Source organism: Kogia breviceps, chromosome 13 (genome assembly GCF_026419965.1).
Source record: "Kogia breviceps isolate mKogBre1 chromosome 13, mKogBre1 haplotype 1, whole genome shotgun sequence".
Classification (NCBI taxonomy): domain Eukaryota; kingdom Metazoa; phylum Chordata; class Mammalia; order Artiodactyla; family Physeteridae; genus Kogia; species Kogia breviceps.
In genome coordinates, this window is record NC_081322.1 from 7,806,703 (window position 1) to 7,950,881 (window position 144,179).

A 144,179-nucleotide genomic window follows, 5' to 3' on the forward strand; every position below is an offset into this window, starting at 1 on the left:
GGAGGATTCCCCACCCCTAAAATTAAAATTAGAACTACCATATGACCCAGAAATTCCACTTCTGGGTATTTATCCAAAGGGGAAAAAACACTATTTTAAAGAGATATTTGCACTCCTCTGTTTATTGTAATATTATTAAGTAGTTGAGATATATACAACCTAATTGTCAGTGGATGAATGGATAAAGAATTGTGGTATGATTATACAATGGAACACAATTCAACCTTAAAAAAGAAGGAAACCCTGCTCTTTGCAACAACACAGATGTATCTGGAGGACATCATGCTATGTGAAATAAACCAGACACAAAGGCAAGTACTTCATATTCTCACTTACATGTGGAATCTAAAAAATGTTGAAGTCATAGTAACAGAGAATAGAATGTTGGTTACCAGGGCCCATGGGGTGGGGGAAGTAAGGAGATGCTTGTCCATGGGTACATACTTTTAGTTACAAGATGAATAAGTTTTGGAGACCTAATGTACAATATGATGACTATAGTTAATAATAACACATTATATACTTGAAATTTTCTGAGAGAGTAGATCTCAAGTGTTCTCATCACACACACACACATACAAGGTAACTATGTGAGCAGGTGAGGTGATGGATATTTTAATTGCTCGATTGTGGTAACTGTTTCACAATTTATGTGTATATCAAAACATTGTATTGGACACTTAAACATATACAATTTTTATTTGTCAAACATATATTAAGGTACATTAAGTTTTATTAAGGAAACTGGGAGAAAAAGAAACCATCAAAAATACATTACCTCATTTATTTCATCTTTTTAGCATCCTATGAGATAAGTACTATTATTATTCCCATTTTACAGACAAGAAAACTAAAGCATAGAGATTAAATTATTTGCCCAATGTAGAGCTGGGTTTCAAACCCAAGCAATCTGGACCCGGAGACTAGGCTAGCAATTACTCTGTATGTGATGCTTTACCACACAGACTTTTCATTGCCAATCTAGTTCACTTTCTTTACCTTTACTGAGTAATTGGACTTTGAAATAAAAGCTGTTTCTCATAGTCCACAATAAAGTATTTATGTCTATTTTTCCATAATGTCATCCTTCTTTCAAGTCCTACCTAAAGAAATAGGATCTCCTCATTCATTCATTCCACACTGAACAGAATTCAGATACGTAAGAATCGAAGAACTCTTTTGGTTCATCTGAGACGTCTTAATACGTTCCACTGATCCAGTTCTGTGAACTAAGAAGTCATATACAGCTCCTTTGCAAGTCAAGATGAAGTAATGGCTTTCACCCTATTTGAAGACATCAGTCGTCTGAAGGAGAACAACAATATTGTAGATATTAAGCAATCAGCAACATTGGTCTGTAAATTCAAGATGCAAGTTTCTTCTAAATTAATTGTGCTCAAATTTTAGTATGCATCAGAAGCACCTGGAAGGCCTGTTAAAACACAGAGTTCTGGGCTCCAACCAACCAGTTTCTGATTCAGAATGTGTGAGGTAGTGCATAAGAATTTGCATTTCTAACAATTTCCCTGCTGATGCTGCTGATTCTGAAACCAGCTTTTGAAAAACATTGACCAAGACCAAGTTTTCCCAACTGGAGCTCCATAGAAACTGGTTTCTTAGAATAACCATGTTTTCTTTGAAAGTGGGTTTTTTTTCAAAAAATCTTGGGAAATTATGCATATTTGAGGAATCATAAAATACCAGTATATTATGAGAAGTCTTGGAAAAGATATCCTATCTAATTTAGTCAAACCTAGCTTTTCCCAAACTTATATGACAACGGTTTTTGGCAGAACACCTATTAAATCACATGGAACTGGTGTTTTGAGGAGGAATGCTAGACTGCCATTCAACATTAGTAGATTCTGCTCATAAATTAATTTAGCCAGGTGTTTTAATTTTCCTAACTGATTTACACAATACCTCATTAATGGTCCCAGGGAATACATTTATCCCTAGTTGAGGTTTATTTTTATGAGTGAGATAGTGAAAACATTGCCAACCTGAGTATCAGATCTCTTAAAATTATGATGTTAGCTGATGGTGCATAGCAGATATGTAAAGTTCAAAAGACTGTCAAATTGAGACCAGATATCTAGAAAATTTGCATGCACCCTGGCAGAAATAATGTAATTGCCATGACATACCATGTTCATTTTGAGGTTTGCTAAATAAGCATCAGATGAAAAAAAGTTCCTCTTATATGTTCCAGGTAATTAACATTAAATATGACTAAATTATTTTAGCCATTCTTATCTATGCCAACATCAGTTTGCTGCATGGCAACAGAAAAAAGGGTTCTAAAGCTTTGAACATGCAGGATTTTGTTTTCTAACATAATTGTCTCCTCTAGCAACATTTTAGCAGATTGTACTGTATTCATTCAGATGTTTCCCTGAGCTAAGATTAACAGAGGCACATAGGATGTCATCAGTTATTGAAATTTTTTCCTACCAATCATTTTTTATTAGTAGTGTACTTTTTAAAGAGCAGTTTTAGATTTACGGAAAAGTTGTACAGATAGTAAAAATATGTTTCCCCTTTTATTACCATCTTACTGCTACTATATTTGTTCCAATTAATAAACCAGTATTGATATATTATTATCAACTAAAATCCATATTTATTCAGATTTCCTTAGTTTTTATGTAATACCCTTTTTCTGTTCCAGGATTCCATCCAGTGTACCACATTACATTTAGTTGTCATATTACCTTCAATTCCTCTTGACTCTGACAGTTTCTCAGACCTGACTGTTTTTGATGACCTTGACAGCTTTGAGAAGTATTGGTCAGGTATATTGTAGAATGCCTCTCTATAGAAATCATGTTTTTCTCACTATTAGCCTGGGGTTCTGGGTTTGGGGGGAGGAATGTCACACAGGTAGAGGTAGAGTATCATTTTATCACATCATATTAAGGTTAGCAACATAATTTGTGACTGTTGATGTTGACCTTGGCTGAAGTCGTGTTTGTCAGGTTTCTCCATTATTATTATATATTTTTTTCCGCTATGCGGGCCTCTCACTGCTGTGGCCCCTCCCGTTGCGGAGCACAGGCTCCAGACGCGCAGGCCCAGCGGCCATGGCTCACGGGCCCAGCCGCTCCGCGGCACGTGGGATCCTCCCGGACCGGGGCACGAACCCGCGTCCCCTGCATCGGCAGGCGGACTCGCAACCACTGCGCCACCAGGGAAGCCCAGGTTTCTCCATTATTAAATCACTCTTTTCCCGCCTCTTCATACTGTACTCTTTGTAAGAAAGTCATCATGCACATCCCACACTTAAGAAATGGGGATCTGGGCTTCCCTGGTGGCGCAGTGGTTGAGAATCCGCCTGCCGATGCGGTGGACACGGGTTCGTGCCCCGGTCCGGGAAGATCCCACATGCCGCGGAGCGGCTGGGCCCGTGAGCCATGGCCGCTGAGCCTGTGCATCTGCAGCCTGTGCTCCGCAACGGGAGAGGCTACAACAGTGAGAGGCCCGTGTACCACAAAAACCAAAAAAAAAAAAAAAAAAAAAAAGATATCAGTCATATTGGATTAGGGCCTAACCTTAAAACCTCATTTAACCTTAATTATTACCTAAAGGCCCTATCTTCAAATACAGCCACATTGGGGGTTAAGACTTCAACATAGATATTTGAAGGGGATACAAATCGAGTCTGTAGTGTCCAGCATTATTTAGAACAGAAAACATGAGATCTAAAAAAGAGCACTGTTATTTTATTTTACTTTTGCGGTACGTGGGCCTCTCTCTGCTGTGGCCTCTCCAGTTGCGGAGCACAGGCTCCGGACGCGCAGGCCCAGCGGCCATGGCTCACGGGCCCAGCCGCTCCGCGGCACGTGGGATCCTCCCGGACCGGGGCACGAACCCGCGTCCCCTGCATCGGCAGGCGGACTCTCAACCACTGCGCCACCAGGAAAGTCCAGAGCACTGTTATTTTAATTCACATTTATTTCACCAGGACTGAAACTAGGAATCTAGGAAATCTTTGTAATGAGTAGTAGTAGGAATGGGAGACTGAATATGAAACCACTGTTTTTTAGGGCATGATAATTCCTCAGGTGTTCCTCTCAGACGCCTATCACACACCTACATGCTATGCTTGTTTTTCCTAGAACAACAACAATAAAAGATAAAATACAAAATTTTTTTTTACATCTTTACTGGAGTATAATTGCTTTACAATGTTGTGTTAGTTTCTACTGTACGACAAAGTGAGTCAGCTATACATATACACATGTCCCCATATCCCCTCCCTCTTGCATCTCCCTCCCACCCTCCTTATCCCACCCCTCTAGGTGGTCACAAAGCACCGAGCTGATCTCCCTGTGCTATGCAGCAGCTTCCCACTAGCTATCTGTTTTACATTTGGTAATGTATATATGTCAGTGCTACTCTCTCACTTCGTCCCAGCTTCCCCTTCCCCCTGGGTCCTCAAGGCCATTCTCTACGTCTGCATCTTTATTCCTGCCCCTAGGTTCATCAGTACTGTTTTTTTAGATTCCATATATATGCATTAGCATATGGTATTAAAATACAAATCTTAAATAAATTAGAAAATTAGTTAACAGAACATGCTAAATTTTAATGCATACAATTCACAAAAATAAATACGAAATACATAAATCTTGAGATAATTGTTACAATAAATAATCATTATAATGAAGAAAATCAGCTATAGAGACATACTGAAAACAGCTGAACAGATTAAAATGAAGACCTGGAGAAGTACCAAAGCCAAGAAAAAGATGAAAGAAGGATCCTGTGGGTGGATGCAAACTTTGTGAATTTTCTTTGGCAGAACACCTATTAAATCACGTGGAACTGGTGTTCTGGGGGACTAAGAATCACTACGGAAGTCTCTCTTCTCCAAACTGCTACAGAACATTTCGCCCTTGAACATCTCGCCATTAGGATAATGGTATTTCAGACTAAATAATCATGTATTTCAAGTTAAACTCAATTTTTCTTTCTTTCTGAACTGAATTTATCTCTCTAATTTCGGGGTGTTTTTCAGCTGTCATATACTGCACCATTTTTGTATCCATTTTCTCTGAAAAAGAAAAAATATCCATTACCTTGGACTCTTCCTTTTTGTATCTTCTCCTCAGACTCCTCCAACAAGAAGTCCTACCCACCCATACCTTTGGAAAACAACACATTACTAAGACACTGTCCCAAGTCAGGCAGTGTAACCCAGGGATACAGTGATGAGCAATGTAAAAATTCAAGGACCTTACATTCCAAATTGAAAGACAGACATGAAATACATAAATAAGAAATAGAGCAATGGGTGCCCTGATGGGGAACAGGAAAAGAGGAGCTTAAATCACAGGAGAGTGTAGATTTGTGATCAGTTCCTTTCACCGCTGTCTGTCTTCTACTGATGCAAGTGTATTGTATCACACTTGCAATAAAATCCAAATGTCTTTACTCCCTAGTTCCCAAAGGGAGCTCTGCCCCAACAAACTCTTGAAGGCATTTCCTCTGTGCTCTTTGTCACTCACTTCACTCGAGGCTTTCTCGTTCCTTGAGTGAGCTTAGCTGTTCTGTTGAACAAGGTCTTTACATTTGCTGTTCCTCTCAACCTAGAATCTTTACTCCACACTTTTGTCTGACTTTATCCAAACTCTGTTCCACAGCTTTCTCACCCTCCACTCTTTTTCTCTACACCGTTTCAGCTATCTGAAATTGTATTATTTACTTGTTTGCTTGTTCATTAACTGATTAGTTTCAAGTAAGGGAAACAAATATGTTTAAATACAGAGCTCTATACTAACCTACAAAAATAAGAATGAAATTGTTAAAGTTTAAGGCTCACCCAGTTTTTCCCACTCTGACCAACAAAACTTGATACCAGAAATAGAAAAAAAAGTGGTATCAGTAATATATATATATATATATGTATATATATATTTAACAATAATATAAGGTATTGCTTAAATGAAAAAAAATTGATTTATTGAGAATAAGTAAATTCATACATTATAATACGAACAATGTTTTTACCACATGTTCCTACTCACAACTGACTAGAAAGTATATACAGAGAATTCTAATTAAAACACAGTTTTAGGGCTTCCCTGGTAGTGCAGTGGTTGGGAGTCTGTCTGCCGATGCAGGGGACACGGGTTCGATCCCCTGTCCGGGAAGATCCCACGTGCCGCAGAGCGGCTGGGCCTGCGTGTCCAGAGCACAGTGCAACGGGAGGGGCTACAGCAGTGAGAGGCCCGCGTAGCGCAAAAAAACCAAAACCAAACAAAAAAACCCACAGTTTTAGTTCTTCCTCATTAAAGAAATGCTGATAATCATACATCCTACCCAGCCTTTACTGAGATGTCCATTTCTTGTTTCTTAGTACTCACAAAAAATTTTTTGCTTGTCACTTAAATGCTTACTCAAGGTAATGTGTTTAGAACCATATTTTTCTAAGATGATTTCCATAGTAGCATTTGCTCCTTCCAGAATGTTCTATAACCCTGCTATACAAAATGTGGTTCAGAGACCAATAGCATCAGCATAACAAACGCAGCATCTTTGGACTCCCCAGATCTGAACTGGAATCTACAGTTTAATAAGATTCCCCAGGTGATATTTATCCATATTAAGGTTTGAGAACCTCTGTCCTAAAAAATGCTTGCTGCCCGCTTTTCTTGTACAAGTAAATAGCTGTATGATTTTACAGCTGTTTCTCTCAAACGGTACTGTGTTCCTGGCAGCCAAAATCTCTGTGTGAAATCAACCAGCTCCACATAGATGGAGCCAAAAGGTGGATTACTTTAGCCCTTTTTGGTGTGAAAGAGCTTTCTTCTGGGAACACAGAAAGATGTGCTCCATCATTAAAGATAAGAATTAACTTCTAATCAGGGCCATTTATTTATCCTGCTCATTTACTATAAAAATATTTGTATACATTCTTTAGGTTTATTTCAGGTAAACAAACCTAATATAAATTTTAGATTTAAAAACTGTTTTCAAATTGTAGAAAATATTTTGTACTACAAGTTTCATCATTTCACTTTTTTGCTATAACTTATAACTGCATTTAATGAAATATGTGTTAGTAGCTGATTGGTTTTGATTTATAATTATTCTCAAACCTAATATAAATTTTAGATTTAAAAACTGTTTTCAAATTGTAGAAAATATTTTGTACTACAAGTCTCATCATTTCACTTTTTTGCTATAACTTATAACTGCATTTAATGAAATATGTGTTAGTCGCTGATTGGTTTTGATTTATAATTATTCTAGCAAATGTAAACTTGAATTGTATGTGTCAAATAAGGGGAGTTAATCCACTAGATTCAGAGCCTTCATAGAATATTCATACTGCCTCCTAAAATACTTTGCTGAATGAAGCCAAACATACCTTAATGTGAGAAGCAGAATAATATCCCTTAGCTCTCCTTCCCACCAAAGATGTTACCTTACGTGGAAAAGGGGCTGTACAGATCCAGGTGGGACCAATGTAATGACAAGAGTCCTTAGAGGGGAAAGAAGGAGGCAGGAGAATCAAAGAAGATGTAACTTCAGAGGCAGAGGTCAGAGAGAAACTTTTTAAGATGGAGAGGGCCACAAACCAAGGAATGAGAATAGTCTCTAGAAGCTGGAAAAGACAAGGAAATAGATTCTCCCCTAGCTCTTCAGAAGGAACTCAGCCCTGCTGATGCCTACATTTTAGCCCACTACAATTTTTTTTATTGGAGTATAGTTGATTTACAGTGTAGTGTAAGTTTCAGGTGTACGGCAAAGTGAATCAGTTATACATATACATATATCCACTCTTTTTAAAATTATTTTCCCATATAGGCCATTACAGAATATCGGGTAGAGTCCTCTGTGCTGTACAGTAGATCCTTGTTAATTACCTATTTTATATACAGTAGTGTGTAAATGTCAATCCCAGTCTCCTAATTTATCCTTCCCCTTTCCACCCTGGTAACCATAAGTTTGTTTTCTACATCCGTGACTCTGTTTCTGTCTTGTAAATAAGTTCATTTGTACCATTTGTTTTAGATTAGTCCATTAGAATTTTGACCTCCAGAACTGGAAGATAATAAATCTGTGTTGTTTAAGCCACTATTTGGTAATTTGTTACCGCGGCAGTAGGAAATGCATACACTTAATTAAATCAATGTATACCAAGAGCAAATATTTGAAAGAAATGTATAGAAACACTTGAATAGGCTGCTCACAAAATTGGGCAGAACTGTTACTGCCACTTCAGCTCATGTGTAAAAAAATAACAATTGCTGGTTTGTTTCCAAGATTGATACCCTTATTGTGATCCCGCCAAGACCCTATAATGCATCTAAATTTTGTTTGGGAACAGTAGATAACCTCTAAGCTTTTACATATTTATGGGTCTTCATTTTTATTTTAAATCACCAAGTGTTCTCTTTGCTACTTAAAGGAAATCTTTGGGAAAAAAAGCACTCTACTGAGGTATGATTGACATACCAAAAGGTGTACATATGTATACAACTTAATGAGTTTGGAGATAAATGAAACTGTCACCACAATCTATGCCGTGAACATATACATCACTTTGAAAAGTTTTCTCCTGCCTTCTTTATTATTTATTTTGTGATACAAACACTTTTAACATAAGATCTTCTTTCTTAGCAAATTTTTAAGTATTCAATATGATATTGTCAACTGTAGGCACTGAGCTATGCAGTAGCTCTCTAGGGCTTATTCATCCTATATGACTCACAATTTGTACCCTCTGGCTAATACCTCCCCTCCACCCTCCAGCCCCTATTCTCTGCTTTCTAGCCAGCATTCTACTTTCTGCTTCTATGAATTTGACTATTTTAGACTCCTCATACAAGCAGTATTTTCCTTCTATGCCTGGCTTATTTCACTTAACATAATGTCCTCCAGGTTCACTCACGTTGCCAAAAATGAAAGGATTTCCCTCCTTCTTAAGGCTACATAATATTCTATTGTATATGTATACTACATTTTCTATATCCATTTGTTGAGGAAATCTTTAATCCTATTAAAAAAGGAAATGAACCCTGACAATATTTGTTGAAATATTCCACAACTTTATTCAGACTAATTAACTATGAACTGTCTCTATGGCCATATGACCAACAAAGGATTTGAGTTACTTGTTTCCATATATGTACTTTACTACAGAATTAAAACAATGGGTGGCAGTTGGGGGCATTTTAGGGGGGTGTTTTAATTCAATAAACACTCATTAAGCAAGAACTATCCAAGAGCTCACACTCCTTTCTCAGAACCATTCTGTCACTACCCAGTTGTCCCAAATAAAAGATTTCTTTCTGTATTTCTAAATTCACTAACCCAAAGATATGAGTCTCTCACAAATATTTTGCAATTTTCTTTCTTTCAGGTATTGCCAATAAAATCAAATGTGTTAATCGTCTGGCTGTAACATAACACCTATTTTGGCCCATGTTTTGAGCCAAAAACAGCCCCCCAAAATACCAACCAAGTAAATACAAAACCTACTGTACCTAAAATAAAGAATCAATCAGCCTAATAAGATTAATACTTTTCCATTTAACAAAAGTATTATTTTTTTATAGAAACATATTTAAATATTTTCTAAATGAGCATTTCCTTGTGTAAGTTGGCAATATAAAAGAATGCAATTCTGATGTGGTTATTAACTAGAATCTTTATTGAAAACAGTGGGCTACTTGTTTTTGATTTGAAATTTTCATGCAACAATATTTTCTTAGGTAGTTCAGACACTCTAGATTTTCTAATATTTACAAAGTACAGATTTTCACTTAATCTGAGAATTTTCTAATTCAACGTGTTAACAGATGGAGAAAACACCTGAATGCCAAAAAAACAAAACAAAACAAAACACAAAAAAACCCCAAAACCACAAGCTCTATGGATTAAAGAGGTAGGTGAGATATATTTGTAAAATAATTAACTCATTTACACCTAACAGTTAACGTATTTTAAAAGATCTGGTTTAGGGCTTCCCTGGTGGCACAGTGGTTGAGAATCTGCCTGCCAATGCAGTGGGACACGGGTTCGAGCCCTGGTTCGGGAAGATCCCACATGCCGCGGAGCAACTAGGCCCGTGCGCCACAGCTACTGAGCCTGCGTGTCTGGAGCCTGTGCTCCGCAACCGTAGAGGCCGTGATAGTGAGAGGCCCGCGCACCGCCATGGACAGTGGCCCCCGCTCGCCACAACTAGAGGAAGCCCTCACGCAGAAAGGAAGACCCAACACAGCCAAAAATAAATAAATAAACAAATGTGGGGTTTAAAAAAAGGATCTGGTTTAAAATGCATTAGAAAATCATTAAATGTTCCCAATTTAGTGTAGTATTTAAGTACTGCAGGTGAATGGGGTATGGAATTCTCAGAGTTGCCTAAATTACCCTCTGTCTTGCCACAGAATCATTGCCTATTAGAATTAGACTAGAATTTGAGACTTTTTCAGATAAGCAAACTGAAGCTAGAACAAAAACTTCAACATACCAAACTTCTACTCCAGAGTTTCTTAAAGTCTCTTAGTTCATGAAGCCCTTATGTCCCCAGCAATTTTTTTTTTTTTTTTTTTGGTACGCGGGCCTCTCACTGCTGTGGCCTCTCCTGTTGCGGAGCACAGGCTCCGGACGCACAGGCTCAGCGGCCATGGCTCACGGGCCCAGCGGCTCCGCGGCATGTGGGATCTTCCCAGACCGGGGCACGAACCCACGTCCCCTGCATCGGCAGGTGGACTCTCAACCACCCCAGCAATTTTTTTATGATGCTCTTAGTACAAAATAAATACCTATCAGTCCCATTTATTAAGTAATTAATGCAAACAAATTAATAAATTATTTGCACTCTAACAACTCAGCAGCCGTTTAAACAAAATCATATATGCTAATTGAAAGAAAAAATAGCACCTTTACTTCATTCTTAACCACAGTTACTTACTGATGTGATATATGCTCCCTCTAGGCACTGCCTGATTTCTCAGACCTTGGAATGAGGTTGTATATTGCCATCACATTTCCTGTTCCATATCGATGTTCAAGTGCTACTTGCTTTTTATCACAGTGATTGTTGAAACCTGAGCTTCACAAAAATATTATGTAATTGAAGGACTGTAGTGTGAAATAATATCAAAACCGTGAACTATCTTGAGCTAGTAGTTTGTGCAGTGCCCAACATATGTCAAGTGCCACTGTTAAAGTACCTAATGGTACTCCGTGAGTTCACTGCCTGTATCCCAGGGGGCTTCGGTGCAGTCAGAGAAACATGGGTCTAGACCAAGATAGGGATGAAGCTAGAGTTCAAAATCCCTAATTCTAAGTCCAATGTTCTCTCCACTATATTAAAAATTCATAGGCAATATATTTTGTTTCTTTCCAAATTTTTAAACATTTTTTTTCTACTTTAGCACATGAAGTTTCTTATATAGCAGGCAGAGTATTAAAATAATTTGTGTGTTACATAGCTGCTGAATTTTACTCTTTCATCTTATAAGGGGCTTTCTTCCCAGCATGAATCATAATGTTAAGACTTATATATGCAAATTCTTCTCTCAGTATAGTGTGGTGATTAAGATCAGAAATGCTGGAGTAGATCACCTACGTTCAAATACCAGTTCTGCCACTTATTCAACTATAAGTTAAACTACTTAAACTTTTCACTTCAAGTTCTTCATTTGTAGTTTAATAATATCTACTTTAAATTGGTGATAAATATCAAATTAGCTATTCCTAATAAATTACCTGAGTTGGGTCAGAATAGGCTTCTTCCTTTATTTTTCAATCCTCATCACCACACACATGTCAAGTAGTATTTAAAGTTTACATGTAACAATATTGTCTATTTTACTGTCACTTTATAAAATACCTTAGGTTCTATTAATTTGTACCCATGTTGATTTTAAAATGTAAATGCCATACTAAATCTCATTTAAAAAAACATGATATTTAAATATTATACCTGATGTACATAACTTTTTCACACAGATGAAAAGTTACATACTATGAAGAGAGAAGAAATGATTTCACGTATGATACAGCTTACAAATACTATGCTTTGGAATAGCATTGTTTACTATTTTTAAATAAATCTCAAAATATAAGTCCTTATGTATCATATATGCTCAAATTTTCTCTCGCTGAGGGACTGGAGGGGTGGAGAGGATAGTATCTGTAGTACTCAGAAAAAAATTATAAAATATTTTACAGTGTAATCATACGTTGAATATCTTTGCTTTGCCCTCCAAGGTCACATCCTTTGTCCATGAGAAAACACATTTTTTTAGTCCTAACAACACTGACCTTGAGTATTGAGCTAATGGAATGCCTAATAATAAAATCCCAATCCAGCAAGATCTAATTAAATGGACAGCTATGTGATTTGACTCTTCAGAACATCAAGTCTCAGAAATAAAAAAATATTTTATTTATATTTTGAAGCAACGCATTCACGATGACCTGTGAGGACATACAAATAATTCAAACCTCATTCAATAAAAATGCTTACTAAAAGGTCTAAGAAAAACAAGTCATCAGCAGCTGCTCTAACCACATTATATCCGCCCACACAAGGCTCTATGACTAATGGGAGTGAGCTTCGAAAGCAGACTCTAGAAATGCAGCACTACTCAGTGATGACTAATTCTTCAATATCCAACAGAGATCAGTTAGACATTTTTATTTCCTGAGGTTGTCTGTAACACTTATGCAATTTGAACCATTTGGTTCAATTTGGATAGTGAATTAAAATTCATTTGAGAGTTAAGTATGAATATTCTTGACTTTAAATTCGTGTACATTTAGAATCTTTGTTTGGTTACGGAACAAACTAGTCCAGCCGGATGGTATTTCTTTATGGAAGCATGTGTGTTGAGGTGAGCAGATAAATAGACATATTGAATTTCCTTATTCCCAAAATATTTGTGTAGCTTCTTCTTCCCTGAGTTGATCTCTTAGGATCTCAGGGTATATACTTTAAAACTATCTTCCTGGGACAAAGTTAATAAAATTGTGAAGAGAACTTATCTAAGCATTTAGATTGCAGAGAAACATTCAGTTTAGCAATTATCCACTGAACCCATCTTAGATTTTGGCATTCGGTAGGCCAGTGGTTCAGATCAACATTAGCTAAAAAAAAACCCTACCTACTAGAAATACCAGGGTTCAACCATCAGGCACCCTGAACTGAAATCTTCAGGATCAAAACCTCTCAAGTGGAGCCGGACCTTATGTATTTTTTTTAAACATCAGAGGTAACTGTGATTCTCAGAAAGGGTTGACGAGCACCAAAGTAGTAACTTTCAAGGGCCTTGATTTGAACCTGGGGAATGGGTAAAACTTTTGGTAGTTTGGAAGTAAATGGGGAAGAATTCTAAAAAAAATTATATAATTAATGTGTGCAAAAATTAGTATTATTTACCAAATTCTATGCATCTTTCAAAGCCTAGCTTAAATTCACCTTCATGAATATTATTCTGCATCCACATGCTTTGTTTTCTATCCTTCTCTGTCCATTACCTATTTTTGAAGAAAATCCATGTTACAAGTTCACCTTTGTGCTTTTGCTCTGCCCTCTCCTTCACCTGGCCAAGTAAAAATGAATCAAGAGGAGAAACTAAAGGAAAAGTATCCAAATCTAGACAAAATGTGTAAATGCCTTTTCTATAACCCTTTCTGTGGACATTTCCACATGTTTCAGCTGAATTAATCACTCCCACTTCTATTTTCTGATAGCATTTTACTCATGCTATTTTTATAGTTTAACTATGTTTCAGTATAGAGTCAATTGTGTTTTACATAGTTTTATTATGATTTTCTTCGGTAGAAAACTAAGCCTTAACAATTTTTGCAACCCTAAGACACTGGCATTGTGTCTGGCAAGTAGATCTATATAAATATTTGTTTCATCATGCTGAGGCTCTTCTGATATATTGTGCTTCTTCAATAGTACTTACTATAAATCTGTCTTTTATTACCATTATGCAAGGGTGTTTATTTGTGCATGTTTGGGAATGTGGTGTCTGCTACTTATCTGGAAGTTCCTTGAAAGAGGGGACTGAGTTCTATTCTAATCTGAGCCCACCCCAACCCCTCCCATAGAATATAGTAGATACTTTTTCCCTGTTCATTGATTTGGGGCTGGCCTAATTGTATCCAAGACTAACTATTGGGACCACAAATTAAAAGGAAGAGATTTTGGAAATCCCTGAATATTGCAATAAGAGTATTGACTTGATTCAGTAAAGAACAAATTCTCATTATGATTTCTTGAAGGGAAAGGAAATGGAGGTATAGTGGGGAAAAGAGCTTTCTCTGATCCTTGTTAATTGTGTATGTTTTGGTGAATTGTCATTACTTCTCAACATCTCAATTTTATCATTTGTAAAATGAGAGAACTGGACTGTGTCAGTGGATCCCAAACTTCATTGATGATCAGAATCGACTGGGGAGATATATTAAAAACACAGATTCCGCCTTGCAACCATCAGTTGTCTGTGCCCTTCTGATCCCGTACCTTGGTGCTTTCAGTTCCCTACCCCCTCTCGTTGATTGTTGCTGCACTTTGAGGACCCGCCGCGGCTGGCGGCACATGATATTTGAAAATTTTAATTCTTCTCAGTAATACCTTGAGGATTCAGTATAAAGATTTTAAACATCTTTCATCAAATACAACATATTCTGTATTTTGTTTTGTGAGGGTTAAGGGCAAATAGGTCAATTGCTTTAACTTTTTTCTGTATCTTTACTTATTTTGGTGTCTGCCTGTTCTATCGATTACTAAGAGAGGGGTGTTAAATCTCTAATTATGACTGTTTGTTTGCCTATTTCTTCTTCCGATTCTATCAATTTTTGCAAAGTTTCAAAGCTTATTTGGTTGCATACACACTAAAAATTGTCATTTGTTTCTGAATTAATTGACCCACTTATGTTTACCAAATGTCCCTTTTAATTTCTGGTCACACTCCTTGTCTTGAGGTCTACTTTGAATATATTTTTTTTTCATTTATTTATTTATTTGGCTGCGCCGTGTCTCAGTTGTGGCTCGCAGGATTTTCCTTGCAGCATGCGGGATCTTTAGTTGTGGCATGCGAACTCTTAGTTGTGGCATGTGGGATCTAGTTCCCTGACCAGGGATCAAACCCGCCCCCCTGCAGTGGGAGTGCAGAATCTTAGCCACTGGACCACCAGGGAAGTCCCTTGAGGTCTACTTTGATATTAATATAGTCACCTCAACTTTCTCGTGATTGGCATAGGTATGGTAGATGGTTTTTCATCTTTTAAAATTTCAACCACTTTGTGTCCTTATATTTAAAGTATGTCTCTTTTAAACAGCCTTATTTAGGTTTTGTTTTTATCCAATGTGACAATTTCTTTGGAGTGTTTAGTTCATTTACATTTAATGTAATTACTAATATGGCTGGATTTAAGCCTAACAGCTTGCTTTTCATTACTGTTTGTCCTATGTGCTTTTTGCTCCTTCTTTGCTGCTTTCTTCAGATTTATATCTTAGCATTCCATTTTATTTCCTCTCTTGGATTTTTTTGTTTTTTGGCTGTGTTGGGTCTTGCTTGCTGCCCATGGGCTTTCGCTAGTTGCCCTGAGTGGGGGCTACTCTTAGTTGCAGTGCGCAAGATTTTCACTGCGGTGGCTTCTCTTGTTCTCTTGCAGTGGGCTCTAGGTGTGTGGGCTTCAGTAGCTGTGGCTCGAGGCCTCTAGAGCCCAGGCTGAGTTGTGGTGCATGGGCATAGTTGCTCCACAGCACGTGGGATCTTCCTTGCCCAGGGCTCGAACCTGTGTCCCCTGCATTGGCAGGCAGATTCTTAACCACTGCACCACCAGGGAAGCCCGGATTTTTAAAAATTGCTTATTTTTTATTAATTCCTCTAGGGATTATGATATTTAAAAATTATCACAATATACCTTGAATTTGTATTTCAGCACTTCACCTACAGTATTAAAAAAGCAGGAAAACAAACAAAAACCAACAAACAGAAAAACCCAACCCTTCGGAATCTAACTTTGAGACTCAGCCCTGGGCAGAGAGATGCGGTATTTCTGCTGATTGAAAATGTGTGGGCTGGCTGGGAACCAGAAAGTCACTCAAAACCCATGTTTTGCAGGAGTATGAGGGACCTCCAGGAGCTTCTAGGAAAAAGTGGTCTCTGAATATTTAGACAACTGATAGATTCTGGTTTAGTCAGGATCCATTTGCTGCAACTTTTTGCATCATCTGGGGGACAGCCAGGAGGTAATCAGACTTCTTGCGGTTTTCAGTACCCACTGCCCATCTTCATTGCTCTCCCTTACAACTCGGCAGAGAGGGTTGCAGGGGGAGAGTGTAGTTTAGGTAAAAAAAAAAAAAGAAAAAAAAAAACCACATTCCTCATTCTCACCTCAGTTCGACTAAATATGAACCTCTAGAAATGGACCCCATATATTTTAAAAATAGTCTCAGATGATTCTGATAATAGGACCAGTATGGTCCATGGATTAACAGCAACAGCATCATCTGGGAACTTAAAAATGCAAATTGCCGATCTCCACTCCAGACCTACTGAGTCAAAAACACTGGGTAGGGCCCAGCAATCTATGTTTTAACAATCCATCCAGGTAATCCTGATTCACAACAAATTCGAGAACCATTGGTACAGATGATTAAATAAGAGGCCTGTCAATTTTGAAATTAGGTAATTATATGATCAAAGGTAAGCAGGAAGACTTATCAATGAGGAGAGTGAGTCTAGAGGAAAGGCACCCAGATCTACACAAAACACACGTGTAAATGCCTCTTCCAGCATGGAGAAGATTAACTTCAGTTTGACCTTTAGCCATAACAAATTGTTACACTCAGATTTCAAGTATCAGATTATGTCACCTTTTCTTAGACTTGTGTCCTTACCTCTATACCCAGGTAGCACCAAATACCCTTGTTCTGACTCCTACTTTATTCCAGTGATGACCTCTGCAGACACGTACCGCAAAACAAACAAACAAACCAACAAACAAAAAGATGAACAGTTAAATACATAGTATTCAGCTTTGACTAAGTAATCGGTAGCCACTAAGCTACTTCAGATTTTGGCTGGACACAGTCAATATTACCGTAAGCTGGAAGCTTAAACTGTCTCTTAAGAGACACCTGAAATGTTACAATAATATAAGGATAATGCAGAGATTAAACGTTTTTGTTAAGCAGTGTTGGGAAAATATTTTTCCTAATTTGCAGATATATAAATATTTGCACATGACTTAAAGATTAAAGTTCAAATTCCATTATTTTAATGGCTAACAGCTGTCCAGTAGGGAAAAAAATGGTTTCTTCTTATTATTAGGTTTGAGCAGAATTTTGCCAAGTATATTTAAAAACAAAAAGTTTTCAACTTTTCAAAGCTATGGTGAATAGTACGGGAAGACTTATTTCATACATAGGAGAAAAGATCAGCTTCATTGCTCTCTGTTTTCCTTTAAAAAAAAATTACTGATACCAAAATAAAAATCTAATTTGTAATACTATGGGTTTTAGCCTATCCCATTGTCTAACCTCTTCTTTCTTTGTGAAAAGATGTGTCTGATTTTTCTCAGGTAATACAAGGTGGAATATACACCTATTTTCATCTAATGTAGGAAACACCTAGTCTGTATATGCTTAAACAAGGCAGCTTTCAACCACACTTCCTTTCTTTTGATTGCATTTCTTTTGTACAGAAACAATATAAAATGGGCTTCATTATTTTGTTTTTCTAAACTTCTTTTTTCTAATCAATTCACGACCGAAATTTTATTGCTCTTTTGTAATTGCTATATCCAATTATAATTCACATAAGTAACAGCATCAGCTGAGGCTGATAATTATTAATATGAAGCTACACATTGGCTGCCCTGCACAGCATATTTTGAGCCTGGGTAGAAAGAGAACTTCTTGAGCTCAAGATTGCCTCTCCCTTAAGGGCTAGTTCTTCAGAGACATGAAGGGGGCAGGCTCTGGCTTGGTTCACCAGGCTCCTCAATAAAGCATTTCCAATAAATCTGATGACTCCTGGACCCAAATTTTTCACATCTTTTTCAAGGGGAACCTCTTTCTGGCCCTCTTCATAAGCACTGTCTTCTTTCACCTAATTCCACCCTAAAAACTCCTGCTTCTAGATGACAGCTAGCAGCTCTGTTTCAGGTACAGAAGCCTCAAGCTGTTGATGACAGCTGTATTTCTCTGGGGTGTCCAGTAAACTCCAAAACTTCTGCCACTTGGCTGGTGGATCTTAGCTATAAAAGAGGACACAGGTAGAATCCCCGTTTAAATGGAAATGTCTCCATCATCTTTTATTGTAGTTTCACTGTATTATTCAATTATTTAAGGTGTCTCCTTTCAAGATGAGCATGACCCTACCACCCCTCCTTAGGAAAATTGTTGTGCTAGTCATTTTAAAGAATGTAGAATGACTCATGTACCCTCATTTTATTTCCCTGTGTAACCCAAAACAACTATTTTGAGAGAGTTGGCTGCAATTAGAAGTTCAATCTGTGGTCACTGAAAAAACTGATGATAACTGGACCAAAACACTGGACTCAACAGCACTTTGCCCCTCCCCTTACCCAAGAGAAAAGTGAGTAGATGTCTTTGGTCAATGATTCTTCATATTGATGATAAAAACTCCAACTAAGTCTAAGATTCAGGATGATTTTTACACAAAATACTGAAGCCCATGGAATAATCTTGAATAAGAATGTGCAGAATTCAAAGAATTCCCATTTTATTTTAATCAGTGTTAACTTGATCCATCATCGTCTCCCTTTTAAAAAGACAGATGCCACAGAATCTTGACTTCTTAACTCTGAGTTTATTATAAAGGTTGGCCTGAGATTTAAAATCCTATATCTAAGGAAATAGCATGATTTAGAAAAATTTAGGTAGACTTCCTTCTTAAGAACTTGACCTTTAAGAGAAATAAATCAAGTATCACTCACAAAGAAGCACTAAATCAAAGATAACAGTACAAAAAGAAAAAAAAGCATTTGATTTACTTTTAAAAAGTAAAATACATAAAATTACCTTAAGATTATTTTTCTTCTAGGATTTTAAAGATTTAAGTATGGAAAGAATTTTTTAAAAGTAAATGCCCAAAAGAAACCAAAAGATTTTCTAAAAGAAAACAATTTTTAAGAAACTATTAAAGAATTTCATGGAAAAAAAGTTTTTGAAAGGTCTAACATATAATATTTTTTATCTCTGTGAGGTTTTGATTGAATAGTTTCTTCTTTTTCTTATCCTTTATTTTCTAAATAAATATAATGAATGCATACTACTTTGAAAACCAGAGCATGTAAAATCTATTATATAGTCTCAGAAATTTTCATGATGTTTGCTCTTTTGCAAAATATTCAGTAGTTTTCAGTTTTTTGGGTGGCAGAATTGTGACTCATCCTTTGTTCTTCCTCTTAATCATATTCCCAAGGAGCTGGAATCAAGACACTTGCATTTGAGTTCCTCAGACATGACTTTACAAGATTCTTGGCATGATCTCTTTTTATTTTTGAAAAACAATTTCTATAAAAAGAACCACAATGGATTTTGAGGTAGTAAAGAATAATACCTGAAAAAAGTGAAAGAAACATTACCTTGTTCAAGTGAAACTGCCTCAACAATTATTCACCTTAGGATCTCTCTATCAGTCAAAAAGGCAAGCCAAAAAAAATTACGTTTTTACTAAGCCCACTCTCCAAACAGACTCAGAGGTGAAGCTGGGAGCAGGAATTCTGACCAAAGATTACACTTGGGACAAACAAAAAAGAGAGAGACAGAAAGAGAGAACATTTTGTCGCCTCTGTTCCAGAGCCCATTAACGCAAACCCTTACCACTGCAGACCATTTTCCACAGACTCCTAGCAGAGGATTTATTACACCCAAGAATCCGATAACTCTGGAAAATGTCCTTGTTAAAACATTTTATTGCTAGCAGAGTCTTGGAAATTTCCATTCTATCCCTTCTCCATTTTTCTTACCCCCGAAGGTTTATTGCTGTGGTTCCACTAAGCTAAGGAGAGTGGGCACTTTCCCCAGAGTTCTGTGCGGAAGACCTCAACCTGTGCATAGTTTCCTCATTAAAACATTGTCCCACAAATCTCAGCAGGTACTAAGTTCAGGCAATGTGGATAAGAAGCAGTTTTCAATTTCAAGGGTATAAACGTCCAGGATCAGGTTCGAAAGCCCATAGCCCAACAGGAGGAAATGAAAAAAGCACTAAGAGCTGCCTAACATAGCCTCAGGAAATAAGTTAATATTCTTCAGAGAAGGTATTTCTTACTAAATAATACTTTTTCTTAAAAAATAGAAGAGATCTTATTGTATTTGATTTTATAATTTCCTGAGCAAATATGTAAAATATTGTAAAATTTGAGGAAATATGTAAAATCAGAAATCGAAAGCTACTAATCTTAATATTTTTGTTAGTAACCTATTTAGACCTAATAATTCACAATTAGGATACATCTTTTCATGGTGTAGGGATAGATTTACCACTTGAAAAGTATTTTAGATGTGATGATGGATTTTAATACTTTAATTTCTGTATATTAAAACATTGGTTATTCCATTTTAAGAAAGTAAGTTTATTTCACAGTTTTATTTTGCCTAAGAGTTTATATAAGTATGTGTGAACATTTAATCAATACAAAATTATTGAATATAAAGTGAAAAAAGGCAACTTTCTGTCAGGATAGTTCCAAATTCTAGGATGGTTGGAGTGGATTTTTCCATCGTTATCTAGAAGCCTGGCATTATGAAGATGTTGTCTATACCTACATTGCAGATACTGACAGATCACTTGAGTCAAGAAAAAATTCCCCTGTCTTTTGGCAGGATAAGAGGCTGTATCTACACAACTTCTCAGATTGGAATAAGACCTATCATCCATCAAGTCATATTGTCAAAACAACACCCAACAACGGGATGGATATGTTGGAGTTTTGGTGTTTTTGTTCACTGAATTTATTATTTTATTTGGCATATTAGACACACAGCCTGAAAGACAGGGGAATTGACTGAGAAAATCTGGGAATATAGACCAAAAGATTAAGTCATTTGGAAATTATTTAGACATGAAAAATGGATGAATAGCTTCCTCATATCAGGCCAGCTTGGTGTAAGGCTATAAAAGCCCTGCACTGATGATGTTATTAATAAACTGATAAGTCCAACATTAGGGAATGAATATAGGTATCCTTCGGTTTTCAAAAGTTTGCTTTATGCCCCTTCACTTTTATGCAAACCTACAGTGGTGCCTGTTTTCGCTAACCAAAAGAAAGCCGAAGAGGATTTTCACTTTTACTTAAAAAGGTGAAAAGGTAGTTCTACTTTTAGTTTTTTAAGGAACCTCCATATGGTTCTTCATAGTGGCTGTGGAAGCAACCTAAGTGTCCATCAACAGATGAATGGATAAAGAAGATGTGGCACATACATACAATGGAATATTACTCGGCCATAAAAAGAAACGAAATTGAATTATTTGTAGTGAGGTGGATGGACCTAGAGACTGTCATACAGAGTGAAGTCAGTCAGAAAGAGAAAAACAAATACCGTATGCTAACACACACACACACATACACACACACACACACATATATATATATATGGAATCTAAAAAAAAAAAAAAAAAAGGTCGTGAAAAACCTAGGGGAAAGACGGGAATAAAGACGCAGACCTACTAGAGAATGGACTTGAGGACACGGGGAGGGGGAAGGGTAAGCTGGGATGAAGTGAGAGAGTGGCATGGACATATATACACCACCAAATGTAAAATAGATAGCTAGTGGGAAGCAGTCACATAGCACAGGGAGATCAGCTCGGTGCTTTGTGACCACCTAGAGGGGTGGGATAGGGAGGGTGGGAGGGAGGGAGACGCAAGAGGGAAGAGATATGGGAACATATGTATATGTATAACTGATTCACTTTGTTGTAAAGCAGAAACTAACACACCATTGTAAAGCAATTATACTCCAATAAAAACGTTAAAAAATAATAAAATTAATAAGCAAGTAAAACCAAAAAAAAAGGTGAAAAGGGAAAGTCACATTCAGTGTTTGCTCTGCACTGAGCCGCATACACCCCAGTAGCCAGAATGGCACCGCCAAGCTCCTTCCCCAGGAGCTCTCAATACATACAGCAACTCAGCATCAAGCCGCCAGAGCTTTGAACTGTGTCTGTGAGCATCTGTGCTTTATCTTGATTTATTCTGTGTGTCCATTAGCAAGATGTATGTTACGGTAATTGCTTCTTCACTTTATGCCTTCTCAGCTTACAAAAGGCTTTATAGGAATGCTCTACTTTCAGAGAGCAGGGAAAACCTGTACATCTTTCTTGTTCTTCCCTCCAAGGATACCAAATTGAATTTGATGAACAACAAAACTGTGCAGAGAATACTGGTCGTCCGCATTTCTCTTCTTATTTCACTAAATAGCCAGTTCTACTTTGACAATTTTAAAAAATTCATCCCATTAACATCACTACAGAAAGGTGATACACGCCAAGCTATTTTTCATTGAGCAAGAGATCCTCTTTGCCGTTATAATGACTTCACGATCTGACCATCACCAGAGACAAAACTGGATGAGGTTTGAGGGCTCTAGAGGAGTGTAAAAACTTTGATCTGATGCTTCACTGCTGCTGAAAGACAGGAATCCTGTCCTATCCATTATGACTCCCAGAAGCCTTTTGATTCCCACCAGAATGTGCACTGGATACAGAGGCCCTTAGTGTTGATCTTTTAGAAAAATGAATCCCTTTAATCATCACAGTAAATAAAAGCAAGTATGTGCTCTGGCTGCCCATTGGCTCTTGTCCCTGGATAGAAGGTTCTTGAATGTTCAAAAAATTGGTCATTTACCACACTTTCATTTCAGAGCTGAATGAAAATAAACATACGTAAAGATATGTGTGAGGACAAGAACACGCACACACAAGCCATGCCATGTTGGCTTATGAACACGTACCAAAAATAGCCAAAGTGTAATACAAGCGTTAAAGTAAAAATAGTTGTCACTATTACTCAATATTATAGAATTGTCAGTAAAGTGCTTAACTCTACTGATTGACATTCATGCGTACCGACATCTACAGACACATACATAGACCCACGTGTACACAAGGACGTTCTGAGTAGTTTATTTTCAATAAGCTTTTTTATTTTGGAATAATTTTAGATTTATGGAAGGGTTGCAAAGATAGTACAGAGCTCCCGTATGCCCGGGTTTCAGTTTCCCCTAATGTATCACCTTATTTTACCATGGCACATTTGGCAAAACTAAGAAACCAACATTTTTACATTTTTTAAATTATTATCTAAACTTCAGAATGTATACAGGTTTCACCAGTCTTTCCCTTAATGTCCAAGTTCTGTTCCAGTTCTGATCCAGTCTAGGATGCCATAATACATTTATTTGTCATGTCTCAAATTAGGCTCCTGTGGTCTACGACAGATTCTTGATCTTTGTTTTTCATGACCTCAACATTTTTGAGGAGTTGTCAGATATTTTATAGAATCCAGTTCAGTTTGGGTCTGAATAATGTTTTTCTCATAATGAGACTGAGATTATAAGTTTTTGGAAAGATTTAATCAAAGATAAAGTGCTTTTTTTATCAAAACGTATCGGGGGTACATGATATGAACATGGCTTAACACCAGTAAGGTTAACCCTGATCGCTTGGTTAAAATGGTGTTTACCAGTTTTCTTCACTGTAAAGTTACTGTTTTTCCCCTTTTCATACACTGTTCTTTGGAAGTAAGTCGCCAACTCTAGCCCACACTCAAACCGGGGAAGGGTGGTAAATTCCTTCTCCTGGAGAGAGGATTATGCACATATATTATGTGGAATTTTTCTGTAAGGAAGATTTGTCTCTTTGTCCTAGTTTATTTATTCAATAATAGGTTATTTAATATGGACTTGTGGATATTATTTTCTATTTTCTATTATAATCTAATTCTCCTTCTGTTTCTTGAATTGTTCCAGCTTTGGCCATTAGGAGCTCTTTCAGGTTGGCTCCTGGTGTCCCTTGAACATGCCTCCATCCTGTTGTTTCTGTTTTTTGCTTTTCTTATTGTTGTTGTTTTCTGAGTTTTTTCCCCCAATTCTTTTCTTTCTGGCACTGTGAAATGGGCCAGACTGATCTTGTAGTTTTTCTGTCTCAGCTCTAGAATAGGTGATGTCTCCAAGGATACCTGGTTCATTTTACTGGAGAACGGTATTTAAAAATCAACAGCTGGACAATGGATAGAAATAGATTTTTCGCAGAATTAAGATCAATTGTCTTGAGAGGCTAACAAATACGTGCTCTTCTATTTATTTTCATAAGCACCAACACAACGTCAGAACTTACCTTATTTCACTATTTCCCAAGAAAAAAATTAGTTACTACTTATTTTCAGTATAATTTTGAGCTTCCTTAGGCAGTTCAGATGTCACTCAATGTTTTTATAAGAAATACCATAGTTAATTTTCACAATTTCACATCTTTCTAAAAGTCATGTCTCATTACAACTACTCTGCATATTAGCTATCTGGTCTTGGACAAATACTTACCTTCTCTATTCAACTCCCACCATCTCCATCCACCTCTCAGGAGTCTTATAAGTACGGTATGAGACTGCAGACTTGGAAGTGCTTTATAAATCACAGGGTACTAAATAAATACACACAAGGTCCTGGGATAATGCAAATATTAATTTTTATTAATAAATACCTTTATTGAGTGTAAAACATTTGACTGTTAAAACATGTCACTGTATCCCTTTTCAAATCAATTACTTTCCATTATAGAGACAAGTAAGTACATAATTTTATACAGTACAGGCAGCCCAAGCCTTCTTAAAATTCATGCTCGGGACTTCCTCAGCAGTCCAGTGGTTAAGACTCCATGCTTCCAATGCAGGGGCCACAGGTTCGATCCCTGGTAGGGGAACTAAGATCACACGTGCCACATGGGTGGCCAAAAAGATAAAATTAAATTAAATAAAAAATCTAAAACAAACAAACAAAAAAACTCATGCTGATCACACTTAGAAAATTACTCCCAAGACTGATGTTCAGCTAGAAGTTACCTGCAGGCCCTAAAGACTATTTGTGAATGATATCCTTTTGGTGACTGGTGATTGATTTCTGTTCTAATTTGTGATGCATCTGTTCTGATTGTAGGTAACTAGACCACACTGGTTGTTGGACATTTTATATGTCACCTTAGTCACACATATTTACCTCAGACAGAAGAGGATACACAAATCACTACAGTAAGTCCCCTACATATGAATAAGTTCCATCTGAGAGCACATTTGTAAGTCCAATTTGCTCGTAAGTCCAACAAAGTTAGCCTAGGTACCCAACTAACACAATCGGCTCTATAGTACTGTACTGTAATAGGTTTATAATACTTTTCACACAAATAATACATAAAAAACAAACATCACAAATAAAGAAAGCGTTTTTAATCTTCCAGTACAGTCCCTTGAAAAGGACAGTAGTACAGCACAACAGCTGGCATCCAGGGGCTGGCATCACGTGAACAGGCAAGAAGACTTACTGACTGGAGGAGGGGAGCAGGGAGATGGTAGAGCTGAAGGATCGTCAGCAATAGGAGACCGAGGGCAAGCTGCAGCGTCACTCATGCCTGATGATGGAATGCACGTTCGCATCTTTGAAAGTTCGCAACTTTCAAAGGTTCGTATGTAGGGGACTTACTGTATCTCTTTCCCGACATTCCTACATCAATCTTATTCCATTCTCCATTTCCTTTCGGCCTGACGGCACCATGGCTCTGGCTTTCTGGGCACAGCCCTTATGTTGCTTGAAGTGTCTCAGCAGAAGACAATCAGGTGACCCTAACTCCATCCAAGCAGGGGAAAGAGACAGACAAAGGGATTGTATGTGTCATTAAAAAGTAAGAACAGCAAGTCTCTTGAGCCCTGCAATGTAAGGTGTAACTTGAGTGCTGATTCTGAAAGACACCAGGTTTCCAAATGGATTCCTTTAAAGGAGTGTGGCATAGAGTAGTTTCATTAATATCTGTGCATTTAAGGAACGTTTTTAGTTACTATTCATGCTTAATAATAAATGCTACAAAATACTAAAGATTTCTCAAAAAAAAATACAGTTAATCACTGTTAAAATCCAGAAATGTAATGCAATAGGAAGAAACTGTAGCCAAGGCAAAAACACTTATAATTTGTGACAGAACAGCTGTGAGGACTAAATGAAATAACCTTGTTATAATCTGTTAACACACTGTTGTCACGTGGGACTTCCCTGGTGGCGCAGTGGTTGAGTATCCGCCTGCCGATGCAGGGGACACGGGTTCAAGCCCTGGTCTGGGAAGATCCCACATGCCACGGAGAAACTAAATCCGGGCACAACAGCTACTGAGCCTGCTCTCTAGAGCCTGTGAGCCATAACTACTGAGGCCACATGCCACAACTACTGGAGCTCACGTGCCTAGAGCCCGTGCTCCGCAACAAAGAGAAGCCACTGCAATGAGAAGCCTGCGCCTGCATGCAGCAACAAAGACTCAACGCAGCCAAAAATAAATAAATAAATGAAACAGTGTTGGCACAAGGCAGTCTTAGAATAAATGCTTGTTTCTTCACTACTGAATTTACAATACAAATGCTGTTCTATGTTAAAACTGTGATTCACATTAAATTTGCTCTAATATGACAATAAAGTTTCTGAATAGCATGTGGCTACACCTGAGGAATTAACATTTTCCACTAACAAAAAGAGGTAGCAATGAAATGCAAAATTACAACACAAGCACTAACCTTGAGTGTATGGAAGAAATACTCATGCCAAACCTGAATGTTCTCTCTGAGTCAAATTTGTGAATTCTATCAACAGAAAGCCTTAAGAAAAACTCATCTTCATGTAAGAAAATGTTTACTAAAGTCCCGTGATACTTTAAAATAGACTTTTGTAAATCTATGTTTCATTTATTTTCGAAGTCATCACTGAGGCTTTATAACACACAGGCAAATTTTTTTTTTTTTTTTAAGAAGATGTTGGGGATAGGAGTTTATTCATTTATTTTTGCTGTGTTGGGTCTTCGTTTCTGTGCGAGGGCTTTCTCTAGCTGTGGCGAGCAGGAGCCACTCTTCATCGTGGTGCGTGGGCCTCTCACTATCGCGGCCTCTCTTGCTGCGGAGCACAGGCTCCAGACGCGCAGGCTCAGTAGTTGTGGCTCACGGGCCCAGTTGCTCCGCGGCATGTGGGATCTTCCCAGACCAGGGCTCGATCCCGTGTCCCCTGCATTGGCAGGCGGATTCTCAACCACTGCACCACCAGGGAAGCCCTACACAGGCAAAATCTTGATAACACATAGTTTCTACCCTTAAGCAGCTTACAATCTGAATTAAGATTCTCCCAACTCACCCTCTCCCAGGACCTCCTCTCCTGATGTATGACTCATTTCACAAATCTGGGATCCATCTTTGAAATCTCCTACAGCCAGACCAAAATCAAGCCCTGATATTCCTGTTTTGTGCGTATCTCTCAACTTCCGTTGCCATCTCTCCATCTCTCTGCTCAACCCTGGTTCAAACCACCATTCCGTCTCCTCTGGATCCCTCTGACTGTGGCAGTGAAACCAGGTTGTTGAAGTTTGGTTCCTGGCTCAGCCAAGGTTAGTACATTTGAATTTCATTTGCTATTACAGGTAAAGTGCTTAAATGAGAGTCTGGCAATGTTAAGTACTTAAATTTTTAGATCATCTTCCTTAGTGCAGTAAACTACAAAGGTTTCTTATATTCTTCTTCTTCTCTCTCTCTCTCTTATTTTTAAGAAAATTCTGATTATGTCAATACCTTGTTTCAGTGACTTCTTGTGATTAACCAAAGTCCTTAATATCGCCTAGAAGTCCCTGCGTGGTCCGAACTTTCTATATATCTCTGGGTTTTCCTTCCTTAATATCAGTCAGCTTTCATTGAATTAATGATGCCTAACAAACAAATCGCCAAGGTCTCAGTGGCTTATAACCCCACAGGGGAATTTGTCACTTACGATGCATGTCAACTGTGACCATCTAAATTTCTGGTCCAGGCCGTGGGAGAAATGTGATCCTCGGCCCTGTCTTTATGTTTGGGGATGAGGGCCAAAGGAGTCAGCTCCCATCCAGTGCGTGCTGCCCCATCCAGGCAGAAAGAAGGGGGAAAAAAAGGTCCAGCTAAGTCATACCAGTGCATTGAAAGCTTTAACTTATACATGAAAAATACGCATTGTCCGAAGAATGTCATACAGCCAAGTTCCAAAGTCAGTGGGGAAGAGGCATCCAAGGGCAGATAGAGAACGAATAAATGTGAACAAATACATCATTCTCCATACTCTCTGAGCTCCCACAACACTCGGTGGTCCTTCTTTCTCCTCCTGTGCCATCTTTATCTTGCTTTTGAGGCCCTCCAGAGCACTTTCCTCTGTGTGGACGCTCTCTTTTCTGGCCCTCATCTTCCTTCCCTTACCCATCTTTCAGTTTCAGCTTAAATACTGCTTCCTCAGGGAATCGCCAAACATACATATTTTTTCTCCTATTTAGATTGTCTAATAGAATGCTACCATTTTCCTTCATGGTGATCTCGGAGAGGCAGCAGGAGTGAGTGGTGGCTTGAAGTGAGATCTTAGTTCCCTGCTCAGGAATTGGACCGGGGCAGCCTGCACGAAAACCGGGAATCCTAGCCCCTAGACCACCAGGGGCTAGAGGCTAGAAGCAAAATTCCCCTGGCTCTCACCTCCATTTGAAATCAAGAATGTTTCAAGGAGGCAAAAGCTGTAAAAGCAGGTACAAGGTTTATTATTAGAGGCACGGCACGACAAGTGGGAGAGCACACAGAGAAGCAGTTTATTTATTTAAGGCAGAAGCAAGGCAGAAATACACACCCGGAGAGAAGGGTGTGGGCATCCTCTCTAACGAGGAGGAGCGCAGTAAAGAGGTGGCTAGATCATGTATATAGGGCAGTTCTTCCAGGTCTTTGTTTACCTTTGGCCAATTATCTGGTTTCTTTTCCAACACCTGACCTGTCCTAGAGCCCTCCCCAACTTGCGTGCGCAACTTTTTTCCAAGATGGATTCCAGCCCAGAGTCCTATGGCGGGGGGGGCCTTGGCATCACCTATTCTGGGGTGGTGCCCCCTCCTTCTTGACCCCCAGGAGCCTTTATGCACGTGTGCAATGTCTCCCTTGCCCCGAAGATGGGAAATCTATGACCTCTTACCTTTTCCTCAAACAGGGTTTAGCCCGTCTCTGTTCCTGCCTGACTGTGACTGTTATCTTAAAGTGTCCTCAGGAGACAAAGCGTGGCTATTTATCCTCTTTCTGTTGTTATTTCTATTTCGAAGTGCAAACAGAAGGCTGGTTGTAATGGCTTAACCTGGAGCCCACCTACCTCCTGTCTCAGGAGATGCAAACAGGAGGCTAGTTGTAAGTGTCCAGCCTGAAACCCACCTTTTTCCTGCTCCAGGAAATGTAAACAGGAGGCCAGTTGGAAATACCTAGCCTGGAGCCCATCTATCTCCTGTCTCAATAACACTTACCAGAATAGTAAGTACATTAAAATTGGACTAATTGATTGTCTTTAATGTCTTCCTTACCACTTCCAAATATAAACTTGAATAAAGCTGAATGTTTTTGAGGGGCAGAAGGGGTGTTTAAATTTCTCCTGAAAGGTCACCTTAAGCCATATTTTAATTAGCTACTTACACACTAAGGCCACAGAGATAGTGATGGTTAATTTTATGTATTGACTTGACTGGGATGCCCAGAGAGCTGGTAAAACATTATCTCTGGATGTGCCCATGAGATTGTTTCTAGAAGAGATTAGCATTTGAATCAGTAGACTGAGTAAAGAAGAGAGTCCTCACCAATGCAGGTGGGTGCCACCCAATCCCTTGAGGGCCTAAATAGAACAAAAATGCAGAAAAAGAGTAAATTCCGCTGCTCTCTTTGCCTGAGCTGAGATAGCCATCTTGTGCCCTCCAACATCAAAGCTCCTGGCTCTCAGCTTTTGGACTCATACTGGGACTTATACTGTTGGTTTCCCTGGTACCAATATATCTTATTGGCTCTGTTTCTCTGAAGAACCCTGTCTAATACAGAGATTGACTTCTTGATTAAGCAAAGTCCACCAGAGGCTTGAGGCAAGTATGTGAATTAATCCACTTTCATTCTCTACTTTTGATTTCATGTGGAGACACAGCCCAAAGGACTTTAGAATTTAGACAATAAAAATCAAGATTAACTTGTAAGCAGTAATAAAAACAGGTTATAGGTACTAAAGTAACAGGAAATCTGTTTTGGAACATCAAAGCCTTTTAAGAATAACATTATTCCCATTCTGTTTTCTCCCAAGATTCTGTAACTATATTTTACAACACAGGAAAAACTAGTTAGAACCAAGTTTTAAATCTGTGTGGTATTTATAGGACACTTCCTTTTTATGTTGAAATCATCTCACCATGTTAGATTTACTTGTTTCTCTCTAAAATGCATATTTTTTTTAAAAAAAAAGACAACTTGTTTTCCATTTGCATACAACAAATGGTTTTTGCATTTCTAAGGTCTTTAGGAATTTTTCTGGAATTGACTTTGGCTAGGATTTCCTTTAACATTTAATTTTCTCACTTGAAAGACTGTTTTTAATTATGTGACAAAGGGAGACCACTCTTTCTGGTTTTAATTTGTCTATGATCATGAAGCCTTGAAGAATCTTCAAAACAAAAATCAAAGACTATTCCTATACAAGAAGGACCATATGGCTGAGTAATATTCCATTGTATATATGTGCCACATCTTCTTTATCCATTCGTCCGATGATGGACACTTAGGTTGCTTCCATATCCTGGCTATTGTAAATAGTGCTGCAATGAACATTGTGGTACATGACTCCTTTTGAATTATGGTTTTCTCAGGGTATATGCCCAGTAGTGGGATTGCTGGGTCGTATGGTAGTTCTATTTTTAGTTTTTTAAGGAACCTCTATACTGTTCTCCATAATGGCTGTATCAATTTACATTCCCACCAACAGTGCAAGAGGGTTCCCTTTTCTCCACACCCTCTCCAGCATTTATTGTTTGTAGACTTTTTTGATGATGGCCATTCTGACTGGTGTGAGATGATATCTCATTCTAGTTTTGATTTGCATTTCTCTAATGATTAATGATGTTGAGCATTCTTTCATGTGTTTGTTGGCAATCTGTATATCTTCTTTGGAGAAATGTCTATTTAGGTCTTCTGCACGTTTTTGGATTGGTTTGTTTGTTTTTTAGATATTGAGCTGTATGAACTGCTTGTAAATCTTGGAGATTAGATATATATGGAATCTAAGAAAAATAAAAAGGTCATGAAGAACCTAGGGGTAAGACAAGAATAAAGACACAGACCTACTAGAGAATGGACTTGAGGATATGCGGAGGGGGAAGGGTAAGCTGGGACGAAGTGAGAGAGTGGCATGGACATATATACACTACCAAACGTAGAATAGATAGCTAGTGGGAAGCAGCCGCATAGCACAGGGAGATCAGGTCGGTGCTTTGTGACCACCTAGAGGGGTGGGGTAGGGAGGATGGGAGGGAGGGAGATGCAAGAGATATGGGAACATATGTATAACTGATTCACTTTGTTATAAAGCAGAAACTAACACACCATTGTAAAGCAATTATACTCCAACAAAGATGTTTAAAAAAAAAGGACTATAGTTCCCCACGTCTCTCCCTTTGCAATATAGTGGTGATGGAATACCAAGAAACACAGTGAACACAATGTACAGCTCAATCTACATGCAGTCAAGTCAAAGAACAAAGGTAATGAAAGAAATTCACTCTACTTTCAACACACTTCTCCTGGGGATTGCATACCACAGAGAAGAGTAATTCTTTGGGAAGCAGAGAGCAGACTATACTTTATATGCATGTTATTTGCATCTCTGTGCACATTTGTGTTTTTACCCTTACTGATTTACAGGCATTAAGAAATCTTTTGCTCACTTTTAGACTAATGTTGAGTAAAGTACACAAGCACCTCAAACCAACACTGTGTAAAATCCGTATTTTTTCCCTCTTTTCTAGCTTACACTGTTGCCAAAGCACTTTCATGATATCATTCCACGATCCAAAAATCTCCAATAGCTCCCCATCACCTATGGGACCAAGTGCAAACCCCACATCCTGCTCTGATATTGCATCATTCTCCGTGTGTAAATTTATCTCCACATTTGCCTCCATAGGGATCCACTCCTCCATCTAGACCTGGCCCTCATTGGCCCTCAAGTGATCCTGCCCCCTTTCAGCCTTCCTTCATGCTGTTTCCTAACCCCCTTCCTTAATCCTCATGGTACCCATCCCTCAAGGTCCACTCAAGCCTACATGGATGTCCCACTTCAGTGAACTGCTGTGCATTTGTTCTTTCTTTGGTCAGCTTTGGCACTTGTTCATATACTACTTTGCATCATTGCTTATCTGATTCATACGCCTATATCAGCCTCCCCTGTTAGATTATAACTTCGGTGAGGTAAGAATTCTCATTTTCTGTTTTTGTGTACCCATTTATACCTACTAACATAAAGCTATACACTTAACTATCAGATTTTTTTAGTATGTACTAAAGCAAAGTTATATATTTATATGGGAGGTTTTGTTTTGTTTTTTTGCGGTACGCGGGCCCGGACTGGGGCACGAACTTGTGTCCCCTGCATCGGCAGGTGGAGTCTCAACCACTGTGCCACCAGGGAAGCCCTATATGGGAGGTTTTTAAGGCTGCAAGTTTTCTTTTCCCTGTTTCTCAAGAAAGGTTTATATTTTAAGACTTCTTTAAAGGCTTATAGCTGACCCTGAGTGAGATAAACAATTGTGAGAACCAGGATGTACCTTGAACACATGCCTAAGTCCAATGCTACATCCTCCATGAATGAGGAAAAGGAACAATACAGGATTGATTTCATAACTCTTCCCAGACAAACTCTCTGTGACTTGTGTGATGAACTGATATTCTCCACAGCCATTCCTCATTGCAAGGCATGGGGTGTAGAAGGCAAAGGTAAAATTTGATGACCATCATGCTAGATCATGAATGATCAGAATAAAAGGTAGTCTGGTTACGCACAACCCAGTGGTTCCTGGGTAGTTTAATATAACACTGTGAAGGGAAGTTTCGAGAACTACTACAAACAAAGCGCTTCTTCAGGAGACTCCCTTCAGAGAATCCAGGAACCTCTCTGGTAACTTTCTATCGTACTGGATCTTCAATTTCATATGAAGTTGGCATGGAATTTTCCCAAGAATAGCAAACTGCAGTGGTTCATTTCTTAAAACCAGGAGCCCATACTTGGAAAGTAAGATACTGGCAAAAAGGTTGAGAGGTCCTGAGGGGTGGCTCTATGTGGAAGGTTTTCTGCAATGCTTGCTGTGGAAATTGTGGAGGAAGGCTGCACTAGAAGAGTCACTTACTAGGTGGAGATGACACACAAGATAGGAAATTTTGAATTTCACAGTTAATTTGAATTTCAGATAAACTGCAGTTTTTAAAAATATAAGTATGTCCCAAATATTGCATGAAGTATACTTATACTAAAAACTTATGTATTGGGCTTCCCTGGTGGCGCAGTGGTTGGGGGTCCGCTGGCCGATGCAGGGGACACGGGTTCGTGCCCCGGTCCGGGAGGATCCTACATGCCCGCGGAGCGGCTGGGCCCATGAGCCATGGCCGCTGAGCCTGCGCGTCCGGAGCCTGTGCTCCGCAACGGGAGAGGCCACAACAGTGAGAGGCCCGCGTACCGCAAAAAAAAAAAACCAAAAACTCTTCCCTGAACCTATCAAATATTACAATTGATAGTTTCATTATAGAAATCAAATAATGTGACATTTGTCTAAAATATGAACTATACTAGAAGAAATAAATAACTTAATAGTGAAAGAATACCACTATTAAAACCTAACATTTCTTTTTTAAATTTCATCTCATAAGTTGAGATACTAATTTTACCTTGATCTTGAGCAAATTCAGAGATGAGAAAAATATTATTATCAAGCTGAGCATCCATATGTAGGGGAGTGTGGGAAGATGTGAACATCTCATTTTTAAGCAAGTATAATGTCAGTGATGTAGAAATCAGTTCTGAATATCCTTTCTAGTTCCATCTAAGTCAGTCTATCTTGTGCTGGCCCCCCTTCCACCTCGCTGACAGTCTTCATTAGCTTTACTGAATTTACCAGCCTCAAGACATAGGCTATGTATTACATGTGAGACGCAAGAGGGACAAGAAGCCTGGCCTTGGAGCCTCAGATGTGTATTTTTAGATAGATCTCTCTCACTGGCTCTTGTTCCCTCTAAACGGTGAAGATCTGTTCCTGAGTTCTCAGCATGATTGTTTATCATCAATGAGCATAACTCCAATAAAAACAAAGGACATCATCCAATTTGGATCCTAGTCAGTAAAACGTAATATCTTTAGTGAATACAAGACTGTGAAATAGGATGCTTTTCCACTGACTGATTGTGTTGGGGTGACATCTGGGAAAGCATCTCACGCCCCGATCCACTTGAAAAGGTCACCACAGAAGAGCAACAAAGATAGTGTTAGACTTTAGTCAGAGATTCAGACAGAGCCACATACATGGACAAGAAGTGTGGAGCCAGTAGACTTGGTCCCATATTGTTTAACTTGGAAGATCCCACTAACAATCTCATGGTTTTGAACAAAATGTTAAAGTGTTTACCTAGGAATTTTGAGGGGCAGGTGGATGGTTGATTTATAAATTAAATCAAGCCTTCATTTGGGACACTCAATTGCTAAGTATACTCGGTTGCTGTGCTTTTTTAAAAGTTAAAGGAGGCACTCAAAATGAGAGTCATTTAGAAAGATCATATGAAAATTAAAACTTAATGGAACTTAAGTCCTGGGGAGTTCAGGTTAAACTAGGATTGGCTTTATTTACATAGACTTAATTTTACCAAATTAAATATATTATTTAATCATGTATTTTATTTGGAAGCATCTTAGAAAAGTCTAAGTATTATTTTTTATTAATTCAATTTCACTGGCTGAAAATCTTTTCCAGAACCAACCCCATTTCTAAAATGAGAGAGGTTTGCCTCAGCTTTCAGACTCTCTTGCCACAGTTCAAAAAGGGGGTGCCATCTGGTGGAAAAGTGCTAGAATTATTTTGAATACAGTTGGGCCGTTTAGTAGCTGTACATCTTTTCTCTTTAAAAATGTACTTACTTCCTGTTAGTGAACAGAAATTATTTCTATCACTTCAGAAAAAAAAATGTTTTAGGAAATTATATAGTTAAGCTTCAGTGAGATCTATTTTATGACAGAAAGATTAGGAAGTTTAGAAGACTATGTTGAGAATGAAGTTACGTCATAGCAAAGGACTCCCTAAGTCAGAAAAGATGTCACAATAACCTGGTTGGAGGAGTTTACAAAGTTTCATCCGATTAACATAGATGATTACCCATCATACTAAGTGTTCCTCCAACCAGGATTTATTCAACAGTACAAAATTATGTCTTGTATTCTTCCCAAGAAATAAGAATTTTAAAGGAAGAAAAAAGAAACATAGAACTTTAATGAATTATTTCTTACATTTCCATTTTTTTTCAAATTACAAAACATTTAATCATTGTCTAAAGAGAGGACCAATTTCATTTGAGTGCCTTCTGTGCTGCTTAAACCATCCTTCAAGAGATTAGTCAGATCACACCAGGTCAGGGGCTAGGCTGCTAAGCAAAACATTTCAGAAAGAACTATTTATCTCTTTTTAATTCAGAGAAAGAAAGAAAAAATAAAGCGAAGATAACATAAATAAAAAGAGAGAGAAAGGTAGTCTGAGGGAAAGAGAGGCAGAAAGTGAGAGCAAGCAAATGAGAGAAAGAAAAAGAGGAAGTGAGAAAACGGAAGAGAAGGAAGACAGGAGGCAAGCTTGATCCTAATTAGTCACCCCTGTTGTTGTTTAAAGACTTTGGAAGCAATATTCAAATCTCTGCAGAAATAAAAGTCAGGTAGCTTCTTTCTAAGGGTCAACACTTGTTGACTTTAAAAAAAAAAAAATCTTTATTTGAGTATAATTCCTTCACAATACTGTGTTAGCTTCTGTTGTACAACAAAGAGAATCAGCCATATCCCCTCCTTCTTGAGCATCCCTCCCACCCTCCCTATCCCACCCCTCTAGGTCACCAAGCTGATGTCCCAGTGCTATGCGGTTGCTTCCCACTACCTAACTATTGGTACTGTATAGATGTCCATGCCACTCTCACCTTCCCCCAGCTTCCCCCTCCCCACCATCTCAAGTCCATTCTCTATGTCTATGTCTTTATTCCTGCCCTGCCACGAGGTTCACCAGTACCTTTTTTTAAATATATATTCCATACATATGTGTTAGCATACAGTATTTGTTTTTCTCTTTCTAACTTATTTCACTGTATGACAGACTCTGGGTCCATCCACCTCATTAAAAATAACTCAGTTTTGTTCCTTTTATGGCTGAGTAATATTCCATTGTATATATGTGCCACATCTTCTTTATTCATTCATCTGTCAATGGACATTTAAGTTGGTTCCATGTCCTGGCTATTGTAAATAGTGCTGCAATGAACACTGTGGTACATGTCTCTTTTTGAATTGTTTTTCTCAGGGTACAAGCCCAATTGCTGGGTCATATGGTAGTTCTATTTTTAGTTTATTAAGGAACCTCCATACTGTTCTCCATAGTAGTTGTGTCAAATTACATTCCCACCAACAGTGCAGGAGAGTTCCCTTTTCATCACACCCTTTCCAGCATTTATTGTTTCTAGAATTTTTGATAATGGCCATTCTGACCAGTGTGAGGTGATACCTCATTGTAGTTTTGATTTGCATTTCTCTAATAATTAGTGATGTTGAGCATCTTTTCATGTGCCTCTTAACCATCTGTTTGTCTTTTGGGGGGAAATGTCTATTTTGGTCTTCCAGCCATTTTTTAATTGAATTGTTTGTTTTTTTTGATATTGAGTTCTATGAGCTGTTTGTATATTTTGGAGATTAATCCTTTGTCCCTTGTTTCATTTGCAAATATTTTCTCCCACTCTGAAGGTTCTCTTTTCATCTTGTTTATGGTATCCTTTGCTGTGCAAAAGCTTTTAAGTGTCATTAGGTTCCATTTGTTTATTTTTGGTTTTATTTCTATTACTCTAGGAGGTGGGTCAAAAGAGATCTTGTTGTGATTACGTCAGAATGTTCTTTCTATGTTTTTCCCTAAGAGTTTTATAGTGTCCAATCTTACATTGAGGTTTTTAATCCACTATGAGTTTATTTTTGTGTATGGTGTTAGGGAGTGTTCTAATTTCATTCTTTTACAGGTAGCTGTCCAGTTTTCCCAGCATCACTTATTGAAGAGACTGTCTTTTCTCCATTGTATGTTCTTGCCTCCTTTGTCATAAATTAGGTGGCTATATGTGCATGGGTTTATCTCTGGGCTTTCTACCCTGTACCATTGATCTATATTTCTGTTTTTGTGCCAGTATCATACTGTCTTGATTACCGTAGCTTTGTAGTATAGTCTGAAGTCAGGGAGCCTGACTCCTCCAGCTCTGTTTTTCTTTCTCAAGATTGCTTTGGCTATTCGGGGTCTCTTGTGTTGCCATACGAATTGTAAAATTTTTTGTTCTAATTCTGTGAAGAATGCCAATGCTAGTTTGATAGCGATTGCATTGAATCTGTAGATTGCTTTGGGTAGTATAATTATTTTCAGAATGTTGATTCTTCCAATCCAAGTACATGGTATATCTCTCCAACTGTTTATGTTACCTTTGATTTCTGTCATCAGTGTTTTATAATTTTCTGAGTACAAGTCTTTAGCCACCTTAGGTAGGTTTTTTCCTAGGCATTTTATTCTTTTTGTTGCAATGGTAAATGGGATTGTTTGCTTAATATCTCTTTCTGATTTTTAGTTGTTATTGTATAGGAATGCCATGGATTTCTGTGCATTAATTTTGTATCCTGCAAACTTACCAAATTAATTGATTAGTTCTAGTAGTTTTCCGGTGGATTCTTTAGGATTTTCTATGTATAGTATCATGTCATCTGCAAACAGTGACAGTTTTACTTCTTCTTTTCCAATTTGTATTGCTTTTATTTCTTCTTCTTCTCTGATTGCCATGGCTAGGACTTCCAAAACTATGTTGAATAAGGGTGGTGAGAGTGGACTTCCTTGTCTTGTTCCTGATCTTAGTGGAAATGCTTTGTTTTTCACCATTAAATATGATGTTTGCTGTGGGTTTGTCATGTATGGCCTTTATCATGTTGAGGTAAGTTCCCTCTGTGCCCATTTTCTGGAGAGTTGTTATCATAAACCAGTGTTGAATTTTGTTGAAAGCTTTTTCTGACTCTATTGAGATGATCATATGGTTTTTATTCCTTAATTTGTTAATATGGTGTACCACATTGATTGATTTTCATATATTGAAGAATCCTTGCATCCCTGGTATAAATCCCACTTGATCATGGTGTATGATCCTTTTAATATGTTGTTGGATTCTGTTTGTTAGTGTTTTGTTTAGGATTTTTGTATCTATGTTCATCAGTGATATTGGCCTATAATTTTCTTTTTTTGTGGTATCTTTTCCTGTTTTTGGTATCAGGGTGATGGTGGCTTCAGAGAATGAATTAGGGAGTGTTCCTCCCTCTGCAATTTTTTGGAAGAGTTTGAGAAGGATCAGTGGTAGCTCTTCTCTAAATGTTTGATAGTACTCACCTGTAAAGCCATCTTGTCTGGAGTTTTGCTTGTTGAACGATTTCTAATAACAGTTTCAATATCATTACTTATTACAGGTCTGTTTATATTTTCTAATTCTTCCTCGTTCAGTCTTGGAAAATTGTACCTTCCAAGAATTTGTCCATTTCTTTGTGGTTGTACGTTTTATTGTCATATAGTTGTTTTGTAGTAGTCTCTTAGAGTCCTTTGTATTTCTGTGGTGTTAGTTGTGACTTCTCCTTTTTCATTTCTAATTTAATTGATTTCTGCCCTCTCCTTTTTTTTCTTGATGTGTCTGGTGAAGGGTTTATCAATTTTGAGTACCTTCTCTAAGAGCCAGCTTTTAGTTTTATTGATCTTTGCTATTGTTTTCTTTGTTTCTATTTCACTTATTTCTGCTCTGATCTTTATGATTTCTTTCTTTCTACTGACTTTTGGTATTCTTTGTTCTTCTTTCTCTAGTTGCTTTAGGTGTAGGGTTAGATTGTTTATTTGAGATTTTTTGTGTTTCTTGAGGTGAGATTGAATTGCTATAAACTTTCCTCCTAGAATTGCTTCTGCTGTGTCCCATAGGTTTTGGGTTGTTGTGTTTTCGTTGTCATTTGTTTTTGTGTACTTTTTTTCTTCTTTGATTTCTTCAGTGATCTCTTGGTTATTTAGTAGCACACTGTTTAGCCTCCATTATTTGTGGTTTTTACAGGTTTTTCCTGTAACTGATTTCCAATCTCATAGTGTTGTGTTCAGAAAAGATGTTTGTGGTCAGAAATTTTCTGTGGTCAGAAAATTTTCTTAAATTTTCCAAGGCTTGATTTGTGACCCAAGATGTGATCTATCCTGGATAATGTTCTGTGTGCACTTGAGAAGAAAGTGTATTTTCCCACTTTTCTGTGGAATGTTCTATAAATATCATTTAGATCTATCTGGTCTATTGTGTCATTTAATGCTTGTGTTTCCTTATTTATTTTCTGTTTGGATGATCTGTCCATTGGTGTAAGTGGGATGTTAAATTCCTTTATTTTTGTGTTACTGTCGATTTCCTCTTTCATGGTTGTTAGCATTTGCCTTATGTATTGAGGTGCTCCTATGTTGGGTGCATAAACATTTATAATTGTTATATCTTCTTCTTAGATTGATCCCTTGAACATTATGTAGTGTCCTTCCTTGTCTCTTGTAACATTCTTTATTTTAAATTCTTTTTTATCTGATGAGTGTTGCTACTCCAGCTTTTGATTTCCATTTGCATGGAACATCTTTTTCCATCCCTTCACTTTCAGTCTGTATGTGTCCCTAGGTTTGAAGTGGTTCTCTTGTAGACAGCATATATATGGGTCTTGTTTTGTATCCATTTTTAATCCATTTGTCTGTCAATGGGCATTTAGGTTGCTTCCATGACCTGGTTATTGTAAATAGTGCTGCAATGAACAATGAGGTGAATGTGTCTTTTTGAATTATGGTTTTCTCTGAGTATATGCCCAGTACAAGGATTGCTGGGTCATATGGTAATTCAACTTTGAGTTTTTTAAGGAACCTCCATACTGTTCTCCATAGTGGCTGTATCAATTTACATTCCCACCAACAGTGTATGAGGGTTCCCTTTTCTCCACACCCTCTCCAGCATTTGTTGTTTGTAGATTTTCTAATGGTGCTCATTCTAATTGGTGTGAGGTGATACTTCATTGTAGCTTTGATTTGAATTTCTCTAATAAATAGTGATGTTGAGAAACTTTTCATGTGCTTTTGGGCCATCTCTATGTCTTCTTGGGAGAAATGTCTATTTACGTCTTCTGCCCATTTTTTGACTGGTTTGTTGTTTTTTTTAATATAGACCTACATGAGATGTTTATATATTTTGGAGATTAATCCTTTGTCCGTTGATTCATCTGCAAATATTTTCTCCCATTCTGAGGGTTGGCTTCTCATCTTGTTTAGTTTCCTTTGCTGTGCAAAAGCTTTTAAGTATAATTAGGTACCGTTTTTTTATTTTTGTTTTTATTTCCATTACTCTAGGAGGTGGGTCAAAAGAGATCTTGCTGTGATTTATGTCAAGGAGTGTTCTTCCTATGTTTTCCTCCAAGAGCTTTATAGTGTCCAGTCTTACATTTAGGTCTTTAATCCATTTTGATTTTATTTTTGTGTATGGTGTTGGGGAGTGTTCTAACTTCATTCTTTTACATGTAGCTGTCCAGTTTTCCCAGCATCACTTATTGAAGAGACTGTCTTTTCTCTATTGTATATCCATGCCTCCTTTGTCATGGATTAGTTGCCCATAGGTATATGGGTTTATCTCTGGACTTTCTATCTTGTTCCATTGATCTATATTTCTGTTTTTGTGCCAGTACCATATTGTCTTGATTACTGTAGCTTTGTAGTATAGTCTGAAGTCAGGGAGTCTGATTCCTCCAGTTCTGTTTTCTTCCCTCAAGATTGTTTTCGTTATTCAGGCTCTTCTGTGTTTCCATACAAATTGTGAAATTTTTTGCTCTTGTTCTGTAAAACATGCCATTGGTAATTTGATAGGGCTTGCATTGAATCTATAGATTGCTTTGAGTAGTATATTCATTTTCACAATATTGATTCCTCCAATCCAAGAACATGGTATATCTCTCCATTTGTTTGTGTCATCTTTAATTTCTTTCATCAGTGTCTTATAGTTTTCTGAGTACAGGTCCCTTACTTCCTTAGGTAGGTTTATTCTTAGGTATTTTATTCTTTTTGTTGCAATGGTGAATGGGATTGTTTCCTTAATTTCTCTTTCTGATCTTTCGTTGTTAGTGTATAAGATTGCAAGAGATTTCTGTGCATTAATTTTATATCCTTCAACTTTACAAAATTCATTGGTTAGCTCTGGTAGTTTTCTGGTGGCATCTTTAGGATTATCTATGTATAGTATCATGTCATCTGCAAACAGAAACAGTTTTATTTCTTCTTTTCCAATTTGTATTCATTTTATTTCTTTTTCTTCTCTGATTGCCATGGCTAGGACTTCCAAAACTATAATGAATAATAGTGGTGAGAGTGGACATCCTTGTCTTGTTCCTGATCTTAGAGAAAATGCTTTCAGTTTTTCACCATTGACAATGATGTGTGCTATTGGTTTCTCATATATGGCCTTTATTATGTTGATGTATGTTCCCTCTATGCCCACTTTCTGGAGAGTTTTTTACCATAAATGGGTGTGGAATTTTGTCAAAAGCTTTTTCTGCATCTGTTGAGATGATCATATGGTTTTTATTCTTCAATTTGTTAATATAGTGTATCACATTGATTGACTTGCGTATATTGGAGAATCCTTGCATCCCTGGGATAAATCTCACTTGATCATGGGGTATGATCCTTTTAATGTGTGGTTGGATTCTGTTTGCTAGTATTTTTTTGAGGATTTTTGAATCCATATTCATCAGTAATATTGGTTGGTAATTTTCTTTTTCTGTATCATTCTCTAGTTTTGTTATCAGCATGATGGTGGCCTCGTAGAATGAGTTTGGGAGTCTTCCTTTCTCTGTAATTTTTTGGAAGAGTTTGAGAAAGATGGGTGTTAGTTCTTCTCTAAACGTTTGATAGAATTCACGTGTGAAACCACCTGGTGCTGGAATTTTGTTGGAAGATTTTTAATCACAATTTCAATTTCATTACTTACTGGTCTGTTCATATTATCTATTTCTTCATGGTTCAGTCGTGGAAGGTTGTTCCTTTCTAAGAATTTGCCCATTTCTTCGTGGTTGTCCATTTTATTGGCATAAATTTTCTTGTAGCAGTCTCATGATGCTTTGTATTTCTACAGTGTCTGTCACATCTTCCCTTTTTCATTTCTAATTTTATTGATTTGCATCCTCTCCCTTTTTTTCTTGAGGTGTCTGGCTAAGTGTTTATCAATTTTGTTTATCTTCTCAAAGAACCATTTTTTAGTTTTATTGATCTTCGCTATTGTTTTCTTTGTTTCTATTTCATTTATTTCTGCTCTGATCTTTATGATATCTTTCCTTTTGTGAACTTTGGGTTTTCTTTGTTCTTCTTTCTCTAGTTCCTTTAGGTGTAAGTTTAGATTGTTTATTTGAGATTTCTCTGGTTTCTTGAGGTAGGCTTGTATTGCTATAAGCTTCCCTCTTAGAACTGCTTTTGCTGCATCCCATAGGTTTCGGATTGTCATGTTTTCATTGTAATTTGTGTCTAGGTATTTTTTGATTTCCTCTTTGATTTCTTCAGTGATCTCTTGGTTATTTATTAACGTATTATTTAGCCTCTATGTGCTTGTGTTTTTTATGTTATTTTCCATGTAACTGATTTCTAATCTCATAGCGTTGTGGTTGGGAAAGATGCTTGATATGATTTCAATTTTCTTAAATTTACCATGGGTTGATTTGTGACCCAAGATGTGATCTATCCTGAAGAATGTTCCATGTGCACTTAAGAAGAAAGTGTAATCTTCAGTTTAAATATCAATTAAATCTATCTGGTCTATTGTGTCATTTAAAACTTCTGTTTCCTTATTAATTTTCCATCTGGATTATCTGTCCATTGGTGTAAATGAGGTGTTAATGTCCCCCACTATTACTGTGTTACTGTCAATTTCTTCTTTTACACTTGTTAGGATTTGCCTTATGTATTGAGGTGCTCCTACGTTGGGTGCATAAATAATTATAATTGTTATATCTTCCTCTTGGATTGATCCCTTCATCATTATGTAGTGTCCTTCCTTGTCTCTTGTAATAATCTTTATTTTAAAGTCTATTTTGTCTGATATGAGTATTGCTACTCCAACTTTCCTTTGCTTTCCATTTGCATGGGATATCTTTTTCCATCCCCTCACTTTCAGTCTGTAAGTGTCCCTAGGTCTGATGTGGGTCTCTTGTAGACAGCATATATATGGGTCTTGTTTTTGTATCATTCAGAGAGTCTGTGTCTTTTGGTTGGAGCTTTTAATCCATTCACATTTAAGGTAATTATCAATATGTGTGTACCTATTACCATTTTCGTAATTGCTTTGGGTTTGTTTTTGTAGGTCCTTTTCTTCTCTTGTGTTTCGCACTTATAGAAGTTCTTTTAGCATTTGTTGTAGAGCTGGTTTGGTGGTGCTGAATTCTCTTAGCTTTTGCTTGTCTGTAAAGCTTTTGATTTCTCCATCGAATCTGAATGAGATCTTTGCTGGGTAGACTAATCTTGGTTGTAGGTTCTTCCCTTTCATCACTTTAAGTATATCCCGCCACTCCCTTCTGGCTTTCAGAGTTTCTGCTGAGAAGTAAGCTATTAACCTTATGGGAGTTCCCTTTTATGTTATTTGTCATTTTTCCCTTGTTGCTTTCAATCATTTTTCTTTGTCTTTAACTTTTGCCAATTTTATTATTATGTGTCTCAGTGTGTTTCTTCTTGGATTTATCCTGTATGGGAGTCTCTGTGCTTCCTGGACTTGGGTGGTTATTTCCTTTCCCACTTTATGGAAGTTTTAGACTATAATCTCTTCAAATATTTTCTTGGGTCCTTTCTCTCTTCTCCTTCTGGGACCCCTATAATGCAAATGTTTTTGTGCTTAATGTTGTCCCAGAGGTCTCTTAGGCTGTCTTCATTTCTTTTCATTCTTTTTCTTTGTTCTTTTCTGCGGCAGTGAATTCCACCATTCTGTCTTCCAGGTCACTTATCTGTTCTTCTGCCTCAGTTATTTCTGCTATTTATTCCTTCTAGTGTATTTTTCATTTCAACTATTGTATAGTTCACCTCTGTTTGTTTGTTCTTTAATTCTTCTAGGTCTTTGTTAAACATTTCTTTTATATTCTCAATCTTTGCCTCCATTCTTTTTCTGAGGTCCTGGGTCATCTTCACTATCATTATTCTGAATTCTTTTTCTGGAAGGTTGCCCATCTCCACTTCATTTAGTTGTTTTTCTGGGGTTTTATCTTCTTCCTTCATCTGGTACATAGTCTTCTGCCTTTTCATTTTGTCTATCTTTGTGTGAATGTGGTTTTCATTTCACAGGCTGCAAGATTGTAGTTCTTGCTTCTGCTGTCTGTCCTCTTCTATGACTACATTTAAAAAAGGAAGACATTAAGGGGAGGGAAAGAATAGGAAAGAAAAAGGGGAACCATGGAAGGGAAGAGAATATACAAGGAAAAGGGAAGGAGAAGAACACACAGAAAAGAGACAATGGAAACATCAAAGATACATAAGTAGATATGGTGGGGCATCCCCAGAGAAAGAGAACTAGGCATGGTTTTCTTGATGTAAGAGAAGGTATTTTTGGCCTAAGCCATTTTGTGATTTAAGTCTGGCCACAGTGCTTGCCCTTGAACAGGTCTCAGTAATTAATGATCTTAAGGGAACAAAAGAATGCAGGAACAATGGACTGTTATCAGGCAAAAGAAGTAACAGCTGCAAAGATAACATATCAGTTTTAAAGACTCCCAGTTCTCTTTCAATGACAAAAATTAGCCTGAATGTACAACCACCAGATCAACTGGAACCTAAGGGAGGATGATGCTGACCTTTTCTGACCCTTGTGACTCCCATCAACTAAAGCTCGGACTCTGTCAGTTGTCCAAGGCCCTTCATGAATATACATGTACCCTTAGCTTAAAAGGTCCCCAATTTTGCTGTTTGCAGAGACACTGCTTTGGGCAAGATCTCCAGTGTTCTCCATACTTGCCGCAAGTAATAAATCCTTCCTTCTTCCAACCTTTGGCTTGGTTGTGTCTTTAGGCTTGACACCTACCAAGAGGGGAACCCGTTTTTCAGGTAACAGTGGGAGAGAGGGAAAAGAGCTGAAACAAAGAAGAATTAGTATTTCTTTAAAATGGAGTTAACTTGGGACATATTTGCCTTGTTCACTATAAATAAAACAAGCATCCTAATTGTTTACCTGAGCAGTAGTAATCAGAATAAATTCATACCCAGACTCAGTCCTTGTGAAAGCCTTTTCTATTAAAATACTGAGAGACTTCTCTCTGAATAAAATTCATTTATTCAGTAACATTTTAAAAGTATTTACTATGTGCCAGATGCATAGGCATGGTTAAAGCAACTTACAGGTTGGGGGAAAAATTATTATATGTGCTGAAATTACTGAGTTGTAACATTTTTCATCCCAGACATTTTCTCAGAAAATCTCTATATTGCCTTTGGTAAATATAACCAAAATTCAGGCTCAAACCCAATGCCTTAGAAAGCCTAAGACAAGAATGAAAAATAAGACCCACAGTTTGGCTTACTCAGAACAGCAAATCTTAAAGGCAATAAAAATGTAAATACATGTAGGAAAAGGACAAAACATAGTTCTTTAAAATTTGAGATCCCCTCTTTTGTTTTGTTACTTCTGGCTCCATGATTCTCTGTAGCAAACTCTGTTGTGATCTTAGTTCTTCCCAATGAAACCCCAGACATCTAGAATTATGGACTTTCAAAATATAAAATTATTACCTCCCTCCATGGATCTTTGCAGACAGACTTATTTACTATTCACAGCTCTTTAGATGCTCTTAAATCTGGAGGAAAAACATTTTATGATCACAGAACATCACTTTTTATAGGATCATTTTATAATTATAAAATGATGTTGGAGACCTACAGAGACTTGGCTTTTGTCCAAGAAGAATCAGATATTTCATTAAAGAAAACAAACCTGAAAGGTCATATGTATAGTACCAAAAATAATAGCAGCCTGGGGTAAATTATGAAATCTCCTATTATTTTGAAAATTGACCCTAACTTAAAGAAAAGTGTCAGATCTGGGACTTCCCTGGTGGTGCAGTAGTTGAATCCACATTCCCAATGCAGGGGGCCCATGTTCAATCCCCAGTCAGGGAACTAGATCCCACACGCATGCCACAACCAAGAGTTCGCATGCCACAACTAAGGAGCCTGCAAGCCACAACTAAGGAGCCTGCCTGCTACCACTAAGACCTGGTACAACCAAATAAATAAATAAAGGAAAAGTGTCAGATCTAATTATCCAATGCAAGTTTCCTGCAAGGCTGCCTAAATATTTCTAAATGGTCATCTCTCTTTTAAAATGGCTGATGAAAGATTCTTCATGAATTTGGCCCTGGCAGCTTATTTTACCAACATCATCAATTATTTGTGCTACTTGATATGAACCATCAAATCAATATGCAAAATAAGCCATTGTAGAGGCTCTGTCTGCTAATTGGTTTAATGGTGTACTTGCCAAAGGACTGCATGTTCTAATAATTATTGCTAAATTAGTAATTTTAGCCAGAGACACTCTATATTATTATTTCTTCGCAAACTATAAGTGTTACTAGAAAAACCCAAAGGTATAATGCCATGTGTTTTATTATATATAGAACACACACACATCTTTACCAAATATATACATATAATACATATTTCTGGGTTATGAACTAAAGTGCTAAGATGTTATGAGGCCACTGAAAATTTATCTAAAGTCCTAAACTTTAACAATCTTTTCCTTTGTCTTCCTCTCACTCATTCTTCCAGATCTTGACTTTCCTACTCATTTTCCAAATCTCTGCTCTTTGCATCCAACAGAACCTTACAAATCTTCAAATAAAGTCTTGGAAAGAGTGGGGTGGTGAGGGGAATATTGTCAATGAACCTAATTCAGGACAGGAGCAGAAGCTCTGGCCCTATATCAACAGACAAATACACAATAGCTCCCTGCTGCCTAGTCTGCCAACTTCTATGAAGCCAGCAGAGATTAAGATGCCTCCAAAAACAATTTGGGAGCAGACTAAAGATGTGACCAAACGGTAATTTACATGAGTGAGTTATTATAGCTATTCCAGGAGCACAAATGCTACTTGAAAGACCAAAGGATCAACTTGAAATATTGAGGGTTTATAAATTTATAGGAATTTTGCCACTCACCTTTTCCTGGCCCACAGTTAAAATTCAAATAATTTTTATGTTTCATTTGGCTTTAAAAATGAATATTAAAAACTACTGAGCATTCCATTCAAAACAGACTTATCAGAAACACATTGAATATCATACATTTTCAGTCAGTAAACAAATTAATCCTTTCCATTTGGGAACAATATATGCAGCGGATTGCAGGGTAGCATTATTATTTCTCTTCTGGGTATATTTTTAAATCAAAATGTGCTTTTCTTTTAAAGGTGTGACACTGAAAGATTTCCTGGTTCAACATTATAGTATACATTTATTTTAGGTGGAAATCTGCAGTAGAGACCTTCCAGGTTGCTCAGCACACAGCCAGCCCTTCTCTCCAAGCTCTGCCCCATGGGTTAGGGTGGTCTCTCAGCAGCCATGCTTTCCTCCCTGACACCATATACTGGCCTGTCAAGGGGGACCAAGTTCAGAGGGAGCATGACTACAGAGCACAGAGAGAAAAGTAGAAAGAAAGAAATGAGAATACTACCTACTCCTGGAATAAGCTTTCCCATGGCCTAGCTGATCTTGGATTCTGTGAAATACCTAGTATTTGTCCACAAAAGCCCCTTTGTAACTTACACAATTTGATGTGTGTTCCTGTTCATTTCAACTAAGAGGACACTGACCATGACATAATCATTTTTCCCAGCAGAGTGATTGTCAATATTATTAGGATCATTGAGAGTTAAAATGGAGAGTCTTAATCACTTAAATTCTTTTTTACAAAATCTCATCTTTTATATAAAATGTCTATTTACTGAAGTGAAAGGTCCCCCTTTCACCCATATTTTTTTATTTATGCTTATTGAGTTTGGATCAAAATACAGTGTGATATTTCTTCCATGCTGGAGCATAAAATGAAGGAGTTGACCAAAAATTTAAAGTTGTCAGGGTTACATGAAAACATACAAAAAAGTGATGATTCTATCTAAAGCAAGAGCTGACATATACTGAGTACTTAGTACACCTCAGTCTCTGCTCAAAGCAAGTTCTACACGTTATCTCGTTTAGTCATCCCAAATCTATGTCAGCACTCTTACTGTGGCCATCTCACAAATGGGGAAACTAAAGCATTGAGATGTGGCCTAAGATTATATATCTGGAAAGTGCTAAAGCCAGAAATGAAACCCAACCTCACAACTCCGCAATTAGTCACCACATTATGTATTTTAGACAAACGGACCACAAGTAATCATAAACATTTATACTTTAAAAAAAGTATAAATACTGATTTGTCCTTGAAAGAGAAGAATCATTCAACAGCAGTCTTGTTCTTAAATTCCTTAATCCATCAGTTTTTGAATGTTTGAGAAACATTTTCAATACCTTAATAAAAAGTTATGTCATTTTTTTAAAAACATCTTTATTGGAGTATAACTGTTTTACAATAGTGTGTTAGTTTCTCCTTTACAACAAAGTGAATCAGTTATACATATACATATGTTCCCATATCTCTTCCCTCTTGCATCACCCTCTCTCCCACCCGCCCTATCCCACCCCTCTAGGTGGTCACAAAGCACAGAGGTGATCTCCCTGTGCTATGTGGCAGCTTCCCACTAGCTATCTAATTTACATTTGGTAGTGTATATATGTCCCTGCCACTCTCCCACTTCATCACAGCCCACCCTTCCCCCTCCCCATATCCTCAAGTCCATGCTCTAGTAAGTCTGTGTTTTATTCCTGTCCTACCACTAATCTCTTCATGACATTTTTTTCCCTTAGAGTCCATATATATGTGTTAGCATACGGTATTTGATTTTCTCCTTCTGACTTACTTCACTCTGTATGACAGACTCCAGGTCCATCCACCTCATTATAAATAACTCAGTTTCATTTCTTTTTATGGCTGAGTAATATTCCATTGTATATATGTGCCACATCTTCTTTATCCATTCATCTGTTGATGGACACTTAGGTTGCTTCCATGTCCTGGCTATTGTAAATAGAGCTGCAATGAACATTTTGGTACATGAGTCTTTTTGAATTATGGTTTTCTCAGGGTATATGCCCAGTAGTGGGATTGCTGGGTCGTATGGTAGTTCTATTTTTAGTTTTTTAAGGAACCTCTATACTGTTCTCCATAGTGGCTGTATCAACTTACATTCCCACCAGCAGTGCAAGAGGGTTCCCTTTTCTCCACACCCTCTCCAGCATTTATTGTTTCTAGAGTTTTTGATGACGCCAATCTGACCGGTGTGAGATGATATCTCATTGTAGTTTTGATTTGCATTTCTCTAATGATTAACGATGTTGAGCATTCTTTCATGTGTTTGTTAGCAATCTGTATATCTTCTTTGGAGAAATGTCTATTTAGTTCTTCTGCCCATTTTTGGATTGGGTTGTTTGTTTTTTTGTTATTGAGCTGCATGAGTTGCTTATAAATTTTGGATATTAATCCTTTGTCAGTTGCTTCATTTGCAAATATTTTCTCCCATTCTGAGAGTTGTCTTTTGGTCTTGTTTATAGTATCTTTTGCTGTGCAAAAGCTTTTAAGTTTTATTAGGTCCCGTTTGTTTATTTTTGTTTTGATTTCCATTTCTCTAGGAGATGGGTCAAAAAGGATCTTGCTGTGATTTATGTTGTAGAGTGTTCTGCCTATGTTTTCCTCTAAGAGTTTGATAGTGTCTGGCCTTACATTTAGGTCTTTAACCCATTTTGAGTTTATTTTTGTGTGTGGTGTTAGGGATTGTTCTAATTTCATACTTTCACATGTAGCTGTCCAGTTTTCCCAGCACCACTTATTGAAGAGGCTGTCTTTTCTCCACTGTATATCCTTCCCTCCTTTATCAAAGATAAGGTGACCATATGTGTGTGGGTTTATCTCTGGGCTTTCTATCCTGTTCCATTGATCTATATTTCTGTTTTTGTGCCAGTACCATACTGTCTTGACTACTGTAGCCTTGTAGTAGAGTCTGAAGTCAGGGAGCCTAATTCCTCCAGCTCCATTTTTCGTTCTCAAGATTGCTTTAGCTATTCAGGGTCTTTTGTGTTTCCATACAAATTGTGAAATGTTTTGTTCTAGTTCTTTAAAAAATGGCAGTGGTAATTTGACAGGGATAGCATTGAATCTGTAGATTGCTTTGGGTAATAGAGTCATTTTCACAATGTTGATTCTTCCAATCCAAGAACATGGTATATTTCTCCACCTATTTGTATCATCTTTAATTTCTTTCATCAGTGTCTTATAGTTTTCTGCATACAAGTCTTTTGTCTCCTTAGGTAGGTTTATTCCTAGATATTTTATTCTTTTTGTTGCAATGGTAAATGGGAGTGTTTTCTTAATTTCACTCTCAGATTTTTCATCATTAGTGTATAAGAATGCCAGAGATTTCTGTGCATTAATTTTGTATCCTGCTACTTTACCAAATTCACTGATTAGTTCTAGTAGTTTTCTGGTGCCATCCTTAGTATTCTCTATGTATAGTATCATGTCATCTGCAAACAGTGACAGCTTTACTTCTTCTTTTCCTATTTGGATTCCTTTTATTTCTTTTTCTTCTCTGATTGCTGTGGCTAGAACTTCCAAAACTAGGTTGAATAAGAGTGGTGAGAGTGGGCAACCTTGTCTTGTTCCTGATCTTAGTGGAAATGGTTTCAGTTTTTCACCATTGAGAACGATGCTAGCTGTGGGTTTGTCATATATGACCTTTATTATGTTGAGGAAAGTTCCCTGTATGCCTACTTTCTGCAGGGTTTTTATCATAAATGAGTGTTGAATTTTGTCAAAAGCTTTCTCTGCATCTATTGAGATGATCATATGGTTTTTCTCTTTCAGTTTGTGATATGGTGTATCACGTTGATTGATTTGCGTATATTGAAGAATCCTTGCATTCCTGGAATAAACCCCACTTGATCATGGTGTATGATCCTTTTAATGTGCTGTTGGATTCTGTTTGCTAGCATTTTGTTGACGATTTTTGCATCTATGTTCATCAGTGATATTGGCCTATAGTTTTCTTTCTTTGTGACGTCTTTGTCTGGTTTTGGTATCAGGGTGATAGTGGCCTCATAGAATGAGTTTGGGAGTGTTCCTCCCTCTGCTATCTTTTGGAAGAGTTTGAGAAGGATAGGTGTTAGCTCCTCTCTAAATGTTTGATAGAATTCGTCTGTGAGGCCATCTGGTCCTGGGCTTTTGTTTGTTGGAAGATTTTGAATCACAGTTTCAATTTCAGTGCTTGTGATTGGTCTGTTCATAGTTTCTATTTCTTCCTGGTTCAGTCTCGGCAGGTTGTGCATTTCTAAGAATTTGTCCATTTCTTCCAGGTTGTCCATTTTATTGGCATAGAGTTGCTTGTAGTAATCTCTAATGATCTTTTGTATTTCTGCAGTGTCAGTTGTTACATCTCCTTTTTCATTTCTAATTCTATTGATTTGAGTCTTCTCCCTTTTATTCTTGATGAGTCTGGCTAATGGTTTATCAATTTTATTTATCTTCTCAAAGAACCAGCTTTTAGTTTTATTGATCTTTGCTATTGTTTCCTTCACTTCTTTTTCATTTATTTCTGATCTGATCTTTATGATTTCTTTCCTTCTGCTAAATTTGGGGATTTTTTGTTCTTCTTTCTCTAATTGCTTTAAGTGTAAAGTTAGGTTGTTTATTCGAGATGTTTCCTGTTTCTTAAGGTATGATTGTATTGCTATGAACTTCCCTCTTAGAACTGCTTTTGCTGTATCCCATAGGTTTTGTGTCGTCGTGTCTCCATTGTCATTTGTTTCTAAGTATTTTTTGATTTCCTCTTTGATTTCTTCAGTGATCACTTCGTTATTAAGTAGTGTATTGTTTAGCCTCCATGTGTTTGTATTTTTTACAGATCTTCTCCTGTAATTGATATCTAGTCTCATAGCATTGTGGTCAGAAAAGATACTTGATACGATTTCAATTTTCTTAAATTTCCCAAGGCTAGATTTGTGACCCAATATATGATCGATCCTGGAGAATGTTCCATGAGCACTTGAGAAAAATGTGTATTCTGTTGTTTTTGGATGGAATGTCCTATAAATATCAATTAAGTCCATCTTGTGTAATGTATCATTTAAAGCGTGTGTTTCCTTATTTATTTTCATTTTGGATGATCTGTCCATTGGTGACAGTGGGCTGTTAAAGTCCCCTACTATAATTGTGTTACTGTCGATTTCCCCTTTTAAGGCTGCTAGTATTTGCCTTATGTATTGAGGTGCTCCTATGTTGGGTGCATAAATATTTACAATTGTTATATTTTCTTCATGGATCGATCCCTTGATCATTATGTAGTGTCCTTCTTTGTCTCTTGTAATAGACTTTATTTTAAAGTCTATTTTGTCTGATATGAGAATTGCTACTCCAGCTTTCTTCTGATTTCCATTTGCATGGAATATCTTTTTCCATCCCCTCACTTTCAGTCTGTATGTGTCCCTAGATTTGAAGTGGGTCTCTTGTAGACAGCATATATATGGGTCTTGTTTTTGTATCCATTCAGTCAGTCTGTGTCTTTTGGTGGGAACATTTAATCCATTTACATTTAAGATAATTATCGATATGTATGTTCCTATTACCATTTACTTAATTGTTTCGGGTTGTTCTTGTAGGTCTTTTCCTTCTCTTGTGTTTCTTGTCTAGAGAAGTTCCTTTAGCATTTGTTGTAGAGCTGGTTTGGTGGTGCTGAACTCTCTTAGCTTTTGCTTGTCTGTAAAGGTTTTAATTTCTCCATCAAATCTGAATGAGATCCTTGCTGGGTAGAGTAATCTTGGTTGTAGGTTTTTTTCCTTCATCACTTTAAATATGTGCTGCCACTCCCTTCTGGCTTGTAGAGTTTCTGCTGAAAGATCAGATGTTAGCCTTATGGGGATTCCCTTGTGTGTTATTTGTTGTTTTTCCCTTGCTGCTTTTAATATGTTTTCTTTGTATTTAATTTTTGACAGTTTGATTATTATGTGTCTTGGCGTGTTTATCCTTGGGTTTATCCTGTATGGGACTCTCTGTGCTTCCTGGACTTGATTGACTATTTCCTTTCCTATATTAGGGAAGTTTTCAACTATAATCTCTTCAAATATTTTCTCAGTCCCTTTCTTTTTCTCTTCTTCTTCTGGGACCCCTATGATTCGAATGTTGGTGCGTTCAATGTTGTCCCAGAGGTCTCTGAGACTGTCCTCAGTTCTTTTCATTCTTTTTTCTTTCTTCTGCTCTGCAGTAGTTATTTCCACTATTTTATCTTCCAGGTCACTTATCCGTCCTTCTGCCTCAGTTATTCTGCTATTGATCCCATCTAGAGTATTTTTCATTTCTTTTATTGTGTTGCTCATCGTTACTTGCTTCCTCTTTATTTCTTCTAGGTCCTTGTTAACTGTTTCTTGCAATTTGTCTATTCTATTTCTAAGATTTTTAATCATCTTTACTATCATTATTCTGAATTCTTTTTCAGGTAGACTGCCTATTTCCTCTTCATTTGTTAGGTCTGGTGTCTTTTCATCTTGCTCCTTCATCTGTTGTGTGTTTTTCTGTCTTCTCATTTCGCTTATCTTACTGTGTTTGGGGTCTCCTTTTTGCACACTGCAGGTTCGTAGTTCCCGTTGTTTTTGGTGGCTGTCCCCAGTGGCTAAGGTTGGTTCAGTGGGTTGAGTAGGTTCCCTGGTTGGGGGACTAGTGCCTCTGTTCTGGTGGATGAGGCTGGATCTTGTCTTTCTGGTGGGCAGGTCCACGTCTGGTGGTGTGTATGGGGATGTTGGTAGCCTTATTATGATTTTAGGCAGCCTCTCTGCTAATGGATGGGGCTGTAGACCTGTCTTACTCTTTGTTGGTAATAGGGTGTCCAGCACTGTTCATTGCTGGTCCTTGAGTGAAGCTGGGTCTTGGTGTTGAGATGGAGATCTCTGGGAGATTTTCACCGTCCGATATTACGTGGAGCTGGGAGGTCTCTTGTGGACTAGTGTCTTGAGGTTGGTTCTCCCACCTCAGAGACACAGGCCTGGTGCCTGGCTGGGGCGCGAAGAGCCTTTAATCCACACGGCTCAAAATAAAAGGGAGAAAAAATAGAAAGGAAAGAAAAGGGAGGAGGGAAGGAAGGAAGAAAGGAAGGAAGAAGTGAAGGAAGGAAGGTGGAGAGGAGGAAAGGGAGGAAGGAAGAGAGGAAGGGAGGAAGGAAGGGAGGAAAGAAGGGGGAAGGAAGGAAGAAGGGAGGGAAGGAGGGAAGAAAGGGAGGAAGAAAGGAAGAAAGAAAGGGAGAAGACAAAGTAGAATAAAGTATAGTTATTAAAATAAAAAATAATTATTAAGAAGAAAAATTTATATTAAAAAAAAAAACAGAAAAACGGGTCGGTCTAACCCTAGGACAAATGGTGAAAGCAAAGCTATACAGACAAAATTTCACACAGCAGCACACACATACACACTCACAAAAAGAAAAAAAGGGGAAAATAATAGTATATCTTGCTCCCAAAGTCCACCTCCTCAACTTGGGATGATTAGTTGTCTATTCAGGTTTTCCACAGATGCAGGGCACTTAAAGTTGATTGTGGAGCTTTAATCCGCCGCTTCTGAGGCTGCTGGGAGAGACCTCCCCCTCTCCTCTCTGTTCGCACAGCTCCTGGGGTTCATCTTTGGACTTGGTCCCGCCTCTGCGTGTAGGTCGTCTGAGGGCCTCTGCCCTTTGCTCAGACAGGACGGGATTAAAGGAGCAGCTGATTGGGGGGCTCCGGCTCACTCAGGCTGGGGGGAGGGAGTGGCACGAGGGCGGGGCGAGTCCGGCCCGAGGCGCACCGCGCATTCTCCCGGGGAAGCTGTCCCTGGATCCCGGGACCCCGGCAGTGGCGGGCCGCACAGGCTCCCGGGAGGGCCGGTGTGGAGAGTGACCTGTGCTCGCACACAGGCCTCTTGGTGGCGGCAGCAGCAACCTTAGCGTCCCACACCCGTCTCTACTGTCTGTGCAGACAGCCGCGGCTGGCGCCCGTTTCTGGAGCTCCTTTACGCGGTGCTCTTAATCCCCTCTCCTCGCGCCCCAGGAAGCGAAGAGGCAAGAAAAAGTCTCTTGTCTCTTCGGCAGCTCCGCGCCCGTTTCTGGAGCTCCTTTAAGCGGCGCGCTTAAACCCCTCTCCTCGCGCAGCAGGAGGTAAAGAGGGAAGAAAAGGTCTCTTGCCTCTTCGGCAACTCCAGACTTTTTCCCCGGACTCCCTCCCGGCCAGCCGTGGTGCGCTAACCCCTTCAGGCTGTGTTCACTCTGCCAACTGCAGACCTTTCCCTGGGATCCGCCCGAGGCTCAGCTCCCAGCCCCGCCCGCCCCGGCGGGTGAGCAGACAAGCCTCTCGGGCTGGTGAGTGCTGATCGGCACCGATCCTCCGTGCGGAAATCTCTCCGCTTTGCCCTCCGCACCCTGTGGCTGCGCTGTCCTCCGCGGCTCCGAAGCTTCCCCGTCCGCCACCCACAGTCTCCACCCGCAAAGGGGCTTCTAGTGTGTGGGAACCTTTCCTCCTTCACGGCTCCCTCCCGCTGGTGCAGGTCCCGTCCCTATTCTTTGTCTCTGTTTATTCTTTTTTCTCTTGCCCTCCCCCCGCAAAGGGGCTTCTAGTGTGTGGGAACCCTTCCTCCTTCACGGCTCCCTCCCGCTGGTGCAGGTCCCGTCCCTATTCTTTGTCTCTGTTTATTCTTTTTTCTCTTGCCCTCCCCAGGTACGTGGGGAGTTTCTTGCCTTTTTGGAGGTCTGAGGTCTTCTGCCAGCGTTCGGTGGGTGTTCTGTAGGAGTTGTTCCACGTGTAGATGTATTTCTGATGTCTCTGTGAGGAGGAAGATGATCTCCGCGTCTTACTCTTCCGCCATCTTTAAGCCCCGCTGTCTGTCATTTTTTTTTAATACTGCAAAAGGAGTTCCACAAACTTAAACTTATTTAATCCTCAGAACAAGCCTGTAAGGAAGTTCCAGGAAATACTAGAATCCTCTTGTGCAAAAGAGGAGAGTACAGTTCATGAAAATTAAATGACTAGCCTACAGAGACTGGAGCTAATACTTATTGAGGACTTACTGTGTCCTTGGAACTCTGCAGGTCACTTTTTAGATAAGCTATCTCATTTAGTTAAGATAACAACTACATAATGTTCACATCCAGTTTTATAGCAGAAAAACTAAAGTTCCCTGTGGCTTAATTACTGAGGACCAGCACTAGAACTCAGGTATGTGACTCCCTTTTTCAGCAATTATTTATTGAGCACCTTTTATTATGTGCCAAGCACTGTGATAGCTGCTCCATTTATCAGAGAGGGAAAGATACAAACAAATAAAACAGAACCTAGTCTCAAGATAATATCTCATTCTAATGTTCAATAAAACGTGTGGATCCCAAGGCATGTGGATATGGAGATTCAAGATTTTAAAACAGCACTAATTCAAACTATCATTTACTGAAATGATCTCAGCCTTCAGAATGCAAGGGAGGACAGGAAGAGAAAGTAGAGAGAGTTGAAAATTCAGCACAGGCCCTGAACCTAAAAGAGAAGAGGGTTAGTACAAGAAAAAAAAAAAAAAAAGGGAAGAAGAAGAAAAATGAGATTTTGGGATTCAAATTGCAAAATGAATTTTCTTTTCGGAGAGGAAGGGATTAAAACTTTGTCTAAGCATTGCTCTGCTCCTTTCTATTCTTTTGTCTTTCTCATCACAGGTGTAAACGAATGGTAAGGTAAGGGCGGAAAGGCAGGCAGAGGACTGGATGGACCACTCTGACCATTTGCATATTGGTGGAAGGTTACATAATGGCGTTCTTCACTGAAAACATCACTGCTTGTTTTTTCCTGAAGTAGACAATGGATACATAGCCAGGGAATGGTAGTCTGAAGCAAATACCACAAAGATGTTCCTTCTTCCGTTATGGACATGTCCTGGTCCACTAGGTCTTACAAACAAAGTACCTTTTTTATACCTGTTTAAACATAATGTCTTAAAAACATTACCTAGAAAAACCAGTCCCTGACTAAAACTGAAAAAGTGTAGGGAAGAAATCTGCTGTTGTATCACTTAAAATATTCGTATGTGTCTATATGCTCATCTAAACCTTTAGAGTTTACCTCTGGAAAATAGTACATTTTGAAGATTCCAAAAATTAATGTTATCCTGACAAAACTATGAAAGCCTTTTAAAAGCCCCCGAATTATTTATAGTTAGCTTGTTTTCTATCTGGAAAAGTAACAAGTGAGCTATTTACATGGTAGCTGCTTTCTTCATTCATCTGGTTTGGATCAAACTAATCCCACTTTTGGATGAAAGTTGTCCTGAACTTAATATTTATGACGCACGGTGGCATATTTACTAGATATTACACAAATGCCTTCATCTATGCTGTGGCTACTTCTACTCCTTAGACGTTAAAAAAAATGTATCTGCTCATTAGGAAGAGAATTGTGATGATTTTATCCCAGATAATCAGCAAAGAGATAGCAGATTTTTAAATGGTGGCAGTTGTTCTCTGAGGAGGACTGATTTGAAAAGATGGCTATGAAACCAGTGTCCCTCTCTGTGAGCTACCTTTCAGGGCAAGTAGACTGTGAGCAGCTTTCAGCTTCCATCATTCTCTCCACTCCTCTCCCTGCCTCCACCCCATACATGATGCTTTCTACTTATTGCACATGAGAAATCAGAAAACTTACCTTTCTAAAAAACCCTCTACAGTTGACCTCCTTCAATGGGTCTTTTTCAAATCAAGCCATGAAATCAAATATTTTAAAGAATAAAATGGTAAGCTCTCATTAGAAAATGATTATCATTCATTTGCATAATAACAATATATTTACATACATAGACATACGTTATGCATGTGTGTGTGTGCTGTGCCATGCTGTCTTCAATTTGAGATTCATAGATATATAGATATGTCATAATATTGTGTGTCTCAAATATGAATCAATAATGGCTAGTAAACAAAGTAAATGGTTTTTAAAAGATACGATAATGGAATCACTCTTTCCTAAGATAATGAACTCCTTACTTATTAATCCCGTGTAAGGCAAGAAGCCAGGAAAAAGGGTTTGTCACTGCCACACTTGGGAACTCTGATAAACATGACCAGTGCTGAGGTGCATGAGATGCAGCCCAGGCTGAAGATGAGCTCAGCCTTTTTTGTTTTTCTTTTTATTATTTCCTCTACATCCGGCTTTTTACTCTGTCCTTACTCCACTATCAATGAGATTACATCCAAAGGGAGATGAAATGAGGACAAGACCAGAATAATTTACAAATCCCTTCTTTGATTGGTTCAACTTCTTTTAACATATGCTATTTTGTCCCATTAATGTAGCTGTAAAGCTACAAATAAGTTACCTCATAGTGAAAAGAAGAATTGTTTCCCTGAAATTGCTAAGTGGTTCTATAAGCATATTTTCTTAAAACCAACAAATAAGAAAGAAATAGATCACATGCTATACCTCTGAGAGTAAATAAACAATCTTAAAATTGATTCATCAAAAACAATGACAAAGGTGATGCAAGACATAGAAATGTTATATTCTTATTTGTGTTGAGATTAACACATTAATTTGTTATATTGCTGGAATTCCTTACTTTCATCTCAGTTTTAACTTTTGCACAAATATTTCTAAAAGTTACTTCGGAATTTTTTTTTTTTTTTTCTTTTCAGATAGATGAAGAGAACATCACCAAATAGTAAAGAGAAACAGTGACCAGCTCATGATGATAAAGTGCGTTCTTACCTCAAACTGCCAGCCTGGGTGAAATAATCACTTTTTCTGACCCCTGGCACTCATACATGCCCTGTCTTCATGCCTTGTCTTCCAGGATTCCAGCACTGTCTTGCTTAGCACCTCTGGGACTACCCCTAGTTCCAGCCAGCACCCCCAAATTTGTCTTTGGCTCTCCTGATGGGGGTCTCACACCATTTTCACACAACTCTGATTACCATCCACTCTCTCAATTCTGAAAAGAGCTAGGTAACTTATGGTAAGAACCATCTCATCTCACAGGCTACACATTACCAACTTTGAAACTCAGTGCCCATAGAACTAAGTCCTTGCCAACACCTTACCAAAACTTTGTGTTGCTCTGACTTTATGCCTGTACTTGAGACACACAACAATGCTCATGAGAACTTGGGTTATCCCATTGTACCACCGATAAACCTGCAGCTTACTTTCCAAGGGCACACAGTGGTCAGGGGCCATGCATGTTATTATTGGGGCTATGCTGCTAAAGTAGGAGCCTCACCTGGGCTCCAGGCTATGAGGTGTATGAGTCTGGCCCAGTAAATAGGTGGTTTTTTTTTTTTTTTTTTTTTATTGCAAATAGGTTTTTGCGCTTAAATAGTATAGGTCATTTCTGAATCTTATCAAGTAGCTCTCCCATGGATAAAAGGCCTGAAGACAGGGCTCTGGAGAACATTATTATTTAATGAATGAGTACACGAAAAGAAATAAATGCAGACGATTGGGGGAAAGTGGTCAATAATCATAAAGAAAAACGATCTAAGATGTTGCCTTACAAAACAAGAGAGAAAAGTGTTTCAAGAGAGAAGAGGAAACACGCTTAAGCTGTCCAGTGGTAGCCAGATCAAAATGAACAAGGCATTCCAAAGGGTGCCCCGGAATGTCAAACAGTAAGTTCTTTTATTAAATTAGATTTTTAAAATGCAAAGGTGACTCTTCCTCTTCCTGTTCCCTTTCTTTTACAGGCAATTTAGACCCCAAATCATCAGGGAGCATCAAGCAAGCCAGGGGAGCTGCAGTGCTTCAGAGGTGGGTATCAAAGCCTGCGCAGGGTAAGGAGGGCTGCCCAGTGTGGGTGTCGGCGCCCAGTGTGGTAAGAAAAATGCCGATGTTGGTTGTGTTGGAGCCCAGAGCAGGTGGGGAGGGCATCTATGCAGGGGAGGGGAAGCACTGGCAAGAGAAGGTTGGTTAACACGCAGGAGACTGGTTGAATAATCATTACATTAAGGCCAATGGTAGTCAGATTTCCCATGGTGGGTGAACAATATGGAAAGTGAGAAAACTAGGACGGACCCTGTAGCATTGGTTTGAAATTGAATATTGCAATGTAAACTCATGCATTTCAATACTTATATAGGTAGATGTCAGAGTTAATATAGCTTTGTCCACCAAAGTGGCCTGGGAGTAGCAACCCCCAATAACAATAGGCAAATGTAACCCTCAGATTGCTACTTCTAATTGGCATTCTTCAACCAAAGGAGCATTGGAGAAATAGCCAACTTCACAGACGGGGCAAGGAAAGTACAGAATGGAGCATGTTGTGCCAGAAAATTTAAGAATGAACATTTTTGTGGTGGTAGAAAATACCCAAAGAATGAAGAGGACTTTTTATTTTTTTATAGCTTTATTGAGATATAATTAACTTATAACATTGTGTAAGTTTAAGGTATACAACATGATGATTTGGTACATGTTCATATAGTGACATGACTACCACAATAAGATTTGTTAACACAGCCATCACCTCACGTAACTATAATTTTGTTTCTGCATGTTTTGGCAACATTTAAGATCTACTCTGTTAGCAACTCTCAAGTATATAATAGAGTATTGTTAACTAGAGTCACCATGCTGTACATTAGATCCGAGAACTTATTCATCTTATAACTGGAAGTTTGTATCCTTTGACCAATATCGCCCCATTTCCCCCGACCCCCCAGCCCCTGGCAACCACCTTTCTACTCTGTTTCCATGGGTTCAGCTTTTTTTGGATTCCACATAAAAGTGAGATCATACAGTATTTGTCTTTCTCTAACTGACTTATTTCACTGAGCATATTGTCCTCAAGGTCCTTCCATGTGTGACAAATAGCAGAATTTCCTTATTTTTATGGGTGAATGATATTCCAGTGTCTGTCTGTCTCTCTCTCTCTCATATTTTCTTTATCCATGCATCTGTTGATGACACTTTGGTTGCTTCCATACCTTGGCTACTGTGAATAATGCTGCTATGAATATGGGGGTATTGAGAGCTCTTTGAGATAGTGATTTTATTTCCTTCAGATATATACCCAGGGGCTTCCCTGGTGGCGCAGTGGTTGAGAGTCCGCCTGCCGACGCAGGGGACGCAGGTTCGTGCCCCGGTCCGGGAAGATCCCACATGCCGCGGAGCGGCTGGGCCCGTGAGCCATGGTCGGTGAGTCTGCGTGTCCGGGAGCCTGTGCTCTGCAGTGGGAGAGGCCCGCATACTGCAAAAAAAAAAAAAAAAACCACAAAACAGATATATACCCAAAGGTGGAATTGCTGGATCGTACAGTTGTTCTATTTTTAATTTTTTGAAGAATCTCCATACTGTTTTTCATATGGCTGTACCAATTTACATTCCCACCAACAGTGCACAAAGTTTCCCTTTTCTCCAATCTTCCCCAACATCCTCTTGTCTTTTTGATAATAGCTATTCTAACATGAGTGAGGTGATATCTCCCTGTGGTTTTGATTTGCTTTTCCCTGATGATTAATGATGTTGAGTACCTTTTCATGTACCTGCCAGTCATTTTTATGTCTTCTTTAGAAAAATGTCTATTCAGGTTCTCTGCCCATTTTTTAATCAGATGATTTGGGGTTTTTTTGTTATTGAGTTGTAAGAGTACCTCATGTATTTTGGATATTAACCCACTACCTTATGTATAGTTTTCAAATATTTTCTTCTGTTTTGTAGGCTGCCCCTTCATTTTATTGATTGGTTTCTTTCCTGGGCAGAAGCTTTTTAGTTTGATGTAGCCCCACTTATTTATTTTTGCTTTTTTCCCTTTGTGCTTTTGATGTCATATCCAAAAAAATCATTACTAAGACCCTTGTCAAGAGGATTTTTTCCTTGTGTTTTCTTCTAGGAGTTTTACGGTTTCAAGACTTTCATTTAAGTCTTTAATCTAGTTCAAGTTAATTTTTGAAGTTAATAAGATAGGAGTCCAATTTCATTCTTTTGCTTGTGAATATACAGTTTTCCCAACACTGTTTATTGAAAAGACTATTTTTCCTCACTTACCATTCTTGGCTCAAAGGGCACCAGAAGCAAGCCTAAATTTCACAGAAGCCATTGACTAAACTGCAGATAATTTGAGCATGAAAATAAATAAACATTTAGAGTAATAGATGATAACTCATTGAGCAAAATAGGAACTAGGAATTCAACTAATATAATTAAATGGAAAGTTTTCTAAAGAACAGGGTAATTACATAGTTACATGCTACCTTCCTACAAAATATTTATTTATACAAAGAGAAAAGGAGTCATTTTACAGTGGAGCAGCCTAGCAGATACCACATCATTCCAGTGATAAAAGTAAATATGATCAGTAATAGGAAAAATTTAAAAATGTGTGCCACCTTATAGGAGGCAGTTAAAAGAACACAGCATAACTTCTGTCATATTCCTGCCAAATGCACAGAAGCTGAATCTAATCAGAAAGAAACATTAGCTAAATCCAAGTTGAGGGACTTTCTTCAAACGTAACAAAATCATAAGAGACAAAGAACTGGGAAATTCTTTCGAATTGAAGGATAATATGAGACACAACTAAATATACCATGTATTGGTAAACTGTCTTTTTTCTACAAAGAACATTGGGATAATTGGGAAACTTGAGTGAAGTCTAAGGATTAGATGGTAGTAAACTATCAAAGTTAATGTCCAGACTTAGATGACTGCATCGGGGTTGTGTTGGAGAATATCCCTACTTGTAGGAAATATACACTAAAGCAGGGGTCCCCAACCCCCAGTCCATGGACCGGTACCAGTCCACGGCCTGTTAGGAACCAGGCCACAGAGCGGGAGGTGAGCGGCGGGCAAGCGAGCAAAGCTTCACCTGCCGCTCCCCATCATTCCCCGTAGCTCTCATTACTGCCTGAACCATCCTCCCTATCGCTCGTGTTACCGCCTGGACCTCGCCCCACACCCGCCCCGTCCGTGGAAAAATTGTCTTCCACGAAACTGGTCCCTGGTGCCAAAAAGTTTGGGGATGGCTGCACTAAAGTATTTGGGGTGTGACATAATATCATATCAGCAACCAATCCTCAAATGATTCAGGACAAAATAAAGTTGTATATTATACTTACAAATTTCTGTAAGTTTGAGATTGCTTCAAATTTCTTTAAAAATCATCAAAAACTCTTAATTTTCTGTCTTTGGCTAATTTAAATGATTTTACTTGTCAACTAAAAGATTAGCAAATATAACAACTAAAATGTAAAAGGTGAAATACATTTTCATCATTTAAAGACCCTGGATAAGCATACTCCATTTTGATTATTCTTAATATTGTTATAATGTTACCAGTAAAGTAAATAAAAGTAAAATTAAAAGATCAAATGCATCTATGTCACTCATTTATGTTAGAAATTTCCTCTCTGAGAAATTGAACATTATGCTAGACAAACTATGGATTAGACTAGTGTGGCATTCCTATATTATTTTGCCTGAGATAGCATAGTGTGTTTTAATTATTACCTATTTTTTTCTTTATTTTACCAATTGAAGAAAAAATTAGGTCTTTCTTTTCTACAAGCAGCATTAAATATACACAGTGCAAAATGTACTCAGGGGAAAATGAGAAAACTTATTTCCTAATCATGGAATCAAGAGATTTCATCTTCTGGAATGAAGAATGGGCTACATGTAAACATTAGGAAAATACAAAGATGAACGCATTACAACACTTTTAGGAAGGACAATCAATATCTTTTGTAGAGACAGGAAGTGAATTATTTGATAATACTTCTGTTGCTTTAAGAATTCTTGACCTAAAGCTAATATAAAGTCTGATAATTGAACCATTCAGCTGGCTAAATATTGTTTAAGCAAGGAACTCAGAAATATAAGACTTCTCCAATGACTAGGTTGTCTGGAAATGTAAAAGTTAAGCAAATGAATGCAAGAATATGAATTTCTTAAAGGCAAATGACACAAGGCAACATGAGGTGAGGGGGACTCCCGCATAACACTGAAGACATCATTACGTTTAGTAGGACAGTGAACAGCTGAAATAAACAGTTACCTAGAGAACATTAAAAAGATATCTTACTTGTATGGGTTGTAATTTCTGGGCTTTCTTTTTAAAACACACATCACGTGGAGGTTTTTCTCATAAGTTTTGGCCTCCAAGTCCTACCTGTAAAGAAGAGAACAGTATTAAATACAGACAACTTCCCTAGAATCCTTAGAGCTCATGCACATTGGTGGTTTCTTAGAAGAGTTAGGAAGGATAGTTGGGGAAAGGACACCCCTACTTTTGTTTTAACTGGGATGAGCTGAGTGAAGTCTACATGTGGGACAGTTCATTTTACTCAGCTCCAAGGCAAAACCAGAACACTGATGTTGACCTGGTGTCCAAAGAGTGCAGGATGGTGTCCACAAGAGATTGAGCCAAAGAGTGTAGATGGATCAATGTAAATCCATCACCACTACTGGACAAACAACTCCAAGGACATGCTCTGGCGCCTGTGGATAAATAGTGTCAAATATGGGATAGGAAACTAGGAGGAAAGCAGAACAGATCCACTCCACAGTTTTTTGTTTTTGGGGTTTTCTTTGTCTGTTTGTTTTGCTCAGGGTCAGTTCTAAATAAACAAAGGAAAAACTGAAAAATAGAAACTGAAAATCTGAGGTGTGTTTTTAAAATTATTATTTCCTTTGGGGAATAGTCAAAATACATGATTAAGAAACTACATGTAGAAAGCAAACTTTCTCAATATTTTATATTTTTCTTTGAAATATATTATACATCAAGGTATATATATTGTCTATCATCTCAACAGTAACTCAACAATCATAATAAACAATAGGTAAATACTATATAGAAAATGGAATAAAGAATGTACTTACATTAGATAATTTATTGCTGAGGTAGTCTTTTAGTCAAAATATCTAGATAAAAAAGAGAAGACCTTTGTATTAAATTAGTTTTTATTTATTTTTAATGTCCATGTAATTGTCTCATTGTATAGACTCACTTTTACTGGTCTATAACTACACATTATAGAAATGCATATGTTATATTACTCCTAACTCCATCCATTCTTTGATGTTTTCAGAACTATGAAAAATTACCTCTATTTCTGAATGAGACAATCAGACATTTTTTAGTGTTCTATTGCCAGCCATGTGTTTTCACTATTCCTGAAATCATAATATGCAGTTTTGTTATGAAGGATGTCTTTCAACTTTATGTACTTCAGGACAACTGTTTTTTCATAAATTTGGGTTAAAAATAGTACTGAAAATTTATTTCTTTCTTATATGTCAGACAAATTAACAAAATGAAACACCATATTATATTTATACTGTCAAAAAGTGAAAATAGTAACTACAATAATAAATCATGTAACAGACATTGTACTTTTTAAGTCTCATAATTTGAACATCTTTATGATGTTGCTTATTGCAATTTCCACTCATTAGGTAAGAAATTTGGAGATCAAAGAGATTAAACAACATATCAAAGAGTTAGTAGATGGCAGGGCTCAATTTCCTATATTTTGTTAATTCTGGATAAACACATTTTTCAATTAAAATAAATTCCCCCTAAAACTATGAGATATCATGATCAACAATCTTCTATCTTATACAATTGTATGTGATTAAGACACCTGAGACCCATAAGCAATAATTTGAACAGCATAGAATATTCCAGTGAAGCTAAATCTAAAGATACAGAGGTCTTAACTTGAAAGAATTATCAGATAATTTTAAACATAAAAACTTTCAAGAAATTTTCTATGTTTTCTGATTTAAGTTTATTAGAAAAATGAATTATGTGAAATTTATTATCTTTCTCTGATTAAAACAGAGAATTAGGGCTTCCCTGATGGCGCAGTGGTTGAGAGTCCGCCTGCCAATGCAGGGGACACGGGTTCGTGCCTCGGTCCGGGAGGATCCCACATGCCGCGGAGCGGCTGGGCCCGTGAGCCATGGCCGCTGAGGCTACGCGTCCGGAGCCTGTGCTCCGCAACGGGAGAGGCCACAACAGTGAGAGGCCCGTGTAACGCAAAAAAAAAAAAAAAATAAAGAGCATTAGAAGATTTCTTACCATGATCTTAAGATGACCAGCTCAGTATACATACTAAAGTGTTACTGGGGAAAAGGTTTGAAGTAGCTTGATATATTTTTATTAAAATGTGAATACTTAATTAAATTTTTTTCTCACTGTTGGAATGCAGTATATAATTAAAAGCTTTTGCACAGCAAAGGATACCATAAACAAGACCAAAAGACAACCCTCAGAATGGGAGAAAATAGTTGCAAATGAAGCAACTGACAAAGGATTAATACCCCAAATTTATAAGCAACTCATGCAGCTCAATAACAAAAAAACAAACAGCCCAATCCAAAAATGGGCAGAAGAACTAAATAGACATTTCTCCAAAGAAGATATACAGATTGCTAACAAACACATGAAAGAATGCTCAACCTCATTAATCATTAGAGAAATGCAAATCAAAACTACAATGAGATATCATCTCACACCGGTCAGATTGACCATCATCAAAAACTCTAGAAACAATAAATGCTGGAGAGGGTGTGGAGAAAAGGGAACCCTCTTGCACTGCTGGTGGGAATGTAAATTGATACAGCCACTATGGAGAACAGTATGGAGGTTCCTTAAAAAACTACAAATAGAACTACCATATGACCCAGCAATCCCACTACTGGGCATATGCCCTGAGAAAACCATAATTCAAAAAGAGTCATGGGTAGAGGAGAAGATGGCGGAAGAGTGAGACGCAGGGATCACCTTCCTCCTCACAGATACATCAAAAATACATCTACACGTGGAACTTCTCCTACAGAACACCCACCGAACACTGGCAGAAGACCTCAGACCTCCCAAAAGGCAAGAAACTCCCCCACGTACCTGGGTAGGGCAAAAGAAAAAAGAATAAACAGAGACAAAAGAATAGGGACGGGACCTGCACCAGTGGGAGGGAGCCGTGAAGGAGGAAAGGTTCCCACACACTAGAAGCCCCTTCGCGGGCGGAGACTGTGGGTGGCGGAGGGGGGGGCTTCGGAGCCATGGAGGAGAGCAGACCAACAGGGTGCGGAGGGCAAAGCGGAGAGATTCTGCAGAGGATCGGTGCCGATCAGCACTCACCAGCCCGAGAGCCTTGTCTGCTCACCTGCAGGGGCGGGCGGGGCTGGGAGCTGAGGCTCCAGTGGATCCCAGGGAAAGGTCTGGAGTTGGCAGAGTGAAAACAGCCTGAAGGGGTTAGTGCACCACGGCGGGCCGGGAGGGAGTCCAGGAGAAGTCTGGAGCTGCTGAAGAGGCAAGAGACCTTTTCTTCCCTCTTTGCCTCCTGCTGCGCAAGGAGAGGGGTTTAAGCACACCTCTTAAAGGAGCTCCAGAAACGGGCGCAGAGCTGCCAAAGAGAAAAAGGACTTTTTCTTGCCTCTTCGCTTCCTGGGGCTCGAGGATAGGGGATTAAGGGCACCGCATAAAGGAGCTCCAGAAACGGGCACGAGCTGCGGCTGTCGGCACGGACAACAGAGACGGGTGTGGGACGCTAGGGTTGCTACTGCCGCCACCAAGAGGCCTGTGTGCAAGCACAGGTCACTCTCCACACCGGCCCTCCTGGGAGCCCGTGCAGCCCGCCACTGCCAGGGTCCTGGGATCCAGGGACAGCTTCCCCGGGAAAACGCACGATGCGCCTCGGGCCGGTGCAGCATCACACTGGCCTCTGCCGCCGTGGACTCGCCCCACATCCGTGCCCCTCCCCCCACCTGAGTGAGCCAGAGACCATGAATCAGCTGCTCCGTTAACCCCGCCCTGTCTGAGCGAAGGGCAGACGCCCTCGGACGACCTACGCAGAGGTGGGGCCAAGTCCAAAGCTGAACCCCAGGAGCTGTGTGAACAAAGAGAGGGGGAGGTTTCTCCCAGCAGCCTCAGAAGCAGCGGGTTAAAGCTCCACAGTCAACTTGAAGTGCCCTGCAGCTGTGGAAAACCTGAATAGACAGTGAAATATCCCAAGTTGAGGAGGTGGACTTTGGGAGCAAGATATACTATTATTTTCCCCTTTTTTCTTTTTGTAAGTGTGTATGTGGGTGATGCTGTGTGAGATTTTGTCTGTGTAGCTTTATTTTCACCATTTGTCCTAGGGTTAGACCGACCCGTTTATTTATTTTTTTGGTTGTTTTTTTTCTTTAATAGAAATTTTTCTTCTTAATAATTATTTTTTTATTTTAATAACTGTATTTTACCCTACTTTACTTTGTCTTCTCCTCTTTCTTCCTTCCTTCCTTCCTTCCCTCCTTTCTTTCCTATTTCCCTCCTTCCTTCCTTCTTTCCTCCCTTCCTTTCTTCCTCCCTCCCTTCCTTCCTTTCTTGCCTTTCTAATTTTTTCTCCCTTTTATCTTGAGCCGTGTGGATTAAAGGCTCTTGGCACTCCAAGCAGGTGTCAAGGCTGTGTCTCTGAGGTGGGAGAACCAACCTCAGGACACTGGTCCACAAGAGACCTCTCAGCTCCACGTAATATCAAACAGCGAAAATCTCCCAGAGATCTCCATCTCAACACCAAGACCCAGATTCACTCAAGGACCAGCAACGAACAGTGCTGGACACCCTATACCCAACAAAGAGCAAGACAGGTCTATAGCCCCATCCATTAGCAGAGAGGCTGCCTAAAATCATAATAAGGCTACCAACATCCCCATACACACCACCAGACGTGGACCTGCCCACCAGAAAGACAAGATCCAGCCTCATCCACCAGAACAGAGGCACTAGTCCCCCTAACCAGGAAACCTGCTCAACCCACTGAACCAACCTCAGCCACTGGGGACAGCCACCAAAAACAGATAGAACTACGAACCTGCAGCCTGCAAAAGGGAGACCCGAAACACAGTAAGATAAGCAAAATGAGAAGACAGAAAAACACACAGCAGATGAAGGAGCAAGATAAAAACACACCAGACCTAACAGATGAAGAGGTAATAGGCAGTCTACCTGAAAGAGAATTCAGAATAATGATAGAAAAGATGATTCAAAATCTTGGAAATAGAATAGACAAATTGCAAGAAACAGTTAACAAGGACCTAGAAGAAATAAAGAGGAAGCAAGTAACGATGAGCAACACAATAAATGAAATGAAAAATCTCTAGACGGGATCAGTAGCAGAATAACTGAGGCAGAAGGACGGATAAGTGACCTGGAAGATAAAATAGTGGAAATAACTACTGCAGAGCAGAAGAAAGAAAAAAGAATGAAAAGAACTGAGGACAGTCTCAGAGACCTCTGGGACAACATTAAACGCACCAACATTCGAATCATACGGGTCCCAGAAGAAGAGAAAAAGAAAGGGACTGAGAAAATATTTGAAGAGATTATGGTTGAAAACTTCCCTAATATAGGAAAGGAAATAGTCAATCAAGTCCAGGAAGCACAGAGAGTCCCATACAGGATAAACCCAAGGATAAACACGCCGAGACACATAATAATCAAACTGTCAAAAATTAAATACAAAGAAAACATATTAAAAGCAGCAAGGGAAAAACAACAAATAACACACAAGGGACTCCCCATAAGGCTAACATCTGATCTTTCAGCAGAAACTCTACAAGCCAGAAGGGAGTGGCAGGACATATTTAAAGTGATGAAGGAAAAAAACCTACAACCAAGATTACTCTACCCAGCAAGGATCTCATTCAGATTTGATGGAGAAATTAAAACCTTTACAGACAAGCAAAAGCTGAGAGAGTTCAGCACCACCAAACCAGCTTTACAACAAATGCTAAAGGAACTTCTCTAAGCAAGAAACATAAGAGAAGGAAAAGACCTATAAGAACAACCCAAAACAATTAACTAAATGGTAATAGGAATGCACATATCAATAATTACCTTAAATGTAAATGGATTAAATGCTCCCACCAAAAGACACAGACTGGCTGAATGGATACAAAAACAGGACCCATATATATGCTGTCTACAAGAGACCCACTTCAGACCTAGGGACACTTACAGGCTGAAAGTGAGGGGATGGAAAAAGATATTCCATGCAAATGGAAATCAGAAGAAAGCTGGAGTAGCAATTCTCATATCAGACAAAATAGACTTTAAAATAAAGTCTATTACAAGAGACAAAGAAGGACACTACATAATGATCAAGGGATCGATCCATGAAGAAGATATAACAATTATAAATATTTATGCACCCAACACAGGAGCACCTTAGTACATAAGGCAAATACTAACAGCCATAAAAGGGGAAATTGACAGTAATACAATCATAGTAGGGGACTTTAACATTCCACTGTCACCAATGGACAGATCATCCAAAATGGAAATAAGTAAGGAAACACAAGCTTTAAATGATACATTATACAAGATGGATTTACTTGATATTTATAGGACATTCCATCCAAAAACAACAGAATACACATTTTTCTCAAGTTCCCATGGAACATTCTCCAGGATAGATCATATCTTGGGTCACAAATCTAGCCTTGGCAAATTTAAGAAAATTGAAATCGTATCAAGTATCTTTTCTGACCACAACACTATGAGACTAGATATCAATTACAGGAAAAGATCTGTAAAAAATACAAACACATGGAGGCTAAACAATACACTACTTAATAACGAAGTGATCACTGAGGAAATCAAAAAATACTTAGAAACAAATGACAATGGAGACATGACGACCCAAAACCTATGGAATACAGCAAAAGCAGTTCTAAGAGGGAATTTTATAGCAATACAATCATACCTTAAGAAACAGGAAGCGTCTCGAATAAACAACTTAACTTTGTACCTAAAGCAATTAGAGAAGGAAGAACAAAAAAACCCCAAATTTAGCAGAAGGAAAGAAATCATAAAGATCCGATCAGAAATAAATGAAAAAGAAATGAAGGAAACAATAGCAAAGATCAATAAAAGTAAAAGCTGGTTCTTTGAGAAGATAAATAAAATTGATAAACCATTAGCCAGACTCATCAAGAAAAAAAGGGAGAAGACTCAATAGAATTAGAAATGAAAAAGGAGATGTAACAACTGACTCTGCAGAAATACAAAAGATTATTAGAGATTACTACAAGCAACTCTATGCCAATAAAATGGACAACCTGGAAGAAATGGACAAATTCTTAGAAATGCACGACCTGCCAAGACTGAACCAGGAAGAAATAGAAACTATGAACAGACCAATCACAAGCACTGAAATGGAAACTGTGATTCAAAATATTCCAACAAACAAAAGCCCAGGACCAGATGGCTTCACAGGCGAATTCTATCAAACATTTAGAGAAGAGCTAACACCTATCCTTCTCAAACTCTTCCAAAAGATAGCAGAGGGAGGAACACTCCCAAACTCATTCTATGAGGCCACCATCACCCTGATACCAAAACCAGACAAAGACGTCACAAAGAAAGAAAACTACAGGCCAATATCACTGATGAACATAGATGCAAAAATCGTCAACAAAATACTAGCAAACAGAATCCAACAGCACATTAAAAGGATCATACACCATGATCAAGTGGGGTTTATTCCAGGAATGCAAGGATTCTTCAATATACACAAATCAATCAACGTGATACACCATATCAACAAACTGAAGGAGAAAAACCATATGATCATCTCAATAGATGCAGAGAAAGCTTTTGACAAAATTCAACACCCATTTATGATAAAAACCCTGCAGAAAGTAGGCATAGAGGGAACTTTCCTCAACATAATAAAGGCCATATATGACAAACCCACAGCCAGCATTGTTCTCAATGGTGAAAAACTGAAACCATTTCCACTAAGATCAGGAACAAGACAAGGTTGCCCACTCTCACCACTCTTATTCAACCTAGTTTTGGAAGTTCTAGCCACAGCAATTAGAGAAAATAAAGAAATAAAAGGAATCCAAATAGGAAAAGAAGAAGTAAAGCTGTCACTGTTTGCAGATGACATGATACTATACAGAGAATCCTAAGGATGCTACCAGAAAACTACTAGAGCTAATCAATGAATTTGGTAAAGTTGCAGGATACAAAATTAATGCACAGAAATCTCTGGCATTCTTATACACTAATGATGAAAAAACTGAGAGAGAAATTAGGACAACACTCCCATTTACCATTGCAACAAAAAGAATAAAATATCTAGGAATAAACCTACCTAAAGAGACAAAAGACTTGTATGCAGAAAACTATAAGGCACTGATGAAAGAAATTAAAGATGATACAAATAGGTGGAGAAATATACCATGTTCTTGGATTGGAAGAATCAACATTGTGAAAATGACTCTATTACCCAAAGCAATCTACAGATTCAATGCTATCCCTGTCAAATTACCACTGCCATTTTTTAAAGAACTAGAACAAAACATTTCACAATTTGTATGGAAACACAAAAGACCCCGAATAGCTAAAGCAATCTTGAGAACGAAAAATGGAGCTGGAGGAATTAGGCTCCCTGACTTCAGACTCTACTACAAGGCTACAGTAATCAAGACAGTATGGTACTGGCACAAAAACAGAAATATAGATCAATGGAACAGGATAGAGAGCCCAGAGATAAACCCACGCACATATGGTCACCTTATCTTTGATAAAGGAGGGAAGGAAACACAGTGGAGAAAAGACAGCCTCTTCAATAAGTGGTGCTGGGAAAACTGGACAGCTACCTGTAGAAGTATGAAATTAGAACACTCCCTAACACCATACACAAAAATAAACTCAAAATCGGTTAAAGACCTAAATGTAAGACCGGACACTATAAAACTCTTAGAGGAAAACATAGGCAGAACACTCTATGACATCAATCACAGTAAGATCCTTTATGACCCATCTCCTAGAGAAATGGAAATAAAAACAAAAATAAACAAATGGGATCTAATGAAACTTAAAAGCTTTTGCACAGCAAAGGATACCATAAACAAGACCAAAAGACAACCCTCAGAATGGGAGAAAATAGTTGCAAATGAAGCAACTGACAAAGGATTAATCTCCAAAATTTATAAGCAACTCATGCAGCTCAATAACAAAAAAACAATCAACCCAATCCAAAAATGGGCAGAAGAACTAAATAGACATTTCTCCAAAGAAGGTATACAGATTGCCAACAATCACATGAAAGAATGCTCAACATCATTAATCATTAGAGAAATGCAAATCAAAACTACAATGAGATATCATCTCACACCGGTCAGATTGGCCATCATCAAAAACTCTAGAAACAATAAATGCTGGAGAGGGTGTGGAGAAAAGGGAACCCTCTTGCACTGCTGGTGGGAATGTAAAATGATATAGCCACTGTGGAGAACAGTATGGAGGTTCCTTAAAAAACTACAAATAGAACTACCATATGACCCCGCAATCCCACTACTAGGCATATACCCTGAGAAAACCATAATTCAAAAAGAGTCATGTACCAAAATGTTCATTGCAGCTCTATTTACGATAGCCAGGACATGGAAGCAACCTAAGTGTCCATCAACAGATGAATGGAAAAAGAAGATGTGGTACATATATACAATGGAATATTACTCAGCCATAAAAAGAAATGAAACTGAGTTATTTGTAATGAGGTGGATAGACCTGGAGTCTGTCATACATAGTGAAGTAAGTCAGAAGGAGTAAAACAAATACCGTATGCTAACACATATATATGGAATCTAAAAAAAAAAAAAAAGTCATGAAGAGATTAGTGGTAGGATGGGAATAAAACACAGACCTACTAGAGCATGGACTTGAGGATATGGGGAGGGGGAAGGGTAAGCTGTGACAAAGTGAGAGAGTGGCAGGGACATATACACACTACCAAATGTAAATTAGATAGCTAGTGGGAAGCTGCTGCATAGCACAGGGAGATCACCTCTGTGCTTTGTGACCACCTAGAGGGGTGGGATAGGGAGGGTGGGAGGGAGCGTGACACAAGAGGGAAGAGAAATGGGAACATATGTATATGTATAACTGATTCACTTTGTTGTAAAGGAGAAACTAACACACTATTGTAAAACAGTTATACTCAAATAAAGATGTTAAAAAAAAAAAAGAGTCATGTACCAAAATGTTCATTGCAGCTCTATTTACGATAGCCAGGACATGGAAGCAACCTTAGTGTCCATGGACAGATGAATGGATAAAGAAGATGTGGCACATATATACAATGGAATATTACTCCGCCATAAAAAGAAATGAAACTGAGTTATTTATAATGAGGTGGATGGACCTGGAGTCTGTCATACAGAGTGAAGTAAGTCAGAAGGAGAAAAACAAATACTGTATGCTAACACATATATATGGACCATAAGGGAAAAAAAAATGTCATGAAGAGATTAGTGGTAGGACGGGAATAAAACACAGACTTACTAGAGCATGGACTTGAGGATATGGGGAGGGCAAAGGGTAAGCTATGACAATGTGAGAGAGTGGCAGGGACATATACACACTACCAAATGTAAATTAGATAGTTAGTGGGAAGCTGCCGCATAGCACAGGGAGATCACTTCTGTGCTTTGTGACCACCTAGAGGGGTGGGATAGGGAGGGTGGGAGGGAGGGTGATGCAAGAGGGAAGAGATATGGGAACATATGTATATGTATAACTGATTCATTTTGTTGTAAAGGAAAAATTAACACACTATTATAAAACAGTTATACTCCAATATAGATGTTTAAAAAAATGTGAATATTTAATTAAATTTTTTTCTCACTGTTGGAATGCAGTATATAATTTGTTTTGCTATAATATATCCATTGAAGTAGTATTTTATACTTGAATAATTTTTTATTGTTCTAACTTTAGATATTTAAACATTTTCAACTAGCTTCCTGGAGAAAGTAAGAACATGATTAGGTCTTTTGCAACTGGTTTCTATAGGCAAGGACTTTCTCCTCAACAATACTTTAGTTTTTGTACTGACCTATTCATCTCTAAGAACATGGTAAAAACTCCCTCAGTGTTCCGCTTTCCATCACAAACCTCCAGAAATCGTCACCAGAAGAATCACACATTGTGATCATAAATATCCACCAGGCAAGTGGAGGGGTGATTGAAGCCTTCCGGCAGGGGGTGAGAGAGTCCCACATATGTTAATAAAAACTTGCCATTTCATTTTGCTACCAGAGCAAAACCACAGCTGACGCTTGATGTTCCCCCAAAAGGCTGTAATAATATAAACTATTTATTTTCATTCTTTTTTTCTCAATTGAAGTATAATTGATTTACAATACTATATTAGTTTCAGGTATATAACACAGTGATTCAATATTTTTATCGATTATAGTCCATATAAAGTTATTATAAAATATTGGTAATATTCCCTGTGCTGTACATTATATCCTTGTATCTTATTTATACCTAGCAGTCTGTATCTCTTAATCCCCTCCCCTAATTCTGCCCCTTCTCCCACCCCTCTCCCCACTGGTAACCACTAGTTTGTTCTCTGTATCTCTGAGTGTGCTTCAGTTTGTTTTATTCACTGGTCTGTTCTGTTATGCTTAGTGAAATAAGAGAAAGACAAATACTGTATTTTTCAGTTATATTTTCACTCTCTTGAAAGACCAGTTGTGTTTCAGCAAAGTTATAGCAAATTAGGTCTATGTTTTTATGCTTAACAATAATTGTTTCCAATTTTCTTGATATTTTTTTGGAGGAAGATAGGTATATTATGGGGTCCCCAAATGTTCTTTTTTAACTTAGAGTGTGAATTTGTGGAAGAGTCATTTAATCTTAGATTATTTTTTCTTCTTCCTTTTGTTTTCATAAGAGAGCATGGGAATGAAGGAGAGGTGAAAATTGGATAGCACTTTGGTGAAAGCCTTCCGTGAAGGCAGCCAAAATTTATGAGGGGGAATTTGTACACGGGTAATTAAGTTCCCAACTGTTGTAGAGTCTGCACATCTGATACTAGTAACAGAAATATTTTATAACTGAAAAAATCTTTCAAGGGACTAATATTTGTAGAGTTCAAAGTGTAAATATTTTTAAATCTTTGAATGTTATTTACTCTAGAGATGAAATATTTTTGAATAGCAGAATTTTTTACATTTAAAATTCAAATAAAAATTAATGAAACTTACATATAAATTTGAACACGTCTCAAACTTTTCTTAGTGATAGTTATCAACTCAAGTGAACTCTTTTCTCCTTGCTTCTTTGTTACCTACTTTTGAACACAAACCTGAGCAATGGTGTGAACTAAATATGTTTAAATACTTCTGAGTGGAAGTGGACAATAGATTGTTTTGAATCTGACTTCTTAAAGAGGAAATAGCAGATATTTTAACGTATGATATAGCTTATTCTTTCATGAAATACGCAATAAAGGGAAAAGGAAGCTTTCAGATTGTCTGGACACAAAGATTTTTATCTGGATTTGACTCAAGCTGTTTCCTCACTTCTAGTCACTTAGCTAGCCTCAGGAAAACAATTTTTGTTGTTGTTGTTGTGTTGTATTGTATTTTAACAGTAACGAACTTCATGCTGTTAGCCCGGTGTTGCAAGCACTTTATTCTAAGTCTAATCATTTCCCCAAATCACCCGCTTGTCTGCATTGTCATTCATGTTTCTTTGTGCAATTCTACAAAATATAAATTATAACTTTCACCAACTAGTAAATGTTCTGTTCATGTCATGTTTTAACATATTTTGGTCCTCTTAGAAAACAGGAAATTTGATCATAAAACTATAGAATTAAAGTAATTCATAAGTTTTTTACTGCTGATATTTACTGTTTCTTTCTGTTTATCATATATTTGGAGTGTTTTCATAGCTATAACCACATCTCTCTTTGCTAGGAATTCTGTAACTTGAAGATTAATATTCTGGTCTACATTTGAACTTAAGGTCAACTGATTGCTACATCATTTCAGTATCACAGAAGACTTTTAAAGACAAATTTTATGTTTAAAAAATATATTCAATGTTAATGAAATATCAAATATTATCTAATAAAATAAAAACAACTCAGCCATGAAATATCAACATTTTGAAAAAAAGAGAAACTAAATATTTAAGCAGAATGCTTGCATTTCTTTTTTTCAGAAACAAATTGAAATATCTTCATTTTTAAAAATCATTCACGCTCAGTCTCTTACCCAGAGTTTCAAATTTTACCATTTTGAAACACAATATTTTAACCATTCAACTATGTGTTTCACTGTTTTTTTTATTAGCCTTTCAGACATGTTTTTCCTCTTTCGTGCAAGCACATAGAGGAACTAGAGGAAATTAGTAATGTCCATTGTATAAAAACTAGGCTCAAATGTCTATTTGGAGGCTGACAGGAAATGCCAAAGAAAGCTCTTGATCAACGTCATGTTGTTAGTGTTTTGTCTTCTCATCCAAGGTCTGAAATTATGGAATCTCCCTTTCAAGAGTTGAGGTGAAATTTTATAATTCATTTTTTTAATTTCTTACAAACTGAAAATTAGAAACATTGAGAGGGGTAAAAAAGTAAGCTAACTTCTTTTTCCCCAAGCGTGCCTACATTTACCAGTTGAAAAGTAAGTGAAAATGTGGCCAATTGAGTGTTTTACAAGCAGAAAGAGGCACCTTTTCAAAACATAAATCAACTTTGAAACTTTCAATAGCTTCTAATTACTCTTGAGATAAAGACCAAAATCCTAACCAAATGACCAAAAGCCAACAAGGCTCCTCTCCTTTAGCCTCAAGCTCCCTCAGCCCAAGAGCTTTCCCTGGGCAAGTTGATGCGTCTGCCTGGACCAGACTTCACTGGCCTCTGCACTCACTGTCAGAATGAACTCAGCCACCACTTCCTCACAACAGCCTTTCCTATCCCCCACTGATGAAATCAAACTCCCCATTATAAGCTCTTGCAGCATCCTTTAACTTTCCTTTGGAGCACTTATTACCATAGCAATGTACATAATTTGTGTCATCCTTTGACTAAGGCTAATCTCCCCAACCAGACTGTAAATTCCTTGGGGGCAGGGACAATGCCTGGCTTTGTTCACTCTTGGGTCTGTAACATCTAACACAGTTCCTGGCACATAGTAAATAAATACTTTTGGATGAATAAATCAGTGATATAGACCTGGATTTGAATCTTAACTCTACCATATTTTAGATGCATGATCTTAATCAAGTTTCTAAAGAAATTTCTAAGCCGCATGGTCCCCTTTTATAAAAGTGGGACAATAAAACACAATTTATTCCTTGTTGAGAACCTGAAAGATATATATGTAATGACATAGTTTGTGTTGGCTTCAACAGCATGTATTTCCATACCTTCTACTTCTCCTTCTCTTAGGAGAGAATAATGAGGAAAAGTTAATCTCTTGGCAAAGTTGTTTATTAAATAAAAGATCAACACTTGGTGATAGCATATGCAAGTGTATGCACACTTTTGCCTATCTGATTCCAAATATTTAAAAACCTAATCAAATACTCAGTGGAAGTTGTTTTATTCTTCAAATCTTTTGACAACTTCATTTCACTAATTTTTGCTTTGGATTGCAATGGTCAAACTCTGCTCAAAATTCAGAACAAAGCTATCTAAAAACAGATACATACTTCTTTCTCTCCATTACCCCAAAGTGCTCAACTCCTCCAGAACCCATCTCCACATTCTTCTGCTCCAGGTCAATAGTGGGAATCTAGGGAAGGCTTACGCTAAGGCTATGATTCTCATCTCTGTGCAAACCCATATATTTGGGGGATTCTTGGGCTGGTATATTTTGTGTGTAATTTACACATATATGAAGTCAAATCACTATCTTTTACTATAATGTTTGTTTGTCTTTATTAGAACCAACTGTCTTAGTAGTTTTAAAAAATGTGTGGAACTTATTTAACATCTTTTTGAAAAAAAGTAAGTAAGAAAACAAACTTTCAAAGGCCACTGGAGAATATGCTGGATTAGTTAAATGTACCAGCCAGCCAGTGTGGCAAAAATGTAGGAATTAAGTGAAGTAAGAGTTTATATACATATATACATATATATATATATATAGCATCTAATAATAATAGGGTCAAACTAACCTGGTTTGGTAAGCTTTATGGTTTAGTTCTCTTTCCAAGTCCAGTAATAGGGTCAAACTAACCTGGTTTGGTAAGCTTTATGGTTTAGTTCTCTTTCCAAGTCCAGTAATAGGGTCAAACTAACCTGGTTTGGTAAGCTTTATGGTTTAGTTCTCTTTCCAAGTCCACCTGGATATGATAGAATGTGAATACTTTCTTTTTTAATCATTGAGCATATTTGCAGCTATCATTATATGTGGGTCAGCATCTCTCTATGTCTTTCAATAGCTATTCCTCTTCTAGGGCTTCATGAAAAGATCAAGCCATTACAGTTGTGCTACTCACTCACTTTTTCTTTTTTAAAATATTATTGAAATATAGTTGATTTACAATGTTGTGTTAGTTTCAGATGTACAGCAAAGTGATTCAATGTATATATATGTGTACATTTTTAGGTTTTTTGCCATTATAGGCTGTTACAAGATATTGAATATAGTTCCCTGTGTTATATAGTAGGTCTTTAGTGGTTATCTTCTTTACATATAGTACTGTGAATATTTAATACCAAACTCCTAATTTATTCCTCCACCTCCTCTCCCCTTTGGTAACCATAAGTTTGTTCTCTATCTCTGTGAGTCTATTTCTGTTTTGTAAATAAGTTCACTTGTATCATTTTTATTAGATTCCACACATAAGCAACATCATATATTTGTCTTTCTCTGTCTGGCTTACTTCACTTAGTATGATGAGTTCTAGGTTCATCCATGTTGCTGCAAATGGTATTGTTGCATTCTTTTTCATGGCTGAGTAATATTCTACTATGTATATATACCACATATTCTTCAGTCATTCATCTGTCAATGGACACTTAGATTGCTTCCGTGTCTTGGCTATTGTAAATAATGTTGTTATGAACATTGGGCTGCATCTATCTTTTCAAATTAGCATTTTCTTTAGATATATGCCCAGGAGTGTGATCAATGGATCATATGGTAACTCTATTTGTAGTTTTCTTCAGGAACCTCCATACTGTTCTCCATAGTGCCTGTACCAATTTACTGCTCCCAACAGTAAAGGAAGATTCCATTTTCTCCATACCCCCTTCAGCATTTATTATTTGTAGACTCTTTGATGATGGCCACTCTGATCAGTGAGTTTTTATTTACATTTCTCTAATAGTTAGTGATGTTGAGCATTTTTTTCATGTGCCTATTGGCCATCTGTATGTCTTCTTTGGGGAAATGTTTATTTAGATCACCTGCCCATTTTTTTGATTTGGTTGTTTGTTTGATATTGGGCTGTATAAGCTGTATGTATATTTTTGAAATTAATCTCTTGTCAGTTATATGGTTTCATCATATTCGGTGGTAAAAAGCTGAAAGCATTTCCTGTAATCTCAGGAATAAGACAAGGATGCCCACTCTAGCCACTTTTATTCAACATAGTTTTGGTAGTCCTAGCCAGAGCAATCAGAGAAGAAAAAGAAATAAAAGGAATACAAACTGGAAAAGAAGAAGTTAAACTGTCACTGTTTGCAGATGACATGATACTATACATAGAAAGTCCTAAAGATGCTACCAGAAAACTACTAGACCTCATCAATGAATTTGGTATACAAAATTAATACAGAGAAATCTCTTACATTCTTATACACTAACAAAAGACCAGAAAGAGAAATTAAGGTAACAATCTCATTTACCTTTGCATCAAAAATAATAAAAAAATACTGAGGAATAAACCTACCTAAAGAGGCAAAAGACTGTACTCTGATGAAAACTATTAGACACTGATGAAAGAAATCAAAGTTGACACAAACAAATGGACATATTGTGGTTTTGGATTGGAAGAATCAATATTGTTAAAATGACTGTACTACCCAAGGCCATTTATAGATTCAATGCAATCCCTATCAAATTACCAATGGCATCTTTCAAAGAACTATAACAAAAAATCTTAAAATTTGTATGGAGACACAAAAGACCCCAAATAGCCAAAGCAATCTTGAGAAAAAAAAAAAAAAAAAGGAGCTGGAGGACTTAGGCTCCCTGACTTCAGACTATAATTCAAAGCTCTAGTCATTGAAACAGTATGGTACTGGCACAAAAAAAGAAATATAGATCAAAGTAACTGAATAGAAAGCACAGAAATAAACCCATGCAATTATGGTCAATTAATCTACAACAAAAGAGGCAAGAATATACAATGGAGACAAGACAGTCTCTTCAACAAGTAGACCTGGAAAACTGGACTGCTACATATAAAAGAATGAAATTAGAACATTCTCTAATACCATATACAAAAATAAACTCAAAATGTATTAAAGACCTAAATGTAAGACTGGACACTATAAAACTTCTAGAAGAAAACATGGGCAGAACACTCTGACATAAATTGCAACAAGTTCTTTTGTATCTGTCTCCTAGAGTAATAGAAATAAAAACAAAAATAAACTAATGGAACCTAATTAAACTTAAAAGTTTGCACAGCAAAGGAAACCATAGACAAAATGAGAAGACAACCCACAGAAAGGAAGACAATATTTGCAAAGGATACTCACTCACTTTAACCTGTCAGCTTTTTTACTATTGACCCACTTCTGCATTTGCCTGTGGTTAAACAAAGTCCTGCTATTTCTCTAATTCTAAGCACTCTTTCAGTGGGTTTGCGTGCTCAGTCCTTTAAAGTGCTCCACTTACTTCTCTCTGAAATAAGTTGAGCATTGGCAGCCCAAGATCATCTCCTTAGAATGTGGAGCTCTCTGCCATCTTCTATTGCTCACGCCCCCGTGCAGTTAGATTAGGCTACTTAACTGTAATTCCAAGAAACATACCTTTGTTGACTCTGGCCCACTATATCAGTTAGACTTATACTGATTATAAATAATAGAACCAAAAATGGAACATGCAAAAGTTAAAGCAAATAAATAAATAAATTAATTAAATATATATATATATATATATATATATATATATATATATAGAGAGAGAGAGAGAGAGAGAGAGAGAGAGAGAGGGAGAGAGAGAGAGAGGGAGGGTGTGTCTCATAGAATCCAAGGGCAGAAATGTGAATGGGCCAGTCCCTAGTCCACATGGTCAAAAATAAAGTAGCTCTTTATATCCTTTCCCAAGAGACAGGTCTAGACTGATACCAGGATCTTATACTCTCAATTCAGGATTCCCAAAGAAAGAGCTCTGATTGGCCCAGCTGATGTTATGTGCCTACACCTGAGCCAAGTAGCAGTGAGAAAGTGTTTAGGGTGAGACTGCCAGTGGTTGTCAGAGAAACTCAATTGTGGCTGAGGGCATGCAATTAAATGGGGACCTTTATGAGTTAGGCAATTCTTGCCACTTACCATCAAGCTAAATCCTACAAACTGCCCAAGCTCTACCTCCTTTTAAACAACCTTCACCAGTTTGGTTCACAGCATCAGGCTCCCAAGACTGTTCTCAGGGGAACACAGATGCAAGAACATTCCTGGAGGCTGTGGAGTGCTGGAAAATCCATACAGTGGGCTCTCTTTCCCCAGTATCAACACCTCCCACTCCAAATACTAGGGTGAAATAAATACCAGGGGCAAGTTCAAACGGAGAAGACAAGTTTAAAAGAGCATCCAAGATTCCTAAAACGATTATGTGACAAAAAAAAAATTTCAAAATGGTCAGCATAATTAATTAAATATATATAACAGATTTTCATATAATTTTTATCTATCAAACTTTAAAACATATTACACAATCGTGTAATTCCACTGTTCCTGTGGGTGCAGGAATGGGCCAGTTTATTCTTTGCTCACATATTACTTTTTGAGTGACATTTTAACAATATCAATGTCTAGTCTATGAACCAGCGAATCCCAGTTTGTGGTTACTGAGGGCTACCTGGAGATTACTGCCTTTTCTGAACTCCAACAGAAGTTATTGTCAGTGTTCTTTATTAAAACATCACATATCCCCTTATGATCTATCTTTTATTAATGTTTTGCTGGATTACTTAACTTGTAATTCATACTTTTTCTTTCTTGTTCCTGAATATTTACTCCAACACACCTCAATTTTTAGTGCCCACCATTTAAATATTATTTTATAATTCCCATTTTTATTCCTCCTTGATCCATGATTTAATTAGAAATTTCTAGTGCTTGATGAATACAGAATGTGTGATATCAATGTACTGGAACATGATTCTGTATATGACAAATTTTTGTAAGTGTTCTGTGAGGTTCTAATTTGATGGAAAGTCCAATTAAGAAGACTCATAAAGTTATGTCTTTTTCTCTCTTGCAATATGGGACTTATTGGACTTTGCCTGGTCATGCAATCTGTTCCCTTGAGAGGCATAAAAATTTGTAAACATTGTCTGTCAAATCAGAAAAGGCCATTGTCATTTTCTTCCTCTCTCATATGCTTGCAAGACTAATAAAAGCCTATGACTCAGCCATATTCAAATAAATAATTTGAATCTTTTCTCATTTACATTAATTCTATAACTATATTCTCCTCAAAAGTAAGCCTGAAACTGAGTACACTTTTCCTTTGCATTTCACCACAATGTTGATATCCCTAGGAATTTAATAATAAATGAAAATTAAAGGATTGTGAATTGTGTTGATTTAGACATTCAGTGCTCTGTGTGCTTAATAACTTTTATCAGTTCGATTACTCACCATAGCTTCTTGCATCTCATTCCTTTCTTGTGGATGAAATTTTCTTTTTGTAGGTGTTCCTACTAAAGAGAAAATTTGTAGAGAATTAACTTCCCAAGTTTTTCTATATATAAAAAGTCCCTTGTTTTATCCTCACCTCTGAATGCTGGCTTGGTTGGGTATAGAATTATAGTTTAAATTCCTTTTCTTTTATTTTTTTAAAAGTTAGAATCCATTGTCTTCTGTAGCTGTTGAGAAAACTGATTTTAACCTGTATTTGTACCTTTGGAGTAATTTCTCTTTCTCAGTCCCTCTCTCTATCATAGGTTCGAGTATTTTCTCTATCTTTGATGTCATGTTCCACTCAGTGTTTTTTTCATTGTTGTTTCTGTTCATTATCTTTGCTTATTTTTCAAACTATGCTATTGGCAGGATATTTGTCTTTCTTCATTTCTGGGAAATTTTAGGCTTTATATCTTCATCTGGGAAGTTCCAGCTATCCTTTCTATTCTCTCCTGCTGGAACAAAAGTTGGCAATTTCAGATTTGAATTTCCGTATCATTTGATATGTCTTTTATCCTTTCAAAACTTTATTTCTCTGTTCTACTTTTGAAGAATTCCTTGCCTCTATTTTCTAGCTCATTAATTCAATCTTCAGATGTATTCATTCAGCTTTTCAGACCATTTTTAGTTTTTATGTCAATAATGGTATTTTTATTTCCTAAATCTATGATTAATTTATTTCTGTAACTTCTTTTCCTGTTTCATAAATGCTATATTTTGCCTTTTGTATCTGAGAATATTAAATACATTTTTTTTAGTGTTCTGGTTTCTCTATTAACTCTTCCCTGAGGTATATGTAATTTTGTGTGTGTATAAGTTCTTTGCTGACTTTTTTCTCTCTTGCATATGGGTTAGGCTCTTAAAAGATTGGGGATATTATTGATCCTAGTCAAAACTGTTTAACTTGAATCTAGTCAAGGCTTTAGATCTAATTTCTACTTTACAGAAAATATAGGGAATAGAAGAAGAAGCTAAATACTATCTCCAAGGAAGCAATCAGCCACCTCCAGGAGGTAGAAATTCTATAGCAGGCAGAGTACCTCTCTATCTAGTCGTCTGAGTTTGGCTGATCACAGTTCCCTTGGGCATCACTAGCCACACTGGGTACTACTGTCTACCTTCCTCAGACACTGCTTCTGCCTGAAGATAGACAGCTCCATTGCTGATGCCTGGTTCTTGGGGGATCGGAAAGGAATCCACAGGGGTCAGAACACTTCCCTCTGGGGGGTGTGAATTCTGACTAGAATACATCTCTGCTCCTCCTACCTATCTCAATGTGGCCTTTTTTTTACATCCTTATTTGTAGAAAATACATTTTGCTAGTCTTAAGGTTGTTTTCAGAAGTAGTTGTTCTATATAGTTTTAGTTTTGGTGTACTTGTGGGAGGCGGTAAGCTTAGGATCTTCCTACTCTGCCATCATGATCCAGCTGTCTAGTTCTGATGTATTTAAGAAATTCATTTTAAAACACATATAAATAATAATTTATGAAACACAAAATCTTGATATTTTTACTGAATGTGCATAAGCTTTTTTAGATTAAAATATTTATATTAAAATTTACATGTAATTTTAGTAGAAAAAATAAACTTTAACTTTCTTGGCTTTTGATACAAGTAATCTCTTTACAATGAATTTAATGTGAAGTATTTAGAAAGAAACAATCTTCAACAATTATACCAATTCAGTTTTAAAACTGATCATGTATGAATAAATCACTTTTCCTCAATGTGAATTCCCTTTATTAGTTAGTTTTAATATAAATTTTATAGAATAGTTTATCTTAATTATTAAGACATTCTAATATATGAAATTTACATTGCAGTTTAATTTTATAACTTATTAATAAAGAATATCATAAAAATTATGTAATTGATTTTAGAAATTCAGTAATCCTTATGCCCTATGGGCATCTTTTTAAAACAAGACGTCTAATTCTATTCTTATAAAGTTCCTAGTTTTTACTACAGTAAATTTCTAAAACTGATTCTTTAACATAATTTTTTTCCATAGAATCAGTATTATTACTGGAATTATTGTTTCTGACTGTAGACATGCCATGAAATAATTTTTTAAAATGCATATTTATGATAGTCATATAGTGAAACAGAAAATTGATAATATGTTTTTATATATTTTAAAGTTCCAAATTATGCACCATTTTTGTTGGATGGTCATTAATGTATGTACATGTGGAAAGGGATATAAGTTACAGAGCTGCAAGAATTCTCACAGTATGTAGAGAAAAACTCTCTTCTAACCACATTTTCCCTGAAACTAATTTCTAGTAATAATAGCAATTAAACTTTTTATTTTATTTATTTTTTTGTGGTACACAGGCCTCTCACTGTTGCGGCCTCTCCCATTGCAGAGCACAAGCTCCAGATGCGCAGGCCCAGCGGCCATGGCTCATGGGCCCAGCTGCTCCACGGCATGTGGGATCCTCCCAGACCAGGGCACAAACCCCAGACACTGGTGTCTGGGGGCAGACACCAGAAGCAAGAGGAAATATAACTGTGCAACCTGCAGAAATGAGACCTCAAACACAGTAAGTTAGACAAAATGAGAAGACAGAGAAATATCTTGCAGGCAAAGGAGCAAGATAAAAACCCACAAGACCTAATAGATGAAGAGGAAATAGGAAAACTACCTGAAAAAGAATTGAGAGTAATGACAGTAAAGATGATCCAAAATCTTGGAAATAGAATGGAGAAAATACAAGAAACATTTAAAAAGGACCTAGAATAACTAAATAAAAAACAAACTGTGATGAACAATGCAATAACTGAAATTAAAAGTACACTATAAGAAATCAATAGCAGAATAATTGAGGCAGAAGAACGGATAAGTGAGCTGGAAGATAGAATGGTGGAAATAACAGCCATGGAGCAGAATAAAGAGAAAAGAATGAAAAGAATAGAGGACAGTCTCAGAGACTTCTGGAAAATATTAAACTCACAAACATTTGAATGTTAGGGGTCCCAGAAGAAGAAGAGAAAGAGAAAGGGTCTGAGAATACATGAAGAGAGTATAGTTGAAAACTTCCCAACATGGGAAAGTAAATAGTCAATCAAGTCCAGTAAGCACAGAAAGTCCCATACAGGGTAAAACCAAGGAGAAACATGCCAAGACACATATTAATCAAATTTTAAAAATTAAATACAAGGAAAAATATTAAAAACAGCATGGGAAAAGCAACAAATAACATACAAGGGAATCCCCCTACGGTTATCAGCTGAACTTTAAGCAGAAACTCTGCAGGTCAGAAGGGATTGGCAGGATATACCTAAAGTGATTAAAGGGGAAAACCTACAACCAAGATTACTCTACCCAGCAATGATCTCATTCAGATTTAATGAGGAAATCAAAAGCTTTAGAGAAAAGCAAAAACTAAGAGATTTTAGCACCACCAGACCAGCTTTACTACAAATTCTAAAAGAACTTCTCTAGGCAGGAAACACAAGAGAAGAAAAAGACCTATAAAAACAAACCCAAAACAATTAAGAAAATGGTAATAGGAACATACATATCAATAAAGACCTTAAATGTAAATGGATTAAATGCTCCAACCAAGAGACACAGACTGGCTGAATAGATATAAAAACAAGACCCATACATATGCTGTCTACAAGAGACCCACTTCAGACCCTGGGACACATACAGACTGATAATGAGGGGATGGAAAGATATTCCATGAAAATGGAAATCAAAAGACACCTGGAGTAGCAATCCTCATATCAGACAAAATAGACTTTAAAATAAAGACTGTCACAAGAGATAAGGGAGGACACTACATAATGATCAAGGGATCAATCCAAGAAGAAGATATAACAATTGTAAATATTTATGCACCCAACATAGGAACACCTCAAGACATAAGGCAAATGCTAACAGCCAGAAAAGGGGAAATAAACAGTAACACAAAAATAGTGGGGGACTTTAACACCACACTTACACCAATGGATAGATGGTCCAGATAGAATATTAATAAGGAAACACAAGCCTTAAATGACACGTAAGACCAGGTAGATGTAACTGATATTTATATGACAATCCATCCAAAAGTGGCAGAATACAGTTTCTTCTCAAGTGCACATGGAACATTCTCCAGAAAAGATCACATGCTGGGTCACAAAGTGAGCTTAGGTAAATTTAAGAAAGTTGAATCGTATCAAGCAACTTTCCTGACCACAATGCTATGAGATTAGAAATCAATTACAGGGGGAAAAGAACTATAAAAAACACAAATACATGGAGACTAAACAATATGCTACTAAATAACCAAGAGATCACTGAAGAAATCAAAGAGGAAATCAAAAAATACCTAGAAACAAATGACAATGAAAACATGACAACCCAAAACCTATGGGATGAAGCAAAAGCAGTCCTAAGAGGGATGTTCATAGCAATAAAATCCTACCTCAAGACACAAAAAATCTCAAATAAACAAGCTATCTTTACACCTAAAACAACTGGAAAAGAAGAACAAAGAAAACCCAAAGTTAGTAGAAGGAAATAAATCATAAAGATCAAGGCAGAAATAAGTGAAATAGAAATAAAAAATAAAAACCAATAGCAAATATCAATAAAAATAAAAGCTGTTTCTTTGAGAAGACAAACAAAATTGATGAAACTTTAGCCAGAGTCATCAAGAAAAAAAGGAAGAGGACTCAAATCGATAAAATTAGAAATGAAAAACAAGTTACAACTGACACTACAGAAATACAAAGGATCACAAGAGACTACTACAAGCAACTCTATGCCAATAAAATGGACAACCTGGAGGCAACAGACAAAGTCTTAGAGAAGCACAACCATCCAAGACTGAACCAGGAAGAAATAGAAAATATGAACAGACCAATCACAAGCACTGAAATGGAAACTGTGATTCAAAATCTTCCAACAAACAAAAGCCCAGGACCAGATGGCTTCACAGGCAAATTCTATCAAATGTTTAGAGACGAGCTAACACCTATCTTTCTCCAACTCTTCCAAAAAATTACAGAAGAAGGAAAACTCCCAAACTCATTCTATGAGGCCACCATCACCCTGACACCAAAACTAGACAAGGATATCACAATAAAAGAAAATTACAGGCCAATATCACTGTTGAATATAGATGCAAAAATCCTCTAGCAAACAGAATCCAACAACATATTAAAAGGATCATACACCATGATCAGTGGAATTTATCCCAGGGATGTAAGGATTCTCCAATATATGCAAATCAATCAATGTGATATACCATATTAACAAATTGAAGAATAAAAACCATATGATCATCTCAATAGATGCAGAAAAGGCTTTTGACAAAATTCAACACCCATTTATGATAAAAAACACTCCAGAAAGTGGGCATAGAGAGAACCTACCTCAACATAATAAAGGCCATATACAACAAACCCACAGCAAAAATTATTCTCAGTGGTGAAAAACTGAAAGCTCTTCCTCTAAGGTCAGGAAGAAGACAAGTGTCTTCTTGTCTCAAGTGAGACAAATGCTCACTCTTGACACTATTATCAACATAGTTTTGGAAGTCCTAGCCATGGCAATCAGAGAAGAAAAAGAAATAAAAGGAATCCAAATTGGAAAAGAAGAAGTAAAACTGTCATTCTTTGCAGATGACATGATACTATACATAGAAAATCCTAAAGATGTCACCAGAAAACTTCTAAAGCTAATCAGTGAATTTAGTAAACTTGCAGGATACAAAATTAGTACATAGAAATCGCTTGCATTTCTATATACTAGCAACAAATGATCAGAAAGAGAAATTAAGGAAACAATCCCATTTACCACTGCAATAAAAAGAATAAAATACCTAGGAATAAACCTACCTGGAGAGGCAAAAGACCTGTATACAGAAAACTATAAGATACTGATGAAAGAAATCAAAGATGACACAGACAGAGGGAGAGATATACCATGTTCTTGGATTAGAAGAGTCAGTGTTGTGAAAATGACTATACCACTCAAAGCAATCTACAGATTCAGTGCAATCCCTATCAAATTACTAATGACATTTTTCACAGAACTAGAGCAAAAAATTTTACAATTTATATGGAAACAAAAAGACCTCGAATAGCAAAAGCAATCTTGAGGGAAAAAAATGGAGCTGGAGGAATCATGCTTCCTGACTTCAGACTATACTACAAAGCTACAGTAATCAAGCCAGATGGTACTGCACAAAAACAGAAATATCAGTTAAAGGAATAGGATAGAAAGCCCAGAGATAAGCCCACATATTTTGGTCACCTAACCTATGATAAAGGAGGCCAGAATATACAATGGAACAAAGGTAGCCTCTTCAATAAGAGGTGCTGGGAAAACTGGACAGCTACATGTAAAAGAATGAAATTAGAACACTCCTTAACACCATACACAAAAGTAAACTCCAAATGGATTAAAGATCTGAATATAAGGCCAGACACTATAAAACTCTTAGAGGAAAACATAAGCAAAACACTCTTTGACATAAATTGCAGCAAAAAAATTTTTGACCCACCTCCTAGAGTAATGAGAATAAAAACAGAAATAAACAAATGGGACCTAATAAAACTTAAAAGCTTTTGCACAGCAAAGTAAACCCTAAACAAGACGAAAAGACAATCCTCAGAATGGGAGAAAATATTTGCAAATGAAGCAACTGACAAAGGATTAATCTCTAAAATATACAAGCAGCTCATGGAGTTCAATATCAAAACAACAAATAACTCAATCAAAGAAACAAATATCAGAAAATGGGCAGAAGATCTAAATAGACATTTCTCCAAAGAAGACATACAGATGGCCAAAAAACACATGAAAACTTGCTCAAGATCACTAATTTTTAGAGAAATGCAAATCAAAACTATTGATACAATAAGCTATCACCTCACACTGGTCAGAATGGCCATCATCAAAAAATCTACAAACAATAAACGGTGGAGAGGGTGTGGAGAAAATGGAACCCTCCTACACTGTTGGTGGGAATGTGAATTGGTAGAGCCACCATGAAGAACAGTATGAAGATTCCTTAAAAACTCAAAATAGAACTACCATATGACCCAGAAATTCTACTCCTGGGCATATACCCAGAGAAAACCATGGTTAGAAAGACACACCCCAATGTTCATTGCAGCACTATTTATAATAGCCAGGACATGGAATCAACCTAAATGTCCATCAACAGAGGAATGTATAAAGAAGATATGGTACATATATACAATGGAATATTATTCAGCCATAAAAAGGAATGAAATTGGATCATTTGTAGAGACATGGATGGACCTAGAGACTGTCATACAGAGAGAAGTATGTCAGAAAGAGAAAAACAAATACCGTATATTAATGCATATATGTGGAACCTGAAAAAATTGGTGTAGATGATCTTATTTACAATGCAGAAATAGAGACACAGATGTAGAGAATAAATGTATAGATACCAAGGGGGAAATGGGGTGGAATGAATTGGGAAATTGGGATTGCTTATATACACTACTGGTACTATGTATAAAATAGATAATAAATGAGAACTTACTGTATAGTGCAGGGAACTCTACTCAATCCTCTGTGGTGACGTAAATGAGAAGGAAATCTAAAAAAGGGATATACATATAGCTGATTCACTTTGCTGTGCAGTATAAATTAACACAATATTGTAAAGCAACTATATTCCAATGTAAAAGAAATATTGAAGAAAAAAATGTTTAATCAAAAATAAAAATCATATGATCATCGCAACAGACACCGAAGCAGTTTTTGACAAAATTTAACATCCATTTATAATAAAATCTTTCCACAAAGTGGGTATAGAGAGAACATGCCTCAACATAAATAAAGGACATATATGTCAAGCACACAGCTAATATCATACTCAAAATGGTGAAAACCTAAAAGGATTTTCTCTATAATCAGGAACAAGACAAGGATTTCCACTCTTCCCAATTTTATTCAACATAGTATTGGGAGTCTTAGCCATAGAAATAAGATTAGAAAAATAAATAAAAGGAATCCAAACTGGAAAGGAAGAAGTAAAACTCTCACTGTTTGCAGATGTCATGATACTATATATAGAAAATCTTAAAGACACCACAAAAAATTATAGAACCAATAAATGAACTCAGTAAAGTTGCAGGATACAAAAGTAATATACAGAAATCTGTTGCATTTCTATACACTAACAAAGAACTATCAGAAAGAAAAATTTTTTAATCTCATTTAAAATTGCATTGAAAAGAATAAAATACCCAGGAATAAATCTAACTAAGGAAGTAAAAGATCTGTACTCAGAAAACTGTAAGACATTGAAGATGATACAAACAAATGTAAATATATACCATGTTCATTGACTGGAAGAATTAATATTATTTAAATTACAATATCACCCAAGGCAATCTACAGATTCAATGCAATCCCTTTCAAAATACTAGTGACATTTTTCTACAAAGCAAATAACCCTAAAATTTATATGGAAACACAAGATACCCTGAATAGTCAAAGCAATCTTGAGAAAGAAGAACAGGCTGGAGGTATCACACTCTGTGTTTTCAAACTCTATTATATAGCTACAGTAATCAAAACAGTATGGTGCTTGTACAAAAACACATAGATCAATGGAACAGAATAGAGAGCCCAGAAATGAATCCACACTTATATAAGCAATTAATCTATGACAAAGGAGGCAAGAATATTCAATGGAGGAAAGAGAGCCTCTTCAATAAATAATGTTGAGAAAACTGGGCAATTGCATATGAAAGAATAAAACTGAATTACTTTCTCACACCATATACAAGAATAAACTGAAAATGAACTAATAATTTAAATGTAAGACCTGAAGCCATAAAACTAGAGGGACATAGACAGTACTCTTTTTTACATTAGCCTAAGCAATATTTTTTTGATATGTGTCCTCAGGCAAGGGAAACAAAAGCAAATATAAGCAAGTGAGACTACATCAAACTAAAAAGCTTTTGCACAACAAAGAAAACTATCAACAAAACAAAAAGGCTGCCTCCTGAATGGGAGAAGATATTTGCAAATAATACATTGCTAAGAGGTTAATATCTAAAATATACAAAGAACTCATACAACTCAATATCAAAAAAAACCCCACAAACAACCCAATTAAAAAATGGGCAGAGGTCCTGAATAGACATTTTTCCAAAGAAGACAGGCACATGAAAAAGATGCTCAATATCATTAATCATCAAGGAAATTCAAATCAAAACCACAATGAAATTAGCACCTCACTCCTGTCAGAATGGCTATTATCAAAGACAACAAATAACAAGTGTTGGTGAGGATGTGGAGAAAGGGGAATCCTTGTGCACTGTTGGTAGGAATGTAAATTGGTGCAGTCAGTATAGGAAATAGCATGATGATTCCTCAAAAAATTAAAAATCTCACTGCCATATGATCCAGCAATTCCACTTCTGGGTATTTATCCAAAGAAATGAAAACACTAATTCAAAAGATATATGCATCTCTATATTCCTGAACTGTTATTTACAATATCCAAGATATGGAAGTAATCTAGGTGTCCATCAATAGATGAATGGATAAAGAAGAAGTGGTATATATATAATGGAATATTCCTTAGCCATAAAAAAGAATGAAATCTTGCCATTTGAGATGACCTGGATGGTCATAAAGGGTATTACACAGATGATATGTCAGACAGACAAAGACAGATACTGTTTAACTTCATTTATATGTGGAATCTAAAAACAAAACAAATGAACAAACACAACAAAACAGATGCAGACTCACAGAAACAGAGAACAAACTGGTGGCTGCCAGAGTGGTGGAGGGCAAAGGGTTGGGTAAAATAAGTGAACAGGATAAAGAGGTATGAACTTCCTTTTATAAAATAAATAAGTCACAGGGATGTAATACAGAGGGGATATAGTCTATAATATTGTAATAACTTTTTATGGTGACAGAAGTTTACTAGACTTATCATAGTGATAATTTTGTAATTATTTAAATATCAAATCATTATGTTGTACACCTGAAACTAATAGAATATTGTACATCAACTGCACTTAATAAAAGAAAAAGAAAAAAATAAGAACTCTTGCTTCTTTTTTTTAAAGAAATGAAATTTAGTTCTAATTTTAAATATATCAGTAAAAGAAAACTAATGTGTTTGAAAAAAATTTGGGGTGACTATATAACCTCTTGACCTAAAACATTTTATTATTCATGTAACTAAAATAACTTTATTTGACAATGAAATCAGGAGAATTTAGCTGTTAGTTACAGCAGATCCACTAAATGTCTGTATGATCTTGTAAAACTCACAATCCCTCTGGACAACATATTCTAAACTTTTCTTTTTTTGTATTTATTTATTTATTCATTTTACTTATACTCTCTGATATTTGATAGTGCAAGAAACAATGCTGGAAATAGTCAAGGCAGAATCACTGCCCTCACCCCGTGCATGAAACCAAGCTGTGCACCTGACATAAAAGGGCTCAAGAGCAAATGCAGAGGCTAATCATTTGCTTTATTCACCTCTAAATCCACAGGTTCACTTTCAAACTCATTCTAATTTGTATATCTTGTGAATGGAATGTCATTCCATTTTAGAATGTTGAATTAATTTTAGCTGCATTCATACACACATATTTCAACTTTATTGAGGAGAATTTTTACTTGACTCAGAACAGATCTCATTTTCATTGTTAGCGATTTCCCATAAGTTCTTTTCATTTTACTAGGGAAATAATTAAGTGTATAATTTATTGTACTGTTGTGGATTAGGTCAGCATTTGGCATTCTTCAGCCCCTTTCAACATTTATTTCAAAGTCCCTTATTTTCCCATGTGTGTAGTGCATGTGTACATGTATAAGTTCTTTCTCTTTTCTAAAATTAGTTAAAGGCATAAAAAATACAGGATAAAGATCATGATACAGACATATAAATCTGTGTTATGGAATATTTATTGTTTAAGCTGAAATTTTAAAAAAGAGAATTTTTATATTTTTTATGTGTTTAGAATATCATTGGGAGTGTGAATTAGCATTTCAAAAGCACTTTAATAAAATTTAATGGAAACTAGGTATGAAAATGTACTATACTTTGACTTTTAGAAACACAATTGTAGGTATATGCTGCTCCCAAATCCTAATGAATACAAATTGTTAGGAAAAAAATCATAAAAGTCGAAATTGTAGCACATTAAAGGCACTTTCTATCCGCTTTATACCTATTCACTTATTCTAAAAATATGTGTTAAGAACCTATTGCCCAAAGATAGTGTAGGTAATACAAAGATTACACACAAGGCCTCTATACCCCAAAAGTTTACTATATAGTTGGGGAGATTTAGCATTTGAATATAGAAATTTGCACATACCAGTGAGGAAATCGTAAGTGAAAATGGTATCAATTGGCCTCAAGGACCTCTTTCCAACTTTAAGATATAAAATAGCAAGAGTTCACTCCTTAATCTATATAAATAAATATATATGGAAATATTCATTGAGTATGGTAGACAACTATGCAACCAAAACTGTTTATAGCCATAAACAGAGCAGACAAAATTTTTATTATCAAGGCACTTACACTCAAAGGGAATACGCAGGCAGTAAATAATAAAAATGAATATACAGTCAGTTGGTGTTTAGTGTTATAAGGAGGAAAGTAAAGATAGAAGATAAGAAGGGATTGTGCTGGTCTGGGAGCAGGGATGGGGGCAAATTTCACTTTTAAGCAGAGTGGTCATGGAAAGGCCTCATTGAGAAGGTGACATCTGGGCACATACTTGAGAGATAAGAGAGTGAGTCCTGCAGATAGCTGGTACCAGTCTGCGGCCCCAAGGGTTGGGACCTCTGGTCTAAAGGATACCCAGATAGCTGGTAAAACATTATTTCTGGGTGTGTCTGTAAGGTGCCTCTGGAAGAGATTAGAATTTGAATCAGCAGACAGAGTAAAGATTGCCCTCACCAATGGGAGTGGGTGTGAGCCAACCTGTTTAGGGCCTGAAGAGAACAAAATGGCGGAGGAAGGGCAAATTCACTCTCTCTGCTTGAGCTGAGATAGCCATCTTCTCCTGCATTGGTGTTCCTTGTTCTTGGGCTTTTAGATTCATATCGGGACTTATACCAATCAGTCTGATTCTCAGACCTTCCACCAAGTCTGATTCTCAGACCTTCCAAATTGAACTGAATTACACCACTAGCCTTCCTTGCAGACAACAGATCCTTGGAATTTTTGGTCTCTGTAACCATGTAAGCCAATTCCTACAAAAAATCTCCCCTTATCTAAATCTATACTTATTTTATTAGTTCTGTTTCTCTGGAGAACTCTGACTAATCTATGGTGATAGAAATGAGACAGTGTTTCTCTTTGGGAGGTGAGAGGCAAGGAGTTGAATCAACGTGGGAAGATTTCTGGGTGATAGGAATGTTCTACAACTTGTATTAGGTGACAGTTACATGGGTTACTCAATTTTCAAAACTCATCAAATTGAACACTTAAGGTCTATGTATTTTATCTTCAGTAAATTAGATATTAATATAAAACATTTAAAACATTGACCTTCTTTCCATTGAAGGAATGCAAGGCAAATAGGTGGAGTTATAAGGAAAGCAACTTCAGGGCAATATAAGGAAACTCTTTCTAAACTTCAGGGTTTTCAATCATGTGATAAGCTATTTCACCAAAAAGTAAATTAATTGTATTTGGAAACATTCATACAAAGGCAGAATGGCCTACTGTTAGAAGTTGTCTAGTACAAACACCCAATATAAATATTCCCCCTAAAGCATTTTAACCCTTTTCATCAATCAGTGGCTATGATAACCTAAGTTAACAGGTTTTATTGAATTTAGTCCATTCTTCATTTTTCATTTCTATCTTCTACGTCTAACAGTGTTTGAGAATGTTGAAGTAGCAGGAACAGCAAACAGATTAAAGTTTATGATCCAGTTTTATAAGATTAGTAGTGCTTAGACTACTGTGTTGAGATGGACTCTGAAGCCAAATCCACAGCTCAGCAAGAGGGAGTATTGTCATTGTTTAATGATATCTGACATGGGTACAAGAGGGGAGGGAGTGACATAAGTACCAGGCATTTGCCATCACAGAGTTATAAGAAATAAATGGATTTGTAAATTCGATTAAAATGATGACTGAGAGATTCACAGATATAAATTAGTAGAGAAACAACAAGGAAGAGAAAAAAAAGTATGAGAGAAAGATTAGTATCTTAACACACAAACTTTTCTTTTTGGCTAATGTTTTATTTTCATAGTTGCCATATTTGGACAATCTAGGATCTTCAAACACTATAATTAAATTGATTTGGGTGTGACAGCTAAACATAACCAGATTAAAATGGCCTGGGTTTTCAATTAATAAACATTAAAATATGGTAGTGGTACTCTTCTACAGTCAGATGTACAAAGATGTCAGATAAAGATTTACATAAGAGTAAATCTAGTAGCGACCAAGTTGGACTTACAGGATTGGAGATATACTTAGGAGCTTTGTAAGGCATAGCTTTTCCCACCCCTGCCTTATACAGATCTGAAACGACCACACACTTTAAATACGTAATGGGTAACTTCCAGCTGAAAACAATCTTAGCCCTGCTCCTCCAGGCTCAGTCAGGTCAGTTCTTTGAAAGAAGCTGTCCCCAAATGTGAACGAAGCTCCAACTGGAGCTTCAAATGTGGTAATACACAAGATGAACATCTGAACAAGGCAATCACCAAATGAGGAGCTTGACTAAATTGGCTGAGGATGTTTCCTGCTCTGATCATGCTTTGGCAGATAGAACAAAGAGAGACCAAGAAAGAATCCCAAAGGCTAGAATACAAGAGGATTGGTGTGGAGTTGTGGGATCTGCCTTCCATCTGTGTAGGTCCCTGGACAGTTCCTTTAATCTCATCGTATTTGAATTTACCATAAATATAGCTAAGACTCTGCATACCTTCTAAGATGTTTTCCAGAAATTATTACAGGCAAAATTATAAAGGTTAAACAGAGAAAAAAAGCACCTATATTGGGACATTCTCTTCTGTAACAACTTAGATTTATTCCTTCCTATTTTCTCTTCAGTCAGCATGCAGAGTCACATACAGGCAATTTCATATGGATGAAAGCTTTCATGGAGTGAAGAATGACGGACAGTCAAAGCTCAGGGGCCAAGGCACTTTCATGACAAAGGGCAGCCTCAGACCAAATCCATTTACTCAATGTTTTATTTCTTACCATTGACTCCTAAGTTAGGGATTTAGTGAGCACCCCAAAGCAGAGAAGCAGCCATGTTAGGAACCAGCCTTAGTTTAAATGAGTGAGTATTGGAATATTTAGGAATAACCAACATGAAAGCTGGACAGAAAACAAAAAAAAAGTTTCACACTTTTAGACCATTTAGAATTAGAGCATGAGGGATTAATACTGTAATTAATTAATGAAGGCCTTCCTTTTCTACTAGTCTGAGGGTTCCTTGAGGCTGGATGCCACACCAATCTTGTTCCTCTGGGTTTCCTCTGTCCTAGCACAGTGTCATAAGATACAGCTCCAGCTGGGAGAAACTTCAAGAGGGAAGCATTCAAGAGGCTCAGTTTGGGCCAGAGACAAACCAAGGTCATATGAGAGAATCATCACAAAAGAGATATGACCCAGAAACTAGGAAGTGTCAGCAGACACAGGGGTAGCAGGAGGTATCATTCTGTGCACTGAATGAGCGGCAGATATATCAGAGAAGATGCTAAGACTGGAGGCAGAGGCAAATGCAGATCAGAGCACCTCAGCTCAGAAGTTAAAGGGAAAGTGCTTTGATCAGGGTCTTAGAGAGGAGCTGTTTTGCAGCACTAGCCTAGCTTCCCAGTCCAAGTCTTCCTGCTTCTAAAGGGGCTTATGTTTTCTATAGGGTAATTTAAACAATTTCAGTTAAACCAAAAGAAGAGGAAGAAGAAGGAGGAGGAGGGGGAGGAGGGGAAGGGGAAGCAGCAGCTAAATGATCTATCACAGCTGGACAGGGTGTGGTCAGCCAGGAGAATGCAAAACTAAGCAGTAATCCAACGAGAGGTATAACACCAAAAGAATCCTTGATCAAAGTACAGCTTGGAGGCTCCAGGCTGTTGGAAGATCCTGACACCACTAATCTTGAATGCAGTGTCCTCTCCTGAACTTTTCATTGTTTTGCCCAACAGTTGCAAATCACAGTTTTAGAAGTAGCGATAATGTGGCAAAGTTATGAGCTATTGTTGTTACGTAATGGAAAAATCATTTTTTAAAACCTTGGAAAAACTAGTGTTTTGATTTTTGAAAATGTTTGCTTTAAACATATATTAATTTTAATATGAAATTAAACTTTTTAATATAAAGTTAAACTTTCACTCCCTAAATTTATGAAAAGCAACTAATTTCTTTTGGTGGTTCTTGTAGTCAAAAAAGTAAATCTACACATCCTGTACTATATTGAATAAGTAGGGAATGTGTTTGCTGGGTTCCAATCAAAATCTTTTGACTTTTTCTCCTCTAAATAAATAGCTACTATTAATAATTCAGTCCCCCAAATCCGAGAAAAAACATAAAATTAAGCCCCTCTTCAATTACTTTAAATGATGTAACCAGGCCATGACTTGGCTATGATTCATTCCATGAGTATAATCGCTTGAGAACTGCTTGTTTCTCATCACCATTTGGCCTTAAGAGGGATCGTGGGTGTCTTCTACAGGAGACAGTAGATCAATGGCCAAAAGCCAATGGAGACAAAGAGATGTTGTGGTTACCAAGTTGGAGAAGGAATACATGAATTTTACTCCAAAGCCTCTTATCCGAAGTGCTATAAAGAGAAAGTTCATGCCTGATCCTCTACCTTCAGCTTGATGGAAAATATTCAGATGCGTTTGTCTGAACTCATCATAGAACCTTAGCAAGTTGGTCTTTCCAATAAATATAGGCCAAAAAAGAGCATAAATATAAACCCCTTCTGTACAGTAATCCCCACCAACCTCAATATGCACATTCTTAGAAACGTGTGTGAAAAATTGAAGCAAATCTTACACGTAAACAAAAATTTACATTCCACTAAAATATGGGGGTGTTAACAAGAAAGAATGAGTATGTACTTTGCTGAGCAAGCTCACCTCAGGTAATGTCAGGTATGTGCTCTTCTCCGAAACCTAAAAGACCAAGGGACAGATATTGTTGTTTCATTACAAGAAAAAGGAAAGGGGATGCATTGAGTGTGTTTCTATACAAATCTCGAAACCAAAAATCTCCTTATAAATAGAAAATGAAAGGACTTTATTTTAAACACTCTGGAACTAGAATCTGTCCATTCATCATGGACCTTGAAGATGTGAGAGCTCCTGACCACTTCCCAGAATGCAGATTTCCTGATATAAATAGTCCTGCAGATTGCAAAGCTGTAGTCACTGGTGTATATGTAGATGTGTGGTAGGCAAATTCTAAGTTAAGTCCTCTTTGATTGTGAACAGAACCTGTGAAAGGGATGAGATATCACTCCTGTGATCATGTTAACATGATGCTGCCAAAGGAGATTATGCAGGCGAGCATGACCTAATCACATGATCCTTTTAAAAGCAGAGTTCTCTCCAACTTGCGGCAGAGGGGAAAGTCAGAGATTTGAATCACCATTGTTGACTTGAAGATAGAGGATGCCACATAGCATGGCCTCACAGTAGCCTCTAGAAGCTGATAGTCATGCCCCACTGACAGCTAGCAGACAACGGAGCTCAGTTCTACACCCACAGGAAATGAATTCTGCCTGCAACCAATGAACTTGGTAGAGATCCCAAGCCTCAAACGAGAGCAGCCCTGAACAACACTTTGATTTCAGCCCAGTGAGACCCTGAGAGATACTAGTTGCACCGTGACCAGACTCCTGACCTACACAACTGTGAGACAATAAATGGGTGTTGTTTTAAGCCACTAAATTTGTCATACCCTGTTCTACAGAAATAGAAAATTCTTACAAATTGATAGCTGTGCTTGATGGATCAGTTATGACTAATCTGAGAAAAAGTCTTCTTATACAGTCGATGTAAATTATCTAAGAGTCTTCCAACTCTGAGATTCTGGTTTTTTAATAACAACCTTCTCTGATAATGTATCATGTTAGCCTCTTGTTTAAAAATAACCCCTTGAATTGAACAGATGTCATACTTCTTTTGTATCTGTGAGATGTTTCTCCATAGAAACTGTTTAAAATAAAATCCAGAAAAGATATTTCAGAATTTTTTTTTTTTTTTTTTTTTTGGTAAACAGAGTTTCTTTGTATTATTACACCATAGGGGGGTTGTATTAAATTTTAGCAAATTTACTGCCGCCAGCCGCGGCGGGTCCTCAAAGTGCAGCAACGATCGACGAGAGGGGGTAGGGAACTGAACGCACCAAGGTATGGGATCAGAAGGGCACAAGCAACTGACGCTTGCAAGGCAAGTTTAATAACAAAGCCTAGCCGTATATATACCCCTAAAGCAGGGAATTTGCTTCGTCACGCCTTATCAGCATCAGCTGGTTGGTTGGCTGCTCGGCTTAGTCACACCTTATCAGCATCAGCTGGTTGGTTGGCTGCTCGGCTTCTCCCTCAAAAGCACCAATTTCCCCTCCAGGGTTGCTTTTCCTAGCTTTAGGGAACAACCAGGGACTCCCAGTAACTGAGCAGGTCCCTGGAGCGATCTGGCCAAAGGCCATCTCCCTTTTTACGTTCATCACATAAAGTCCAGGATGCAGACCAAGGAGAGTACGATCGGGCCCTGAGGCTTATGAGGGTCTTAATGGTGCCTTCCTCAGAGGGCAATGCTCGCCACATTTCCCCCTCTTTTATTTTTTAAAGCTTGATAATGCAATATCAACCCATACACCTCCTGACGAAGAGCAGCGAGGCGGCAAGCAATAAAGCGTAATAAACAAGGTAATGCAATTAACATCAACAATACACATGACCCCACGGTAATCAATCCTGTGAGTCCATTTTGAAACCAATGCATTGCGTTTAACCATTGAAGCTGATCCAAGAGTCCTTGAATTAATTGCTGGGGCCCGTCTTCTTGTAGATGAGCTTCTTGAATTGCTTGTATTTCCGCATTAATTTTTTTGTATGTCTAAACTAATGTGTCCATCAGTCCATACACTTAAAAAGTGCATTTTTACTTTGTTCCAATCCCAGTCAGTTTCATTATAAGCGTGTTGAGTCACACAAATCCAAGTATATTTAGCATGGCAAATCAAACGCATTTTCAATTTTAAAGCCATAATTTGGTCTCCTAAACCTATGAGAGCATTTTTTTAACTCATCAACCTCAGTTTTTAGTTGAGTATCAATATGACTTTGTAATGCTAATGCAATACTGGTATTTTTAGACAATTGAGTAACATAATGTGCTTGTTGTACAGTTTTACTTAATGCTAAACCGGCGGAAGCGGCTGTGGCTGTTAAAGCGGCTAAGGCTAATATGCTACATATTAATATTCCAATGAATCGTTTAGGTCTTTTTAAAGCTTCAGATAATTCTAGCCAAGCTTGCATGCTAGTACTATGATACCATGGTTCAGAAATATTTACAGGCAGCATTACATAGGAAGGTTGTTTTAACATCATAACAGAAAAATTTCCTTTCATAGGCAGAATGCAAGTACTAAAAATACAATTCTGACAAGTTATATTATATCCTAAGGAACCAGAAGTAAACTCAATCTGTAAGTCTCCTATTAGCAAGGCATATGAGGGTGTAACACAAGTAATAACCGGTTGATAAGAATAAGACAATGCAAACTTCCCCAAATCCCAGTGCTTATAAAAAACCAAACTATTATTAGTAACAGAAACTGAAGAAATTAAAATGGTACCATTATTATAATTTAAGGTGCACCAGATTTGAGAACTCAAAATCAGATTGGGGAAAATCAGAAGGAAAAAAGGAGGGAAACTTCAAACTTGTAACAGCTTTAACTACCTTTAAACTATGGCCGGCCAGTAAAGTCCCTTGTCCTCCTACATATACTTCAACACAAAGATAGTATCTTTGACTTTGCAGCTTCTATTAGAGCTCCACTTTCAGCTTTATGATTAGACCCATCTTTGTTGCTGTAATTACCAGTCTCATTCTTTCCATTTTTGTTATTGTTGCCCTGTGAAATCATTTTTTCTACAACAGCAAGAAGATGTAAAGCTTTCTCAGCTTGGTAGGTTAATATATACAGGTCTACGAGCAAAAAACACACTGCTTGGGCAAATTTTTCTTCAAAAGGTTCTATGAACTGATAAAGTTTTTCACCAAAGGATATGGCTTCTGTATACTGTCGGACATGATACAGGATGACTGCTTGATTGTAATACAACATACTGTTTTCAAGATCATCTAGTCCATCCATTTCTTCAACAGCCCAGTGCACCTGATTCTTCAATTGGTTAAGTGTCTGTCTTAAACTATCTGTTGTTGTCTGGTTACTTTTGAAAAACTCAGCTACTGCCGTATTCAAAATTATTTTATAATCGTCTTTGTTTATATCTTGTAGGCAGGCAAGATGTTGCAGACAGACATCATAATTTCCAGCTGTGAAAGCCTGGAGAGCACTGGTGGACAACTCCTTCTCTTGATCAGTAATCTCAGGTCGCTCCTTGGATACTTTTTGTCCCATATTTTTTTACTTCTGACTATTGCCCCGAGTTACTATCAACTTTACTATGTGGCCACACTTTCACTTGTAACTCCGGGGATTCACCTACCGAGATTCAGACGTCCCTCTCGTCCGGTCCCTGCTCGGGCACCACTTGCCGCCGGCCGCGGCGGGTCCTCAAAGTGCAGCAACCATCGACGAGAGGGGGTAGGGAACTGAACGCACCAAGGCATGGGATCAGAAAGGCACAGACAACTGACGGTTGCAAGGCAAGCTTAACGACAAAGCGTAGCCGTATATATACCCCTAAAGCAGGGAATTTGCTTAGTCACGCCTTATCGGCATCAGCTCGCTGATTGGCTTCTCGGCTTAGTCACGCCTTATCGGCATCAGCTGGTTGATTGGCTTCTCGGCTTAGTCACCCCTTATCGGCATCAGCTGGTTGGTTGGCTTCTCGGCTTCTCCCTCAAAGGCACCAATTTCCCCTCCAGGGTTGCTTTTCCTAGCTTTAGGGAACAACCAGGGACTCCCAGTAACTGAGCAGGTCCCTGGGGCGATCTGGCCAAAGGCCATCTCCTTTTTTACGTTCACACCATAAAGTCCAGGATGCACACCAAGGAGAGTACAGTCGGGCCCCGAGGCTTATGAGGATCTTAATGGCGCCTTCCTCAGAGCGCAATGCTCGCCACAATTTACAGCATTTTATGGGAAATGTTTTTACTTTGGTAATCCAAACCTGTGTGAAAATTGTAAGTAGTTCAAATCACACATTCATTTAATGTCACCTTGAAGTGTTTAACAACATGAGAATTTGATCCAATGTTCATAATTTTAAAGGATATAAATCTGGTAACCATAAAATGGTAAGCCAACAGGGCCCAGTACAGAAGCCACAGGCAGTGAAGCAGGTGTGTTTCCATTTGGTCTCTGTATTCTTTATTCTGGAGAAACTCTATTCCTCCCCCAAACAAACCTTCTTTTACTTATGTCTGTTCCTTTTTAAAAAAAAAAAAACTTTCATCTGTTTTAAATAGCTAGCATGCACAGTAAACTACCACATACGGTAACAAAAACCCTGTCATTTAAGAGCACATTTAATACTGATATTACAATATGTTTAATTGAAACAAATGAGTCACAAACGACAAATTAAACAACACCTCTTCTGGGTGAAGAGTCTCTCTCCAATATTTAAAAGAAGCTCTTCATGCAAAACTGTACTAAGCAGGGGAAAAGAGTATTCTATCTTTCCCTATGGAATGAGCCTATATGGTACTTTTTGAAAAAACTTGAACAGTAACAGCTTTTAGTCATAGTTTGCATTACAGTTTGCATCACAATAAGTTCAGCATTTATTATTATTATAATTAGGATTACCATCATCATTTTTTAACTGTCCTCTCCTTTTGGACATCACTTGACTTTGGACATCATTTGACCTTTGTTATCTACCACAGTGGTTCCAGTGCACTTTCAAATACTAGGAGTTTATGGTAATAGAATTGAAGGGATTAAAAGATTCTAAGTAGTTCCAAGACAAATCAGAAATAACCACAGGGCAATTATTAGTCCTTATGGTGTCTAGAAAAGTATTCAAGGTGTTGCCTATTTACTTGTCACCATTTATTGCCATATCTGCTCAGATCTGTTCACTTCTGACTGCGGAGGCAACACTTAGTACACCCCAGTGTGTATGCAAACTCTCATTGGCAGTTAATCAACGTTATGCTATTCGTCTGCCCTCTTGTTCACAGCCGGCTGGCCCCTCTATCACTTTGCACGAGCCTCTTAATTTACCATGTCATCCCACAGGCTTCACAGGATGATTACTCAGTGGGAGTGGAGATACATTGTTTCCATTTATCATCATTTGATGAACACCTGGGAAGGCATCCAGCATGCCACAAGACATTGATTTTAAAATATTGTGCTCAACAAGCTCTTGTGCAACCAATTTATTGAATGGACTGAACTCTAAGTAGGAAACATTTATATTTTTTCACGTAGCTGTCTTCGAACCTATTCTGCCATATTTTCCTTCCCTACCCTTTGGTCATATCTCAGGCAGATTCCACAACTTTCTGATTACTTTCAGATGTTAGAACAGTCTCCTTTTCCATCTCCTTAACTCCTTTCCAGTTTAATGTAACTCAACACACCCACTTTCATCCAATTTTTAAACTTCTCCTCTCCTCCTTCACTGAAACCTCATTTGTGATTTCATGGCAGCTGGAAGCAAGGGCATGGCTTGATCTTTCATTAGGTGCCCACATGGCTGTTCCACCATCATCCCTGATGCACTATGCTGCTTCTGGCTTGGCCAAATGGGAGATGGGAAGAGGGGTGAACATTAAAAGGGAAAAATCTATTTTAAATTAGTAGGTGCCCTGTGTTATTGGTTATGTGGTATCGGTTATTAGAAACCCTCTATCATGGAAGATGCCCAGATGTTGGCTTCCTCACAGAAGGGATGTTTTTGGGGGTCTCCCCTTAGAATCCTTCAACATTACACTGTTTGAAAATGTGGGCAATATTCTTTCTGGATAACTTCACATTCCTGATGGCACCCCCTACACCCTCTACTGTGGTTCACCTTCCCTGCCCTGCTAGACATTGTCTCTACAGGGCTCTGTGTTTGCTTCCTTCCACAGTGCCCTCTCTGCCTCGAGAAAACACACTCCTGCCCTCCCACTGGTGGAGTTAGTTGCCCTGACTATAGTTTTCTCCTCACTGGATTTTCAGCAGCAAGCCCATTTTCTAAATGAAAATCAGACACATGCCCGCTGCCTACTGAAACCAGGGTAAACGGATCAACATCACCAAAGAACTTGCTAATCATGAAGCCAGCTATCATGTTTTAAGGACACTCAAGGATCCCACTTGACTCATTTCTGAAGGCCAGACAGCAACCAGCCAAGGGTTAAGGGGTCAGTTTCCCCTCAACCCAAGTTTCCCCTCAGCCTCAAAGAAGGCACCCACCCCAGTTAGCTTGAGTCAGAGAAAAACATCTCCCTCCTGGCTATAGAACAACCATCATTTTCAAAGCATCTTCCTCCGCCATCAGATGCCTTTGCTCTACTTTTGTCATCTCATGTAACGTGGGCTAAGGGTCATAAGGTCATTGTAAATTTTCCTCTTAGCAAGTCCTATAGAAATGTCAGTACTTGTCTTCAGAACAAGAGACCACTTAAAATCCACTGTTGCCAGCTTTGAAGCCTCTGCTGAAACTCTGTGCCAACAGGAAGCTCATATGAGGCTCTAGAATGAAAGAAGAATAACCATATAATTTCTGTGGGTTCACTACACCTAAAAATTAGTTTAGACTTTATTAAGAATAGACCTATAGCAATCAGATACAGAGCAGTCACTCCAGAAGTCAAGAGAAGATATTTCCCAGGTAAGAGGAGAAATAAACTCCTCAAAATAAAGTTGGATCCTTAGTGGCTCTGTTATATTGGATGATTTCTTCAACACCCTCGTCCTGTCTTTTCCATTTGTGCGGTGGTTTTAAACTATGTCCACAAATTCCTTTATACTCTCTTCAAGAGCTGGAGCTTAATTCACCTCTCTGAGCATATAGGCGAAATTTAGTGATTAAGGTCTAAAGAAATAGAATATGGCAGAACTGATGCAGTACAACTAGGTCGTAAAAGTCAGTGACGGTCCTCCTTGTTCTCCCTCTTGGACCAGTCGCTCTGAGGGAAGCCAGCTATCGTGTTTCAAGGACACTCAAGGATCCCACGTGGCAAGGAACTAAGGCCTCCTACAAAAAGGCACGTGAGTGAGACATCTTAGAAGTGGATCCTCTGGCAACAGTCAAACCTTCAGATGATGCAACCCCAGCTGACAGCTGGGCTTCAGACTCACGACAAATGCTGCACCTCAGCTAAGCGGCTCTCAAACCCCTGACTCACAGAAACTGATTCAATAAGTGTTTGTTGTTCTCAGTCACTAAATTTCAGGGCAATTTGTTATGTCGGAATTGATAACTAATACAATATGGTATTTAAAAACATTCAAGTACATTAAAAAACCCATATATTCTTTCCTGAGATATACATACCATGTATGCCCCAAAGATACGAATAATCAAAAGCATACCTTAATCATTTCACAATATATGTGTATCAAATTATCACATTTTTCACCTTAAGCTTACACAACGTTATATATCAATTATATCTCAATAAAGCTGGAAAAAATAATCCTTGACCCCAAGTCAGATGCTGTGATAAGTTCTTCTGATATTAGCCTACTTAGTCACCTGAGTATGATTACTAATCCACAGATGATCAGCTGACAGCTGCCCCTACTCTTGGTAAACCGAATTGTTTTAACAGGAGTTACTTTAAAGGATATACACAAATTAACATAATGTGAACCTTTTTATGAGAAAATCATATCAATGTCAATAGCCACATGGGCCACCTGTAAGTAATAAAGAGAAGACTCCTCTGTTATTGATAAAATTATTCCTCTGTTATTGATATTTGAAATTGAAATATTACAACTCATTCCTATTTGTTTGAAATTAGCTCACTGTTAAAATTCAATTCACTTCAGTAGGGATAGTCCTGTATCTTGTTTGAGGAACACTATTCTCTTTAGTAGGAATGAAAGGTGTAAGATTAGGGTATGGGCCACCAAAGAGGAAAAAGAAGGAAGTGATTCAAAAGCTGAGAGTGCTAAGCACAATTTCACTGTCTTTCCAGACATTCTGAGGGTGGTCCTATAGCCTTTCAAGCTCTGTGAATTAGATGGCATTAGTTCCCAGAAGGCAGAGATTGTCTGTCTGTTATGACTACCACAATAATATCCAGCCAGTGGAAAACTAAATCACAACAAAACATCAGGCACCAAATTAAGTCAGACATCTATCCTAATAAGCAGCTGTTAGGCTTGGAACTGTCAACAATATCATGCAAAACTTCCCGGACGTTTTCATTAGGGTCATCTAGAAACCACATCAACAACAAATAGCAAGAAAAAAACATTTATCCAAGGAATAAAACCAGACTTTGTGGAGTGTTGCCGGTGCTGAAATAAAGCTTGCAGTCACTCAGCTGAACTGTGTTGTATGTGATCAAGAGACGATAGCTGAAAGCCACAGCTATTTGAGATGGTCAACCAAAGTTGACCACGAACAAGACAACCAGAAGAAACGGGGCCACAGTGAGGAGCTGAATCAAAAAGCATCCATTTTCAGAGGACCTTCAAGATGGCGGAGGAGTAAGACGCGGAGATCACCTTCCTCCCCACAAATACATCAGAAATACATCTACACGTGGAACAACTCCTACAGAACACCCACTGAACGCTGGCAGAAGACCTCAGACCTCCCCAAAGGCAAGAAACTCCCCACGTACCTGGGTAGGGCAAGAGAAAAAAGAATAAACAGAGACAAAAGAATAGGGACGGGCCCTGCACCGGTGGGAGGGAGCCGTGAAGGAGGAAAGATTTCCACACACTAGAAGCCCCTTCGCGGGCGGAGACTGCGGGTGGCGGAGGGGGAAGCTTCGGGGCCGCGGAGGAGAGCAGACCAACAGGGTGCAGAGGGGAAAGCCGAGAGATTCCCGCAGAGGATCGGTGCCGACCTGCACTCACCTGCCCGAGAGGCTTGTCTGCTCACCTGCCGGGGTGGGCGGTGCTGGGAGCTGAGGCTCGGGCTTCGGTCTGATCGCAGGGAGAGGAGTGGGGTTGGCGGCGTGAACACAGCCTGAAGGGGCTAGTGCGCCACGCCTGGCCGGGAGGGAGTCGGGAGAAGCCTGGAGCTGCCGAAGAGGCAAGAGACCTTTTCTTCCCTCTTTGTTTCCTGGTCCACGTGGAGAGGGGATTCCTTCCCTGTGTGGCCACAGAAAGCAGAGCACCGCCTAAGTGAGCTCCAGAGATGGGTGCAAGCTGTGGCGATCAGCGCGGATGCCAAAGATGAGCAAGAAACTCTAAGGCTGCTGCTGCAGCCACCAAGAAGCCTGTGTGCGAGCACAGGTCACTATCCACACCTCCCCTCCCAGGAGCCTGTGTAGACCGCCACTGCCAGGGTTCCATGATCCAGGAACAACTTCCCCTGCAGAACACACGGCATGCCTCAGGCTGTTGCAATGTCCTGCTGGCCTCTGCTGCCACAGGCTTGCCCTGCATTCCATTCCACTCCCTCCCCACAGCCTGAGTAAGCCAGAGCCCCCTAATAAACCACGCCTTTAACCCCATCATGTCTGGGGGAAGAATAGACGCCCTCAGGCAACCTACATGGAGAGGCAGGGCCAAATCCAAAGCTGAACCCCAGGAGCTGTGCAAACAAAGAAGAGAAAGGGAAATTTCTCCATGCAGCCTCAGAAGCAGATGATTAGATCTCCACCATCAACTTGATGTACCCTGCATCTGTGGAATACCTATATACACAATGAATCATCCCAAAATTGAGGCGGTGGACTTTGGGAGCACCTGTAGAAGAAGTAAAACTGTCACTCTTTGCAGATGACATGATTCTATACACAGAGAATCCTAAAGATGCTACCAGAAAACTAGAGCTAATCAACAAATTTGGTAAAGTATTTAGATACAAACTTAATGCACAGAAATCTCTTGCATTCCTATACACTAACAATGAAAAATCTGAAAGAGAAATTAAGGAAACACTCCCATTTACCATTGCAACAAAAAATTAAATACCTAGGAATAAACCTACCTAAGGAAACAAAAGACCTGTACGCAGAAAACTATAAGACACCGATGAAAGAAATTAAATATGCTACAAACAGATGGAGAGATATACCATTTTCTTGGATTAGAAGAATCAACATTGTGAAAATGACTATACTACCCAAAGCAATCTACAGATTCAATGCAATCCCTATCAAACTAACAATGGCATTTTTCACAGAACTAGAGCAAAAATTTTCACAATTTGCATGGAAACACTATACTACACTATATGCTATACTACAAAGATATAGTAATCAAGACTGTATGGTACTGGCACAAAAACAGAAATATAGATCAATGGAATAGGATAGAAAGCCCAGAGATAAACCCACGCACATATGGTCACCTTATCTTTGATAAAGGAGGCAAGAATATACAATGGAGAAAAGACAGCCTCTTTAATAGGTGGTGCTGCAAAAACTGGACAGCTACATGTCAAAGAATGAAATTAGAACACTCCTTAACACCAGACACAAAAATAAACTCAAAATGGATTAAAGACCTAAATGTAAGGCCAGACACTATAAAACTCTTAGAGGAAAACACAGGCAGAACACTCTATGACATAAATCACAGCAAGATCCTTTTTGACCTACCCCGTAGTAAAATGGAAATAAAAGCAAAAATAAACAAATGGGACCTAATGAAACTTAAAAGCTTTTGTACAGCAAAAGAAACCATAAACAAGATGAAAAGGCAACCCTCAGAATGGGAGAGAATATTTGCAAATGAAGCAACTGACAAAGGATTAATCTCCAAAATGTACAAGCAGCTCATACAGATCAATATCAAAAAAACAAACAAACGAATCCAAAAATGGGCAGAAGACCTAAATAGACATTTCTCCAAAGAAGATATACAGATTGCCAACAAAGACATGAAAGGATGCTCAACATCACTAATCTTAGAGAAATGGAAATCAAAACTACAATGAGGTACCACCTCTCACTGGTCAGGATGACAATCATTAAGTCTACAAACAATAAACGCTGTAGAGGGTGTGGAGAAAAGGGAATCCTCTTGCACTGTTTGTGGGAATGTAAATTGATATAGCCACTATGGAGAACAGTATGGAGGTTCCTTAAAAAACTAAAAATAGAACTACCATACGACTCAGCAATCCCACTACTGGGCATATACCCTGAGAAAACCATAATTCAAAAAGAGTCATGTTTCACAATCTTCAGTGCAGCACTATTTACAATAGCCAGGACATGGAAGCAACCTAAGTGTCCATCGACGGATGAATGGATAAAGAAGATGTGGCACATATATACAATGGAATATTACTCAGCCATAAAAAGAAACAAAATTCAATTATTTGTAGTGAGGTGGATGGACCTAGAGTCTGTCATACAGAGTGAAGTAAGTCAGAAAGAGAAAAATAAATACCGTATGCTAACACCTATATATGGAATCTAAAAAAAGAGAAAAAATGTTTCTGAAGAACCTAGGGGCAGGACAGGAATAAAGATGCAGATGTAGAGAATGGACTTGAGGACACGGGGAGGGGGAAGGGTAAGCTGGGATGAAGTGAGAGAGTGGCATGGACATATATGTACTACCACATGTAAAACAGAGAGCTAGTGGGAAGCAGCCGCATAGCACAGGGAGATCAGCTCGGTGTTCTGTGATCCCCTAGAGGGGTGGGATAAGGAGTTTGAGAGGGAGACGCAAGAGGGAGGGGATATGGGGATATATGTATATGTATAGCTGATTCACTTTGTTATACAGCAGAAACTAACACACCACTGTGAAGGAATTATTCTCCAATAAAGATGCTAAAAAAATAAAATTTAAAGCAAAAAAAGAAAAGGCATCCATTTTCTATTGCAATCAATAGCAAAAGCAAAGAACAGGGTATGCTAGGGATCGGAAATCACAGATGTCTCAGAGTACAGCTTTGTCAGTAAGCAGTAAAGAGACTGGATGCAATCTCCCTCAATTATAGAGAGGTCTACCAAAAAATATAGTAAGCATCTTGTTATATACGTACACACACATACATTGGGTTGTGCCTTACTCCTATCAACAACCTGCCCAGAATATACACATGGAAGCTACCCTCCGGCCTTTGTAACTTATTAATTCCTTTTCTTAATTATATGAATTCCTTCCCACAATACCTCTAATGCCCAAAGTAAACCACCCAATATACTCTTTAGCCACATTCATCACCCTCAGTCCACCTCCATGTAGCATCAGTATAAATCCATGGTCAGAATAAGCATAGATATTTAAATTCTTCTTTGGCCCCAGGGAAAATCAGAATCAGAAAACAGCAAGTCATGGTGAATGACTTATGGCCCAATATGAAAATACTGAGTAAGATATGAGTAAATGAGGCAAGTCCAAATGTGATGAACCACTGGGAGGCCTTCAAACTCATTGGGTTTATCTATGATCATTAGAATATAATGTATTTTTCCCAAGAGGTATCTTATTCTTCTGTCTTTCAAAATCGTCACAGCCAAATTAAAAAGGCTGAATATCTCACAACAACCAAGAACTTGATTTGTTGGATTTCGTCAAGATTGTCTGTTTCAGCCAAAATAAATAAATGATTTAATTAATTTTTTTTTTTTTAAAAAAAAGATCGTTTCAAATCCTATCTTTATAGATGAGGAAGCTCAGATTCAAATATTTGCCCAAGTAAACACCTGTTAGAAGTGTAGCTGAGACTGGCACCTGGGTTCCTAAGGCTTTTTACCAGTACTCTTTCTTTTTTAAAAAATCACTTTTTTATTATTAAATATTACATGCATAAACGTATATGTATAACATATTAGAAAAAAATAAGCACCCATGCACCTCCACGACCATGCTTGAAACAGGATATCACCAGTATAGATCTGAAGTCTCCTATTCCTGATATGATGGGATCCTTCTTTCTCCATCATTGGTAAACTACTATTCTCAATTTTTATCTTTCCTTTGCTTTTAAAAAATTTTACCACACACAGACACAGACATACCTATGTTGGCTATTGTTTAGTTTTACCCATTTTTGTCATGTATGTAAATGGAGTCATTTCATAAGCATTCATCAGTCACATTTTTTGCTTAGCATTGCATGATTTTGAGAGTCAGACATGTTGATGTGTGTAGTTACAGTTAATTCATCTTCACTGTTGCAAACCATTCTGTTGTATGTGTACACAACAATCTGTTTTTCACCTGTTCGACTGATGGACGTTAAATTGTGTCTGGTTTTCACTCTTAGGAGCAATGCTAATCTGAAAGGTCTCATGTATGACCTCTGGCAGAAACATACAATAGCATCTCCAGGGAACATACTCCAGGAAAGGAATTTCTGGGCCATAGCATATGTACATTTTCAACTTTATAAGGTATTGCCACACCGGTTTCCAAAGGAGGTATACGAATTTGTCTAACTATTCTTCTTTCTTGATAACATTACCAACTATCCAGGGGTGCCCAATGCATTTACAAGGGTCCTTATTAGAGAAAAGAGGGAGGTAGGAGGAGAGACAGAGTCAGAGAAGATGTGATGATGCATCTCCTTGGCCACAAGCCAAGGAATTATACAGCTGCTAGAAGCTGGAAAAGGCAAGGGAACAATTCTCCCCTAGAGCCTCCAAAAGGAACAGAGCCGTGCTGCCCCATTTCAGACTTCTAACCTCCAGAACTATATGATAATAAATTTGTTTTGTTTTAATCCACTAAGTGTGCATTAAATGAATGCAAATGGGTAGAGGTTGTGGGGAACGAGAAGTTGTTCTTTTCACTTCCTAAAAAGATCCCAGTGCAACCACCAAAAATGTCTTGTTACAAAGACAGAAAACTCAGGAAGTTTAATATCCATGCTGAGTACTAGGTGAAAAAGAGAAAAACAAAGAAGAGACTGAAAGACACAGTTATAGAGGCTCCTGCATTCTAAATGAGGAGATTTTATTTTATCTTGTAGGTTATGAAAAGCTTTTGATTGATTTCAAGCAGTGCATTGACAGGATCTGATTTGCATTCTGTGTAGATGCTCTGATGTCCTAGTGGAGATGTACCCAAGATAGCATGAGCAGAGCAGGGAGATAGACTACAGATGGAGGCTGTATCAGATCAGAGGTGAGGCAGTGGTGAAGAGAGACGAGGAGGAGGCAGATTTGAGAAATGACTAGAGATAGATCAGCAGGATTTGGAAAGGAACGGCATTTGATGGCTGAGAAAGAGTAAGCGTCTAGGATTATCCTTACCTCCCTGGCTTGGACATTTGGATATTCGGTTGGGTCATAATTGAGATAGGAAATACAGAAGGGAGAGAGTTTCAGTTTCTGAGGAGGGGAATAAATGAGTTCTCTGTGGGACACACTAAGCACCAGGGAGAATGTCAGTTCAGTCTGTTAAAAGATAGAAAGAAAAAAACAGGTTAAGAAGAGGTTTTTGAACAGCTTACCTGCATGATTCTCTGTATCCTGAAGTTGAGCATCCAGTGACAAATCGGCAACAAGGAAACCTGAGTATTGAAGAGCTATCAAGAAACTATATGTACATAGTTTATAAATAAATGAGTGTTAGGTAAATTGTGGTGTGGAGCAGCTATAAATCTTGCTCTCGGTGCAAAATTTGTTCCAGAAGTTCGAGCTTCTAGTTGGTGATGCTTGTGGTTTCCGGCTAAATGTAATGCTATTGTCAAATTGCTTGTTTGAATTCTTTATGTTTATTGGAGTCCCAAGTGTGGTAAAGAATTGACCATGTAGCAACAAATATTTGAAGAGATAAAGCTTAATATGAACACAGTCCAAACCAAAGAAATATGGCTGGGTGAGAATGCAGAAGCAAAAATGTGCTTTAATCTCAGGGACACAAAGCTGTTATATCCAGCATACGTTGATAACTGAGAAATTCTTCAGAAAGCAAACTAAAAGCAGTACAAATAAAATTCAAAATTTTAGAAATTTTAGAAAATCTAAAATTAGCAATCTAACTAAAGCTTTCAAAGTACTGGGAAGCCATAATATAGAGCTCTATTTCATATGTAGGAGATTAACCCACGACATGCAAGCTTATAACTTCCTTTTCACGAGCATTAATCAAAATTGATCTTTAGCCATTATGCCTTTAATGTATAACGTTCTCTTCATAAGTAATTGATAAATTGAGGACTTTCCAAAGCCATAAAAATAAAGCAATACGAGACCTCAAAACTGTTCCAATCTATATGTTTATTCTCTAAATAAAACTAGGCTAGATAAACCTGCCGTTACTTTCAAATAATTTTAGAGATGAACATAATCCTGCTTCCGTCAGTAGTCATTCCAGTATTTCATCACAGGAACATCTCCTTGGGTCTTCTCCAAAATATCGTTTTTCTAAATTATTTAAATTCCACTGTTTCTAATCAGTAGGAGATGACCATCCCGAGATAATTTTTCCAATTTAATAGTTAGTAAGCAGATGCTGTTCCAAAGAGGGTGATATATCTAAACATCCCCTTGGAAGAGCTAGTTGGATCCTTAAAGAAAGGATTCTTATGTTATATAGAGTGTGGCATTATTAGAACGACCTTAATTTATTTTTAATGTTTTTAACCCTGAAATGTCTTTCAGAAACAGAATGGATTTCTATGATCATGTAAAACAATTAGCTCCCCCCCCACCCCAAATTAAAAACATAAAATAACCTAGGGCCTCAGCAAGAGGAATTAAAATGAAATGACATAAAGATTCATTTACTCACGTGTCTGACAGTGGATGTTGGCTGTCAGCTGGGAATTGCGCTGCAGCCGCAGCCTGGAACAGCTGCATGGGGCCTCTCTACGTTGCTGCCTCACAACATGGTAGTGAGGTCCCAGAGGAAACATCCTGAGAAAGAGAGAGCAAGGAAGAAGCCATAGCACCTCTAATGCTCTGGTCTCAGAAGTCACACGGCATCCTTTCTGCCACCTTCTATTGGTCCAGGCATTTTAAAAATCAACCCACATTCAAAGAAAGGGTGCAGCGTCCCAAATTTAGGCCAGCGAGGGGCGTGTCACATTGTAAGAAGATCACAGAATGGGCTATCTACACTGGTGTGGCACTTTTTAGAAAGTACAATCTGCCATAGGCCGGATTCCAGTAAGAATGTGTCACACATCAGAGCACATCATTGTTAGGAAAGAACACTAATATCAGTAGACTTAGAATAAATAATGTGGCAATCAAATAAAGAAGAGAAACATCTTCCTTCTCAATTTAAATATTATTTATACAGTATCCACGGCAAAAACAAAAAACAAAACAAAAAAAAACACAGTTGTGCAGATTTTACATAGCTAGTGAGTGAATATAAATTTTGAAACACAAATAATTCCAATTTCGGGAGAACATTCCGGTATTCTACTATATACACAAGCAACTAAACAGCTGCTGCTCTACAGCCTTAACAGGAAACAGTGAAATCACTAAAGGGATGTGGAAAGATAGAAGCTTCTGTTACCAGTTACAAAAGTGAGGGATGCATCTTCAAATGCCAGTGACGTTTATTACAGTTCCTGTGGGAAGGCAGTGCAGAATTTCTTAACATAAAAATTGAACTGCTATATTCAGAAGAACCACTTGGGTTGAAAAGATTCCAGTATTTTCTGTTTTCTGAAATTACCAAAATGTATCCTGTCATGGAAAGCTGATATCTCCTATTTTGCTCAAGCTTATTAAGCCTGGGTACAAAAAATAAGCCACAAAAATTAAAAATAAAAAAGGATGAGACAACTGCTCTTACCCCTAACTGCATAAAATACATAGCTCCTAGTGGGCAGTTAGACACACAATACAGTTTGCTCCTGTTACCAGGGCAGACTCTAACAGAGAGCTATTGACTTATATTCCCAGAATGCCCCACTGCCAATGCCTCTGAGAGCTCCCTCAGCACTCTCTCCATATATATGGTTTTACTGGGAACTGTTGTTAAGTTCTTAAAAAATTTCAAAATTGATTGATACAGAAATGGAATCTGACCTAAGCCAAGACAAGGGAACCGTCCTTCAGGATTTGTGGACCTGGTGGCCAGAGCTATAAGATCAAAGCTGGGAGCTAGGAGTTCATGTTTTCACCACAAAAGCTACTCTGCTGCAAGTAAGGAACGAAGCCAAAGTAGAAAGAAAAGTGGAAATGGAGAGTCCTGGCTTCATTTGTGTTCTGGTTGTTCTTGAGAACTGATTACATTACTGCCCTGGCTTCTCTGAGACACCCCACGTATTAGCCAGAAATCACCCACTCCGCTACAAGGAATAGAAAAATCAGTCAGTAGTGGCTTCAATTTTTTTTTCAGACTGCAGGAAGTCCAGAGCTGAAGTAAGGATGACATCAAGTATCCACATTCTCTGCAGCTTCCCAGCTCCACCGCTCTTGGAGCATTTATCACAATAGTACAAGAGGCTGTGGCACCTCTTAGGTTTGATGAGACTCTGCAAGGTGATGTATCTGAATTTCAGACAAGATGAAGAGCAGGCACGAGATTTTATTTGAGAAAGAGCTCTCCCAGGGACTCCCACCAGAACACAGGGTTACTCCTAGCTATAAAGGAGATGGAGATTTCTTTTTTTTTTTTTTTTTTTTTTTTTTTTTTTTTTTTCGGTACGCGGGCCTCTCACTGTCGTGGCCTCTCCCGTTGCGGAGCACAGGCTCTGGACGCGCAGGCTCAGAGGCCATGGCTCACGGGCCCAGTCACTCTGCGGCATGTGGGATCTTCCCGGACTGGGGCACGAACCCGCGTCCCCTGCATCGGCAGGCGGACTCTCAACCACTGTGCCACCAGGGAAGCCCCTTGTGAGGGTTTTTTCTTTTCTTTTTTTTTTTTTTTTTGAGATGGAGATTTCTAATTTCCTTGAGAAGTCAAGAGTCATAAATTATCAACATACAGGGAAAATGCTCAAAAATTTTGATTGGCCACAAATGAAAATTATCTGCTAAACCCTAGTACACTTTGACCAACTTACCTGTCCTTAAACCAACTTGAGTTTCTGAAACCTAGAAGCAAATGTACCAATGAAGTTGATCTCTTTCACTTATTTCTAAAGTGTATAATAACTACTACACTATATCTTGTTCCTCTCAATTATCTTGATATTTCAATTATCACACATACAAAAAATAATGGCTCAAATGAACATCTTAAACACAAGAGCAAGTAATATCTTGAAGTAAATATCTTCTGAATCAATGGGGCTTAAATACAGAACCAAAATAGCACAAGATTTCTTGTAAGTCTAGCTTTCAAGGTCTTTCTTCTCTGTGAGATAGTAGCTTTCCCTATAAGAAGCCATGTATCATCTGATGTCTTTCCTACCACAAGTAAATAAATGCATGTAAGATGCTAAGCACAGCCTGTGGCACAAGGTGAGTCCAGCACCCGTCTCTCTTCCTTCCGAGCTCCAGGTGCATCCTGCATCCTGCTCCCTGAGCCCTGTGGTCCCGAAAACTACAAGGTGCTCATTGTCTCTCCACCAAAGATCGCTTTCCTTATCCGTTTCTGTGTGAAACCACAATAAACACAACCGCCTAGGCTTCACATCCACTCTTCTCGGTCACTTTTCTCTTCCTCATGCCGTCTCGGTCAGACATTGGAAGCCTCCGAAATCAAATGTCGCTTCGTCCTCGGCACCCACCACCTCCTCAGAGGTTCTGCTTCACAGCAACTCTTTGTGTTTGAGGGGAAAAAAAGAAAAGAAAGAAAGAAAGAAAGAGAGAAAGAGAAAGAAAAAACAATCAAAGAAACAAAGAAAGAAAAGAAACAAAGGAAAGATGAAAGAAAGAAAGAGAAAGAAAGAAAAGAAACAAAGAGAAAGAAAGAGAAAGAAGAAACAATCAAAGAAACAAAGAAAGAAAAGAAACAAAGAAAGAAAAGAAAGATGAAAGAAAGAAAGAGAAAGAAAGAAAAGAAGCAAAGAGAAAGAAAGAAAGAAAAGCAAAAAAAAGAACAGAAAAGCTGCTGGCTTATTTAATAAGACAAAATACTCTCAAACCCTTCCAAGTCATCTGTGGGAGGAGGCTCTTGAGTGGAGAGGGTGCTGGACTTTGTAGTGCAGATGCCCTAGTGGTTCCCTGGAGACCTCTCTCTAATTCCCATCCAGAGAACTCTGCTTGCTTTTAGATGAACTGGCTCGAGGGTGACCTACGACCCTTCCTTTAACACTCTATACATTATAGCCTTGGATAGAATGTTCCAAATAACGTTTTGTTAAAGGGTTAGATAACAGGGAAAAATACACGGAAATAAAAGCCTATTTTCAGTGACTTAGGCCTCATTTAAAAGCTACAGCTTACTCTTCAGCTTGAAGGCCCTCATTTGATGGACACTATTTGGGATTGTCCCCAAATAGAGCTATATTCCTTCATATTAGAGAGGTGGGGTGGGGGAGAAAGAGAAGGAAGGGAGGGAGGAGGAGAAGAAAGGAGAAAAAAAAGGCCTATAACAGTCACGTATCTATCACCTGTGAAATCCTTAAGAAACACACATCATACTAACTCAGTTTCCAGGAATGGAGATTTTTCAAAACTCCCCAGTGCGTCTCCTGCCGCGAGCCTGGCCGGTCGGTCCTGAACGTGTCCCTGGTGAGCTGGGGGCAGTGGGGCAAGCCGGTGGCTGAGAGCAGAAATGTCTTTGAAAGTCTCAGGGTTTGCCTTAAACATCCGTGTGAATGTTCCTTCCCACTTCATAATTCAGTAGTATTTGTCTTAATGTAAAAATGTCCCTACACCTGCACATACAATCAATGCTTCAGGAATGTGTGTACATTTTCCTGCGGCTTTGAGAACCAGAAAAACCTTTACCCCCTTTGAGAAGCGCAGGATTGGAAAGAGAAGTAGCTCCTCCACTCCCTGCAGGAGGCCTGTTCTAGGTCCTGCCTTGGATCAGCCTCTCCCACCACGACTAACTCCTGCCTTCCGGGCGCCCCTACCCTAAGGAGTCAGCATCACTGGGGCCTCTCAAGTCCACCCCTTTTCTTCTTTGTCCACAGATCACCTGTCCTGTTGCTGGATTACAAGCTCCTCATTCTTCTCTGTCCTGATTTCTAGAATCTGTGCCTTCCTTCTTTTGCCCGCCACTGCCACTTTCATGCACACCTTGCCCTGTTACATGATTCTGGCTTTCAATACTAAACACAGTGGCTCCAAACGGACCACCTGCCCCCAGCAAACCCCTGGGCCCAACCCAACTCTGCCTGCATTGCCTGTGCTGTAGGATTCCCAGTGGATGACCTGGTGGGTTTTTACACTCTGGTCACCGGTCACGGCCCTTCTTCCTTCTTCGTGCCCCTGTGCACGGCCCCTTCTTTAATTTCCATTGTGGTGCAGCAGAATCAACTACTTAATCTGGGGGACCCAGTGTAAAATGCAAACGTGGAGCCTCCTGATCAAAAATTCTGAATTTCAAGGCAGCCATAGCAGAGCATTACATCAAGCATGAGGCCCCTCTAGACTGGGACCCTGTGTGGGACTCCACAGGGCCCAGGTCCGGGAAGCTGGTCCTGGCTGCCACCCTATTCAAAGACTTTTTAACTACAGATTTTCTCTTACTGAAAGTAATTTCTAGCCGGCTTTTCTGACACCAGCTGTCCAGTTTTCCTAGAAACTGCTTCCATTTTAGTAATCCTATCATGCCATACCCTTGCTCATTCTACCATGATAAACGTACTGTAAAACCACTGTACTCTCCTGCTCTCTTATATGGCACCATTTTCATACATTTATCCTGTTCTCTTGACACAAATGGCTATGTTTGGCCTCTACCTCCACGTTCAGGCCATTCCCTCAAACCGGAACGCCTTTAACCCATTCGACCAAATACATTCATCCCATAATCGCAGGCCTAGGTAAAAACTGCCCCAACTATCGCTCACTCCCTCTTTGCCTCCAGATGAAATGATTTATCCTTCCTCTGAAGGCCCAGAACTTTTACTGTCTGTGTCAGGCAGATGGCTATTATTACTGTATTGCATGCAATTTTTTTTTTTTTTTGTACGTAGTGATTTACATCTCCTTTTTTTTTTTTTTTTTTTTTGCGGTATGCGGGCCTCTCACTGTTGTGGCCTCTCCCGTTGCGGAGCACAGGCTCCGGACGCGCAGGCCTAGCGGCCATGGCTCACGGGCTTAGCTGCTCCGCGGCATGTGGGATCTTCCCGGACCGAGGCACGAACCCGTGACCCCTGCATCGGCAGGCGGATTCTCAACCACTGCGCCACCAGGGAAGCCCCTACATCTCCTATCTTAACATCAACCTGTGTCTTTATCTCCTGAATACCCCGGGCATGTAGTGTGCTCAGTACACACACTGTCTGTCTAAGGGTTTTTGAGTCTGATTATTTTGAACATACCATGCAAAGAAGTCCTTTAACCCCAGTTAAATGCCTCTCTTCTTCAGTAAAAGTCTGAAAGGGCACTTCTACTCACTCTTTGCTGCAGAATGAGACCAAGATGTTCATCTACAGGATGGAGGAAGGGAGGGAGAGAAAAATAAAAGGGGGCATTGGAGATATTCTCGGTTCCTCCCAAACTGAGAGATGTCCAGACCTCTTGATTTACTGGTAGTGTCTCTCCCAGGCTTTAGACATATGAATCTGCCTGTAAACACAGAATGCACTCCAGAGTCAATTGGGTTGGGGATTCGACTGCATATTAATGAATTTATGGCTTATGTTCTCATCATTAGAGAAGATGACTAAAAGTCAACTGTGCAAAGTGAACATGGGAGTAAGGAAATTAATGAACTAATAAAAGTCCTGTTTTATTGTTTGTTTCTTCTTAGAGAATTGGGTGATTTCTGAAATGCAACACTGGGAATTTTATTAGCTTCTGGAACTCACTATGTGTTACTTACTGTTGTGCACTGAGGATTTAAAGACTAATTAAATATGGTCTATGATTCTGAGTAGTAGCAGAAATGCCTTCTAGAAAAGGCAGGTTCTTGTCTCTGAAATGGGAGCCGGGGCAGGAGTGGTTGGCAGCAATAGAAAGAAGTAAATTATGTGATGCTTAAGGAGAAAATAACAAGAGCCAAGGTCATTCAAAGACCCTCCCAGGTGCTGGGATCTGGCCTTCCTCTGCCCCAGGAGAAACTCGTGATGAGAAATAAGTGAGCAGTGACCAAAAGCTGCCAGGTGGGAGTCCGAGTGCAGAGCCAGAACATCTGTTTGGGAGCAGACACTGAAAGCTAGGAACAAGGACAGGCTGGCCAGAAGGATGCTAAATTTACCACAACTGGGGAATCCAGGTATCAGTAAACAGAACTGCCCCGGGAGTGTTCTCAAATCAGTGTAATACTCTCCTCTCCCAAGCCCTTCATTCATTTATTTTCTTTTAAAACGAAAAGCCATGTCATGCCCCTGGAAATCGTTATAAAACTAACTGAGCCTCACAAAAGATCTCATGATCATACCAAAGAGTAAAAGGTATAAAATGGCTTTTACAAGCAGAGCTGCTTTAATAGGCGAGTACTTGACTATAAAATGTCATTATGCCATCTCATTTTCATTCTGCCTCCTTTCCTTCCTGAAGAAAAAAGATAGTGGACTGCCGGGGAAAGGAGAATCCTCTCTGCATTTAGAAAGCAAAGGCAAAATGCATGGCATGTCCCCAAAAGGTCACTGGCCAAAGTGTCACATTCTCCCAAATTAGGTGAATGTCATCGGCCCCATTAGGATATTATCATGAATCATAAAATATCAGTCGTTTCGCACTTCAGAAAGTGTGGATGGAGAGGAAGAATTAGAGAGGATGATGAAATTCCCAGGAAACATCAAAGACAGCCAGATATCAACCTGGCACCCTGATAAAGCCTTGGTAGGCTAGGATGCACTGTACCAAGATGTGGGAAGCACCCCTGGGAAGTACTCGAGAGAAGAGGGTGTCTTGCATACGGCAGTAGAAATGAAGCAGGCAGCCTGAAACCAACATTGCATTCCCACTCCTTGAAGAAGAGATAATGAAATCATGCTCACGTAACAACTTCCTGATGCTGAGCCCAGACTTCCCAGTGGACTTCTGCTTGGAGGGAGGGACATGAGCGGCTCGGGCTTATAGGAAGGTTTCAGGAGTACATGTTAACATGGCTTTCAGAATTGTCTGTGGTAGGGCAGGCGGCTTGTTTATTTTTTAAAATTTTGTTTTATTTTGCTTTTTGAGAACCACAGAGTTTCAGCATCTTAGTCGTTATAGAAGCATCTCAGTCTTTCTATCTTAGTCTTTGACTCCGAATGGCTGTTGCAGTGTCTGAGTTAAAGTAGAATGGTCCTTAAAAAGAGTGGAAAGTGTTGCGTGACATTGATTGGGGTTTAAAATAAAAGGCTGGAGGGCACTTCTGCAGTACTCAGCAGGCAGCGGACCACAACATTGCCACAACTATGGTAGACATGACGACAGGAAAGTATCTATTCTAAAACAAGGTCAATAATCAGTGTAGGGAGTTTCTAACAGGGGAGCCTAGCCGATCAAATTTCCTGAGTTGCAGAGTTATACCACTGTCTTTCCTGACTCCGGAAGACAGAGTTCAGGAGAGGGGAGGAAGGCAAGCGGCACAGATGATCCGATTAGTGCAGTTGCCCCACTGCACACCTGGTGTGGCCTTGGACCTCACAGCAGACCACCCTCATTTCCAGCAAGTAAGGGGCAAAGCCACAGCTAGAAACAAAATCTCCTGATTCTAGAGCACACTGCTCTTGCACTACATCATCATAACTGATTTTGGTCTTGCTAAAATAGAAAACATTTCTAAAAGAATGAATCAGCCTAAGAGAAAAATAGATCAAATTCAGGTCAGTACAACTGGAATTATTATCATTAATTCTGTCTAGCAAAATCCCAGTCACCATATCCTCAACCTCCAGCACCTGCTGGACAATTTTAATCCCTAAGATTAAAATATATATAAAATTTAGCACTACTTGAGCAACTTCCATTTACCAAGCAAAAGTGTTACTTGCTTTACGTATTTGATCGTCACAGTCAGGCGGTTATAATCCCAGTTTTATAACTAAGGACACTAAAGTTAAATGACTCCCATACCCGAGTCTGGCTGTTTGAATGTAATACACAATACATCCTCACTGCTTTGTCTGCTCTCACTCTCGGTAAGGCATTTCTGTCCTGAGCGTATGAATTGGTTATACCTCAGGACAAGCATAGGTCACAGGACAAGCGATATGAAAGGTAGGAACCATTTAACACAACATTTGGTTAAAACACATCTATTGTGCCCTAATCAATGTAACCATATACATGTAATACAACCTAGACATATCCAATGATCCATTCTTTTGCACGTCAAACCACCCAGTTGTCAAAGTGGTACAATTTGCCCGGGATTAATATTATACAATGACTTTAATGTTTAACCATTACATATCTCAATGTAAAAAATGAGCTAAATAAATCACATGGATTTAGAAGTTCAAACACTTCTGACAGCGTTAATGGATATACAGTATAAACTTCCAAGGATATCATCCCTGAAACTGCTGGGTTTAATGTCCTAGAAGTTTTCCCCAATAAATGTTAATTTCCCTAAAACTACAAAATGATTAGCTGACAAATGTTTAAAAGAAATATATTTGGGCACAAGGGAAAAAACAATCTAGTAATTTTCCATCAGATAATTTTTTCCAAAGCTTTATTTGCTCTTAGATAATATAGTATGTTTTGGATTTTAAATCTCAGACTTGGCATGCTTGTATCTCAATGAGAAACACATTCTTCTGCAGAAAAAAAAAAAAAAAAGCTTTGTTAGCAGAGCGAACAAAAATTATAACTTTAATGAAAGATTATGTTCTACTTCAGATAGAATCTGTGCCATATTTAGCCATATTTAGCCATACGCATGGTGTAGTTTGATGCATACCCGCCCCGCCCCCCAAAAACTTACAAATTACAGCAAAAAGCTCTTTGTCACTTCTTGCCTCAGTGCCAAAATTGTCACTGTTTGTTACTGTTCTAGACTGGATAAAAGGCAGTTGTCAAACCATATGTTGCCTTTGAGGAAAACTGTAGCTGTCAATAGTAATACCTTAGAGATGGGCTATGTTATCATGTTATCTCATGCAGAAGTGAGACATGAAACATGAATATTGATGGAAGTTTGGAAGCATAGAGAATCAATAAACAGAGTGAGTGTGAGGGCTATGAGGGATCTGGAGAAGCATTAAAGAAAGCTCCACCAATTAATTGCTAATTTTATTTTTGGTTACATTTGTTCTTTTATATCTTGTCCTTAATACAACTTACTTTCAGTTATTAACATTTAATTAGATGCTAGAAAAAACTCACTCCTTGGAATAAGAGAAAGTAACAACAGTAATAAAGAGAAAGAAAAAGTTGGTTTCAATATTAAACTTCAAAAAGGTTTAAAACGCGAAAATATGAAAACAAAATGTAAGATGGTTGGAGACTGGAAAGTTTCAGCAGATACCTTTCAGAAGATACCTTTCACCAGCCATTGATAAAACTCTGTAGGAGAAATACTGTAGCAGAAATGTTTGACCTTTTTTGTTCTTGATAAAATTGTATGAAAGAAATTTAAGACTGTTAGAGAATTTTTTTAAAAGAACTCAGATAGCTATCTCTCTCAAATTTTTAGTCAGGCTAATAAAATGTGTATTTGAGGACAAACTTTAAAATTGAAAAATGTAAGAAGTGGATAGATGTTGTTCCTGAACTTCACTTCCCACTATCGAAAATGAATGGCTGAGGTTATCCACGGGTGAGTAATTCCAGGCTCCAGAACCTATATCACTCCCTAAAGTCATAAACCACTTTTTCTCATTTTCCTGTAAGTTATATAGAGAATAGTTCTCTTCTGCAGCAAGTCGTAAAGAATGCAGACACTCTGCCAAACAAGTCACAAAGACGATGAAAAACCAAACTACTGGTGTATAGGCTCTTTTAGTTCAGCTGACATCATGGTGACTTTTGTAATGGCCACTTGGAAGTACTTATCCATCAAAGCACGTGTGCTCTACACCAGTGAAAGAATGCTGAGTGGTGCCCCGATTCAAGCTGTACCAGATACTGCTACTTCATCACTGGCTTATTAGATTCTGAAAGCTTTTAGACAAATAAACCATTTGGGGGGTTGCTTTGTTTTGTTTTGTTTTCACTAAAACTAGGAAACCAGGAGTCCTGAACTTGCATTCTTACTACAGCCTGAAATCTGTAACGTAAATAATATAAACACATAATATAAACAGCACAAGGAAAAATATGTTATTGCCTATAATGTTCTTATTAATGAGCTCATTAAGAAAATAAATACTTCACTAGTTTGAGTGTTCACAGCAACTCATCTGTATAAGATACCAAAGACCTATGTACTAGTCTCTGTGATGACATATATTTCCACCCACAGCTTTACAAAAGAAGAATGAGAAAAATTGCATTTCGGAGACTATCAAACTTGTCGAGAACTTTGAAATCATCTAATCCAGGTTTTCACAGTCTAAGACCTAGACACTGGTGGCACACTTAGAGAGCTTTAAATAACTTTGAATAACCGTCTAAGGAAATGACTCCCTTTTTCAGCTTTTTCCCTTCCAATTAAGTCAAGGAAAAGAATCTCAACTGCTCATCTTTTTTTAACAAAGAGAGAACTGGCCTCATGTAGAGCCTTAACTAGGTCATGGTACCCAGTGCTGTTCTGATACACTGTGTTCATTTTTAGAGGTGGCTTCTATTCATAGCATTGTTATCCATTTTTCAGTTACAGTACTGATATGGAGTTTCCTATGTAGATAAATTTAATATCTAGGAAATAAAAGTGCTTTTACACTGTGGATAAGACTGTTTGTTTTAAAATGCATTAGTGTAAACAGCAGGATGTGTATTTTGAACAAGTTGTTTCTAATCTACACTCCAGGAACAGTTCATTATTTCATCAGGACTCAGTACGTAAAGAGAACTATACTTAAAACACAACATGTCCTTAATCAAACCTATACCAAATGCTTTGTTAATTAGTATAAGGTGTGTTAGAAACCATCTTTGTTGGTTTAAATGAATGTTATTCAAGAGAAGCAATGAGTTAGAGGAGTGCTGCATTCCGGTTCCTGAGCTCTACGGATCCTGCATCTTCCTATTGCATGGAGGGCCCTGTAGCCTGATCTTATTCCAAGGATGGCTTCAATAAGAATACCGCCATCAGAACACTGGCATCAGAACACTGTGATGTCCCTTTTGGAGTAGACTTTCTTGTTAGAGCTAGTTTACTTAGGACAGAAGTGGGACTTTAATTGTTCCTTACATTTTTCTACAGTTTTCAAGTTTTCTACAATAAGCATATAAATTCAAGTCATTTTAATAAAAGAATTTTTCAACATCTTAAAACGCATCAGCAGTTTAAGTAAATTATGGTGTATATGCTTTCATGTTTGCTTGAAAATGTGTTTTTTTCTGCATTTAGGATTTTTCCTTGAAAATTCAGAATTATAAGTCCTCGGATCAATTTTTCCCTGAATAAATCTAACACCAAAAAAGACTTCCAGCTCTGTTGCCAATTTAGAACTCATGCCAAGTTGCAGAAGCAGAAAAAAATGGTAGAAAAGGCCCAGTTCCTTTTGGCCTCTCAGACAAGGTAAAGCAGTCAGAAAGGTCAAATGAATGGTTTCTTTTTAAGTTTGGCTTCCTGAGCAGGTAGATCAATTCACAGCTTTCATTTCTGTCTTACCACTTTGCACAGTCAAACATGGGCTATATAAAGGCGTCATTATTAGGGAAAGTCTCTTTGCAGAATCTCCAAGTACAGTCATTTGGATTTGGATTTTTTCACCAGGCATGGCCTCTTGTGAAGTGGGTGTTGGGTTTCCAATGGCCCTGAAATGTGCCTCAGTGTTGACTAGTGACTGATGTCCCAATTATTCTACAGAACACAGCCTACATACTCTAAGAGATCAGCTCAGGGCCCAGGTAAACTCAAAGAAGAAATAAATTTCTTAAAATGATGCTTATTTAGCCTGAAGAAACTTTTGGAATGTGAATCATTTACATTTCAACAATAAAAACAACTACAAGGCTTCTTTTTTTTTTTTTTTTTTTCCATTTTTGAAGAGAAGAAAACACTGAGTCGTGACCCCATACAAAGCACTTGACATTTTGGTCCCTAACATGTGATTTATTCTTTTTAAATCAAGATTGTTTACTTTATTAACAGATCAGAAAGACTTATTTTGTCTTAAATGTTTCCAGAACGTGCCTCTTTCTGAGGAGCCCACTGCTTTAATATAAACTTGTACATATGTTCACACACGATTATAAGCTTAGAAGAGATCATAATTCCATGACTTCATCACAGTGGTTTGCAAGGCTGGAATAGTAATTACAGCTGTGTTCACTGTATTCATTACAGTCTTCACAAAAAAAATTCTTTGTATGAAATAATAAGCACCATTAAATTGTTTCTGAAATAAGGTAATCTATAAATAGAATAAACAAATATATTGGAATCTAAGTGATGATTCATTCTACAGTTCAGTATAATATTTTTAACAATTTATAACTTTCTTTAATTTAGCTTTCTTGAAGAAATAATTATGTGTGTACAGACAGCTAGGCAAAAGCAACTCATGCAGTCAAGCATGGTCATGAAGAAAATCAGTAAAGCTAATTTTAAAATAAATTCTCAATAAATAGGAAGGTAGACAAGAAAACTCCTCAAACTGCTTAATTATTGGCGTTTGTATTATACGTTAGAAACTCCTCCTAAGACTTTGAATGGATTTACAATGTGTGAAAAGTACTCCAACCTTGAGTACTGTCTCGTATGAAAACTGCCAAGGTCGAGAAACAGTATAATTTAACCACCCGAAGATAAATGAAGCTTTCCTTGCAGGCTTCATATCACCCCAATATCATGCCTTATAATTTAATAAATCATGATTATCATGATAGCTATAGCTGGTAGAAAAGAAAAAAGTTAACATACTAAATTCTAATGTTTAATAAATGAGAAAATAAATAGCACATCAATTAAAGGGGATACAGAAAGGAAAAAAGGAGGAATTTTCATATAATGTTATCAACATATTCTCTCAAAAGTACATGTGGTATGCAGCTACTTCTCAAAGTTACTTGCCAAGAAACTATTCTGTTGTTTTGTTTTATTTTTGTTTTTGTCATTTGACTTTACTTGGGACTCTGTTCTGAGGAATATGCTTGGAAAATATCAAATTATCTGAAAAATATATAGGCACCTAGGTACTCTAGTAGTCTGAAACAATATTCATGCAACAAGATTGAAGGCCTATTACATGCTCTTCGACAGTAGGATTAATTTAAAACTATAATACATATGCCTTTTCCTTAAGGAATTTCCCATAAAGTGGTAATTTTAGGTCTTTCAGCTATAAATTTCCAAAGGGGCACATGTAGCAAAATAAATGAGACCAATCACAGTTTTCTCTGTTCCTCAGTTAAAATGTCAACATCATCCCGCTTCTACGATTCTTTGCTCTCTTCAGATAAGCAACTGTTACCACCCCAGACAGAGAAAAACTGTTCTATAGAATTCTCCAAGGATAGTGCTGATCAATTTTAACCTGCTCTGGGCATTGAAACTGTGTATGTAAAAGAGACCTAATGGACATATTTACCTGTAAAGATACCTGGAGGCATTGTTAAACCTAACCTTATGAAGGTAATAGTAGAATTTCTCAAGAATGACCATTTGTACATTTTATAACGAGAACCCTATTCAGTTCGTGATATGTATTTATATTTAATGGAGAGGGAAGATGATGTGTGTTTCCAGACTAGGTATGAGCACTCCATCACCCCAAGGAGAGTAGAATCAGAGCAAATATAAGACATAAAATTCTCCGATTTTTAATTTCGAAAGTAGCCCAGCTGTATGACAGTAATATTTGGAAGAAGACGTGACCAGGCACAGGGGTTTTTATCACTGTCTCCTACCCCAAAACTAGCTGAAGAGCCTTAGACTGGAACAGGAGACGGTCCACTTCTCTTCAGGCAGACCTCCAGGGCAGGACACATTCTGAGGGCCCCATGGTCAGGGCACGTGCTGTGTGCTTGTCGGGAACTCAGGGCAGCCGCCTGACTAAAGCGCCTTTTGCTCCCATAGGGCAGTAGCGGATGAGAAGCCGCGGGGCAGCCCAGACCATGTGGGCTCACAGCCCAGGGCGTCTCTTGCAGTCCCATGTGCAAGTGGCAAAGCAACACAGCCAAAGAACATGGAAGTTAGCTGAGAAATGAAATGACCTGGAGGTCTGAAGAGGCCATGTAGCCAGAACGAGCAGAACTCAGAATGAGGCAAACACAGGCGTCTCGACAGATGCCGTCATGGGTCGTGTAGTTCTCCCAGAGCCGGCACGCGATGGGAGCCCCCAGACCTTAGATGATTTCCTGAAGAGAAGCAAAACACTGGAAGATGTCTGAGCTCATCTGGAATTGACTAGATTACGTTTCCTACCATCAAGGAGAATGAGGACTGAGAAGGTAACATTCAATTGATTTGCAAGAAAAAGTGTTACATTCTTCACATTCTTCTCTGAAAAATAGTACCCACAAAACAATGACCTATATGGCGTAATCAGGAAATTCTGATACTCATCTCAACTTCTTCCTCACTAGAAAACTAGTGATAACTCTGACCCAGAGTGACAAAGACAAAGACCCTGGTCTTATCAGAAACCTCTGTGTCCCTCTTGTCCCCTGCTTTCAACGCTGATCATGGCTGCTTCTGGGCTTTCGTTCCTAAGAAATCATCTTTCCCTTGTACCTTTTCAAATTATAATTTTTAAGTATTGAATCATTATCAGCTGATTTCTATGAAAGCTTTGGCTTCCTTCCAATGTGCTTGACAAAATACCAGCTGTGAGGATGCAATGTTCCACCCTTATTGTCTAACTCTTTTAATCTAATCTAATCTAATCTAAACTATTTAAAATAATCTGTGTCTGTATTTCTGGGGACTGGATTTTCTCGGCAACAGCAGAAATTCTGTAAATATGGGACCAGAGGAAGGACACTGTAAAAGACTTACAGTGAGAAGAGTCAGTTATTGTTTGTCACACAAGAACTCGGTAAGTACTTGTGGGAATTAGGGGGATAAGAAGCCAGTAAATGACTCTGAGCTTCCGTAGACCTTCTGTTACATACTCATGTGAACACTATAATTTGTACGGAGCACCATTAAAAATGACTCCAGAGGCAGGAGCCAAGAAACATCTAATATGAAAAGATCACACCAACTTCTGAAAAACATTTACCTCTTTATACTGTACTCATTGATTTCCTTGTCTGCTTTCTAAATCAGATCATCAACTCCTTGAAAGCAAGGACTATGTTTTGTTCATTGTTGTCATAACTAATCCCTATAACAATGCCTGGAGTATAATAGGTCTTCAATAAATACTCATAAAAGGAAAAAATAATCTAATGCAAGAAACTGTTAATTACTACATTCACAGATCTCTCCAGCTGTGTGTAAAATATACAACATCAATCAGAACAACAAGTTAATTGTTCTTTCTCATATCCTGCTTTATGTTTAAAGGAGATCATTCCAGCAAAAACTGGAACTTCCTCCAATCATTAAGAACAAACCACAACATCCATTTCAAGATATACAGGAAATTATGACGAAAGCTGTTGCTTGGCTAGCGAAATGTTCCCATTGGAATGGAAATTTTCCCATGTATACACAGGTTGAACAATTTGAATTGAAACTTCTGATTCAATTCAGCCAGTGATGTCACTACCTCTTTACATTTTAAGTGTTTTGTATTTGTTTTTTCTGTATTAACCCGAAGAAGGGGCCATTAAAGTTCAAAGTACCAGTCCGCTCCAGTAGACTGACAAAGTCTCTGCATGTGCTTTCTTATTTCAGTAGTCTTTGCGTTCATATTATCTACTTTAATCCTCTCAAAATTCCTACAAACTAGATTCCCTCTTACCATTTAATGAGTAAAGTGAGGCTAACAGACTTGCTCAGGGTCACATTTTTTAAACGGAAGATCAAGGCCAAAGTCCATCTAGGTCTTCTAATTCTATAGCACTCTCCCCCTCACTCTACACCACCTTACTGTCTTTTTTATGGAAAATATGCCATTTTGGAATGTTTTGCCTAAAAAACTAGAAACATTTCTTTCGTTTCATAGAGGTATACTTAACAGTCTTAATTATGATTGTGAGTCAGTAACACTAAAGAAGAAGAAAAACAAAGTGTAATTGCTATGTATCTGTTAAAAATGTCTGGGGCATAAATATACATCTTAGGGTAACGTTTTTTCCTGAGAAGAGTTTGTGGATGCATTATCTCATTTCCTGTGGCAAAGTTTTCTCGTCCTGGCTCTGAGTGCAGACTGAGACAGAGAGCCAGCGTGTAACTCCGGATGGAATCCTGGCAGGGGAGTCCAGGCTTCACTACAGCTTGCTGTCACCCAGAAACACTAAGGGAATATGCAAATGTTCAATGGATTTGCAAAAGTGGATTAAAGTGTGAATACTGGTTTTCTTTTTTTTAAGTCATTCAGGCTGACTATTATTCTGTACATAAGCTTGACATCTTACTAAATGCATGTAAATAATTTGACCATACATTCACAGGGAAAGGAAGAAGTTATTGTTAGTCATTATTACCATTTAGTCTAATTCCTGGCATATATGTGGTAGGTGCTTCATAAGAGCATGAATTTAGTATAAGTGTATGTGTGAAATATTATTTGTTATTATGAAGAAAATCTCTCACTTCCCTACCTCCTCCATACCTTGCTTCTAAGAGGTAGATTGTGTGATGATCAGTGTGGTGGATATGAGGACGCAAAGACAACAAAGACAGACAAACTTATCTGCTTAAGAAAAAATGTAAAGATATAGAAATATCAGAGAAGAATTCCAGGACGTGGAAAAAGAGAAAATGAGCTAGAGAAACTGCAAGATGAGTTTTCATGAAGAAAGGAACCGAAGGCAGAAAAAGAAGTTGGAGAGGAGTAGAACAAGAATTTCTAAGGGCCCTTTTAAGGCTTACTTTATGGTCTTTGAGACTACACCCTCCATTGCCTACAAAATCTTTAGTGAAATCTGTTACTCCCTAACATCATGACAGTCGATTTCTTTCAAGGACATGCAAAGAAATTCTATATACTTCAAGGTGGGAAAAGAGGTCGCTTAGATCTGTGTCTACTAGCTTAGTGTTTATAGTATCTTTTCATCATGTATGCAAATGCATAGACTTTTAGAATGAAAAAGATCCTCAGAGAATCATTATCTAATCCTCTATGCGTACAGAGAGGAAACCGAGACAGAGAAATTAATTGAGAGTTTCAATATACCCCATACCCAGTGTCCCCTATTATTAACATCTTGTATTTGCATGATATATTTGTTGCCATGAATGAACTCATATTGATAAATTATTAACTAATTTAACTAATTATTCAAATTTCTTTAGCTTTTACCTAATGTCCTCTTTATGTTCCAGAATATCATCCATTACATAACATTACATTTAGTTGTTATTTCTCCTTAGTCTCCTCTTAAATGTGCAATCCCTCAAATTTTCCTTGTTTTTAATGACATTAACAATTTGGGGAAGTACTGGTCAGGTATTTTGTAGAATGTCCTCTATTAGGATTTGTCTTATGTTTCTCTCGTGATTAGACTGGGGTCATAGGTGCTGTAGAAGAATACTATAATATATCAAGGGTACATATTATCAAGATGACATCATCATAGTTTATGTTGACCTTGAACACCTAGCTGAAGTCATGTTTGTCACGTTTCTCCATGGTAATGTTCCATACTATACGCTTTGGAAGAAAGTTACTATGACCAGCCCATAATTAATTTATGCTCCACCTCCTTGAGGGTGGGGTATCTATGTAAGTTATTTGAAATTCTTCTGCAGGGAGATTTGTCTCCTCTTCCCCATTTTTCTATTATCTAATCATTTATTTAATGTCAGTATGTACTGACAGATACTTTGGGTTATAATCCAATTCTATTCTTACTTTGTTACTCAAATTGTTCCAGTTTTGACCACTGGGAGCTCTTCAGTTGGCTCCAGTGTTTCTTTAACACATCCTTATCATTGTGGCTTTTATTTTTTTTCAGTACTTCTTTATTTACTGTCACTATAAGATTCTCCAGACTCATATATTTCCTAGCCCAGGAGAATCATTTATAACTGAGTCATCAATATCCATGTTTTTCCACTTACTTTGTCCTCTGCATTATCAAGAACATTAGTGAAGAAGTGTATCATATAAAAGTGTTCCAATGTTGTGTTACAGTTTTCTTCCAAGATGCTGACACCCATTCTGAATAGGGCTTTTGGCAAAATATCAAAACATAAACAGAACGTTTTTATTTATTTATTTATTTATTTATTTATTTTTGGCTGTGTTGGGTCTTCGTTGCTGCACGTGGGCTTTCTCTAGTTGCAGCAAGCGGGGCTACTCTTCATTGTGGTGTGCAGGCTTCTCATTGAGATGGCTTCTCTTGTTGTGGAGTTCGGCTCTAGGCATGCGGGCTTCAGTAGTTGTGGCTCACAGGCTCTAGAGCGCAGGCTCAATAGTAATGGTGCATGGGCTTAGTTGTTCCACAGCATGTGGGATCTTCCCAGAACAGGGCTTGAACCTGTGTCCCCTGCATTGGCAGGTGGATTCCTAACCACTGCACCATGAGGGAAGCCCCAGAACTTTTTTATATAGCTGTGAACATGTTTTTTCATGCACTTTCAGTTACAAATATTTCATATCTGCCAGGTGGCAGACAGCAATTTTAAGACCCTTTAGTAAAGTTCTCCCAGTGACAAATTCTTTCCTTTTTATTTTATGTAGAAACTTACTCATTTAGCTTTCACTTTGAAGACATTTTTGCTGGATATAAACTTCTAGGTTGGCAGCTACTTTTTTTTTCCCTCTACTATCTAGATCCATAGCCTAGATACAAGTGGGTGTCTTGGTCTCATGACTGAACTAAAATTATTGCTAGTGGGGAATTCCCTTTCTCCCCACCTGGCTCCAGTCATTCAGTGCTTTAAAGATTTTAAAATCTAGTGATTTCTTCCTTCCATAATTTCAATTAAGAAGTCAGCTGTGTATCTTAAAGTCAGTGCTTTTAACATTCTATGTCTTCTCTCCTTTTAATTTTTTCCCCTTTGGTTTGAATCGTTTTGCTATAATATATCTAGTTGATACCACGTGACAAATTTGGAAAATTCTCAATCACCATGTCATTGAATATTGATTCTATCCCATTCTCTCCACTATGTCTGCTATTCAGATTATCCCTGTGTTAGATATTTAAATCATACCTCACACTGTTCTCTTTGTTTTTCAGTCTTTCTAACCTTGAATCTGAGTATTTCCTTTGGACCCATCTTCCAGGCCATATATTCTCTTTTCTAATTTGCAGGTAATTCATCCATTGGGGTTTTATATTTTTTCTTCTTACTATTCCATTTTCATCAGGTATTTTTTGGTTGTTTCCACTTTTCTGACGAATTCTCAAGCATGTTTTGAATTCCTTGAATATATTAATCATAATTATTTTAAAATCTGTCTCTGATAACACATAATTATTTGAATTCCCTCTGGGTCACGTTCAACTTGTTTCTCTTGAGCTATTCTTTGTTTTTTTTCATTTGTCTAGTTAGTTTTTCATGAAATGTCAGACATTGTATTTGAAATTTTATAGAGATAATTTTAGGCTCTGAATTACGTCAAGTATATCTGACAGAATTTACTTTTATTTTTGGCAAGAAGTTAGACTAGGAAAAGTAGGAATTTTAGAGTATCTTAATAAAATTATGTACCAAGATAATCTGAAATTAAACTTAAAATCCTTGAGAGATGATATTTTGATGGATTACTCTTACTCCTAAAGGGTAGCTACTGGAACCCAACCAAAAGTTTGTTTAGGTTTTTTTCCTCATACTGCTTATTCTCCTCAGGTTCTGACTCCCATTTTTGCCCCTTCATCCTAAGAAATCTGTTGTAAGACTTGTTCATCTTTTTATAATCTCCACCACCACTTTCAGAATCACAAGATTTCTCTGGATAAAAACAGTCTCCAATTCTGGGCTCATATTTCTATGGTTCTCTCCTCTCCTGGATATTGGCCCTGCAATTCCTTACTGCTTTGGTAGTTTTATATATAATTCCTCAAAAAAAAATTTTGTCCACCTTATCTAGTTGTTTTAAGTGAAAATGTTGGTCCAAACTATTTATCCTATGATGGCCAAGAGCAGAATATTTTACTCTTCATTTCCAATATCAAGTCATACTACTTGTGTTCTCAGTGACTGATATTACAAATAAATGACAATATCAAAATTAATTAAAAACACTTATTATTATCAATTTATAAAATCAGTCTATAGATAAAACATATTGACTCAATATAACAAGGGAAAATATAAATGCTCTAAACTTTAATCATAGGAAGTAACTTAGTAGAAGTTAAGTGATAGGGATCAAGAAACAAGAAAAATTTCAAATAAAAAACCTAACTACCATCTAAATGAATTAGAAAAAAAGAACAGGCAAACCCCAAAGTCAGAAGAAGAAAGACAATAATAAACATCAGAAAGGAAATAGATAAAATAGAGACCAAAAAACCCCAGAAAACATCAATATAACAATAGCTGGTTTCTTGAAAAGATAAACAAAATTGATAAGCCATTAGTAAGTCTCATTAAGACAAAAAGAAAGAAGATCCAAACAAACAAAATAAGAAATGAAAGAGGAGAAATAACAAACAAAATCAAAGAGATACAAAAAAATCACAAGAGAATACTATGAACAGTTATATGCCAAAAAATTGAACAACCTAGAAGAAATGGACAAGTTTTTAGAAACATATAAACTTCCAAGAATGAATCAGGAAGAAATAGACAATCTGAACAAATTGTTCATTCATAGTGAAACTGAATTTGTAGTTTAAAAACTGCCAGCAAACAAAAGACCAGGACTAGATGGCTTCACAGGAGAATTCTATCAAACAGATGAAGAAGAGCTAATACCTATCCTTCTAAAATTATTCCCTAAAAAATGAAGAGGAGGAAACACTCCCAAATTTATTCTACAAGGCCATAATTACTCTGATGTCAAAACCAAAGACACTCCAAAGAGAAAAAAAGAAAATTACAGGCCAATATCTCTGATGATTATAGATGCAAAAATCCTCAACAAAATACTAGCAAACTGAATTTAACAACACATAAAAAGGAACATACACCATGATCAAGCAGGGTTTAGTCCAGCGATGAAAGGTTGATTCAATATCCACAAACCAACCAATGTGATACACTGCATTAATAAAAGGAAAGGTACAAATTGCATGCTCATCTCAATAAATGCAGAAAAAGCATCTGATAAAATTCAACATGAGTTCATGATAAAAACTCTCACCAAAGTTGGTATAGAGGGAACATATCTTAACACAATGAACATATCTCAACATATCATAACATTTATGATAATCCTGCAGCTAACATCACAGTCAACAGTGAAAAGCTGAAATATTTTCCTTTGAAATCAGGAACTAGACAAGGATATTCAGTTTTACCACTTCAATTTAACATAGTATTGGAAGTTCTACCCACAGCAACAAGAAAAGAAAAGAAATAAAAGACATCCAGATTGGAAGGGAAGAAGTAAAGCTTTCACTATTTGCAGAGGACATAATACTCTACATATAAAACCCTAAAGTCTCCACAAAAAAAATAAAAGCTATGAAAACTAATAAATGAATTCAGTAAAATTACAGGGTTAAAGTTCAATATAAAGAAATCTGTTGCTTTTCTATACACTAATAATAAACTACCAGAAATAGAAAGCAAAAAAAAAAAAAAAATCCATTTAAAATCACATCAAAAATAATAAAATACCTAGGAATAAATTTAACCAAGGAGGTGAAAGACCTATACACTGAAAGCTATAAAACATTATGAAGAAAATAATACAAAGAAATGGAAAGATATCCCACGTTCAATGATTGGAAGAATTAGTATTGTTAAAATATCCATATTACCCAAAGCAATTTACCTATTTAATGTAATTGCCACCAAAATACTATGATATTTTTCACAGAACTAGAACAAATAATCCTAAAATTTATATGGAACCACAAAAGACCCCAAATAGCCAAAATAAGCTTCAGAAAAAAGAACAAAGCTCGAAGCATCACACTCCCTGACTTCAGACTATACTACAAAGCTATAGTAATCAAAACAGTATGGTTCTAGCACAAAAACAGACACATAGATCAATGAAACCGAATACAGAGTCCAGAAATGAACCCACACACCTATGATTAATTAATCTATGACATAGGAGGCAAGAATATACAATAGAGAAAAGACAGTCTCTTCAATAATGTAAGTGGTGCTGGGAAAACTGGACAACTACATGTAAAAGAATGAAATTAGAACATTGCCTCACACCGTATACAAAAATAAACTCAAAATAGATTAAAATTCTAAAGGTAAGACCGGAAACCATAAAAAACTCTTAGAAGAGAACATAGGCAGAAAACTCTTTGACATAAATCGTACCAGTATGTTTTTGGATCTGTCTCCTCAGGCAAAGAAAACAAAAGCAAAAATAAACAAGTGAGTCCTAATTAAACTTAAAACCTTTTGCACAGCAAAGCAAGCCATTAATAAAACAAAAAAACAACCTACTGAATGGTAGAAAATATTTGAAAATGATATGACCAATAAGAGGTTAATATCCAAAGTATATCAACTGCTCATACAACTCAATATCATAAAAGCAAACAACCGAATTAAAAAATGGGCAGAAGACCTGAATAGACATTTTTCCAAAGAATATATACAGATGCCCAATAGGCACATGAAAAGATTCTCAATATTGCTAATCATCAGAGAAATGCAAATGAAAACCACAATGAGATATAATCTCACACCTGTTAAAATGGCTCTTATCAAAAAGACAAGAAATAACAAGTGTTGGCGAGGATGTGAAGAAAAAGGAACCTTAGTACACTGTTGGTGGGATTGTAAATTGATGTAGTCACTATGGAAAACAGTATGGAATTTCCCCAAAAAAACTAAAACTAGAACTACCATATCATCCACCAATTCCACTGCTGGGTATATACCTGAAGAAAATGAAAACACTAATTTGAAAAGATACAGGCACCACAATGTTCACACTGGCATTATTTATAATAGCCAGGATATGGGAGCAACCTAAGTGTCCAACAACAAATGAATGGGAGATTCCCAGCTGAAGACAGCAGACTAGAAGGATGTGAGCTCACCCCGTTCTTATGAAAACACCAAAATCACAACTAACTGTTAAACAACCATTGACAAAAAAATTCTGGAACCTACCTAAAAAGATACCCTACATCCAAAGACAGAGAAGAAGCCAGTAGGAGACAGTAGGAGGGGTGCAATCATGATAAAATCAAATCCCGTACCTGCCAGGTGGGCAAACCACAAACTGGAAGACAATTATACCACAGAAGTTATCCCACAGGAGTGAAAGTTCTGAGCCCCCATCAGGTTTACCAGCCTGGGGGTCCCGCAACAGCATGAGGAGTCCTCGAAGAATCTGGCTTTGAAGGGCAGTGGGGTTGGATCACAGGACTTCCACAGGACCGGGGGAAACAGAAACTCTACTCTTGGAGGGTGCACACAAAGTCTCATGTGCACCAGCACCCAAGGGAAAAAAGCAGTGACCCCATAAGAGACTGGGCAAGACCTACCTGCCTAGTATTGGAAGATCTCCTGTAAAGGCAGGGCACAGCTGTGGTTCACTGCAGGGACAAAGACACTGGTAGCAGCAGTTCTGGGAATACTCATTGGTGTGAGTCCTCCTGGAAGCTATTATTTCCTCCCCAAGACCTGGCCCCACCCAATAGCCTGTAGTCTCCAGTGCTGGGACACATCCGGCCAAACAACCAACAGGGTGGGAACACAGCCCCACCCATCAAAGACAGGCTTCTTAAAGTCTTCCTGAGCATGGGCCTGCCCACCAGAGGGACAAGACCCATCTCCACCCACCACTGGGCAGGAACCAGCCCCTCCTATCAGGAAGCCTGCATAAGCCTCTTAAACAGCCTCATCCACCAGAGAGCAGACATCAGAAGCTCGAACTACAGTCCTGCAGCCTGCAGAACAGAAAATGCAATCACAGAAATTTAGATAAAATGAGATGGCAGAGGAATACATCCCAGATGAAGGAATAAGATGAAACCTCAGAAGAACAACTAAGTGAAGTGGAGATAGCCAACACACAGGAATAAGAATTCAGAATAATGATAGTGAAGATGATCCAAGATTTGGGGGGAAAAAGGAGGCAAGGATCAAGAAGATGCAAGAAATGTTTAACAAAGACCTAGAAGAACTAAAGAACAAACAAGATGAAAAATACAATAACTGAAATGAAAAATACACTAGAAGGAATCAATAGCAGAATAACTCAGGCAGAAGAATGGATAAGTGACCTGGAAGACAGAATGGTGGAACTTACTGCCACAGAACAGAATAAAGAAAAAAGAATGAAAAGAAATTAAGACAGTCTAAGAGACCTCTGGGACAATATGAACTGCACCAAATTCACATTATAAGTGTCCCAGAAAGAGAAGAGAAAGAGAAAGGAACTGAAAAAATATTTGAAGAGAAAATAGCTGAAAACTTCCCTAACATGGGAAAGAAAACAGTCACCTAAGCCCAGGAAGTGCAGAGAGTTCTAGGCAGGATAAACCCAAGGAGGAACACGCCAAGACACATAGTAATCAAACTGACAAAAATTGAAGACAAAGAAAAACTATTCAAAGCAACAAGGGAAAAGCAACAAATAACATACAAGAAAACTCCCATAAGGTTATCAGCTGGTTTCTCAGCAGAAACTCTGCAAGCCAGAAGGGAGTGGCACAACATATTTAAAGTGATCAAAGGGAAAAACCTACAACCAAGAATACTCTACCCAGCAAGGCTCTCATTCATATTTGACAGAGAAATTAAAAGATTTACAGAAAAGTAAAAGCTAAAAGAATTCAGCACCACCAGACCAGCTTTTCAACAAATGCTAAAGGAACTTCTCTAAGTGGCCAAGAAAAGACCACAACTAGAAACAAGAAAATTACAAATGGAAGATCTCACCTCTAAAGGCAAACATACAGTAAAGGTAGGAAATCATTCACATACAAATATGATATCAAAACCAGCAATTGTGAGAAGAGGAGAGCACAAATGGAGGATATTGGAAATTTATTTGAAATTAAGAGGCCAGCAACTTAAAACAATATTGTTGATATATAGACTGCTATATCAAAACCTCATAGTAACTGCAAACCAAAAATCTACAATAGATACACACATAAAAAGGAAAAAGGAATCCAAACACAACACTAAAGTTAGTCATCAAATCACAAGAGAAGAAAACAAAAGAGGAAGGGAAGAAAAAAAATACCTACAAAAACAAATCCATAACAAGTAACAAAATGGCAATAAGAACATACATATTGATAATTACCTTAAACATAAACAAATTAAATGCTTCAGCCAAAAGACATAGAGTTGATGAATGGATACAAAAACAAGACCCATATATATGCTGACTACCAGAAACCCACTTCAGATCTAGGGACACGTACAGATTGAAAGTGAGAGGATGAAAAAAGGTATTCCACGCAAATGGAAATCAAAAGAAAGATGGAGTGGCAATACTCATATTAGACAAAGTAAACTTTAAAATAAAGACTGTTGGGCTTCCCTGGTAGCGCAGTGGTTGAGAGTCCGCCTGCCGATGCAGGGGACGTGGGTTCATGCCCCGGTTCAGGAGGATCCCACATGCCGCGGAGCGGCTGGGCCCGTGAGCCGTGGCCTCTGGGCCTGCGCGTCCAGAGCCTGTGCTCCGCAGCGGGAGAGGCCACAACAGTGAGAGGCCCGCGTACCACAAAAAATAAATAAATAAATAAAATAAAATAAAGACTGTTACAAGAGACAAGGAAGGACATTACATAATGATCATGAGATTGATCCAAGAAGAATATATAACAATTGTAAATATATATGCACCCAACATAGGAGCACCTCAATATATAAAGCAAATATTAACAACCATAGAAGGGGAAATTGACAGTAACACAATAATGGTGAGGGACTTAAAGACCCCACTTTCACCAATGGAGAGACCATGCAGACAGATAAACCATAAGGAAACATAGGCCTTAAATGACACATTACACCAGACGGACTTAATTGATATTTATAGAGCATTCCATCCAAAAGCAGCAGAATACACATTCTTCTCTTGTGCACATGGAACATTGTCCAGGATTGACCACATGCTGGGCCACAAAGTGAGCCTCGGTAAATTAAAGAAATTGAAATCATATCAACCACCTTTCCCGACCACAATGCTATGAGATTAGAAATAAATTACAAGAAAAAAAAACTGTAAAAACACAAACACGTGAAAGCTAAATAATATGCTACTAAACAACCAATGGATCACTGAAGAAATCAAAGAGGAAATCAAAAAATACCTAGAAACAAATGAAAACAAAAGCACAATGATCCAAAAACCTAAGGGACACAGCAAAGGAAGTTCTAACAGGGAAGTTTTATAACAATACAACCTAACCTCAGGAAACAGGAAAAATATCTAATAAATAACCTAATGTTACACCTAAAGCAACTAGAGAAAGAAGAACAAACAAAACCTAAAGTTAGTAGAAGGAGAGAAATCATTAGGATTAGAGCAGAAATAAATGAAATAGAGGTGAAGAAAACAATAGTAAATATCAATGAAACTAAAAGCTGGTTCTTTCAGAAGATTAAAAAAAAAAAGAAAAACAAACCGATAAACCTTTAACCAGACTCATCAACAACAAAAAAGGAGAGGACTCAAATCAATAAAGTTAGAAATAAAAAAGAAGTTACAAATATCACCACAGAAATACAAAGGATCATAAGAGACTACTACAAGCAACTGTATGCTAATAAAATGGACAACATGGAAGAAATGGACAAATTCTTAGAAAGGTACAATCTCCCAAGATGGAACCAGGAAGAAAAAGAAAATATGAACAGACCAATCATAGTACTGAAATTGAAACTGTGATTAAAGACTCCCAACAAACAAAAGTCCAGGACCAGATGGCTTCAAAGGTGAATTCTATCAAACATTTAGAGAAGAGATAATATCTATCCTTCTGAAAATGTTTACAAAAATTACAGAGGAAGGAAAACTCCCAAACTCATTTTATGAGGCCAACATCTCCCTGATACCAAAACCAGACAAAGATATCCCCAAAAAAGAAAATTACAGGCCAATATCACTGATGAACATATGTGAAAAAAATCCTCACCAAGAAAACTAACAACCAGAATCCAACAATACATTAAAAAGGATCATACACCATGATCAAGTGGGATTTATCTCAGGGATGCAAAGATTTTTCAATATCCACAAATCAATTAGTGTGATACATCATATTAACAAATTAAAGAATAAAAACCATATGATCACCTCAATAGATGCAGAAAAAGCTTTTGACAAAATTCAACACCCATTTATGATTGAAAAAAAACTCTCCAGAAAGTGGGCACAGAGAGAACATACCTCAACATAATAAAGGCCATATATGTCAAACCTACAGCTAGTATCATACTCAACAGTGAAAAGCTGAAAGCATTTCCTCTAAGGTCAAGAACAAGACAAGGATGTCCACTCTCACTGCTTTTATTCAACATAGTTTTGGAAGTCCTAGCTACAGCAATCAGAGAAGAAAAAGGAATACAAATTGGAAAAGAAGAAGTAAAACGGT

General features: G+C 37.9%; 1 long non-coding RNA gene across 4 annotated transcripts; it reads right to left on the minus strand.

Moving 5' to 3' along the window:
* Positions 1-24,681: 24,681 nt before the first annotated feature.
* Positions 24,682-116,444, minus strand: LOC131740255 (uncharacterized). 4 transcript variants are annotated; one of them, XR_010836142.1, is made up of 8 exons: positions 116,131-116,444; positions 114,648-114,791; positions 100,236-100,271; positions 91,663-91,719; positions 84,103-84,164; positions 65,360-65,401; positions 64,560-64,646; positions 24,682-25,844 (listed from the first exon to the last, which is right to left on the minus strand). It is a non-coding gene; the product is annotated as an uncharacterized lncRNA (long non-coding RNA). The 4 variants fall into 4 exon arrangements; XR_010836143.1 differs by lacking the exon at positions 24,682-25,844 and adding an exon at positions 61,218-61,704; XR_009330866.2 differs by lacking the exon at positions 114,648-114,791.
* Between the last annotated feature and the right edge of the window lie 27,735 nt (positions 116,445-144,179).